Below are 140,152 nucleotides of genomic sequence, written 5' to 3' on the forward strand. Positions count from 1 at the left end.
TATCTTCAAGTAAATCTGCTAATTCCTTAGTAACAGGACTTCCATCATTTACGCTTCACTCCTCAATTTCTTATGCACTGGGACAATCGCTGCCTAAAGTGCAGTCTATGTTGTTCTGTTTCAGACATTTTCCCATCAAATTTGCCCCTTGTTGCAAACTAGATTGTAGTTGAGCTTTTCACTTCCTATACTGAGCTCCTGAAGGCTTTTTCAGTGGGATCTTTTATTTTCTACAGGGGAAAACACAGTATTGGGGAGGGCAAAAGTCTATGTTCCGCCGTCTTAGAAAGTAATCAAACATTACACGTTAAGCATGGCATAAGAAGTAATAGTATTTCTTTGATATTGCTGCATAGATAGGGTTCAATAGATATCTTTGGTGTCTCATTAAATATGTTCTTTATTAGTCACTACTTACACTCTTCAAGTCTTAAAACAAAAGTACACTTTCACAAGTACACAATAAAACAAGGTTCACAATATCGCAGCATGGCTCTCACTTCACTTCACTTTTTTCGTATATTTCACTGACTGACTGGGAGCGCCCCGTCTCCTATATACCTGCGAGGACATGGTGGACAACATTCTAGAAGCTTCAAGGAAATGTAGTTTTCAGTAAGTCTGGAAGGTTCTAAGAGAACCTGGAAAAAAGGCTAATGTAGTGCCCATCTTTAAAAAAAGGAAGAAGGAGGATCCTGGGAACTACAGGCCAGTCAGCCTCACCTCAGTCCCTGGGAAAATCATGGAGCAGGTCCTCAAGGAATCCATTCTGAAGCACTTAGAGGAGAGGAAAGTGATCCAGGAACAGTCAGCATGGATTCACCAAGGGCAAGTCATGCCTGACTAATCTAATTGCCTTCTATGACGACATAACTGGTTCTATGGATGAAGGGAAAGAAGTGGACGTGTTGTTCCTTGACTTTAGCAAAGCTTTTGACACAGTCTCCCACAGTATTCTTGCCAGCAAGTTAAAGAAGTATGGGCTGGATGAATGGACTATAAGGTGGATAGAAAGCTGGCTAGATCGTTGGGCTCAACAGGTAGTGATCAATGGCTCCATGTCTAGTTGGCAGCCGGTATCAAGTGGAGTGCCCCAAGCGTCGGTCCTGGGGCCGGTTTTGTTCAGTATCTTCATAAATGATCTAGAGGATGGTGTGGATTGCACTCTCAGCAAATTTGCGGATGATACTAAACTGGGAGGAGTGGTAGATACGCTGGAGGGGAGGGATAGGATACAGAGGGACCTAGACAAATTGGAGGATTGGGCCAAAAGAAATCTGATGAGGTTCAACAAGGACAAGTGCAGAGTCCTGCACTTAGGACAGAAGAATCCAATGCACCGCTACAGATTAGGGACCGAATGGCTCGGCAGCAGTTCTGCAGAAAAGGACCTAGGGGTTACAGTGGATGAGAAGCTGGATATGAGTCAACAGTGTGCCCTTGTTGCCAAGAAGGCTAACGGTATTTTGGGCTGTATAAGTAGGGGCATTGCCAGCAGATCGAGGGACGTGATCATTCCCCTCTATTCGACACTGGTGAGGCCTCATCTGGAGTACTGTGTCCAGTTTTGAGCCCCACACTACAAGAAGGACATGGAAAAATTGGAAAGAGTCCAGTGGAGGGCAACAAAAATGATTAGGGGACTGGTACACATGGCATATGAGGAGAGGCTGAGAGAATTGGGGATGTTTAGTCTACGGAAGAGAAGAATGAGGAGGGATTTGATAGCTGCTTTCAACTACCTGAAAGGGGGTTCCAAAGAGGATGGCTCCAGACTGTTCTCAGTGGTAGCAGATGACAGAACGAGGAGTAATGGTCTCAGGTTGCAGTGTGGGAGATTTAGGTTGGATATTAGGAAAAACTTTTTCACTAGGAGGGTGGTGAAACACTGGATTGCATTACCTAGGGAGGTGGTGGAATCTCCTTCCTTAGAAGTTTTTAAGGTCAGGCTTGACAAAGCCCTGGCTGGGATGATTTAATTGGGGATTGGTCCTGCTTTGAGCAGGGGGTTGGACTAGATGACCTCCTGAGGTCCTTCCAACCCTGATATTCTATGATTCTATGAGATTCTACAAAGGTCCAGAACATTCTAGGTGGTTAGTGAAAAATGAATCTACATATGGAATACCTGAAACATTTTATTTCAAACATTCTATTTTCCCTTTTGTTGCTAATTACAAAAACAGCCCCCCAAGCCCAGCACTCCATGTGGTCACCTGGGTTGCCTGTCCCTCAATCCAGCCCTGTCACCAATACAAGGAAGTGAAGTGTGAATGTCTAAAACCAACTAAATTATTGTGATGGCTGTACATCAGAGTAACTTAGGTTGAATTAATTTTGTAGCGTAGACTTGCCTGAGACTCAGAGTATGTCTACATTACAATAAAACACTTGCAGGGCCCAGGCCAGCTGACTGAGGCTCATGGGGCTCAGACTGTGGGGCTATAAAGCTGCAGTGTAGATGTTCAGGCTCTGGCTTGAGCCCAGGCTCTGAGAGGGGAGAAGGTCCCCCAAACATCTACACTGGAATTTTATAGCCCTGCAGTGCAAGATGCTGATCTGGGCCAGCCATGGATGTTTTATTGCAGTGAAGACATACCCACTGAGAGATGGAGGGGTCCATTTTCAAAGGTTCAGATGGTACTCATATGCCTAACTCTTATTTGGTTTTCAGTAGGAATTAGGAACATACACATCATTTGTGCCTTTGAAATTCTTCCATGAGTGACTTGCCCACGAGTCACACACGAAATCTGTGGCAAACCCAGGAACTGAACCCTTGAAACAAAGTAGAAACAGAAGGATATTGTCTGGAAATAAAATGCCTGAAAATTCCTTCCTATCAGACAAAATATCTCCTGCCAAGTATCGTGTGAATCAAGTGGAAATGACCCACATATTTTATTAATCAAAACTTAGGAAAGCCTGTTTACATAACTTCTATTGTACTATAGGCAAATGCATGATAGAATGATATACATGCACCTCCCCTGCCCCCCTCCAAAAAAAAGTTAATGTTGCTTAGTTAAGGATATGGTGACATTCAACTGAACTCTTCCATAAAAGTATCATAGATAAAATTACACACAGAAATCGTCAAACAGGATCCTTCCATGATACTTTATTTACAAGGTCTGTGGCTTCCCCTGTGTTTATATACAGCCTAGCACATTTTGGGTGCTACCGCTATATACATTCTAAGTAATGATGTTGGCTTTTCTTATTTCTTTCCCTTACTACATGTGTCTTTCTTTTTTTAGCATCAGTCAAACATCAGGCTACAAACAATGGCATTTCAGTCATGTACTGTATTACTGACAGTTACCTTTCTGTAATATACACAGGTAAGATGTATTCTGATATTATACTCATTTTGTGATTTTATTTTCCAGCTGGACTCTGTACACAATGTGGAAAATTCACCCAGACGCTTGTCTCCAATCATGACTTTCTAACACAGGGCTTGTTCCAAATATAAATAGGCCCATACTGGGGTCCTCCAGAATTTCATTATAGAAATATCAGATTCAGGGTGTAGCTGGTTCCCAATAAATCGTTTATCTCAAGCACTAATACATACTGGGAGGTTAGTGTCCAATGGAGAAATACCTACACATTTGGGGCCTTACCTTTGTAGCAGTCTTCCCCTTCGCCCCCTCCCAGCACACAAGCCAGCACAATTATATTTCTTATGCTCTACCCCCAGCACAGGGGCTCAAATTGTCCCTTCTGCGATTAAAGGGATATTACATAGATTGAAAATTACTAGATCACGATATCTTCTTTAATTAAAACTTCATTAGATTTAAAATAATCAGCACAAACCACCTATTAATAAACAGAAATAATGAGGCATGCTATTCTGTCCCCTAACAATGTAATGTAGTCCTTGTAAGAATGCTGATAGATTACAAAATGTATTTTAAGTGTGACTGCTGTTGTGTTGTATTAAAAACTCATTACACAGTTATTTGAATCTATAATTCTGTTAGAATAAATATTTGTTACGCATGATGGCCACTTAGAATACAGACAGACAGCAGAGTTAGAGCTCAGATGCTCTTGTTCCAAAAGCATAGGCCACTTCCATTTGACCTAAAGGAGAACGTTTATATGCGGTTAATAGTTTTGTGGTATGGGGCTCTTTAGAAAGCCAATAGATAACTATTTTAGGGTCTGAATCAAAACCTACTGAAGTTAATGCTATTGATTTCAATGGGCTTTGGATCAGGCTCTTAGTCCCTCATCTTCAAATCTATGTGCCCAAAGTTAGGTTCCCAAAATCCATAGTTAGGCATCTAAATATGTGATCTTTCAGAAATACTGAGCACCCCCAAATTCCACAGAAGATAATAGGAAGGGGTGTGCATTCAGAAATCAGTCTCAGAACCAGGCTGCTTTTATTTAAGTACCTAAATAGGGGGTTAGGTGTGAAGATGTAGGCCTCCCCATGTGAACAGTCTGGCCTTTGTTATGATAAAAGACAACCACCAGAGGCTTTGCATCGTAGAACAGGGAAGTGGTAGTCCGTCTATATATAACTTGGATCAGATTGCTCAGGATAATGGCTTGGCACTCAATACAGCAAGATATATAACAAGTGTCAAGGGATTTGGAGAACAAGAACAACAAAAAAGTCAAGGAGATTGACTTATGAGGAGTTATTAAAGGAAGAAAATATGCACAATGATGAATAAAGGCCAGATTCTAATCTGTTACACCAATGTCAATTTGGGATAACTGTACTGAAAGCAATGGAGTTATTCCCAGTTTACATGGATGTAATGGAGATCAGGATCTGGTATTCAGTGGGTCTTAGTAATGGTCTACCACTGTGAAGGGAGTAAATACCAAGAAGAAAAGGGGGCTGTTGAGGGCATAACAGAAGGAGATGCAAATAAGGGAAAGGGGATAAAATTAAAAAAAAGGAAAATCTAGGTTGAAAATAGGGGAGAAATTTTCCCAGCAGTGAACTATATTAAATTGTGAAGAGAAGGCTGGCCAAAACGTTACCAAATGTACATTAGGGAACAATCCTGCACTAGCAGGGAGATAGACTAGATGACCTAATAGAACTTTCTTTGACTCTGTAATCAGAAGTTTGGATCCATATAATCCCCTAACATTGAGATGTTTATCCAGAGCTTATCAAAATGTATCCCAGACTGTACAGTCTGGAGATCAGCCTGGAAATCTCACAGAATTAGTGTTTCCAGTGCTTCCTAGTATCAGGCAGCTTGAAATACTGCAGGAACAGCCTCTCCGTGGTATTTCAGTACTTACCCTTCCAGTCCCACTGAAAGGAAGAAGTGCAGAGGTGAGTGAAATTGTAAAACAAAATCCAGCTAAACTAATTCTCCCCTGTGCTGCTAGCAATAAGCCGACAGGTATGCTGTTAACCGATTTCCTACTCACATAGCAGGAGCTCTGAGTAAGCAAAGAATATGACAGGTCAACACACAAAGCAAATGCCTCCTGCTGGCCACAGACTGAAAAGTTCTCTTTAGCTGTAATTCAGAAGGCAGCTTCTGAAAGGTGAATAACTGAACACAGACACATCTGAACATCAAAAAGCCTTTGTTAGAGGATACTTCCAAAGAGGAAAGATGGTCCTGTAGTTAAGCCATTGGACGGAGCTCCAGATTCCATTACCAGCTCTTCCTCACAGACTTCCTGTCTGACCCTAATCAAGTCACTTAAGGCTTGATTTTCTAGAAGTGCTAAACACCTCACAAATCCTGCTGAGGTCAATCAAAACTGCAGACATACAGCACAGCTGAAACTCCAACTGCTTCAGTTCCTCATGTCTGTAAAATGGGGATATTAGTATCCTTGGATGTTAGGATGAATTAATGTTTGTAAGGAGATGAGGGGGGCATGTCAACACCAACAGAGCTCTAGTTGTCTTTTTGTGTGTTAATAAAGTGCTGTGTATACCCATGGTGCTACAAATTGATAACAGGTAAACATCTGGCTCCATACTTAGTTTAACAAATCTGCTTCAAACAGCTGCAGTAAAAGTTGAATCTTCCTCAAACCAAGTTGTCCAAACAGAGATTCCCTAATTAATAGCAAGAGGAAGTGATTCAGGGGAAGAGCTCGCTTGCAAACAGAGAAGGAAAGTCCATTTCACTAGAGTTCCAGAGCTGACAGCATTGTTTGCTGCTAGCTGTCCAAGGGAATCTGGACTACTGCATTGGGATGAGCCTGATAAGATGCATGGACCTGAGAATAGTGTTTAAAATGCCTTTTCCCTCTTCTGCTTACACTACATGCTTCTGGAATGCAACCCACACAGTAGTTGCTATTTCCCCAGCCAGGATTGTTGAGCCCTCCATTCAGCTCCCTAAGCATGATAATATGATAAAAGAGTGTGTACAGCACTCACCAAAACCCTGCTAGATGACAGTCACTGGTGGCTTTCCAGGACACTAAAGAGGAAGAAGTAGTGACATGACTCAGTAACACCAAGAGCCACATTGTGAGAGTTGAAAACTGCCTGGGGCACGCAATGAAAGCAGTGAAGCAGGAGGATATCTATGGACAAGGACAGTTAGATTACAGACTTAACACACATACAAAATTACGCAGCAACAGTGAGATGGCTGGAAACCTTGGAAAGCCACCAGCTGAACAGACTGTCAGTGTTTGGAGAGTCCTGTTCGGGAGCTGGTCACAGATAGCGTGCAGTAAACTGTTGCCAGACATGTTAGTTATTGATTATTTCTGAAGAGCCCATTTGAACTGAATGTGCATTCTGAATCCCCAATGAGAGTCCCAGCTGGAGGAGGCAATTCTGGAGGCACTATATGTATTACACTTTAGGAGTCCAGGGACCGGGATAGGTTTTTACAAGCAGCTAAAACAAAGAAAGCGATCATATGGGAAGGTGCTAGGCTCCTATCGTTTCTGGACATAAGTCCTATAACCCAGGGCAAAAAGGAAGAATTAACTGTGGTTTTAAAAAAAAACGTTGTGATATAAAATGGGTCAGCATCAGTCTCTCTAGCCCGCCAAACGGCCCAACATGCACAGTGCGACCACGGACATCTTTCAGAAAGTAGAAGCAGCTTACAGCAAGTCACTGTCGAAAGCAAAGAAGACAAGAGAGAAACTGTAAGAAGTTAGTCAGAGACTAATGCTTGGGCTTTACACCCCACCCCAGGGTTTGGAGAGCTGGAACTGTCCCTAAAAATTAATCAAAACGAACACAGTCACCACTTCTGGGGACCAACGTAGAGTTACGTGGTTTGTAAGCATTCTTTTTCTTTCCCTTCATCTTGTATGATACAGTCTATAAATCCTTCACAATACGTTGGGAAGAATTTGAAGTCAATGCCAGAAGTTTGAGGGTTAACACAGTCCCTTCTCCACCCCATTGCAAAAGTGCTGACTAAGGGTATGTCTACACTGCAATTAGACACCTGCGGCTGACGTGTGCCAGCTGACTTAGGCACACCGGGCTCTTTAATTGCAGTGTAGACGTTCGGGCTCAGGCTACTGCCAAAGCTCTGGGACCCTCCCATCTCACAGGATCCTAAACCCCAGGTTCTAGCCCGAGCCTGAAAGTCTACACTGCAATGAAACACCCCACTTAGAGTGAGACTCACAAGCTTGAATCAGCTGGCACAGGCCAGCCGCAGGGTTTTAACTGCAGTATAGACATACCCAAAAGACAGGTGCATTGTTGCACTGCAATTGTGGTACATATAGAGATACATTTTGCTACATCCATCTATCTGAATAATAAGTTCAGTGCATAATAAAACAACGGAAGTACCGGCTGAGGGTCAGATTCTGCCCAGGCTTTATGCAAGTGCATAGCTGGAGGGAGGGTTCAAGAAGTTGCTGCTTTACACAGCTGACGTTCTGGGGAGGCACAATTTCAGTCCCTATGCTCAGAAAAGTGTGAGGTCTTCTTCCGCTTTTCTCCCCTGGGGGCACCCAGGCTCAGATTCTCAAAGGTAGGTAAGCAACTAACTCCCATTGAAATCAATGGGAGTTAGATACTTCAAAGATATTTAAGATCGTGACCATCATTCCCTAAATGGGACAGAGGCCCATTGCTTCACCCCTCTCATACAACTACTGTACACTCTGGACAGGGCCATCCCTATGGGGGTGCAGGGCCCAGGACAAATCAGCCTCCACCAGTTTGGGGGCCCCACCCTGCATCAGTGGCTGGGCAGAGCCCCCGGCATGCGGGGTGGCAGCCAGGACCTTGGGTATGGGGCAGCAGCAGAGCCCTGGGTGAGGGGCCAGCAGTCAGGAGCCTGGGGGTGCTGCAGCACCCCCTGCACTGCTAGTTTCCATGCCTATGTCTTCTGGGACTGACCGCATTGGCCAATTGCACAGGCCCTCGGGGGCCCCCGAAGCGCAGGGCCTGGAGCGGTCACCCCAATTTGCCCTACCCAAGGGACAGCTCTGACGCTGGATGTAACTAGTCACTTAGGAACAGAGAACCCCAAACTATGAGGGGAGGTGGGTCAAAGAGTGGGAATCCTAAGTGCTATCTTCAGAGAAAGAAGCAGAATTCAAGGTAGATAAATTTCCCCTGCTTTACAGCTAGCAGGCCACATGAGAAGGGGTGGGGGCTGTACCTCTGCACAGGCAGGAGTCCTGGAAGGTTCCCAGTGCCCCTGTGGGGCAGTGCAGCTCCATGCCACCCTTCACTATGGACTGTGCCTCACTGCACGGGCCAGCCATAGTGTTTTTTCAAGCATTCATAACAAGCAGGGAATTCACGTATGGCAGGTGCTTCAGCCGTCACCCTGTGGCTCTTAGTTATACCTTGTTAAAGGAGAAATCTAAGAGAAGTAAACCAAAAAACTAAAAAGTGGGGGAAAACATGCAATTTGACAAAACAAGTACCCGCTCGTACACTCTGTCATCAGTGTGCGAGGCATTCGGACACTTGGTAGTTCCGGGCTGCTGAAACATTCACTCCAATTTCAAATCACGTCATTGTAAAAAACAAAAAATAAGTGTCTGAGGAAGCTGTTTCTCGTTTTGGGGTGTCCACCGTGTCAGACAACACCAGGCGAAGGAGGATAGTGCAAAAGCCGCTGAGTTCAGTTCACGCTGTTTCAGTGAACTAGAAACAGCTGCTTTTATTTTATCCAGGTTCAGTTCCCCCACCCCGACCCCTCCTGCTCTTGATGGTTATGGGGAGTTTTGCCACCTCCAACAGCCCCTCTCTCTAAAAAGACCCTGGGAACCTCCCTCTCCTTTTCCTCATCCCTGGAATCTGCCTCTCCTAGCAGACAGCCCTGTTAAAGGAGTTATAGCTTTACACTTTGATATTAATAGTTTTTCATAATGTGATACACCAGTGTCTCCTAGTCATATTATGAAGGGCCAGCCTTGCATCCTTAATTTACAGCCATACTAGGAGGAAAACAACATCCAATAGCCACATGCCTATATTTTCTGTATTAAATAACCAAGAGAGCCACTTGTTAACGTCTGGTGAAATACGCTCATATTAGACTGCACTGAGCTTAATCGCCTACATTTCTGTGGCAAATAGGATGTGCTATTCACTAGATTACAGTGCATTAATGAGTGACTGTGGAGACTCCCCACCATGAACGGATGCTTGCTTAAAAAATAAACAAACAAATAAATAAATAAACCACTGTGTTAAATAAAGTTGTACTGCCACCTTAGGTTACCATCTGTTTTTACTTTTACTCAACTGTTTCCTTCAGACCATGTTGTCAAGTACATACAAGTCCAGCTGGCAGCTCTTAAAGCCAAACATGGTGGGGCCCCCATATGAGTTCTGGTGCCCCTTTCCCATGATCCCAGACACTTGGATGATATTTAAGGGGGGGCGGGGAAAGACAGATCATTCCTACTATCCTGCAATGTTTTAATCTTTCTCATTCTTTCTAGTCAGTTTGGGGGGATATTAAAAATAGAAGAGGGTTAGATTTGGCAATAAATTAATGTCCAGATGAAGGGAAAACAATTACAAATTGGAAACAGATTTATTCACACTCTGTGCATTAATGAAAACTTTTAAAAAACTAAACTGGGTGTACTGTGTGGAAAAAATAATGGCCCAGCAGGTCTACTTTTTATTAACAACTCATCAGTAAGCAGGTTGTAATTCATAACAAAGAATTTACCCTAAGGAACACCATGGGACTGTGAGCTTTTTAGTTTCCTAAGAAAATACATATGTTGTTCCACTTGGTTTCCTTTCAATAAAACCCACCAGTTAGCACTTCATTTTCAAGCTGTTCTGACAAATCAGGTGAGTTAGCTTTGTAGAAAACACAGAAGCCAACTTTTCAGCTGAGAATTTTAGGGAATTTTTTTTAATAACTTAAATAAATTTCCCACCTGGCAAGGAAGTCGTGATAAAAGGCTGTGAAAGGAGTTTGTTTGGAATGGCTTGAAAGAATTTTTCTTTTAATTCACTTCATTAATTTTTCCTAAGGAAATATTTAAGGATACATCTCTTACTGTTAAGGTATGTGGTTGAGACAAAAGGAATTTTTATATGTTTTATAATGTCTTGAAACGTGATTAAAGATACAGGGGGAAACCTGCCCAGTAGTTCACTGCAAAGAGAAAGGCCTCAAGGAGGAGACTTTCAGAACTCAGCTCTCCTAAGGCCAGTGTGAGATGCTAGATCTCCTGCAAAATCAAATACCCACCTGGTGACCTAGTTTCAGAAGAGCAATTCTGAAGGAAAATAATCAGGGAGAGGATAGAAAAATAGAGCAAAAAGATGTGGCAATTCAAAGAAAGGATGTGGAATTGAGGGAGAAAAAGTGAGAGTGATTTCAATAAATCACTCCAAGATGAAGTACAAGTAATTTACTGTATCATAGTGCAACCCACTGTTCACTGTGTGTTATGCATCCCTGCTTCTGTCTTCAAGTCACAAAGGCTATGAATCTATTCCAGCTGCTCGCTACGGGACTTGAACCTTTAGTTCATGTTGGAGCGGTCCCTGGCTTTAGCTCTGTAGGGCCCTCAGGTCAACCTTCAGTCAGGAGCAAGACAGTGATCAGCACAGTCCTTGAGTACCACACCCAGGCTCTCCCGGAAGCATTCCAAACTGTTCTATCGCTGATTAAAGCTTTTATTATGGAACAAGAAAACAGATGTACAACAAGGGCTTGATCCACTGCCTACTGAAGTCAATGGGAATCTTTCCATTGACTCCAAGTGTGCTTTGGATCAGTCCTTAATACAGGTTATGAACAAACAATGAACAAAAACAAAAAATCAAACAACGTCTAATTGCACTCATATTTCCAGATGTGAGATCTGAGGACAGGGCATTATGTGGAGGAGATTGCTTTCTTTGATATCCAAGTATTAACACTAGGGTAATTATTTATCTACCCCTGCTTAATTATGGCAATTATCACTGCAAAAGTAAAGAATGCAAAGGAAAGTCTGATAAGTACAGATTGCATTATAATATAGTTAAATATTCAAATAGGTTTTAGATACAGGTGTTCACTAAAAACTAATCCTCAGAACAGAAGGAAAAATAGAGTGTGTCCAAGACCAGCAAGCAAGCCTCAAACCTTGAAACAGACTGAGGAATTAGCTACTTCAAAATGGCGTGTGGTTTTGGCCCTGCCCTCATCACACAGTAAATCCTGATAAAGAGAGCATGAAAGGAGGATAGTTCTTGGGCAGGAGAACCACACACAGACTCTGAAGAACCTTATAATACCAAAAAGCAAAACAAACACCACCCACTTCTGGAAAAAATTTGCTGTTCGTAAGACAGATGATTGTATCGAGCATACGTGTGGAAGTAGTAGGTGGAGTTGTGGGTCCCCAGTCACATTGCCATCTTTGCTTTCTTTCCGAGCAGCAGGAATCATTCCCAGAGGCATGAGACATGGAGGATTTCAGCTCCTGCTTGAAGAAAAGACCCCACTGGTATCTGTAAAAGACATAAAAGTAGAGGCAGCAAGTCATGAACTGTTAAAGTTACTGCTATAGCCTGACATCCCGCCCAGGCTCGAATCAAAGGGGCCAGGACCAGCTGAATTAAGCAGTAAAAGTCTCTGAGGCACATGTAGGGGCTGACATTAACATGAATAAATCTGCCTGCCCTCATTAACAGGATTCCAGGCTCTTTTGGGGAGTGATCTGAGGAGCCAAGATAATATTGCAGCATGTAAAAGGCATCAGGCGGCACCTCTGACTGCAGGCCCACTTTACAAGACCAAAAGGAAGAAGTCTAGCTCTGGCCCTGGGAGTAGCTGAACACTTGGAGGGTGGGGAACATATGGAAATGAACTTCTTATTTTGTGTGCAAACGGCAGTTGCCACCTCTTACATGTGAAGGAGTAGGGCAATGTGGAGTAGTGTTGGGGTTGGAGGAACAGGTCTATAGTGGAAGTGCAAAGGCTTACAGGTGTTATCCCTTGCTACAAACAACCATGGAGGAATGTGGAGCTGCCCCATTCCCCCTACAGGTTGTAGGGTGTATTATATCTCTCAGCAAATCCCTTCAGAGTTCCCCATTCAAAGCCCTTAGGCTTTATGATAGGTTTGTGTGTGAATTTCATCCAACATGCCCCGTTGTCCCTTATCAAAAACAACCAAGTGCAGCAGTTGCTGGGCTTGAATATGTCCTGTACATTGAGATCTCCAAAGCTTTCCAGCTGAAAAACACCGTTAAGACAACTATCTAGTGCTTAGGAATTTCTATAGTGACACTGAAATGGAACCACTACAGCCCACTCCCTCTCCCATTATAGTAGGACTGGGCCACACAGTATATGCTGCAATTGGAGATAATTTAAGAACTTAAGGATGTAGCTCATAGCTTGGAAAGCATGCCCAGCTGTAGTATATAAGTACATGAAATCATTGCAAGATTAAAATACTTACTGTGTTCATTCACTTTTAGCCAATATCCAATCTGTAATCTATCCAGGAGGAAAGAAAATATTTATATATATATATATATATATATATATATATATATATCTGCTACTCTAATTATTTTGCTATCTGCCAAAGAATGCCTCTGGGAAGGGTTAGCCTCCCCAGCAGAAATGTAGAAAACTACACTGGAAAACATTAATTCATATTAGTAAAAGAAAGACCTGTGAAGACAACAGCTGTTTGATCCTTAGATAAACTGTGGACAGTTTTCACTATTAAGTCTTTATGAGTGATGTACTGTAGATTTAGGAAACATAGAATATGGCCAAGAGAGAAGAGCAGGATAGGGAAAAAAGTCTGTGGAATTGACTGAAAAATATTTATTCACGTACTTACCTTTTCATAGAAAAACATAAATGCGGCCCATAAGGACTTGTTTATATATTCTGTATGTGTTCCTGTAGGGCTAGGAGACATTTTCTCACCAGTTTTAAAAGCATTTCATCTTGATATAGTCTTGAAACGAGTAAAAATGGGTCAGCCTGCCTTAAATTGGGTCTCCACTATGGCTCCACCCAGTTTTGGGGCTGGTTTAGCTGAACTGGTTCTAGAAAATTTCTCATACATAGACAGGCCCTCTGAGTTCTTGCGTACAGTCAGCTGTTCAAATACATTTCATTGTGCTATTGTTCTTTACCTCCTCTGAGCCCTTTGCAGTTATATAGGAAATGATTAACTAGGCAGCAAGCATTTCTTTTTGCTTGATTGGAATGGTTCACTCTGGGTAATATTTTGACAGTGTCCTAGTCACTTCCAATATTAAATAAAGCATACCCTGTATGTTACATTCCATCAAGCTAGAGCTGGACATTTGGGCAAGTGGGCTGAACGTGAGGATAAGTTATTTATCTAATAGCTAATCTCATTAATTAATTAACCAAGCAAAAGAAATAAGGGTTTATACTTTAGTGCATAAGGTCAAATGCAAGAGGACATCTACTGTTTCATCCAGTAATGCCAAATGGTTTTGTACTGAAACGTGCCCTAGCAGAATAATGGGCAATTTAGGCTTGAATAACAAACATTCCAACTTCTGTTTCTGAAGCATTTACACTTGTTGATTTTTCACTTCTTAGATCCTGAGGAATCCTCATGTTAGCAATCCTGGACCACCAGGGGATAGGAAAGTTAAATGATTTGCTCAAGATCACAAGTCAGATTGACAAATACCCCAGTCCCTTGCATTGATGAAGTCACTCTTCTTCCTTCCAGTATAGCAGCATGCTGTTAGTGACACAAACTCAAGTGATAAGCACCAAATTGCAAGGGCATATCAGAGCAGAATCCAAGAATCTGACTGGGAGAGGGTTCCAAGGACCACAAAGTTTGGATCTGTGGGCAAGGCCACCACCAGAGAATGCTGGGGTCTGCCATGGGGATAGTACTGGCAAGTCAGGAAACCAGGAGTGCCACAAACAAGCTTTCAAAGGGTGTGTGTGAGATGGGATTTACAGACCCCTCCTTAAGATTAAGGGAGTGATGGAGCAATACTGGGCCAAGAAGACCCCCTCTCCACAGCAGCTGCAGAGCATGCTCCAAATGGAGGACCTGTTTAGAAGGGGACTCTGGCAGTGGGAGAGTGAAAGAGAAGCTGTCTGCAGGAAGGAAGCCAATTAATAGCTTCTGGAACAGAGGAATCGACAGGGGAAGGACCTGGACTGTGGGGAAGGTCCAACTAGACAGCCAGGGGCCTGACCCAGCCTCTCTTTCTCCCCCATTCTCCCTGACAAGGTGGAATCAATGGACACTGAGAAGGGAGCTGGGAAGTCCCTACTGACTGTGTGCATGACTGAGCCTGTCTGAGCAGCTCTCTGCTGGAACAGAGCAGGGTGCCCTGGCCATGCCCCAAACTGAGGAGAACAAAGGGAAGATAGGAAGTGACCCAGGAGAGGCTGGTGTGGTGTATCAGCTAGAGGGGACTGGGACACGCCTCACCCCTTCCCCCTGGGCTGTGAATGGTGGAAAGGGAGGGTCCAGGTTCCCCTACCCTACCCTCCGCCTTTTGTCCGAAAGGAGGAACCTGGGAAGAGCCAGACAGACTGCTGGGATATGAAATGGTATTCACAATGAGGGCTTGATCTCACACTCTAACTGGGCCTTGTACCTTTCAGGATGGCCTGTTCTCTCCAGGTGCACACTGGCTCTCACCAGCCACCATAACCATTGACCTTGTACTTGGGCTCCCTTCTGTGTTTATTTTCCCTGAGGAAAGCACTGTTTCCTACCAGTAATTGTCCCCAGCTAAAAGTATTCAGTTCCAGTTGTTTTTTAAAAAATATCAGATTTTTACTGGAAAAAATAGGAAGAGGAAAGAAACCATGAAATCAAAGGTTAAAAATGCCCTGTGCACTTGTTTAAGTGAACATTTAAAAAAAAAAAAAAAAAACCTTGCCTCAGCAACCCACCTGACCGAAAGGGGACATCATCTCCTCAGATCCTCTTCAGATGCCACCTCCTGTCCACAATCTGTCTGAGTGTTGGACTTCTCAGGCATTGGTCTCTTACCATTATCTGGGGATTGTTTCTACAGCCAACAGGGTCTCTTTATCAGAAGAGTTGTTGCACTCCTAATTTTGGCCGACTTCTATGGCTGCTGCTGTTATCCCATGATACTGATCAAAGTAATATCTCTTTTTTCCACTTCATCAGCTCAGCTGGATTCCTATGTTCAGCCCCCTGGATATCACAGTAATTGGATGCCATATAAATATTTAGATCAGATCAAAATTAAAGTTTATGCCTGCCTTAAATCTCTTCTCTTCAGGGCAAATATTCCAAAAATAGTCCAGCTAATATTTATCCCCTAATGTTTTCTTTAGAATCACCCTTCCTGGAGAGTCCAGCAGGAGCTCAGTTGCATCATGACGGTCAAGTCTCAGGTGAGTTTCAGAAAGCCTTTGGGAGGCCTGTTGATAGGAGTTTGTCAGTGCTAGACAGCTCACTGCAGCTCTCATTTACAAGCTTCTTAAACTAGCTTCTAAACTACCTTTTAACAAAGAAAATGTGTTAAAGTACCAATAAAATACTCTAATAAGCCCTCCATAGCAAAATCCTAATTGAAGCTCATAAAGAGAGCTCTAAACGGTATTTAAAGTGAAAAAAAACATTGGTTCTCCATGCAAACAAGTAGATGAGGTGCTGATACTTTTTATTTGACCAACATGAAAGCTTCAGAACATAAGAATTTAGGTGAGGGAAGAGAGATGTGTGTGGTTAGAAAACTGGTTATTGGACTAAGATGCAGGTTGAAGAAAAACTTGACGTATTCACAACCAGCCCTAATAGAGAGAACATAACAGATATTTACACACAACACATTTCTTTCTCTATTTAAACGCACACACATATACATGTGGCTAAACCCACAAATGTATGAATGATAGAGCATGTTTACATTTTCATTTACTGTTGCCCTTTCATCCACAGCAAGCCACCATTTTCCTGTTCTGGATTCCCAGGCCAGGCACCCCATCTCTAGCTCTGGTACCATCTAAAGATGAGTAAGCCCATTCATCCAAAACTTGAACCAATCTTGAGTCACTTTAAGGGTGAAGGAGTTTGAGTAACTTTCTCTGATTCCCAACTGATATTTGTGGAAGTCTATTTTGGAGACTCCATAGGCCCTTGCTTTCCCAAGGGCCTGAGGGAGGGGAGGATTGTATTTGTGGCTGGTGGGAAAATTATATTCTAGGGTGCTGTATCCCGGGAAAGTGTTAGTGTAACAGGGCCAACCGCCTCCTGAGCACCCCTTTCGTAGCCGGGGTGGTGCTGTGTCACCCTCTCTCAGTTTCCCCTCACAGGTAATCCAATAACTTCATAAAATCATAGAATTGTAGTTCTGGAAGGGACCTTGAGAGGTCATCTAGTCCCGTTCCCTGCACTCATGGCAGTCTGCAGCCTCTCTGGCCCTTAGCTCTAGCTCTCCAGCTTAGAGCTAGCAGGAAACTCCCTCTGCTGCTCCCTGGAGTAGCCTCCATCTCTGGCTTGAGGACAGCAGCCTGCAAACCCTATTTGCTACTCTCCAGCCTTTAGCCTTCTCCCAGAACCCAAGCACAGTCTCTGCCAGCTCTCATCACTTACACAATCGCCTTCTCCCAGGCAGTCCCGACTCATTGGAACTCCTCTCCATGAGACCCAGGTTTTCTCTTTTAAGCCCGATTAATTGGCCAAATTGGAGTGTGCTGCTAAGGCACAGGTGCCCTGGCCCTACTTCCTCTTTAAGTGCCAGTGTCGACCTGTGACAGATATCGTACACAAGCTTTGGCTCAGGGCAGCTAGCCAGAAGATGAGACTGGCCTGAAACAAACCCTCTCTCTCCATTGTGGTTTCTATCCACTCCAAAAATGAGCACAAAATCAGAGTAAAATGTATCTTCCTTCCAATTCTATGCAAGTCAGAACTATTAACTTTACAGAATAGTTCTCCCACATGAAAAATGTTGGGTAGTTGCTTCGGTACCCTGCACAGCATGGTGCACGTTCCAGCAGGGGGCTAGAAAACAACAGCAGCAGCACTGATCATCCTGTTCACCGAAACACAGCGTCGAGGGGCAGCTTTGAAAGGCCCTTACATAATGAACACATGTAAAACTAAAGCAAGTGAGAACACTCTACCTACATTTATACCTAGAGCCACAGCATTCCTTCCAGTGAACTATCACCATACAAAGGCAACTGGAAGGTCAGTTAGGGACAGAGGGAGGGAGATGGTGGGCTGGGGGTGCTGTAAGGAGTTAAGAGAAGATGCTGGGAGTTGAAGAGCCTGGGATGAAAGTTTGCTATCAAGGAAAGTAGAAGGCTCTGGCTTGGCTGAGAAGAAAGATGCAATTTGGAAAAGAGGGAGGAGGGAAAAGAGGCTAACGCTAAGAAATCCAGAAACACTTTAGAAAGGCACCCAAAACCTTGTGGGGATTATCTGAACTCTGAGGCTCATCCACCCAATAGTGTCATCCCTCCAATTTCCATTCTGCTCCATCCCCCCGTCTGGCTGTGCTACATTAAAAACAATTGTGCTGCTGACACAATTTGTGCTACTGACATGGTTTGCCTTGAGTAATTCACTGGTTTCCACACAAATGAAAGGCAACTTTTATAGGGGAAAAGCTGTCATTTCACTGTGCTAAGCTGATTTTGCTGTAAAAAGATGATTTCACCTCCTGCACTTGTGTGACAATTTCGGATATGTTCCACTATAGAATAACTTGGTGCCACATGAAAAGCAATGTCTTCAACAGCATTTGCAAAATCTCACCCTGAGTCAAATTTGTCGTTTCTCATAAAATCGTAAAGACCAGACCTTTGTGTGAGTGCATGGAATCATTTAAATAGTATGATGATGGGCACCAAGAAAAGAGAGTGCGGGGGGGTGGGGAGGGGAGAGAAATGGATGCAAGCAGGCTTTCCCCCCTGTGCATCTCATCCATGCAGGGGCTGTCACCATTATAGTTCCTGTGTTCATGTGAGTACATTGACTCCCAATAGTATACATCACCCCAAGGGCTGTGGCACGGTGAGGAGGTGGAACCAATCCCCATTCCCCGATTCCCCCAAACTCCACATCAGTGGGGCTAGCCAGCAGACCATGAAGGCTGGTGTAGGCCATTGTGCTGATTGGGACGCTTGAAGAAAGGTGCTGAAGCATTAGTCACTAGAGTTAAATAGATGTTAACAAGACAAACAAAAGCCAAAGGAACAGTCTTACTAAACTTTCCTTCCTCTGTCAGTCACTTAATATTCTGTCTCTTGTGACTGTTAGATTCTCATAGCTCTCCAGTCACCACAAAGTCTTCCAGGCTAGACAAGACTTGAATATCTGATGTAAAAACAAGCTAATAGAAAACATTTTTGGACAAAAACTTTTCAGGCCTTCTGTATATACTATATAAAAATAGGCACAAAACCAGTTTCCTTTTTCCAGTTCTGAAAGTTAGAAGACTGAAAAGATTAATACAAATAAGGACAATCAGGAAAACGTTCAGTGTCCCTGACAAACCAGCTGTCAGTGAAGATGCTAACTCAGAGAGTGTATCAAGTAATAGCATTTGGTTACACTCGTCAATTCATGAATCACAGTTTGTCTGCTGTGAAATGCAAACACTGGGTATTTATTACACAAATAACAAAACCCAATGTACAGCTTGTCCTCAAAGAACCACAAAATCAAAATAAATTCAACTGTTAAAATGAGAATTCTAGCCTTTAGGCTCTATGTTTATTCAAATATAATTTGATGTATATTTTCTGACTCCCATATTCTTTACCTGGTCTCAGTCTATTTTTAGCCAGCTGCATCCCATTAGCATGCAATAATAATCGGCCCAACATTCTACTATTAGCAAGAAAATAATAAGATAGTGATATGTATAAATAACTCACACATCCTCCAAAATGGTTTAGGTGCTTTGCAAAAATAAAATACAATTAAAAATAAAATATCCAAAAGGTGGAACGTTTGAAAATCCGAACAACAAAGACTATAGACAATTCTAAGCGATAAGACTATAAAATACAGGAGAGTTTCACAGGTCAAAATGTCTGTGTTCACCAAGTAATGTCTGCAATGACTCCTCTACATGTTTAGTACAATGTCAAAGGGCCAAGGACCTGATCTAATGTCCAATGACATCAGTAAGTGTTTCAGTTTCATTTGACATTGGGGCCTGGTGCAAAGCCCAGTGAAGTCAGTAAAAAGCTTTGGATCAGGCCCAACATCAGGTTCCAAGAACAGAGCTTATCTGAGCAAGTTCAACACCATGTCTAACCGTTGTACTGCAACCATTTCAACCAACCCTAAATTAGGCCACATTTACGACTCTTCTGAACTCTGATACTAACAGAAATGTCAAAGGCAAACAATATCCTTATTTAGGTTAGTTTTTAACTTAAGTGAAATTTCTGTCTGAAGGTAAAGTAAATTTACTGATTTTTTTGTCTTCTCTGTATTGTACAAAAATATTTTGCCTGAAAGACATCAGTGCCTTTGTTAAAACAGAAATATTCAGATAGGTACTCAGGTACTAACATGATGGGCACAGTATAAGGGCTTGTCTACATAGGGAAATTGATGATCAAACTACTCCAAAATGGCTATTCCACTATATCTAATCTGGAATAACTCCCCATGTGGACACTATTCCAAAATAAAAGTGACTTTATTCCTTCTGGAACAGCTAAATTATTCCAGAATAACTATAACAGAATATGCTGGACTAGCTATGCTAGTCAATTTCCCTCATGTGGCACCTAGACAGATAAAATCAACATGAAATACACCTCCTGTTTTTTCAAAGGGTAGCTAAAGCAGATTCAAGAGGTGTTTTCAATAATGAGTGCATGATTTTTCACTCACACACAGTACAATCTGCCTCATAACACTGGGGTTTTTTTTGGTAGAACTATGGATTAATTTCCTGTACCTCCGCACAATCGCATGTACTCAAAAGACATTTTAACTTGTAATCTTAAACCATAGCTGTCCCCATGAAACCAAATCAATGTACTTCTAGAGGATGGCATCAATACAATATTGAAGGCTCAAGCTGCTGGACACAAGTCAAGGAACATAAATTAAGAAACATTTTACAATCCAAGCATGCTGGAAACTGTATGAGGATCTATCCCTTTTAGGGTGATCTGAAAAGCACATGGTTTTAGATTATTTATTGGATTAAGTATTTTGCCTGAATAGCTACTTTAGAAGATTGAAATTTGATTATAAAGAATAAAATTCTAGATTTTTTTAAAATGTTCTAATATTCAAGGATAAATCAAATTGTCCATGGGGTGAAAGCCTTGCCCTATTAATGTCAAATGGGAGTTTTCCCTTGACTTCAATAGGGTCAGGATTTCACCAACTGCCTTGAGAAAAATACTCAAATTGAACCAACACAGTCAGCAGTTCAAGATCTAGATTTGGAAGGAGAAATCTGAGTAACGTCTTATCAAGCAGAAATATTTCACATGCACTGGTTTGGAGCAGAGGAGGTACAGAACTATGTAGATTATTTCACTGGCATTTATGTCTCAGTCCCAGCTCTGTAGTAAATTTTTTTTCATTAAATTAGTTGTAGCAAAAATGTCTCCTGTTCAACTTGACAGGGCTGGGAAATTTTTTTTTCTGTACATATGTATCTCTTCATTCAGTTCTCTCCCTCTTTTACTCATTCACTTTTGGCAGTTCAGTAAGTCCCCATTATACAATAATCTGCAATATAATATACCTTGGACTAAACCTCACGACAGACCTGAAACACCAAAAAACCCGTCACATTAGAAAAAATATATTTGGATAATTTTACTTTAAATCACAATGCAGTATTTTAATGACTAATATCAAATGTTATAATTCTGATGTATAGTTTGCAATATATATGATGTATAAGTTGTCAAAGTATCATGTGTGATATACATTTCCATGTTTTTCTCAGGGAAAGTCTCTGACAAATTCCACTTTACCATTACATTAGCAAGAGAAGACAGGCTGAAACTAAAAAAGAGATTGTGGGGGGGAGGAAATTGAAGAGGTGCAGGGAGAGAGATTAATTTAACTGCCAATTCAGCAATGTAGTTAAGCACATGCTAAACTTTAAGTCCATGCTTAAGTTCCATGGCGCCAGTTAAGCAGGTGGTGAAGTGGTTTTGCTGAATAGGAGCCTTAAAGTCTTGTTAGCCCTTTCTTAGACAGTCTGAGAGCTGAACAGTGCTTTGCACATATTTGATATGGTATTGGCATGTTTGCCATCCTCACATTTACCTGTAAATTATATTTAGGTGCTCGTATAAAATAAAAGCACATTTTATATCAGAATCTATAGAAGTGTCTGGTATTTATTTCAAGGCAATTCATAGTCATATACACCTATGGTTTTATGTGTATTTATGGACCATTCAGTACAGCAAAGAGTGAGCAAAGAGACGGAGCTTGGGGAGCAGAAGCTCTGTATTTCCATTTTTTTTTTTTTTTACTTTTATTTTCAAAACTATTCAAAAGCAAAGAATGAAATAAGGGGAACACAAAGGAATTGTATCAGTTTAACAAACAAGGCTTCTACTCCTTTTAATTAAGCAAATATACTGAAAGACTTTAGTGCATATCTTTCTGTGCAAAAACTGAACTAACCATGCATAATAAGAAACTTTCTTGAATATAATGAGCTGTACTAGAAGTCCTGGCTCAGACTGGTTAAGGCCCGTTAGTTAATTGAGCATTGTAATCAGAACATCCTATATGCTCTGATGACTTATGGTAGACTAGATCCATTTTTCTACTGGATTCTTTTTATTCTTCCTTTCCTGTCAGGTGAGTGGCCACTAGAAATGTCTTGTGGGACACAACACAACCCCACCCCCACAAGGATTATAGAAATGTCATAAAAATCACACCCCTAACTAACCTAGCTGACATTACTATACCAGCACAAGCTCCTAGTAGGGCTAGCCTACACAGCAGCATTACTGGGAACCTGATTTTGCCAACCCCATGGGAGGTAACCATTCCATGAATTCTGTATGTGGAGAAGTTGTTGATAAGCCTTCTTGCAACATCAATGCCTTTCCCAAAGGCATTGGAGTAACCACTTCCTTTTTTCTAGTTTGCAGCTGCCTGTTTAGCTCAGAATAGAGAGTAGCGATTAAGAACAGCTTAGTAGGAGAAAGCACCTGGAGAAAAGTCTGCTAGCTGCTGCTGCATTCCCAGAAACAACTTCACTAAGTGAAAGAGACACAGCAAAGACTGTTCCTTTGACAAGGAAAAAAGGCAAAATTCCAGTTAGAATGAGGCCTGCCAGGAAGCCTCTCGCAGCCTTCCATGAGAGCTCAGACTAGGAGGGTGTCTGTGCCTGGAACGTTTTTTATTTGTTGACGTTGTGTCAATTCATTAATTGGGGAATGACAATACTTTGGATGAAATCCTGGCCTTAATTGAAGGCAATAGGAGTTTTGCCATTGATTTCTATGGGCAAAGATTTCTTGCTTTATGCTTGCATAGCAGTTTTTATGTACAGATCGCAAAGCACTTTGCAAAGGTGTGTAAGTATGGTAATTGCCATTATATATTTGTGGAGTCTTATACATGTACTTCAGTAATAGGCATGTGTTCAGAAATTGGAAAAACATAACACAAACCCTAAAGTGAGTAACCTAGGGTAGGTCTACACTGCAATAAACGGGGAGTGTCCCAGCGCTTGGGCTCCAGCGTGAGCCCGAATGTCTACACTGCAGTTGTATAGACCCACAGCCTGAGTCAGCTGACATGAGCCAATCGCATGTATTTGATTGCAGTGTAGACATACCCCTAGTGGTTACAGATGGCATTATCTATATCAGTAATTCTCAAAGCTGGTCCGCCACTTGTTCAGAAAAAGCCCCTGGCACGCCGGACCGGTTTGTTTACCTGCCGCGTCCGCAGGTTCAGCCAATCGCGGCTCCCACTGGCTGCGGTTAGCCGCTCCAGGCCAATGAGGACTGCGGGAAGCAGCGCGGGCCAAGGGACGTGCTGGCCGCCCTTCCCACAGCGCCCATTGGCCTGAAGCGGCGAACCGTGGCCAGTGGGAGCCGAGATTGGCCAAACCTGCAGACGTGGCAGGTAAACAAACCGGTCCGGCCCACCAGGGGCTTTCCCTGAACAAGCGGCAGACCAGCTTTGAGAACCACTGATCTATATCACCAACAGAAAACTGCAGCACAGTTCAGTACAGCATCTCATAGGCAAGGGCGTGAAAGCACTCACCCAGACATTGATTTTTCTTCTTGTCAGCTTCATTCTGCAAAACTAGGCTCTGCAGGAAGTACTGCCCAGCAGGGCTTAAGTGGTGGCCTCTTACAGTCCACTGAGTGGCCGATGCTGATGTAAGCAGAGTCCTAATGAGCTCTCCCCTGACATCTAGGCAGTCTTTTTCACTGCAACACTGTCCCACACCAGGTCCAGGGCTCAGCACCTGGTTATTTCACTTTAACAATCACCGAACAAAACAAAGCAAATATGGTGTGCTCCTGAAATCTTTTCCCTCCAGCTCATCACTAGATGTCTGGGGAGATCTCTGGCAGCTGCTGGATTGTCAAGTGGCATCAGTTTTGGTCACTTGCTTCTTGCATTTGAGCCTGACAAGGTGATTGGATCCACTTCTCTCCAATGTTGCTCTTGCTACAATTATCCATTCCTTTGCAACCTCCAGATTGTATTCCTGCAATGCACACATAGAGCTGGCTTTGAAGACCACTCAGAAGCTGCAGAGAGTGCAGAATTTGGGGCGGGGTGGGGGGCGAATGCAAATTATACCAATTCTTTAATATCTCCTAGGCTTACCATTTGCTTTGGGAGTAATTCAAAGGGTTCATTGTGATGTATAAAACCCTGAACGGTTTTGGTGCTGGCTATCTCAGAGACTGATTCTATCTGCATATACTAGCATGGCAGCTTACTCAGGTAGGGAACTCAAACTACAGTAATAGGTCTTAGATTTAAATGTTTGGTAACTAGGGTAGTACGCGGGAAGATCCTTTGGACTGATCTTTCCATCATCCATCAGAGCTCACCTTTGGCTTTCAACGCACGGAGTAAGTCCTTCTCAGGCTTACTCCTCAGGGTGTGATTATGAGGATGGCGTAGCGTTTAAAGGAGGATGAGAGTCTTTTACTATTAACACTGGGGTTTTTTTTCATTCAACAAGTTCTGTAAGTTTCGTTTAAACATTTGTCAGTGCTCAGAGGCTACAGCGATGATAATCATCTATAATAAAGAAAAATATGAAATAACTGTAAGCGCAGAGAAGAGTGGAGGGTTTAGAGTCTACGGCCTGTGCCATAAAGCCGAATTATTACTACCTAAAAGTAGTAAAAATAAAAAAAAACCAGCAATCTAGACCTAGTTCCAAACTTCCATGATTCACAGGAACATTGGCCTCAGTGGATATTTCAGCTTCACCAGCCAGAGTAATAAAAATACCACATGCTGATAACATTTCTACAGCTCTTTGTGAGAGAAATGTTTCCATTCAAAAAGATACATTTCCCCAGGTCACCTAGAGTGTATATAGTGACATACAGTACAGTACTTACTATATGTAGCACAATAAACAGAGCAAACATGGAAGAGACTGGCTACCCTTAGTAACCAAATTTTATCAATCTGGTAATGCTGTCAATCAATCTGAGTGCAGAACTAGGTCACATGCTGTTTCGGTTTGCTGGCTTTCAGCATGCATGCTGGGACCATGTGTGCAGGGCTTATTGCCTTGAATTTGTCAGTAGCCACATCAACACATTTGCTTGCATAATTAAACTATGGAATCTCAGAAATCTAATAGGATGCTACTGCAAGATTTGTTGAGCTTTCTCAGGGCCCAATACAGGGAGGTCTGACCTAGTGGTCAGAGCCATGGGGCAGTTGGGGTCACAGTCAGAAGCCACACTAAAGGTCAAAGACGAAGTTGGACACCATGCCAAGGGTCAATACCTGGGTCACAGTCAGTAGCCATGCCAAGGATTGAGCCATAACTGGAGTTAGAAGTGATGCCAAAGGTCAAGCTAGAGTTAGTTACTGGAATTAGGGAGAGGAAGCAGTAGTCAGGAACAAGGAGCAGAAACCAGGCAAGGAGGCAGGAACTTGGTTTCAGGGGCTCTGGTCAGCAGCAGGTCTAGCAACTAATTGAACAGACAAGGGGTGGGACAAGAACAGGAAGCTTTATTTGGTAGTGTCCAATCAGCAGTCTGCTGCTAGTCACCTGATCCAGGTGAGTCAGTGGGCATAGTCTCTAGCACTGGGATGTTAGCTACAATACCTTCATCCATTCTTGTGTTTTGGTGGCACAAAGGGTAATACTCTTGCTCAGCCACCTCATGGATCTGGCATTGAGACCCTTAGTACTTGCCACCACAGTCCATCCCAGTGTGATGCCACAGGGCCAGGCTTCTTGGAAAGCTTCCTGGGGAAGGCTGTACTCTTTCAGTGGCATGCACATGTTGAGCTGGCTCCCAAGAGTGTTTCTTGCACCCATAACCCTCCTGATTGATCAGATAATACAGAGTACCGCTACGTATTTGGGAATCCAGAATGTCATGGACAACATACTCTTCATGGCCTTTACTTGAACTGGGGGTGGGGTAGTGAACATCAGCCAAGAAACAGATTATCAAGGATAGGTTTCAGGAAGAAGATGTGGAATACTGGATGGACCTTTCAGGATTGAGGGAGCTGTAACTGAAACATCACTGGATTGATGTGACAATGAAAGGGCCTGAATACTGATGATCTAATTTGTGTGCAGGTTGGCCAATCTGTTGGTGTTTTGAGGACAGCCATATCTTTTGGCCTACTTTTAGAGGCGGGGCTTCTTGGCAGTGTTTGTCAGCATGGTGTTCGTAGGCCATCTTGGCCACTTCCAAGTGCTCCTTTACGTTGGCTTAAATATCATGAATGATCTGTAGCAGATAAGAGGCAGCAGGAACCATTGTTTATGAGGGAACAGAGAGGAAGAAACGTGGATGAAAACCATAGCTGAAGTAGAAGGCGCTGGACCAGGTCAAGGTGTGCTCTGTGTTGTTATAAGCAAATTCGGCTAAAGGGAGTAACACAAACCCAGTTGTCTTGAAAATGGTTCAGGAGGCAGGGCAGGTATTGTTCAAGTACTTGGATGACTGATTCTGAGAGGCCATCTGTCTTAGGGTGATGTGCAGTGGATACATGGTGCTGAACATTCAGGAGGTGAAACCCCTTCTTCCAGAACCTGGATATAAACTGGGAGCCACAGTCCAGGTTGATCAGGAGGCCATGGAGGTGGAAGACATATATAATTAGAAGGTCTGTGGTAGTTTCTGCATGTGGGAGATGTGTGCATGGTACAAAATGGGCCATTTTGGTAAGCTGGTCCACAAGAGTCAATATGGTGTTGTGGCCTTCTAATTTGGGTAATTCCATTAAACCAGTCAAGTATTATATGAGACCTGGAATGGGAAGGGGTGTTGGATGCATTAGGAGGCTGAATGGCCTGCTCCATGGGGTCTTGGTTCGAGGACACATGTCGCAGGACCTAACGTAGGACTGGACATCATCCTACATTTGTGGGCACCAAAATAAGAGGGATACAGTGCATGAAGTTTTGGATTGTCCAAAGTGACCTACCCAGGCCATGTCATGGTGTATGCGCAGCACCTCCAGTGCGGGAACATATAGGGGGACATTGACATGGAGGGGGTCATTGACCCAGGAATAGTAAGATACAGTGGTACTGGAGAGACCCTCCTTAGATGATGTTACAAGTTTAAAGAAAAGGTCATTAGAGAGGGCTGCTTGAAGTATGGTGAGAAAATCCAAGGATACAGACCCACAAGTGAAATGACATGATTTGAATATGCCGAGTGGTGAGTCTTTAAGCCTATCAGGTTCTGTATAGTATTCCTCTTTTTGTGAAAGGGCCTTGCCATTCTTGTTGCCTGGATGGTGTGTGATTGTGAAATTGAATCTCGAGACTAACAGGGCCCAACGTAACTGCCACTGATTCAGTGCCTTGGCAGATTGTAGATATTCTAGATTTTTATGGTCTGTTAAAACTAAGATTGGGTGTTTAGCCCCCCTCAAGGTACTTTTGCCACGTCTCAAATCCAGTCTTGACGGGGAGTAACTCTCAGACATCATCTAACTGTGCCACCACAAACTAATCTAATCTATCTCAAAGTATGTCATTGACCAGGTACTGGAAAGTGGTGGGTGCATTTTTGAGTCCAAATGACATTACCAAATATTTAAAGTGTCCATACCCAGTTCTAAAGGCTGTCTTCCACTTGTGCCCCATGCTGATTTGAACTCAATTATAGGCTTCTCTAAAGTCCAGCTTGGTGAACAGCCAAGCCAACCATATTCGATCTAAAAACTCCAAGACTAGCTGTAAGGGGTACTAGTTGCATATGGCTATGTGATTGCATGCCCTGCAGTCCACGTACAGTCTCATAGAGCCATCCTTCTTTTTTACAGAGTATTGGGGCACCCGCAGAGGAGGTAGAGCAGAGGATTAAGCCTTTATCTAGGTTTTCCTGTGGGTATTCTGCTAGCTCAGGTTTAGACATAGGATATATACACCAGAATGGAACTGTTACTCTGAGCTGTAGGTCAATGGGAAAAACATACACACAATATAGAGATAATGAGTATTTCACATGCCATTTGGGGGAATATCTGGATTCTCATAGTGGGTTTGGTTTCCAGGGGTCCAAGTTCTTCCTATAGAAGTTCGACGGGAAGGAAATGGCAAGTTGGGATCATAGAATCTGGGTGTCATGATGGATTATCCAGGGTGCTCCTAAAATCAGGGTGAAACGTGGGGAGGGAATAAAGTTAAACAGTGGGACTTCCCAGCGTTCCTCAATCACTACTTCCATCAGTGTGGTCTTCTGTGTAACTGGATCAGAAGCCAGTGGAGACCTGTCTATTGTTTCTACGAGATCTGGGGTAATCTTGGGTCATACTGGAAGACAAGTACCCAGTCCACAGAAATAGCCATAAAATTGTCCCCCGTTCCGAAATCAATCAAGATCCATTGTCTAGGAAAGGCCTGCTTTACCTGTGGGGTCTACAGTTGCAGGTGAGTCTGTAGAAGGGAAAATGGATGAGGAACTCCTGGTTTAACGTAATCTTGGGGTTTCTCCCTGGTAGTACCCAAGCTCAGGACCCCAAGTGAGTGTGGGGGTAGAATTTTCCCAGTCATCAGGTTATAGATTCATAGATTCATAGATATTTAGGTCAGAAGGGACCATTATGATCATCTAGTCTGACCTCCTGCACAACGCAGGCCACAGAATTTCACCCACCACTCCTGCAAAAAACTTCACACCTATATCTGTGCTATTGAAGTCCTCAAATTGTAGTTTAAAGACTTCAAGGAGCAGAGAATCCTCCAGCAAGTGACCCGTGCCCCATGCTACAGAGGAAGGTGAAAAACCTCCAGGGCCTCTTCCAATCTGCCCTGGAGGAAAATTCCTTCCTGACCCCAAATATGGCCATCAGCTAAACCCTGAGCATATGGGCAAGATTCATCAGCCAGATACTACAGAAAATTCTTTCCTGGGTAACTCGGATCCCACCCCATCTAATATCCCATCACAGGCCATTGGGCCTATTGACCATGAATGTTTAGTTACCAAAACCATGTTATCCTATCATACCATCTCCTCCATAAACTTATCGAGTTTAATCCTAAAGCCAGATAGATCTTTTGCCCCCTCTGCTTCCCTTGGAAGGCTATTCCAAAACTTCACTTCTCTGATGGTTAGAAACCTTCGTCTAATTTCTAGTCTAAATTTCCTGGTGGCCAGTTTATATCCATTTGTTCTTGTGTCCACATTGGTACTGAGCTTAAATAATTCCTCTCCCTCTCCAGTATTTTTCCGTCTGATATATTTATAGAGAGCAATCATATCTCCCCTCAACTTTCTTTTAGTTAGGCGAAACAAGCCAAGCTCCTTGAGTCTCCTTTCATAAGATAAGTTTTCCATTCCTCGGATCATCCTAGTAGCCCTTCTCTGTACCTGTTCCAGTTTGAATTCATCCTTCTTAAACATGGGAGACCAGAACTGCACCAGTATTCCAGGTGAGGTCTCACCAGTGCCTTGTATAACGGTACTAAAACCTCCTTATCCCTACTGGAAATACCTCTCCTGCTGCATCCCAAGGTTAGAAGGGGTTTTCACAGGGCATGTGGATACTGCACGCCCTGCTCCTCCACAATAGAAGCAGAGGCTCTCCCGTCTTCTGCACACTTGCTTACCCAGGAATAGTTGGGGCCATACTGTGTCAGTCTGCACAGGCTTGACTGATGCTGAGTTCACCTGGGCCTGAGAGCTAAGTCTTGGGCAAGTGCAGGAAGCGGGCGGGGGCCCAATTACATTCCAGATGCTGTTCGTGCAGTCTGATGTCTATCTGATACACACCATCCACTCTTCTCGTGTCTATATTGAGCACTGTAAACAGGAAATGGTGCTATGACCCCTTTTTTGCCAGTCACCTGCAATAAGGAATATGAGATTGATAATGTACCTTCCTGTAAATGAAAGGACAGATTTGATAATAATCCCATTTTGCCATAGATAAGCTATATGGTTGCCATAGTTTTGCAAAGCAGAGTATGGAAAGAGTACAAGAAGGATATGTAGCAGGAAGCTCTTCGTTGTTTTTTAGCACCATGGCCTGGATTGAGGAAATGCAGTTAGGCACATACTTAACTTAAAAGTGCTTAAGTCCCATTGACTTAAAGTGAATAAGATGCTTAAAGAACCCTTTTTTGAATGAGGGCCTATAACTATATATATATATATATATATATATATATATATATAGACATAGAATGTGTATATGTATATACACATACAAATTTACACTCAAGAGGATCAACTTCTTATATAGTGGAGCCTGTATAATTATTTATCACTCTAAATTTAAACGCTAATGAACTAGGCCTCACAAATTTATGAGGTTTCTTCTGAATGTCTTGCTTCATTGTAAATGCTAGAAATAATTAAATCATCCTTTTCAATCAATGATCTTTGATTTTATTTTGACCAGGCTTTTTCTCTTTTAACTGACTTTTTTGTGTGTTCCAATAGAGCTTCCCTCAGGAGTCTGAAATTATGGGACTGTTATTCCAATTACTCTGTGAACTTAGGTTTCCAAAATTCAAAAAAGTTTGGACTCAGTGGGTTTGACAGGCGATCAAAGACTTGGGGGGAAAAGTGAAATAACAGCAAGACAAAAATTCCATAAATTTGGAAGGAGGCATTCTTGCTGGTTTGTTTTTATTAACTGCTATATCGGAAATGAGGTTCAAAGTATTGAAGAGATGGTGGGGGAGAAAGATCAGGTAAATGGATTCCAAAACCACCACAGACAAGTTTAAAACTGATATACTGAAGAACCATGCTTCACATGCCAAAGAACCAATCACTGGGAATCATTACCTAAAAGAGTAACTAACCAATAATGACCATTTGCTTTTTCTAACCATAAAAATACTCCAAGTGAAACAAAGAGAAAGAAAATACATTTAGGCTCACATTCTCAAGTGTTCATAAGAATATCTTCATCCCAGAATAATTACTTGGTTTCCCCATAAGATATCTTAATGATTGGCAAAATCATATTTGGGAATATTCCTGAACCACCTACCAGAAAAGCTACCACCTGGTAGTGTCACTGGCAATTATCTAAATAACATTTAAATGAAAAGACATGGTACCAGAGCTTTTCAAAAGAGAGAAACTATGGATGAAGTCTGTCTTTCTCTTTGGGCTATGTTACCACGGCTTTAGGCCTAGTAATCGTAGTTGGTCATCTAATAACTTCTACAGAAAATGATTACTTTCCAGTGAAATACTCCATTTAATTTCCCCATAATCAATCCCCTTCCCTCCTCATCACACCTTCAATAACCCTACGTCATGTGCACATTAATCTTTCTCCTCCTACACCCTAGATTTTAACACTGGAAATAAGAAGTGGTTATTTTGTTACTCTGATTTATCGTTTTCATCTGAAAAAAGACCATATGATTTTTCTGTATAGTATAAATAACAAAACGTGTTTTCAGATTGAATAACAAAGTTATAATTCAATCGTGGCGCTTTCCTGCCATTAATAAACCCTCAAGCTGTACCCTTGTGGTTCATGATGTCAGTAGAATCCCTTGGTTGAATTATAACCATGCAGTCAATCAGGGACCACATATTATTCACTCAAGGTAGTTCTATAAATGACAAGTTACTAATGCCCTGAAATATAAGGCAATACTACAGTAGGTAGGATGCTAGTTATAATGAGGACAGTTATATATATATAATTTAATGAGACAGTGGCTTAAGTTTTTTATTATTTTATTTCTTGTGGAAATAAAGCATAAGCTGCACATGAAAAAAGCATATACCATAGGTAACCAGGGTATTATTTTTTTTTAATTTCAAGTGCATTTACAATTACTGTTTAGGAAAAATCCCTCTTGTTTGTGTGATTAGCAACTACTTGGTCAGGATTCTGTTAGGCACCAGGGTGTAGGTGGTGAGACCTAGTGGCGAGAACGGAGACAGACGACAGAACCAGAGTCATGGTCAGGAGACAAGCCAATGGTCAGAACCAGAAGTCAGGAGTCAGAACAGAATGTTGTGGTCAGGAGATAACCCAAAGGTCAGAGCTAGAAACCAGGAGTCAGAGCACAGTGGAGTCGTCGTGGTCAGGAGACAAACCAATGGTTAGAGTCAGAACTGAACCAGATTCCTGGTCAGGAGACAAGCCAGCGGTTGGAGCTGGGAGTGAGAGGGTTTGGAGGAAGGTAGAGACTAGGGCTGGAGCAGAAATAGGCACAGGTTGGAGCAAGGACCGGTACAAGAAGCAGGTCTGGTGCAGCTTTGGGCATGGAATACACTGAGAAACTGCTGTTGCTACCAGGCTTCGGTGGTGATCTGCTGGCTCTTCTGTCCCATCAGGGAGCCCAGTCACTTAGTAAGAGCTTACTGGGCCATGCAAAGCTCATTGGGTTGCCAGGTGATCATATCCAGAGTCAGCTGAGTTCCTGACAGGTTCAAAATGGACTCAAATTAAGTTTAACTTAGATTTCCACACCCTGTTGGAGGATTGTGGGAATGAGCATCCTGTAAAAAAAAAATCAAATGAGCAAAATAGATAGGAGTGAAATGACCATCAGTAATTATGTCAGTTCATTAATTTACACTTTTCTGTTGTATGTGCTTCAAAAGCTCTCACTAGCTTTACATGCTGTGGGATTGTGAGTTGCCTATTCACCTTAAAGGGAATCTATTTGGAATGTCTTTCTGTAGCTTTCACCAGATACTGTGTGCCAAATGAAGTGCACAATATTCAGAAGGGGCAATGTCAGAATTCAGACAAGATATGGGGGTTGGTCAAACGGTACCATTAATTCATAACTGCTGAAACAATGAGCATGCTATATACAGTATAGTTTATTCTGACTTTGATATAACAACAAGTGGGTGAGATTTTGCTAAAGTACCTAAGTGATTTAGAAGCACAAGTCTCATTAACTTTCGATGGGACTTTTGCTCCTAAGTAACTCACGGTACATCTACACAGCAAAAAAAATATATACCCATAGCAGCGAGTCTCAGAACCAGCATCAACTGAGTCAGGCTTGCACTGCAGGGCTAAAAATTAGAGTGCAAAGTTCAGACTTGGGCTGGAGCCCAAGCTCTGAGACCCTCCGCCTTCATCAGGTTTCACAGCCCAGGCTCCTGCCCAAGTCCAAATATCTACACTGCTATTTTTAGCCCCACAGCCTCCACCTGTGAGCCCAACTCAGTTGATCCAGGTTCTGAGACTCACTACCATTGCGGGGGTTTTTCTGTTTGGTTGGTTGGGGATTATTTTGCTGTGTAGATGTACTCTTAGGTGCTTTTGAAGATTCCACCCAGAATCCTCAACAGTGCATGAAAGTTATAGTAGTAACTTGGGAACTGCGTGTTTTTACAGCATCATAAAATGGAGGATTTTCTACACCACCACAGACCTCTTACTTTGAAATCAGATTCTAACCTATGAGTCTTCTGATGGAACCACTGAATTCCTAATTATTTAAATAAGTGAGTTATAAAAGTAGAACTGATTGTGTAGTATAAGGAAATATTCCAATTAATTTGCCCAGGAAAAAAGTCTTATTCTTTATGTGGACTTCAGAAATGAAGTCCTTTTCCAGGACAAAATAAAGGAAATAATTAAATTCCTGGGAAAGGTTTGCTGTGAAATCACTCGTTCTCTAGAGCCAGATCGAGTAATAAAGTTTTTCACTGGGATACAAAAGGCCCTAGTAATTTAACAGAGATGCAAACTTTTTTCCAGTATAGTTTCAGATTATATCATCCCTCAAGAATCCTCTGTAACTGATCTTCCATGTAAAGGGAAATAGCCCCAAACTAATAGGTTACTTGACCCCAACCCAATTATAAATTGTCATACTGTCATAGTGTGTGTCGTGGGGGCTATTGCTGCTCATGTTTTTTTTTAATTTCTCTTTCAAATAAATGCAGTCTTTCCGTCATTTTTACCAAACTTGGGCCAAAAGAATCAATTTTTGATTCCAGTCATGGATTCCAAATCCCAAAGACCTGATGTCTCAAGAACTTGTTCCACTACCTATTTCTTAACATTACTTTTCATCCAGTAATGAAGACCCGTGGCTGCAGCCAAATCACCGTTCCTTGGGGCCAGTCTCTTCTCTCAGTAGCCCCCTAGCCCTCTCATGCATTCTTATGCACTTTTCTGCATGTGAGAAAATAGTCCCCCCAGATTTAGTTGTTTTGCTTTAGTCTGCTCCTGAGGCGCTGCATTTTTTAAGATAAAAGCTGAGGGATAATCCCACTCTCATATACACACACAGAAATAAAAATGTATGGCAAAAATTCAAGTTGCTGGAACCATCTAACAGGAAAAATTCCAGGACACTGGGGTGAAGCATTTTACTTGAGGTTAGCACCCTCCCAATCACACTTTCATTTTGATTGATGCACTTAGCTCACATTAACAGTGGTGGAAATAATGGGCCAGATCTCTAGCAGGCATAAACTGATGTAGCTCCACTGAAGTCACCAGAGCTATTTGCCCCAGCTGAAAATCTGACCTGAAGCACACATTTCCAGGTCTTTCAATGAGTCCACAAATATTCAGGGAGTTATTGTTTTATGGCTTATGAGTCCTTGTATAGGAGAATCATAGAAGAGTAGAACTGGAAGGCACCTCAAGAGTTAATTGCTTGCTGTTCAATACATTTAGAAACATGGTCCAGCCTGCTTACTAGAAGAGTCCTTTATGAATTACAATATAAAAGTTGCATCTATTATGTGAATTCAAGCACTCATGGATATCAGTGTGTATAATGTTAACTACAGCTGATTCAGGATTGGTATTAAAATTGATTGATTGTGACCAGCGTCAGTGTGTCATGTAGTTCTCTCATTTGAATGTTTAATTCTATATCCTGGCTTGTATACAAACAATTTTAAACTGGCTCTATTTGCTTCTGGTTGTGATTATAGTATGCTAAGCACTGTGTAAACATAAAAGAAGATGTGGTCTCTGCCCCAGTTTCCAGTCTAAAACGGTCTAGTTTACAAAAAGTGACTTTTGTTTTATAGTCATTAGACTGAGGGAACTTGAGTTTTGATCACCTTTCTTCCTCAAAATCAATGATTAACTATTATAGTCATCATTTTTGCCACTGCCAGCTGTGGAAATCTGTCATCTTTCTCCAAGATTTACAGGGTGCTGGGAATTTCATGATCATCAGGAAAGGTACCAAGTATGTGAATTCCTACGACTGCAAAAATGTTAGTTTACAAATACCAACATTTGCAGACTGGTATATTACAGCAATAGGGACAAGGCTTTCCTGAAGTTCATAGAGTCCAAAGCCAGAAGGACCACTGTGATCTTCTAGTCTGATCTCCTGTATAGCACAGGCCATAGAACTTCCCCCCAAATAATGCATAGAGCAGAGCTTTTAGTAGATCATCCAACTATGATTTTTAAATGGTTAGTGATGGAGAATCCAACACAACCCTGGGTAAATTGTTCCAGTGATTAATTACTCTCATTTTTTAAAATGCACACCTTATTTCCAGTCTGAATTTATCTAGCTTCATCTTCAAACCATGTAGGTTTGTTGCCCATGTAGGCACTTACTGACAGTAAACAAGTCATTCTGAAACCTTCTCTTTGTTTAGCGAACTAGATTGAGCGCCTTGAGTCTATCACTATATAAGACCCATCACCCTCCCTCTCCTGCATGTAACTCCCCAAAAGCCCTGTTCATATCTGTGCAGCTACTTGTGCTCATGTAGATAGTGTGCCAGAAGACGTGGCTAGGCAATAGGAATTTTTGCTGCCTACCAGCCACTGCTAGCTTTGTTGCTGGGCTATTTGAAATTAGCTCCAACTAGCTCTAAAATGAACTGTCTGAGCCCGCACTATACAGTAGGATACTGACAGTGGAAACAGCGCTGTCAAAGGACTTTGGGACCATACAGATTTAGCTGCAACAGCATGAGGTAGAAACAACAGAGACAGGAACTAAGCTGGTAAATAGAGAACACACTAAAATGTTTATTTGTGCACACACAAAAAGACATTGTTCCAGTTACTGACAGAGCTACCCCTCTAAGTCTCTACTGACTGGCCACCACTGTGCATTACCACTTACCACTGCTCAGAAGGAAAGTGCTTTGCTAGAATTGAGTTCAGATGATCACATTAAAGTGTACGGTATCTTGTGGTGAAACTGGCAGCAGTTTCAGTCTCTTGCACTGGAAGATTCAAGTCCTGCATTTGCCTCATCAGAGACTCATTATTACATTAGATTTTACAGAGAGAGCAACATTGAGAGCTCTGAAATCCCCAGATAAAAATTAACTGATACTTTTTTCATCTGCCTGTTTCTTTTCAGTCCTGTTCTTCCTCTAGATCTAAAAGACACTATCTGAACAGATCAAGGAATATCCCATTGGCCCCGTGCAACTTCCCCTATCTCAACAAAGCCCATCAGAGCTTAACTGACAGTAGTACAACTGTTAACAGCTGTAGATATGAGTGTGGAGGGCAGGCGAAGGTTGCTACCTGACCCCTGTCACTGCACTGCAAGAATGTAATTTACTTCTTCAGAAATAGTCTTACAATGTGTTTCAACAACATAGCCTGTGAGCAGACATCCCTGCGCTGGAAACGAGAGCCCATCTCGGTACAAATACAGAGAGGTGGAAGGTAGAATAACACAGCCCTCCTCACCCTGCGCCTGAGACGACAAGTGGTTCATTACTTTAACCCTTCACCTTCTCTGGATTCCCTGTTAGAAATGCGCCTTCCCACTGGGACAGATCTGATTAGTACAGGCACTCCACACTCTTTATAACACTGAGAGGAGCCAAGTACTCTGAGTGTTATAAACAGATGTTTTTTTATTTGGGTAAATAGAAGGAAAATAAATGGAGCCAAAGTACAATGGTGACAATTTTACCCAGCATGCAAGCCTCTGGAGTCAGAAATGGTTGTTTTTGATAAGAAACTATGGCAACTACAGGAGACAACTCAAGCTGGCCTGCTTGAAGGCAACCAGATCATTATCTCCCACTGATGCAGAAGATAATATGCACTGTGTCGTAGCAGTCCCAGAGCGTGCGGTAGGACTAGAAACTAGAAAGCCTGATTCTCATTTACACTAAGGCAAAGGGACTGAAAGTAGGTGTCTATTACACCCATTTTAAGGCCGCTTTACAAGGCCAGAGTGGTGTAAGGGGGTCTTTTGTGTAGCCAAGAATCAGGCCCTGGACAGTAAAGTTACAAAGTTATTTTCCTATCCACTGAAGGAAGTTTGTTTCTCTGGTAAGTTCTAAACAAAAGAATGAAACAATTTATTTTTCACCCTATGCAGCTGTGGAAATGTTCACATTTGAGGAAACAGAAGGTGGGCCTTGTAGTTAAAGATCAAAAGGTAAATTCAGTTTCCTGTGCCTTACTCTCAACCTGAATGTTAACTCAATTAACAGTCAACATGCTCAGCCCTGCTGAAAATCAGACCCTTTTTGTTTAGATGCCTACATATGGATTCAGGGACCTAACTTTAGCATTCAAGTTTGATTATTTTGGCCTAATTTCTCTGAGTCCTTAACCTCTTTTTGTTTCATCACCTGGTAAGTGGGGAGAACTCTATTTATCTACTCCTCAGGATGGGCTCTGAGGATTAACTAGCTAATATCTATACAGTGCTATGAAAATAGAAATCACTATAAAAGGATCATTATTAAGGGGATCCCTGCAGAGGTCACCAGTGCCCAGAGGAGAGCAATCATTTCCCTCCCCTAGTCACCTCACTGTACTCTGCTGCCTTCCACATGGCCCACTAGACTGTAGACCAAGACAAAGTAGTCTTGGCTTGGTAAGAGCAGCCAACGCACGGCTAGGGGAGGAGTTTCTTGCTTTTTCACTTGGCTGAAAGATGGCAAACCCTAGTGCTAACCAGAATGGGGCTATTATATGCATTGTGTATACTGAAAGCCCAAATTAACTCCTCTGGCTTCAATGGTAGCTGAAGGGACGTAGAACCTTCTGGAAACAGGCACTAAATCTATTTTGTCTACGGAAGTTGCATTTGGCTTTGGAAAAGCCCCAGCTGAGTTTGGAAAGAGTTTACAAGTTCACAGACTGCACCTGTAGGTATAGTATGTAGCACTCTATGTAAAAGTCTGTTTCTTGGAGTATTCCCTGCAAATGCAAGCTCACGTCCTGTAGTAGAACTGAGGCACTGGATATTGAATACTACTAGGAATGGTAGCCACAGCTGCACCCAATCTCTATTGTACTTCATACTGGCTCATTTTACGTACACGACATGATGCTTTGACATAAAACACTTGGGCAAACTCAAATCAGATATTTATGTATGATCTCATGTTATTGTGCCAGAGCCTAAAATAAGCACATTCTTGACCTTGCCTGTAAACCAGTCCCTCACTGACTGGTATACACTGTTCAAATAGCTTGAGGCACTACTACCTATATTTTGCAGACTTACTGTGTCTTGTATTACAGCAGTGCTTACATTGTTTGTGTGTCATTTATTCATAGCTGTACTATTATCTTCAAAGGGCTTTATAGCTATTAACTAATCCTCAGCATCCATCAGTTAGCTAAGGATGTGGATAAATTGGAGAGAGTCCAGCGAAGGGCAACAAAAATGATTAGGGGACTGGAACACATGAGTTATGAGGAGAGGCTGAGGGAGCTGGGATTGTTTAGCCTGCAGAAGAGAAGAATGAGGGGGGATTTGATAGCTGCTTTCAACTACCTGAAAGGGGGTTCCAAAGAGGATGGCTCTAGACTGTTCTCAATGGTAGCAGATGACAGAACGAGGAGTAATGGTCTCAAGTTGCAGTGGGGGAGGTTTAGATTGGATATTAGGAAAAACTTTTTCACTAAGAGGGTGGTGAAACACTGGAATGCGTTACCTAGGGAGGTGGTAGAATCTCCTTCCTTAGAGGTTTTTAAGGTCAGGCTTGACAAAGCCCTGGCTGGGATGATTTAACTGGGAATTGGTCCTGCTTTGAGCAGGGGGTTGGACTAGATGACCTTCTGGGGTCCCTTCCAACCCTGATATTCTATGATTCTATGATTCTAAGTCCTACTATTATTATCAATATTTTAAAGATGTGGGAAAGAAAGTCAGAGGTGAAGGACAACACTTTCAAACTTGGCTAGCTAAAGTTATAGAATTAAAGACATATCTACTATCTGTCACTGCAACAGAAATAATAATAAATGTGTAATTAGTTTTGTTGAAAAATTTCCAACCAGCTCTAATAACTGTTTCCATCAAAAAATGCCAGTTTGTTAAAAAGAAATGTTTTGTGGAAATGTATCAGTTTCAATGAGAATTTTGTTGGGAAGATTTCCTAAGTTCCAGGATGGAATGTCTGGTCATAGCGAGACAGCAACACCTTCCAGAATAACCAATAGCCTGGTGATTAGGGCATTTGGCTGGGATGTGGGAGAGTGAGGTTCAAATCCCTGCTCCAAATCAAAGTCCTAACTGCTGGCCTGTTGGTTTGAAGGTGGGTTGATCTCTCTCATGTGTTTTTGCAAAAAATTTTGAAAGGCCCCATTTATGCTCTGTATTAGAACAAAAAACAAATTTCAAAACCTCAACGTTTTTCACCAAACAGAAATCTTGTTTTCGGGCCAGCCCTATTAGTTATATACCTTTGGACACTCATGTTTGGAAATTTTGACCTAGGTCCCAGAGGGCATCAGCACCAGGGCTGAAATGAGTACTCCAAAATTCCTGACACCCAGTCCTGAGAGAATCATGAGCTGAACCAATTTTAACAACTCAGACACCTGACATAGGAGTGGCACAGTCCCTTATGGATGTGCAGTGAATGCCTGAAACCCCCTCTCTACCTACTACCGGAAACTCACATTTTTTACCTTTTTTCCAGAACTTCTTCCCTAAGGCCGGTACTCCTGTGACTGACATTAATGTAGGACAGAGCTCAGAGGGACCAAATGGTGCTGTGACAGCATTACTGTCTCCCAGAAGCAATGCCTCCGTGGTTGACAACATAGCACACAGGATTGCATTCCTGGGCATAATTTGAGGTGATGGAGCTTTTAGAGCCTTTCTTTTATCATTTCTCATCTCTAAACTTGGCTTGGGTTGAGCAGCTTACCCAGACTGTCACTACCAGTTTCATGAAGCCTGGGATATACCCTCTGGCACAGACATATGGAGTATGAGTGAGTGACTGCGTTACTTGGCAAAAGACCATTTTTTTCCTGAAAAACGAACAATCTGAGGGCTTCATATAAAGTACTTTTTCACTGAAGAAAGGTAAAAGAAACAACTTTTGAGTGGTCTACCATGTTTCCTAGATCCATCTCACGTGTAGCCGTATTCCCATCTTGCTAACCACAAGTTCTGAAAGCTCTGCCACCTCCCCTTTGTTGGAAATGTAAGAACATGTCATATATATGAATGCTGAAGCTTTCAAAATGGACTGTTGGCTTCAAGAAGGAGAGAGGAGCCAGTGGTTTGTTCTTTGATACTTCCCATAATGAGCATTTGATTAAATTGTTCTTGGCTTCTCCCTCCTGCTCCTCCCAGCAAAGAGCCTCTCTCTGAAAATGTCTAACATTCCTAGTATCAAAAACTCCAAAATTGCTGCTTTCAAACCTTTGTTCAAGGTCACACTTCTCTGCCTAATCAGGCCAGTCACAAATAGAGGAGGATGCTGAAGAAGTGGCAAGGATGGTTTTATGGTCATTCTATCTTTCTGCATGTAGGCCTTCTCTCATAGCATCTACAGCAACGATTCTGGACCCATTCATCTCTGGTTTAATGCCATTGACTGCACTGTCACATCAGGCAGCAGCGATAGGGTTGCCAGGCGTGATGCCTGGTCGAAAAACATGACGCCCGGTCAAAAGGGACCCTGGTGGCTCCAGTCAGCAGTGCTGAACAGACTTTTAATGGCCCTGTCGGCGGTGCTGCGGGGTTAAGGCAGGCTAGTCCCTACCTGTCCTGGCATTGTTCTGCACCCAGAAGTGGCCAGCAGGTCCGGCTCCTAGGCGGGGGGCCCACGGGACTCTGTGCGCTGCCCCCGCCCCAAGCACCAGTTCTGCACTCCCAGTGGCTGGGAACTATGGCCAATGGGAGCTGTGGGGCAGTGCCTGCAGGTGAGAGCAGTGCGCAGAGCCTCCCACCCCCCACCCCCATCTAGAAGCCAGACCTTCTTCTGGCCACTTCTGGGGCACAGCATGGTGCCAGGACAGGCAGGGAGCCTGCCTTAGCACCGCTGCACTGCTGACTGGGCGCGGCCCGAGGTAAACACACACCCCAACCCTGATCCCCAACCCTCTGCCCCAGCCCTGAGCCCCCCCAAATGCAGAGCTCCCTCTTACACCCCAAACCCCTCATCCCCAGCCCCACCCCAGAGCCCACACCCCCAGCCCTGAGCCCTCATCCCCTCCCACACCCCAACCCCCTGCCTCAACCCAAAGCCCCGTCCCGCACTCCAAATCCCTCAGCCCCACCCCACAACCTGGAGTCCCTTCCCATACTCTCATTTCTGGCCCCACCCCAGAGTTCAGAGCCTGCACCCCAATTCCATCTCCCAGTCCAATGAAAGTGAGTGAGCGTGCGGGACAGTGAGCCACTGAGGGAGCGGGAACGTAGTGAGTGGGGGCGGGGCCTCAGGGAAGGAGCGGGAAAGGGGCGGGGACTAGGGGAAAGGCTGGGACTAGGGTGTTCGGTTTTGTGCAATTAGAAATTTGACAACCCTAAGAGACGATGCATGGTGGGGTATGCAGGGTCATGTGTCTCCTCCATCCCCCCGATTTGCTGCCTGGCTTGTATTGAGCACGCTCACACAGACTGACCATGCTCAGTAACACTGCTGAAGCTGGCTGCCCTCCCTCTGCCCTCTCACTTTAGCAGACACAGGTCATCCCTGACATCAGGGATGAATTTATCCCTTTAAAACATATAGGGCCAGATCATCACTGCAGATGCATACACTCAGCTCCTTGTCCTCAGTTCAGCACAGCATTTAAGCATGTGACTAAACTTAGCTTGTAGGTAAGCACTTTTCTGAATAGAGCCAGACTGCTGATTTGGGGCCCTAGTGAGTTGCCTGGGAATTGTGCACATGCAAATGCAGGAATGATCAGTCTCACTGTATTTTACACAGCATTTATAACAGAAGCATTTGTAAATCACTGAATAAAGACTTCAAGCAAACCTGGGTTTTGTAAATATAAAAACAGTTCATGTGTTTTCAAGGACATGGTATCCTAGATGTTCTGAGCCAACACAGCCCTGCTGTAAACAATCTCAACTCAGCTGAAGTAAGTTGCTTACACTAGGTATGATTTTGGCACTCTGTTTATGTGCATATGTGGGCTTCAGAGACCAAATGCCTTTGAAGGGAAAGAGGTTTATTACTCCTGTGCATCAGATGCACCCAAGAACAGAGGCAGAGGTGAGCAGCACCACTGGACTGTTTTTATTGTGATACATTTTATGACCAGCTCAAAGAAGACACTGACCTGTTGCTCTCTTTCTGGTTTAAATTTAACATCTCTTTCTTGAGAAAGAACAATAGTCCCCAGGGATATTCACCTTTATCAATTCTAAAAAGACAAAAAGCCCAAAAAGTAACAGTGAGTTAAATAGACTGACCCACAGGACACTAACTCTTTTCCAAAAAGGGGAGATGGCAGCTGGAGAGAAACAGAGAGAGGAAACATACTGAACACAGTCACATGCTAGAACTAAGCTCAAACTTGTAAATCAGTCTAAGACACCCTCGGCTGAATTGAAACATGTATTCAAAACAGTTCTCTACGATGGGTTCTAGATGCATGCTACATCAATCCTGTCTTGACTAATGGCAGTTGCCACTTCAGTGAATTTAGCATTACCTATTATGCACTTTTACTGTTAATTAACTCTGTGGTAAAGACAACTCATCTCCTTTTCCTTCTGAACAGTATCAAGACTGAACAGTGAAAGGACAAAGAAAGAATAATTGCTCAAGGATCTGGTGTGATGTTTTCTCTTGTACAAACATACAATTAGGCTGTCTTAGCTTCCCAATATAGCAATAAACACCACTTTGCAAACTAATTTACAGGCAGAAGTCACTGAAAGGAGAGGAATTCTACTCTGCAAGACAGCTACCCTGTCATTTAGCCAAAGCAGCAGTTCCACTAATTTTAGCCATCAAAAATCCTTCGATACTTTCCTCTAACTCAAATGAGATTGAAATAAAGTCTATACGTTCAATTCATTGAATAAATCAGCTAATAAAAAATACATTTGTGACTGCTCATAAAAAAGAATATAATTGGTCACACTTTAGAAACTACTTTTACATACACAGTACAGGGGAACAAGGTCTCAATAATATTGACTTTACTAACACTTCTACATTTTTCTTCCTCTCTAGTTATGTCAGTCAACACCACCTAACAACTGTAACTTCCAGTGTGTATTTCTTTAGTTTAACTGACAGTGGGGTAAGGTTCTGATTGGAAAAAGGTGAATTTCTACCACTCCACAATACACTGCCCTGATGTTGCAATGGGTCCACATGTGTAGAGATCTTTACACTTTTATAAATCTGTGTTTATAAAGTTAGGAGAATACACCATTTTTTTAAAGACTAAAACTATGTGAATTGTGAAATTTGGTCATTTCATATTGCACTGATTTTTTTAAATTCCCTTGGCATGAATGATGGGTGAAATTCTGGCTCTACTGAAGTCAATGGCAAGACCCTCATTGATTTCAGCGAGGCAAGGATTTCACCTTGTGTGCCTTCTCCTGCACCACTGAAGTTGATGGGAGCTGCCCCGTTGCCTTCAGCGGGTGCTGGATCAAGCCATATAGTAATAACAGGGTGACTCAATGTGAGGAACTCAAACTACAATAGGAAGAGTTCAGAGAAGGTTTTCAGTGTATCCAACAATTATACTGATGTATATAATCCAGACCTATTGTTAGTTAGGTTGATTGCAGTGGTTCTCAAGGAACCTGGTCAGGGATCAGGGCCCACTTGTATTAGTCATTGTACAAACAAGTGACACAAGTAAAGTCTCTCCCCCGGAGAACTCACAATCTAGGACTTGGACAATGCACACAGGTATCACAGTTCTCAATCACTGTAAAACTACTGATTTATCTTGATAGGTATTTTCTTATTTAGTGACAAACCAGGACATTTGATATTTTCACCATTGCAAAGCCATGGTATTTTCCCATCTTTTTTGTCAGTGATTTACATGAGAGCCTCACAATAGAGGCTAGACTACATCCACCTCATTAACTTCCTTCCATAACATATAGTGCGTGCACGTGACAATTGTTTTTGCTAACTTTGTTCCCTTGGTGTAACTATGGCCCTTGGCAAGCCCACTAGTTAAGATGCCCATCTAGGCTTTATTTAAACAGGTTCTTCCTTTACTTACAACTGATATTACGTGTCTCAAGAAAATGTTGATGAACAGAATACAGTTGCTATGCTACTATTAGAAGACAGAGGGACAGATTCTGCTCTCAGCTGCACCAGTGAAAATCTGGAGTAACTGCACTGGCTTCTCTGTGTAAGAGAGAGCAGAATTTAGCCCAGGGAGTGTAAAACCTTCAATAGCAACCTATCGCACTCTTCCATCACGCAGCAACACAGGAATTGCCATACTCGATCAGACCAATGGTCCACCTAATGCTGGATCCTGTCTCCACCAGTGCCTAATTCCAGCTGCCTCAGAGGAAGGTGTAAGAACCCCTGCAGCAAACAGGGAAACATTCTAAGCCCCATTAAATAGAAGTTATTGCATGCCCTGAAGCATGAGGGTCTGTATTTCTTCCAAAGCTCTTGTTTTTGATCCTTACCATAGCAACTTTGGAGATTCTTTCTGCCAGTGCTATAAAAGGAAGATTTTAATTTGAGGATGTACATAGTAAAAACAACAATATTAATTTTAAAGAATTAAATCATGCTTTTACAGCACTTTGCATTTTCAAAGTGCTCAAACATTAACTAGTTAAGGGCCAATCCTCCCTTCCTTTACACCCAGTTGACATCAATGGAAGGTTTGTGTGCACAAATAAGTAACAGTCCTACATTATTAATCATTCAGCAACTGCTGTAAAAACAAATTTGCTAGGCTTTTATGTGCATATGCATTTGTGGAGTTTTCAAGATACATGCACCTGATACAAGGAGTTTCTAAACTAGACCAGGGTGTTGATCTAAAATGAGAATCCAGTTTTGAGACTGCCCCACCATTGGCTGAATCCAGCTTTATAACATTAACTATAATACAAATCAAGTTAGACACCTGCCTGCACCCCCAACTCTGGACTGCAGAAAGCACCCTCCATGGGCTGTGGGATTCTCATGGGGGAAGATGACAGTAAGAGAGAGCCAAGAAAAAGGCCAGAGGCGTTACAATCTTGTTATTATTGCTATTGTATTATTTGACAGGACCCAAAAATGTGTTAGTCACTTCACCATGCCACTAAGGTGATGTGGCCTCTGCTCTGAAGAGCTTGCAATCTAACTTCACTGAGATACACAGGTCTCCTTGTGGCATCATTTCTGACAGGCATTGCCCCCTCCCATCCAGAAACCAACAAGGAATCCACTGAAAACTTAATACAGCTCTAATGTCCTAATCCTGCTTCAGAATCTGCTAGCCTGGACCCCTGTGCCGAACCATGGCCTTATGTTGCATTAGCTTTTCTGCAGAGCCCTCCCTTTTAGCCCTCAGGAGCAGCTGGGGACAGGAGACTCCCTGTAAGAACAGCTCCAGCAAAGTCATGCTGTCAGGAGGCAGGGTCCCAGAGCCAGCGCAGAAGCCCAAGGCCTTCATGCAGATGGCAATGGCCTCCAACTGATCTTGGGGACCCACAGGAGATTCCACCCCTCCAACGGAATGATCTGAGAAAACTCCAAAGAGGAAACCTAACAGTCTTCCGCCTTGCTGATTTCTGCCTATGACATCCTCTTCCCCGTACGAGGCAAAAATCTGGATCTAGAGACCACATAGTCCCATGTTTAAAGCACTGGACTAGGAGTCAGAAGACCTGCGTTCAATTCTTGGCTTTATCCCTGACCTGGCATGTGACCAAGTCATACACCTCTCTGAACCCGCCCACCCTTTGTCTGTTGTGGCTATTTAGATTGTAAGTTTTCCAGGACAGGGACTATGTCTCCCTATAGGAGTATACTTTGCCCAGCACAATGTGGTTTCAATTTCAGTATGGGCTTCCAGGATATTTGCAAAACCAAGTTATTAATTATGTGGGCCAAAACCTAAATCCTGTAGTCAGGGCGAGTTTTCCTGATAATATACTATTTTAGCCATTATCAATACGAAGTTATTTCTGGAGTGAAATCCTGCATCTGTCTAACACTGCACAGTAATACTACATAATAATGTTACTAAGAAATGCCAACAATATACTGGACTTTCTGCAATGATCTTAGTTTAAGAACCGCAGCAAGTCAGTCTGAGATGGAGTCAGGAGGTACAGTAAAAAAATACAGCAGTAGTGACCAGATCTCTCCTCTAAATTAAAGCATTGATATTTTATACTATAGAAGTCAATCCTGGAAAATGGGAGAATTCATCTAGGTAAGGAACAATTTAGTAGTTTAATTATGAGCCCTTTAATGTCTTTTCATAATCAGTTAATAAATACCTTAACAATAAAATTGAATTTAAGCTTTTAATAGGCTGTTTTGGCTTGAACCTAAACAAAAGAATTAGCAGCTCCAGGCATTGTGCAATAACTGCTCACTGCTTGGTGCCAGGAGAAACAAAGCATTTCAACCACATTTTTTGTACCTCACTATAATAAACGCTTGTAATATTCCCCAATTTCTGGAGTGTAAGATGCAGATCTTATTTATCACAGTATGTGACACATCTGGCACATGGATCAGGAAACAACTGTTTTACTTCATTTCTGTCATCACCTTCCAACAGATTTCTTTCACATTCCAATTTGGACGAGAGGACTTGGACTTTCTCTCCATAAGTTCTCCATTAACAGTTTCACAGCAACGAGCACTATTGGTTCTTTCTCCTTCCACAGCAATTAGTTACACTGAGCTGCATATTTTGACTTTAATTACAGTGAACATGTGAAATCGTTGGTATGTACTTATATCTATTAGCAACGTCTTTGTCACACACAGAGTGCCGGGGTGGTTTCTGATTATCATTACCTCTACTTAGCTATGCTTTCAAACGGTGTTTCAGCCTGGACATGGACTGCTAGCTTCTACTACCTCCTGTCACTTTTATTAACATGTGTTTTATTTACAGTAGGTCTTTTGTTATGTCACAAAGCATGTTTTGCAGCTGAAGAGAACAGTTTGTCTTCTGCATTAACAGTGGCGGGCATATCAAACTCGCCGAGACTTGAGCTTTGCAAGCTGTATGAACAGCTACACACTAATAAAGCTTGAAAAGCTTGAATTACACTGTAACTCACAAAATTTTTCAAATTAAAAAGCCATATTTAGAGGCCTCCCATGGATTGTGATTTTATTTACTTTAATCCCCTCTTGTGGCCAATTAGGTAGACACCCTTCTGCACATGCATATGGCAGGACAAAAAAGTGTAAGCTAGTTTTAAAAGAGTAGTATATCATTCTGCCAGGGACAAAAATTATTTTCCCTGCTGCAGCCCTGAAAATAACATGGCTGTTAGGAATCAATAAAACTGTATTCAAGAAGTATGTATTTTATTTTTCTAGGCTGTATCTTAATTTCTCTTTGTTTTTGCTGCAGCGTTCAGTAAAGTTTCATTAACATACACTATTTCAGACTATATAATAAGCGCAAAACCTCCAGCCTGCTGCTTTTATTCTTAACCCCAGAAGCAAGGAGTTGCTCTGGAAAGAAAGTCTTTGGACACTTAATTGAAATGCACCATGTTTATGTAACATGTATGCACAGTGTGGGCCAAATGCCCCTTTCATTTACACTAGTGCAAGCTCATTGACTTCCGCAGGGTTGCCCTGGTATAAGAGGAAAATGTGCGTGTGCACAGCTATAATACACGTCACCCCAAATAATACATTTGTTGCAAAAACTGTTGGCAGTGAGTCTTATTTCTCACTGCTGCTCTTTTAATCAAAAGTCCAAAGTTTGTCTCCTGCTTGTCTAGTGGCAGACACCACGTGTACCATATGAAAAAGGAGTTAATAAAATACATGCTGGAAATATAAAAGAAGGTCAGAGGTGATGTTTTGGTAGTGAGCCCTTCTCCAAGTGTGGAAAACAAAAGCTCAAAGTGATTGTAGCTGTTACAGCTGTCTATAGCATTGGGCAAATAACAAAAAAACTTGCTGCCTGATTTCTGCTTTCACTAACAGATAGTGTTAAGAGATCAAAATAATAATCTCTTAGAGCCCGAGCCTTCAAATACTTAAGCATGAGTACCTTTACTGAAGGTAGTAAAGGCATGTGCACAAATGTTTACAGGTTTGAGCCTTTGCTACTCTGCTAAACCAGCTGCCACATTCCACCTCAGAAGTGGCTGCATTCCTGTGATGGGTGAAGTGATTCATGTGTGCATGCAAGTGTGTAGTTTTGCAAACCACTTTGGGGCACATTTGGCATTAAGTGTATGATATTGTAAGACCTGGGGGCGGGGATGGACAGTTGTTTACATCTAAAGGAAAAAAAGTCCATATATATATATACACACACACACACAAGTCTCTGAAATCCAGCAGATTTATATTTTCAGGATGTGCAACTTTCTGAATTAACCCAAAGTAACTGCATTGGACATTGTGCTCAGGACACTGGTATAAAGTAGCCCTTGGAATAATATAACAAGAGAAGAATGAGAGCCAACAAAATCAGCCTCGAATGGATAAGTCATCTTTATAGCACAGAAACCAGATAAGGATAAAAAAAGAAGCTCATTTAAAAAAAAAAAGCAAGTGAATTTCATGCTTGTGAAAAGCACCAGACTCACAGCTCTGGAGCCTAAAGTCTTTTCTCCATAGGCACAGCATGGGCACTGGTAGTTTAGTCCACTCCACACTGCCTTTCCAGCGAGCCTCCATCCTGACCATGAAGGAATGATGTCTAGGAGGTGAGAAAAGTCTCCATGTCCATTCAGCAACAACAAATAGTGGAATTCTTGAAACCAGAAATTCAACAGAGTATTCCATATCAAAAGCAAAGTCATACTGAAAACACATTAAAAAACATGTTGAGTATAAAAGTCATTTAATATAATACAAAGTGAAATACTGTAATAATTAAAAATACTTTGACACATATTTAAAAATCTGAGTGCGTGCAGTGTCTCTTTCTCTCTCACACATACACACACACACACACACACGTGTCCTAGGCCCCAGTACTTCCCCTCCCTGGGCCAGATCCAAAGTCAGTGCAGAGACTCCCATCAGTCTCAATGGACTTTGGATCAGATTCCATATCTACAGGCAGAGGAGATCCTGCACCCAAGGAAGGAGTTCTGTGGAGATCCATCTCTGTAATATGCTCTAATTTCCCTCTGACCCCATAGAAGCTGCTTCATGGGGTGATAGCTTGGTACCAGCTGAGTGGAATTGAGCAAGGGCAGCAGTGGGACCTGAATGGGCTCCTCCTGACCATGCTATCCAAAAACCCAAACTGTAGGATAAAGTAGTGTAACTGGCTGTTCAGGGTCTGTTACACAGCCCCTTGTGTGCCACGCTGGTGAGCTCAGGTGAGCATTCAGCTTTAAAGGGCCCCGGTTCAATCCCCATTGTGTGGGTCAAGATTGCAGCCATCACAGTGACACAAATTAATAAGTGAATTTAATAAGTATTAAATGAATGAGGCCTCTGAAGGGAATCTATATAATTTAAGAAAATTATACTCAATCTATAGGTTTTTTTAACCATGCTATGGAATTCCATGGCAAGAATATAATTTTAACTTTATAGGATGGTTCCAAAAACCCTGAGTTCTCATTATCTAGTACATTCTATAGGACTTTTCCATAGGAAGTGTCCATAGGAAGGACAGACTAAGGCCCCAATTTCTGAAATTCCAAGGACAGCTGTCAAAGCAATAGCAGAAGCTGGTGGGGTCAGGCAATCAAGCAAATGCCCCTATCTCTTGTGGATCTCCCAGAATCTGCAGATCTCAAAGTATCTATAAGTTAAGGAAGCAGAACTCTGGAGTTTTTTCTGTGGGGAAAGCAATCAATGGCTCCCTTCCCACCGAAGAATAAGCAGGAAAGTCTGCATGCTGAAATTAACTGAGCTTCCTCTCCCCTACACGTGTTATTCCCCTATAGGGGAGAATGGGGCCTTTTATACCTCCATGCCTCTGGGCTCATTGAGTAATGAGGGGAACACATTTATTGGTACAAGGTTCAGTGTTTATTGATGCTACCCATTTTTCACCAGTTTTAGGACTCTGTAGGGAAGGCATGTTGACTTCGGAAAACACATTGTATAATCAATTTGTTTCAAGGTTTACACAGTAGAACACATTCAACTATTAACTCGTAAATAAAAGGCACTGATAAGTATTAAGTCTCCCTTAAGATATTATAGTCAGTCACATCACCAGCTCTGCTGCACGTTTACACACACAGGCAGGCATGCAAATGTACTTTTTAGCTGGCAGGCTATCAGCAGATGCAGCATTTAAAATTATGGGTCCTGAATCATTGATGGGCAGAGGCTAGCCCAGCTTAGCACAACGGAATGAATAAAAGCAAGAATTCATTTCTACTGATAAAAAATTAAACATCCTCATACCTCCCCATCCTCTCAGATAAAGATTTTTATAAATGTCATATGACTTGCCTTGATTACTCTTTAGAAATATCCTTTAGTTAACATTTCCAAACGTTAACAGCCTCCTGAAATCACTGTCTCTGTGCTACATGTTATTTCAGTCAGCTCCCACCGCAGGGCAGCCAACCTCACCTCTTGAACAGACGCACTCCCTCTTGTGGATGAATGCTGGCCCTTGACTGTTTCCAAGAAAGAACCAGAGCACACGGGCAGCGGGAGTAAAATCCAACTGATGATGTATTGAAATCATTAGGGCTGAATAGGCCTTAGTTTGGTTTCAAAAGACAAAAAATAAAAATAGACCCTGCGGGCAACAAATGAATTAGGATATTTTGTAGGCAACCTTCCTGTTATAAAACATTAAGGAGTTATCTTGCTGAGTGTGAGACATCTAATCTTTTAGACAAGTAGCAGGCCATTGCTGTACATTATAGTGTAGATACCAGAGCCCACATACAACAGGGAATTTTATGGCTCTTTCTTGAGGCCAGGCACAGGGGGTTCTTTTGATGAGGCATGTGAAGTATTAAACGTTTGGCAAAATCCTACATCCGGTATTGATTTAACAGTGGCTGGCCCTGGCAAACATTATTAGCATATATAATGCTTTAGAGATTGATTGTTTACTTTCATTTTCCTTTTGCCTGCCAGCACCCTAATGGTAATAGCATAGCAGCTGTTCAAATTTTGTTAGTTTTTATATTTCACCAGAAAGAAACCCTCTTAATACAGGGACAAGTGAATAAATATGTTCAGTTTCAGATTAGGGCTGAGAAACAGGCACTCTGTAGGTTAAGGTCAGTAAATCTAACTCCCTGAAGATGACAAAGTAGCTCCCATCTTTTGTGACAGCACACTTAGATCAAACACTTTTCATGCCAAGATAGAATCCCACAGAGATAAGCTATCATTGTAGCTATGCATTTGCTATCTGGTATTGATGTGTTACTTAATTTATTGATTCACAGAAGGGTGTCACCACCTGGTATTGTACAAGCTGTTTTCCAGAACTCTGAACAAGAAATCTTAGAAACAAAAGGGTGTGGGGTCATTTTTTTAAATATTTCTGAAAAAAGACACACCTCTCATACTCCAGGTGCTTCTGTCATAGAGTAAAAGAACAATTATTCTAACCACAAATAAATCCTGGGTATGAGCACCATCAAAATCTGTCTGATCATCTTCAATTTGTTTCTGTTTCTCACTGTTTAGGTATAAATTCTGAATTAAAAAAAAAACCTTTGAATTTAAAAAAAAATCAAGAAGGTAACTCATAGGGGAACATGATCTTTAATTCCCTTCCTTCTCTTCATATTCAAAGAGAAACTGATATCATGAAAAGGTGGCGAACGGGCAGCCCAAATGAGGTACAGAGAAGGGCGAGAGGGGGAGGCGTACGGGTCCAACTTGGCACTTCTCCATGACATTCATTGGGAGGTTTCCAGGGCAATCAAAGTTTTTATAACAACATGTGTACAGTAGGATAAAGGATGCCTATAAGCTAAAGCATGTTTCAGCAGAGAAAGGATGGTGTATAGAAAACTCTAGAATGGTGATTTTTAACTGTTCTATTGAGGTAATTACAAAATCAGTTGACAAGGGAATGGGATCGACTACATAATCTGACTGCTTAGACTCAGTGAGGAATATAATGGGATTCTTCCCTTTATGCCCAACCATAGAGTCCCTCTTTCTCCATCTTTGCTTATAGATGGGCACAAAGAGATGTAAGCAGAGTCAGGATGAGCTCTACCCTGACATCTTGTGGCGAGTCATGGTGGGTTGTGGAAAAGAACTTCAGGGGCTGATCTTATTTGCATAGGCACACCCACCCCGCCTAGATGGTCACTTTGGCTGCTGTAGGAGCCCCAGTTTCTCTGTTATTGGGGCAGGAAATAAACTGTTATTATCCTTATTATGTGAATCAAGGACAGTGGAACTGTACTTGGCCTTCTGTTATGATGGAGGGACTCACCATCAATTAAGCAGCACTCGCTAGGCAAAGGTCATGGGTTCCAAAACTCAGTGAATGGAGAAAGACTGGGGATAGGTATTAATACTTGGTGGCATGGGCCCCCTGGTGAGGGCCTTACATGCTAATTGCACTTCCTCCTCTCTCCTCTGTGGAATATCAGAGCTAATTTTGATTCCATTAGGAGTTTAAGTTGCAGGCTGCTGAGCTGAATTCACTTTGGGCCAATGTGCACTAGCACTGAGGCTCCCCTACTACAAGCTGAAATCACAAAAGAGCTAAACTTACTGAGAGCTGAAATCACTGAGTGTTGTGTTAAGTAGTGGGGGAGCCTGAAGATATATTGCGGAGCAGTTTGCGGGATGGCTGGCAGAGCAGAGCAGAGCAGCTCCTGGAGCAGAGCAGTTCACAGGACGGCTGGAGTGGCTCATGGGACGGCTGGTGGAGCAGAGTAGTTTGTGGGATGCCTGGAGCAGCTCATGTGGGTGGCTGGCAGAGCAGAGCGATTCGTGGGACGGCTGGTGGAGCAGAGAAGAGCCCCATGGAGAGGTGGGGCAATCGGCTTTGGACCACGTAAGGTGCCCCTTAACCCCCCCCCATCTCCACCCAGGTTGGGAGGAAAAACCTGCAGATAAACTTTCGAACTCTGGGGCTGCACTGACCAGGGACAGAGACTTTTGGGCTGTTGGACTTTTGGGACTTGGGGTGATTTTGGGTTGCTGGACTCAAGAACCAAAGGGAAAGGACACGCCCCAATTTGCTTGGGGTGGTTTTTTGCTCATGGGTTGTGTTATGAATCCTGTTGGTGGTGTTTCCCCAACATAATGCCACATTGTTTCTCTCTGTTATTAAAAGGCTTTTGCTACACTCAGACTCTGTGCTTGCGAGAGGGGAAGTATTGCCTCTTGGAGGTGCCCACCGGGGGTGGTATATATTTGTCCCAGGTCACTGGGTGGGGGCTCGAGCCGGTTTTGCATTGTGTTATTGGAATGGAACCCCTATATAGATACTGAACCTGGCCCTTGTTGCTGCCAACTCTGACGGGCAGAAGGGTTACAGAAATCTAGATCAGTCTATTCCCCTTTTAATTCAAGCAAGTTAGTTAGCTAAGGGAATATCTTCTTCACATGTCAGTAACAGATACATAGGGCCTATCTGTACACGGAGCTGCAGTGCACACTATGACAGGTGTGATTTCCAAAGCACACTAACGTGTTGAGCATTAACGGGTTCATGTAGACCCTGATGGTGCACACTAAAGATTCCCTCATGCACTTTTACATAGTGCACAGAACTCCATTAAAGCACACAAGCAACCTTTAGTGCACACCAGCTAGAGCTACATGGACCAATTAATGCACAACACATTAGTGTGCTTTAGAAATCACGCATCCCTTGTGCCCATTACCCCACCCAAGTAGACAAGCTCTTAGGAACTGATCTGTTCCCATCAAAGTCAATGGGTGTTTTGTTTCTAACTCCAGTGGGAGCAAGGGCTTTCATACTGTCCAGATATCCTGTAGATATCCCTGTCTCTTAGCAGTTGGTGAGAAGCTAGTAAACGGCTGGACTCTGAAGAAACCATGTCAAGCACTTATGATTTCAGGTAAATGTAGATATTCTTTTCCCATATACAGATGTTCAAAAGCCTGAACTTCTTATTAACAACATATTGTAATCAAATTTAAAAAGAAAAGTCCAGTACACTCCATCAAGGTGCTGCTCAATGAAATGTCCTTTTGTCATTTGCTTTGCATGAATCAAAATAAAATATAAAAACAAATCATCTCCTGTCCCTGAAAACCCTTTTAAATAACATGAATTGTACACACCAGCTGCCAGCAGCCCACAGTCTTATTAATAAACCCCATGAGCTTATTACTTATTAGTAAACCCATGAGTACTTCTCCTCTGCCCCACCTTTATTTATTTATTGGTGCCATTTTCTAGGCAATTTTCCTGTGTTATACTCAGCTGTAAAAAGATAGAGGAAAGTATGATCACATCATCTAATGGAGATTGATTTTGGAGTCAGGAAGTCTGTCATAGATTGACATAGTGGGGAGAGATAGCTCAGTGGTTTGAGCATTGGCCTGCTAAACCCACAGTTGTGAGTTCAATCCTTAAGGGGGCCATTTAGGGATTTGTGGCAAAAATTGGGGATTGGTCCTGCTTTGAGCAGGGGGTTGGATGAGATGACCTCCTGAGGTCCCTTCCAACCCTGATATTCTATGATTGCAAGCTCTCTGGGGCAGGGACTGTGTCTTTTATTTAGTTTGTAAAGGGCCATGCCCAATTTTGGATGCCCTTTTACAAATACACAAGTTATTCCTCATGTTGTGATGCCCTTTGAGGACCTCTGGCATGGATCCGTTTGCTGGCATTCAGAATCACAGAGCTCTGAAATTCTTCTAGGGTCCCAGCCAGAATGTGGTAGAGTGCATTTGTCAGTCCTCTAGTCATGCTGTTAACCTGTGTCTGTTTTCTCACCTCTCAGGATACCAATATGTTCTAGCAAAATTAATGAAGAATGGGCAGAACAGTGTCTCCTGCTTCTACCCCTATGGCTATAATGACATATTACATGGTAGCTTTGGAAAAGATGCAGGGAGCACCCCAAATGGAGGGAGGGCAAAGAGACAAGTTTGTGTCAAAGATTCTCTCACACCCATAAACTTGTCATCAGGGAAGTTTTCCAAAATGGAGACTTTCAAGAACAGCCTGTTAAACTCTGGCCATCAGGATGGAAAAACATGACATATCAATCTTACCACAGGGTTTATAGAAATTTTGTTGTGTGAGCAAACTCAAAGTAATGAAGTAAAAATTTCCTAACACTAATTACTGTAAACCTCTAATCTTTGACTATTTAGCTAGCAAAGCAGTGGTTGGTACACGTACTGCCACATTTAAAATCTATGCATCCTCCTTAGTGTCTCTGTTCCTTAGAGCGAAGAGAGCCAGGGAATAGGTATGCCAGTCAAAGTTGTTCCTTACTGGCCAAACCTCTGAAGTCCAAATACAACTCACTTGGGGTATTATGACAGGTTTCAGAGTAGCAGCCGTGTTAGTCTGTATTCGCAAAAAGAAAAGGAGTACTTGTGGCACCTTATCAACTAACAAATTTATTTGAGCATAAGCTTTCGTGAGCTACAGCTCACTTCATCGGATCATCCGATGAAGTGAGCTGTAGCTCACGAAAGCTTATACTCAAATAAATTTGTTAGTCTCTAAGGTGCCACAAGTACTCCTTTTCTTTCTGGGGTATGTGTTTGTTAAATCGTTTAGCATATTGACAAATGCTCTTTCAGCATCTGAGAGACAAGACAGGCCGAATGGCTAGGCAGCAGTTCTGCGGAAAAGGACCTAGGGGTGACAGTGGACGAGAAGCTGGATATGAGTCAGCAGTGTGCCCTTGTTGCCAAGAAGGCCAATGGCATTTTGGGATGTATAAGTAGGGGCATAGCGAGCAGATCGAGGGACGTGATCGTTCCCCTCTATTCGACATTGGTGAGGCCTCATCTGGAGTACTGTGTCCAGTTTTGGGCCCCACACTACAAGAAGGATGTGGATAAATTGGAGAGAGTCCAGCGAAGGGCAACAAAAATGATTGGGGTCTGGAACACATGACTTATGAGGAGAGGCTGAGGGAGCTGGGATTGTTTAGCCTGCAGAAGAGAAGAATGAGGGGGGATTTGATAGCTGCTTTCAACTACCTGAAAGGGGGTTCCAAAGAGGATGGCTCTAGACTGTTCTCAATGGTAGCAGATGACAGAACGAGGAGTAATGGTCTCAAGTTGCAGTGGGGGAGGTTTAGATTGGATATTAGGAAAAACTTTTTCACTAAGAGGGTGGTGAAACACTGGAATGCGTTACCTAGGGAGGTGGTAGAATCTCCTTCCTTAGAGGTTTTTAAGGTCAAGCTTGACAAAGCCCTGGCTGGGATGATTTAACTGGGAATTGGTCCTGCTTCGAGCAGGGGGTTGGACTAGATGACCTTCTGGGGTCCCTTCCAACCCTGATATTCTATGATTCTATGACACATGCCACTTAGGCAGCTAAATCAAATATGTATCAGAACTGCTCCCCTAAGAGCTGATGAATCCTGGATAAAGAGAAATCCAAAAGGGGAACACATTTTTCCTGACTCCAAAATCAAATAAATTTCTCTTAGGTTATGTGACCACACTTTCCTCTGTCTTTTTATGGCTGAGTATGATACAGGAAAATTGCATCAATACCTCTTTGGATAAAATGGCTGATTGAGATGCTTACAAACAGAGGGCTTGTCTACACTTGAAACGCTACAGCAGCACAGCTGCAGCTGCACCACTGTAACACAATGATCTACATCATTGGAGGGCCTCCCATTGGTATAAAGAAAAGGAGTACTAGTGGCACCTTAGAGACTCACGAAAGCTTATGCTCAAATAAATTGGTTAGTCTCTATGGTGCCACAAGCACTCCTTTTCTTTTTGCGAACACAGACTAACACGGCTGCTACTCTGAAACCTGCCACTGGTATAAGAAATCCCTCTCTCTGAGAGCCAGTAGTTAGGTTGATGGAAGAATTCTTCTGTTGACCTAGCACTGTATGCACTGAGGGTTATATTGTCTTAACTATGTCACTCGGGGGGGCGGGGGGCTTTTCACACCCCTGAGCAACATAGCTGGGTCAATCTAACTTTTTAGTGCAAACCAGGCCCCAGGCTAAGACAAACAGAGAGATAAAGAGGAGAGGTCATACATCTACCAAAGGTCATGCTGCCCGTAGGCTGTGACATGAGCTTTTCAAGAAGAATAGCCAATAGGTTTATTTTGTAATGACCCACACTTCCCTTAGGCTGCTGAGTTCTGCCAGCATAGCTATGCTGGTCAAGGGTGTGAAGATGTGCGATCCCTGACCAACATACCTGTCCTGGCACAAGTCCCTAGCGTAGATACAGTTATACTGGGGTAGCTGATTTCTCTTGTGGGAGTGGTTTGACTATAACAGTTAAATAACGTGATCGGGGTTTGTGGTCCATTTCAGCTTTCACTGTCTGTCCATAAATATACTAACTGAATTTCTCACAAGCAATCAATATTCCTAAAAGCTCCTTTTCCATCATGTGTGCCTGATTTCTGTGTATCTGGTTTCTGCCTCAGTCTGTGATTTGGATCCATATGCCACTGGTTGCCAATCTGCATACTTCTATAAAATTACTGCACATAACCCAGTCTGTGAAGCATTTGCTGTAATTTCAGTAGGCCTTCCTGGTGCATAAAACTTCAACACTGGTTCTTATATCAGTTGTTGTATTAAACCTTCCCATGATTCCTCCTGTTCTGCACCCCAATACCATTCATTTTTATGTTGCTTTGGTAGATAGATTGGGTATGAATTTCCCAAGATAATTAACCATTCTCATGAACCATTGGGCATCTTTCTTTGAGTCAGGACATGGCATTTCAATTGCTAAAATCTTCCTCTTATCGGATTTTACATGGATAACCCATTCTAGTAAATTCTGCTGCCCTGCATATTTGGACAACTTTGTCTAAAGTTAGGTCTCCTTCACAGAGCAGTCTCTCTCTTAACATATTGTCTTTAATGCCACAAATGATTCTATTTCTAACCAGAAACTCTGTCAGCTCACCAAAGTCACAGGTTTTACTGAGTTTCCTTCTGTGACATATTGCTCTATGGTGTCATCAGTTTTTTGCATGCATGTAAAAAGGGCATGTCTCTCAAAGGATTCATTCCTTTTTGGCATGCAATGTTCCTCAAATGCAGTCAGTATTTTACTTAATTCATGCTTTCACCTTCATCAGACTTAAAGTTGTTATAAATATTCAGTGCTTCTCCCCAACAACATGCAAAAAGATTGGTGATTTCACTTTATCATTTTTCTCCTTTGCCTCTATGGCTGTTAAATACAATTCAAATCTCTGTCTGATTTTTTTCCAGTTCTCTGATGATTGTAGACAGGATGGAGGTTGCAAAACATCCGTTGTTGGCTTTTTCCCCCTGCTTAAGCCAGTCAAGCTACTCCTGTGCTCACCAAATACATGCAAAAGCCTCTGTGCCTGGTGCTCCACATGCTGCTCTGGTGCCTCCCTTTGTCTCTGCTTTCAGTTGCAAACACAGGCGTTAACTTCAAAGCGATCACAGTTTCCTTCTCATTCAGCACCTCTGACACCATGTAACAATCTTGGGATCGTTAAATAACAAACCAACGAATGAGAAAGGAATAAAACAAACCGGAGAGCTTCTATGGTGACCTGCTGCACACAGCCATGTTCCCAACCCCCATTTCCGGGCACATCTCCAAATTACTATGTTCATAATACTGTCCCTTGTGAGGGAGTGTCTCTAAATTATAATCTTCTACAAACATATCTCTACATTAATCAACCCACAATTACTTCATTACCAGACAGGGTTTCATTTGGGCCATAGTGCTGAGGATCAAGTAATTAGACCAACATCTTTTACTGAGAATACATTTGAGGCAGGACAGAAGAGCTATGATTTTGTTTTGTTGACCTGTCATTGGCATATGACACAGTTTGGCACCATGGACTAGTCCTAAAATTATTCTCCAAATACGAAACTTCTAGAGTTTATTAGGCAGATGATTTCTAATGGAATAGCAATTGTCGAGTGTGGAGATGGTTCAAGTTGACCACATCATATGAACAATGGGATCCGTACTCATTCCAATCCTCTTTAATATATATACAGCTGACCTTCCGCAACTAAATTCATGTACACTGATGACATCTGCCTGGCAATAGCCAGAAGAAGATTTGAGAAGCTGGAGTCCAGCCTGTCATCTGACCTTGACACCTTGGTCAAGTATTTTTTGAAGCACCAAGTTAAACTAAACACACGTAAGCTAATGTCACCTTGTTTCCATCTCGCCAACCGGTGAGCTCATCGACAGCTGCAGGTCCTTCTGAACAATCAATCAGCCAATTGCTTTTAAACTGTACCCTACTTATTCGGGGGTAAATCTTGACCAGTCTCTGCCCTTTTGACAACACGTCAAGAAGACACACCCGAAAATCCTGTTGACACTCACACTCCTCTCAGACTTCCCAACATTTCACAGGGTGCTAGCGCTGCAACCTTATGAACATCTACCAATGTCCTAATTATTGCACTGCCAAATACTGTGCAGCAGCATGGGGTTCCAGTCACCACTGTGGCGAGTTGGACTCAGTGCTCAACTCTGTTCTTCATATCATCACTGGTGTGCCCCAGGCAACTCCAGTCTCCAACATTCCAGACCTGGCTGGCGTTGCTCCTCTGGCATGACGGCAGGGCCCTGGCTGTGTTGCGCTGCATAAAACAGCTTACTTCACAATTTCATCTCAAAGCCACATCAAAAATAGCAGCTAAATGCCAGCCCTTTTTCTGAAATAGCTGAGCCTCTCAGACAGTACACCAGACAACACTCTTTCTAATAAACAGTGGCAACAGGTGGGCAGGATTATGCTTTGGATTAATAGTGCATTTGTTGGCAGATAGACAATTTAGATCTGCATCCCTTAGTGTATCCAGATCAGGTCTTGCAGGCCCATCAGAACAATCATATGAACCGAAAGATCCTTCTTCATTACAACAGGATAAGCTGTGGTCACAAGCAGTTTAACTAACATCTTTACCATTAGGGCTTCTTGACCTCCCCACTCTGCCTCTATACAACCCTAGAACAAGCAGCCTGCTATCTGGTTATGGATTGCCCTCTTTTTCATCTCGATGGTGGATGGACATGCTTAATGTCTCCAGATGATGCTGCCATGGTAGAGTGACTACATCACTTACCCAACATCTAACCCATTGTTGGTGCCATCAGAAGATGTTTTAATCAATTAATTTCATTCTCAATAATGAGATTCTATATGCTGAGGTCACACATTGCCAAGTGAAGACAGTGTAACACAATCCATTTAAAAATGCTCCAGTAATAAAAGAAGCTATAAATTAGCTGAATGTTAAATACAAAACACTATGTTCATACAGTGTTAAGATTACACAATTTTACACTCAAAAGTCAGGAAATGCCAAAGTTAAAGGCTGCATACCAACACTTAATTCTGCCCCCTTGTGTGAATGTATAAAGTGAGGTCTCTCATTGCACGATATATGTAAAAACCTTAAACCCATCCAGAAATTGAAGCTAGTGCAGAAGGTGGAAGTCTGCTTGGTAAGTGGAGTGTCTGGCCACAAACATGTTAATCCAGTGATCTGCACTGGAGGCCTATGGATTAGTGAGTGAAGAATATATTGTTGGTTATGATCTTCCATCAAAAAGGTTTTTTTTCTAAATGAAAAATGCCTTTTTGAAGGATAAGAAAATGTTCATAAAAGATATACAATAAGAAAAAAATTGTTTCCATTTGTACTGAATGGATATTAAATGAAAGTTTTTTCAGTTTTCTCCCTCATCTCCCATTTATCACTTCTTAACCAAAAAAAAACCCCAACAAAATTTAAAAAAAACAACGTTGCAGGTTCCATTCAACTTGAAGGAAAACAAAACATATTTTATTTCCAAATATTTCTCCTAAAAAAAAATTACAAGATTTCAGGAAAAGTTACAAAGAAAACAAAAAATTCCTTTCCACAATTTTTTTTTGAAGGAAACAAATGTTTTGTTTTCTTCTAAAATGTTTGTGGAAAAGAATTCCCATTTTTTGACCAGCCCATTATAAAGCTCTAAATCAGGGATCAGCAATCTTTGGCATGCGGTCAGTCCGGGAAATCCACTGGCAGGCCAGGATGGTTTGTTTACCTGCAGCGTCTGCAGGTTCGGCTGATTGCAGCTCTCACTGACCACAGTTCACCATTCCAGGCCAATGGGGGCTGCGTGAAGCAGCATGGGCCAAGGGATGTTCTGGCTGCTGCGTCCCACAGCCCCCATTGGCCTGGAAGGGCAAACTGCAGCCAGTGGGATCTGCAATTGGCCACGCCTGCGGATGCTGCAAGTAAACAAACCGTCCGAGCCTACCAGTGGATTTCCCTGATGGGCCGTGTGCCAAAGGTTGCCGACCCCACTCTAAATCTTAGGATCTACCCACTCTGGAGCTTGCCTCTCACCCTGTGTCATGGTGTGGCAGAGGGGATCAACAGAGATGCTTGTGCTGGAGCCATGTTGCTATAAATGAGAGGAGGCTGCTGGCAGGGCATTCTCTGGGATGGCTTTGGAATTCACTCCCCTCCACTTGGTCTGAAACACTCCAAGAGAGAAATCCTGGGCCCACTCAAATCAGGGGCAAAACTCTCACTGACCTCTGTGGGGCCATGATTTCACCAGGAATCTGATGGCCTTCAAAGATACACTGTGAAGCTCATCTTTTTTTCCCAGTCATTTGAATCTATGGGAGAGTTGTGAGGGTGGGCAATTGTTGGAGAGGAAGGGGGGGTTGAGTTTGTAAATTGCCTGGCTTCCTGGTGTGGGCAATATTAAACTGTACTGCTGCTGTAGAATGTATTTTTAAGTTATGGCAAGGGAGTCTAGAGTGTATAGACAAGTGCCCTTTTTAGTATTTCTATCCTTCTGAATAGATAAAAAATAAATGTTCATACTATTATTCAAATATTACAATATAACAATATCATACCATTTTTCTGTATGCGTAACAGCATCTTGTAATATTTCTTACCTTCATATAATTTTGTCATAATTAGAGCTGTGGTCACATTTGCAAATGGGCCTAAATGATTTAGGAGCTTAAGCCCCACTGAAGAGCCAAAGTTTCACTGAAAATCAACTGGACTGAGGCCCCTAAGTGCTAAAGTCATTTCTGAAAATGGCACTTAGGCACTTGTGAAAGTTGTACCCTGGTCAAATTTATTTATGTATTTTCAAAAAATGTTGCTGTTCCTCAACTGTCTTACAGGTTTTTTAAAATTCAAATGTGATGTAAAGTTTTGAAAATTTTTCATGAACATTTTTCTGCATTTTTCAATCAGCTCTACCCATAAGTAGGCATGGCAGAATTTTTCATTTTTGGTCATTTTGATAATATTGGATCATATGGGATACTAATGGATAATACTGATCGTTATGTTTATCCATTTAAATGTTCACAGTTGTACAAAAGTATGGGAGGTGTCAGACAATGCGGGTTTCAAATAATAATTATTTAATAACTGTAGATTTGTGATTAAAGAAATAAAGCTTTATAATTGTTAAAACACGAATTGTGAACCTCATATGTCATAATATACAAAGTAAACAGATTTGAATCAAACTCTAATAAGATCTGAAGCAGCATTTTTCTTACTTTGCCAAGCTGTACATTTTTATTATTATCGATGGAAATGTTTTTCTTTAGTTTGTGTGTGTGCAGTGAAATCAACTTTTATTGACTTTTACTGATAAAAATCTAATCCTTCCAAGTCTGTTCATAAGGGTTCACTGTTCATTGGTTACAATAAATCCTGTAACCAAAACTATGAGGGCAGATCTTGTAACCATCTGGATCCACTGAAGCCCCGGTCCTCCCATGCAGATTCATTTGCAGGATCAGGGCTTTAGTCATTTAAAATGTCACTTAGTATTTTAATAATGTTGTCAGTATTATGTAGTATACATTCAACATCCTTTTGTTTTCCTTTGCAGAGAGATATATCTGTAGCTTTATTATGGTCTCTCACAAGCACGGTCTCAGAGAAATACACTTACAGAGTTGTAATAACAGTTATCTTAAAATGATTTATTTTTGAATATTCATCATCATATACATTTTCCCACTGACTTTCTGCACAGTTTCTAAGTTGCTTTGCTATCTCTCACAACGGTTCCTCACCCACCCACTCCTGTAATAGGCCCATAACCTCTATCTGAGTTACTGAAGTCCTCACATCTTTTGGCTATTCAACACAGTAGTTTATGTCTGCACACAGTTTTCTAACCTTGTTTAGAGAAGGAAATTGGCAATAGAAAATGCATTGTTTTACTATACTTACTTTTGGATACCTGCTCCCTACTACTTTCTGTAAGCTACTAACCAGCTCTTAAATCTTCCTAGCTCTCCAGAACTGAAATATCATGTAGAGTTACTCTATCATCATCCTTTTCTAAATGAATCTTTTCTATAGCTCAGTGATTTGTAAATGTCCTGTTTCTGGTTGCTTTTTTAACAGTGTAGTAACAGATAAAATGTCTTCTCAGGTTTGTCCTGGCAACATTCATGAATCAGCTGAACTCTATTCTTTTAAAAATATAAAATGTAAGAGAATTTTTTAAACAAAAAAGTGAATTACATTAACAGAAGGGAACTTGTTGCCTCAGGGGTTTAGTAATATGCTTTGGAGCTTTGCACTTTTATCACCAATCTAAATGCAATTCACATTGCTGATTGTTTGGCTGATAAAGGCAACAGTGTTCACGTAACATACTTAAGACTTCTGCAAGGCATTTGACTTGTACAGCATGACATTTTGATTAAAAAACTAGAATGATACAAAATTAAAAAGAGAGACATAATGTAGTTGAAAAAAGAAAAGGAGTACTTGTGGCACCTTAGAGACTAACCAATTTATTTGAGCATAAGCTTTCGTGAGCTACAGCTCACTTCATCCTGTAGCTCATGAAAGCTTATGCTCAAATAAATTGGTTAGTCTCTAAGGTGCCACAAGTACTCCTTTTCTTTTTGCGAATACAGACTAACATGGCTGTTACTCTGAAACCTTTCATGATGTAGTTGAGTTACTATCTTTTAAAGGACCAACTTCTGTTGGTGGAAGATACAAGCTTTTGAGCTACACGGAGCTCTTCTTTAGGACAACAGAAGTTGTTCCAGCAAAAGATATCACCTCACCTACCTTGTCTCCCTCATATCCTGGGACCACACAGCTACAACAACACTGCAAACAAAATAAATGGATTAAAAACTGGCTAACTGACAAGTCTCAAAATGTAACTGTAAATGGGAAAGAAGAACCACAAAAATGATGAAAGGATTGGAAAATATGTCTTATAGTGAGAGACTCCAGGAGCTCAATCTATTTAGCTTAACAAAGAGAAGGTTAAGGGGTGACTTGATCATAGTTTACATACTGATCAATATTTGATAATGTGTCTCTTCAATCTACGAGACAAAGGTATAGCAAGGCCCAATGGCTGAAACTAAACAAATTCACACAGGAAATAAGGCATATGTTTTTAACACTGATGGTAGTTAACCATTGGAATAACTTACCAAGAGTTGTGGTGGATTCTCCATCACTGGCAATTTTTAAATCAAGATTGGATTTTTTTTCAAAAGAGATGCTCTAGTTAAACAGGAATTATTCTGGGGGATTTCTATGGCTCATGTTATGCAGGAGGTAAAACTAGATGATGACAATGGTCCCTTCTCGCCTTAGAATCTATGAAAGTCCTTATCTGATGGCTCTTCGGTGGCCTATATGAAATGAGCTGGTGGTCTGAGGACAGTTTCCATCAGCCAGATGTTCAGTTCATTCACTGGCACATTTGGCTGTCTCAATAGAGAAGCCAAAGGCTGAATGTGTTTGGAACCACATGTGTTTTCCCTTCCCTACAGGGGATGTCTTCAGGGCAGAACTGATGCATGCTGTTGAGGCAGGGCTGCTACTCTTTCTGTGCTGAGTCCACAGATAAAAGAAAGACTGCTGTCGCCAGGGCTGTCACGGTAACACCTTCTGTTAGAACAAATTCAATGTGAAGACAAGACTGTGGCCACTCTGAGGTTTGGAAGAAGACTATTTGAAATATATTGGATGTATAATTTTTAAGTACACGCGGCAATAGTGAAACAGAAAAAAAGTAGAAGATGACTATTTGGAAACCTCTGATGTTGATGCTGAATATCTGTCTGCTTAGTCTGTTATTGACCTGAAAGTTTCCAGGCCTTTGGCATTTGTCTGCTGATGGCCCTGCCTCAGATACTAGGGAACATTTAGGAACTGACACAACCTTCAATATGCCTTGAGAAGAGACAGTCAGACTTTCTACTTTGAGAAATGGAACAGCTGCTGCAGAACACAAGTCACCAACACTACTCGTGCTTGAGCAATAAAGAGGATCCTTCCACAAAGACACACATGGTGAACACAAGTCTGACTTCTATCAATTCAATCTAAAATAGTCACAGAAGATTGTTGGGGGTTAACAAATAGTGGAAGATTATTTTCAAAGCTGGAAAATAATCTGACACACGGAGGCCTGGGGGGAACCAATAACAAATATGCTAAACTCATGAAATGTTGCAAGAAGGCAAAGATATCAGCAAGGTAAATCTGTTCATCCTTCTTTTGGTTTAAAGGCTAATCTATGAAATCACTATAGGATTGGTCACGAGTCTAGCAATTGTATGGGTTGTGAGAGTAAAAATGGAGGTTTGCAGAGACTTTTTTGTATTATAATTATTTACAAGCAAGTTAATATTTAATATAACATCAGGGAGAACAAACTCATTATACTCTTTTAAAACATGATCCAACTCCCTTTCAAGTTACTGGAACACTCCCATTCACTTCAGTGGGAGCTGGATCAGCTCACTGATCAGAAAAAATGGAACAGAGCAGTTAGTTGTTTATACATGGATACAGACATGGTATAAATAAAATCCCATGGTCCTGATTCTATTCTAGCTGCATTGACCTCAACAGTTACTCCTGATTTACACCTGTGCTAGAGAAGAATCAGGCATCAGAACTTTATGCCTTCTCAACTCCTTAAACACACTGCAGTAAGTAAATCCTGCAGAAAATCTGCTGAACCTGTACATACAGTGACTTCTAAAATAAAGTCTATGGCTGCCAAAAGCTGTATAAGAAGTCAGAAATAACATACAGCATGGCAGGTTGTCAAGGTTCCTCCCCCACTCTGAACTCTAGGGTACAGATGTGGGGACCTGCATGAAAAACCTCCTAAGCTTATCTTTTACCAGCTTAGGTCAAAACTTCCCCAAGGTACAAAATATTCCACCCGTTGTCCTTGGACTGGCCGCTACCACCACCAAACTAATACTGGTTACTGGGGAAGAGCTGTTTGGACGTGTCTTTCCCCCCAAAATACTTCCCAAAACCTTGCACCCCACTTCCTGGACAAGGTTTGGTAAAAAGCCTCACCAATTTGCCTAGGTGACTACAGACCCAGACCCTTGGATCTTAAGAACAATGAACAATCCTCCCAACACTTGCACCCCCCCCCCTTTCCTGGGAAATGTTGGATAAAAAGCCTCACCAATTTACATAGGTGACCACAGACCCAAACCCTTGGATCTGAGAACAATGAAAAAGCATTCAGTTTTCTTACAAGAAGACTTTTAATAAAAATAGAAGTAAATAGAAATAAAGAAATCCCCCCTGTAAAATCAGGATGGTAGATATCTTACAGGGTAATTAGATTCAAAAACATAGAGAACCCCTCTGGGCAAAACCTTAAGTTACAAAAAAGATACACAGACAGAAATAGTTATTCTATTCAGCACAATTCTTTTCTCAGCCATTTAAAGAAATCATAATCTAACACATACCTAGCTAGATTACTCACTAAAAGTTCTAAGACTCCATTCCTGGTCTATCCCCGGCAAAGAAGCATATAGACAGACACACAGACCCTTTGTTTCTCTCCCTCCTCCCAGTTTTTGAAAGTATCTTGTCTCCTCATTAGTCATTTTGGTCAGGTGCCAGAGAGGTTACCTTTAGCTTCTTAACCCTTTACAGGTGAGAGGAGCTTTCCCCTGGCCAGGAGGGATTTCAAAGGGGTTTACCCTTCCCTTTATATTTATGACACGCCCCCCAAATCTCAGCTAGGGTGAAACACTGGCTGGGATTTCTTCCTGGAGCTCTAGGAAAAACAGAGTTAATAAGACACATGCATCTCTAAATATACTACCAAGTACATAAAGACTAACAATATTTTCCACATCTCAAGGACGATTTTAACCAGTTGATTCTGGGAAACTTTCACGGGAGAGTGCATCAGCCACTTTGTTAGAAGCTCCTGAGATGTGTTGGATGTCGAAATCAAAATCTTGGAGAGCTAAACTCCACCGAAGAAGTTTTTTGTTAGTTTCCTTGATGGTGTGAAGCCACTTCAGTGCAGCATGGTCGGTTTGCAGGTGGAAACGCCGTCCCCAAACATATGGGCGTAGCTTTTCCAGAGCGTAGACAAGGGCGTAACATTCTTTTTCAGTGACTGACCAGTTGCTTTCCCTCTCAGACAGTTTTTTGCTGAGAAACACTACAGGGTGGAATTCTTGATCAGGTCCTTTCTGCATTGAAACTGCTCCCACACCACGCTCGGATGCATCTGTGGTTACTAGGAACGGTTTGTCAAAGTCTGGGGCCCTTAGTACAGGGTCAGACATGAGTGTCGCTTTAAGCTTGTTAAAGGCCTTCTGACACTTTCCGGTCCACTGAACAGCATTTGGCTGTTTCTTTTTGGTTAGGTCTGTCAGTGGGGCAGCGATTTGGCTGTAGTGCGGTACAAATCGTCTGTAATAACTGGCCAAGCCTAAGAAGGATTGAACCTGTTTCTTTGACTTTGGGACAGGCCACTTTTGGATAGCATCCACTTTGGCCTGTAGGGGGCTGATAGTTCCTTGACCCACCTGGTGTCCAAGGTAAGTCACTCTGTTTAGGCCTATTTGACACTTCTTAGCCTTAACAGTTAGTCCTGCCTCCCTTATGCGCTCAAGGACTTTTTGTAGATGTTCCAGGTGGTCTGCCCAGGAATCCGAAAATATGGCCACATTGTCAAGGTAGGCGACTGCATATTCTCCTAATCCCGCTAGGAGACCATCTACAAGTCTTTGGAAAGTGGCGGGTGCATTTCGCAGCCCGAAAGGGAGTACATTAAATTCATACAGCCCGAGATGTGTGATGAAGGCTGACCTTTCCTTGGCAGATTCATCTAGCGGTACCTGCCAGTACCCCTTGGTTAAGTCCAAGGTAGAGATGAACAGGGCCCGTCCCAGTTTCTCTAATAGTTCATCTGTGCGTGGCATTGGATAGTTGTCTGGGCGAGTTACAGCATTTAGCTTACGGTAGTCCACGCAAAAACATATTTCCCCATCTGGTTTGGGAACTAGAACCACTGGAGATGCCCATGCACTTTCAGAGGGGCGGATTACACCCATCTGTAACATATCCTGGATCTCCCGTTCTATAGCAGTTTTAGCTTGAGGAGACACCCGGTAAGGGTGGACCCTAATTGGGTGAGCATTACCTGTGTCAATGGAGTGGTATGCCCGTTCAGTCAGTCCTGGGGTGGCTGAGAACGTTGGCGTGTAGCTAGTGCACAGCTCCTGGATCTGCTGTTGCTGCATGCGCCCAAGGGTCATGGAGAGGTTCACCTCTTCCACACCACCACCACATTTCCCTTCATAGTAGACACCTTCAGGCCATTCAGCGTCGTCTCCTCCGTGGGCTGTAAACTGACAAACCTTTAATTCTCTGGAATAAAAGAGCTTTAGAGAATTAATATGGTACACCTTAGGCTTTCGGTTGGAGGTGGGGAATGCTATGAGATAATTAACAGCTCCCAGGCGCTCCTGGACTGTGAATGGCCCTTGCCACGATGCTTCCATTTTATGGGCCTGGAGCGCCTTTAAGACCATGACCTGGTCTCCTACTTTGAAGGAACGCTCTCTGGCATGTTTATCATACCAGGCTTTTTGCTCTTTTTGAGCATCCTGTAAGTTTTCTCTAGCAAGGGCTAAAGAGGTTCGGAGGGTGTTTTGTAGGTTGGTTACAAAATCCAGAATGTTAGTTCCTGGAGAAGGTGTAAATCCCTCCCATTGCTGCTTCACCAACTGCAATGGCCCCTTAACCTCACGGCCATATACAAGTTCAAATGGGGAAAACCCTAAACTGGGATGTGGTACAGCTCTGTAGGCAAAGAGCAACTGCTGCAACACTAGGTTCCAATCATTGGAGTGCTCATTTACGAATTTACGTATCATGGCCCCCAAAGTTCCATTAAACTTCTCCACCATGCCATTTGTTTGATGGTGGTAAGGAGTGGCAACCAAGTGATTTACCCCATGAGCTTCCCAAAGGTTTTTCATAGTTCCTGCCAGGAAATTAGTCCCTGCATCTGTGAGGATGTCGGAGGGCCAACCTACCCTGGCAAAAATGTCTGCTAGTGCCTGACACACACTTTTAGCCCTGGTGTTGCTTAGAGCTACTGCTTCCGGCCATCGGGTGGCAAAATCCATGTAAGTCAGTATGTACTGCTTTCCTCTGGCTGTCTTTTTCGGAAAAGGACCCAGAATATCCACAGCTACTCACTGAAATGGAACTTCAATGATGGGGAGTGGCTGGAGAGGGGCTTTGACCTGGTCTTGGGGTTTTCCCACTCTTTGGCACACCTCACAAGACTGGACATAGGTAGAAACATCCTTGCCCATTCCCTCCCAGTGGAATGACCCCCCCAAACGGTCTTTGGTCCTGTTCACCCCAGCATGGCCACTAGGGTGATCATGGGCTAAGCTCAAGAGCTTGGCCCGGTATTTAGTTGGAACTACCAACTGTCTCCGAGGATGCCAGTCTTCCTGGTGTCCCCCAGAAAGAGTTTCCTTGTATAAAAGTCCTCTTTCTACAACAAACCTGGATCGATTAGAAGAGCTGAGAGGTGGTGGGTTGCTCCGTGCCGCTGTCCAAGCTCTCTGGAGGCTTTCATCTGCTTCCTGTTCGGTCTGGAACTGTTCCCTTGATGCTGGAGACATCAGTTCCTCATTGGACTGTGGACCTAGGCTTGGTCCCTCTGGAAACGATATAGGGGATGGAGCTGTTTCTGTTGACTGTGAACCTCTCTCCGCTGGTGCACTATGTTGGGATTCAGGCTCCGGTTGAGCCTCTTGTGTCGGGTTATCGGCTGCTGCCAATTCAGGGTCGGTGGGGCCCTCTGGTGTTGAGGTTGCAAGTACTGGATTCAGTGCTGACACGGGGTCTGGTGTTGGTTGTTCGGCTGGTTCCGGTTCTGGGACTGGTTCCGTCTGGGTCTCTGGGACTGGATCCACTACTGCTGTTGCAGACATTGGCCTGGGGTCCGGGTCCATCACCTCTGACCGGGTCCTGATAGAAGTTTCCGGAACAGAGCTAGGCCTCACGGCTTGTTTAGCCTGGCTGCGGGTGACTGTTCCCACCCTCTTGCCCTGCTTCACATGATTGGCCAAGTCTTCCCCCAACAGCATGGGGATGGGATAATCATCATAGACTGCAAAAGTCCACATTCCTGACCAGCCCTTGTACTGGACAGGCAACTTGGCTGTAGGCAAATTGAAAGAGTTGGACTTGAAGGGTTGAATCATCACTTGGATCTCTGGGTTGATTAAATTGGGGTCCACTAAGGAAGCATGGATAGCTGACACTTGTGCTCCGGTATCCCTCCACGCGGTGACCTTCTTCCCGCCCACACTCACAGTTTCCCTCCGCTCCAAGGGTATCTGGGAGGTATCTGGGCCTGCAGACCTCTGGGGTGATTCCGGTGCAATGAACTGTAATCTGTTGGGGTTCTTGGGGCAGTTGGCCTTTACATGCCCCAGCTGGTTACATTTAAAACATCGTCCAGCTGACGGGTCACTGGGGCGAGGAGGGTTGCTGGAGAACGGGGTGATGGGACAATAAGGAGTCTGGAGAGTTCTTTGGGAGGTAGGTGGGGCTTTGGGCGGCCCCCGGTAATAGGGTGTGGTCTGGGGTTGTCCCTTCTGGTCTCCGCTCCAACTGCAACCAGTTTTCTTCTTCTCTGCCACCTCCACCCATCTGGCTCCAATCTCTCCTGCCTCGATTACAGTTTTGGGTTTCCCATCTAGGATGTATCTTTCTATTTCCTCAGGAACACCCTCTAAGAATTGTTCCATTTGCATTAGGAAGGGCAAATTTTCTGGAGATTCAACACTTGCTCCTGATATCCAGGCATCCCAATGTTTCACAATGTGGTAGGCATGTCGGGTAAATGACATGTCTGGTTTCCACCTTAGGGCTCTGAACCTCCGACGAGACTGCTCGGGTGTTATCCCCATTCTGACTCTCGCCTTGGATTTAAACAGTTCATACTTGTTCATGTGTTCTTTAGGCATTTCAGCTGCCACCTCAGCTAAGGGTCCACTGAGCTGCGGCCTCAGCTCTACCATGTATTGGTCAGTAGAGATGTTGTACCCAAGGCAGGCCCTTTCGAAGTTTTCTAAGAAGGCCTCAGTATCATCACCTGCCTTGTAGGTGGGGAACTTTCTGGGATGGGAAGTGGTACCTGGAGAAGGATTGCTAGGGTTTGTTGGTATATTCTGCTGGGCCTTTATCCTCTCCACCTCCTCCACATGCTTCCTCTCTTTTTCCTTCTCCTCCTCCACATGCTTCCTCTCTTTTTCCTTCTCCTCCTCCACATGCTTCCTTGCCTCCATTTCCCTCTTGTGGGCAGCCTCCTGTACCTCCTTCTCCAGCCGCATGAGTTCTATCTGTCTTTCATGTTCCCTTTGTTTTTCCTCAGCCTGAAATTTGGCTAATTCCAGCTGTAGTCGAGCTGCAGATTTGGTCATTCTAACCTCTCTGTTTTTAACTAACTTTACACCCGAGGTTTAGAAATAAACAAACAAAACTTGGCTGTAAAATTTTGCTGTGCTGGAATAGAATATCTATTCTCTGATAGTGATTGTCAGCCTACAGAAAAAGACAATTCCCTTGTCTCTGCTCTGGGCCCAAATTAAAGCAAAAAACCTCCAACTACTTGGAAACCTGCTTATCCAGCCCAAAGAAAAAGCAAAGGGGTAGAACACACACCCCCTATTTACTTTTAGGAAGAAAAAAAAAAAAACTCTGGGTTGGAAGACTGTGAATTTCCCTGCAGGTGTTAAGTACCCTGCCTCCAGGCAAAGAAAACCTGCAATTCACAAAGATAATCCCCTTTCGTCTCTGCTTGGCCACAAAGCAGAGAAAAAACAAGCTGCTTTCAGTTTCAGCTGCTTTCTGGACTTCCTTTCCAAAGGAAAAAAAAATTTCCTTTTTAAAATCTGTATTTCTAGTTCAAAAAAATCTCAACTGGATATCAAAATGATTTCAGGTTAATCCTACCACTATGCCACCATGTCAAGGTTCCTCCCCCACTCTGAACTCTAGGGTACAGATGTGGGGACCTGCATGAAAAACCTCCCAAGCTTATCTTTACCAGCTTAGGTCAAAACTTCCCCAAGGTACAAAATATTCCACCCGTTGTCCTTGGACTGGCCGCTACCACCACCAAACTAATACTGGTTACTGGGGAAGAGCTGTTTGGACGTGTCTTTCCCCCCAAAATACTTCCCAAAACCTTGCACCCCACTTCCTGGACAAGGTTTGGTAAAAAGCCTCACCAATTTGCCTAGGTGACTACAGACCCAGACCCTTGGATCTTAAGAACAATGAACAATCCTCCCAACACTTGCACACCCCCCCCCTTTCCTGGGAAATGTTGGATAAAAAGCCTCACCAATTTACATAGGTGACCACAGACCCAAACCCTTGGATCTGAGAACAATGAAAAAGCATTCAGTTTTCTTACAAGAAGACTTTTAATAAAAATAGAAGTAAATAGCAATAAAGAAATCCCCCCTGTAAAATCAGGATGGTAGATATCTTACAGGGTAATTAGATTCAAAAACATAGAGAACCCCTCTGGGCAAAACCTTAAGTTACAAAAAAGATACACAGACAGAAATAGTTATTCTATTCAGCACAATTCTTTTTTCAGCCATTTAAAGAAATCATAATCTAACACATACCTAGCTAGATTACTTACTAAAAGTTCTAAGACTCCATTCCTGGTCTATCCCCGGCAAAGAAGCATCTAGACAGACACAGACCCTTTGTTTCTCTCCCTCCTCCCAGCTTTTGAAAGTATCTTGTCTCCTCATTGGTCATTTTGGTCAGGTGCCAGCGAGGTTACCTTTAGCTTCTTAACCCTTTACAGGTGAGAGGAGCTTTCCCCTGGCCAGGAGGGATTTCAAAGGGGTTTACCCTTCCCTTTATATTTATGACAGGTGTTTTAGTGTAATAAAGCCATGCCTTAGGTACATTAGGAAGCATGAGAATGATGTAGTTCCAGACCCTGAGAATTATTACAATATAGAATGTGACGTTGTTCTACAATTCCTACCCTGTATTTCAAACAGATTTTTTTAAAATTAATTTGCTCCCTTCACCACATTAAGGCCACCATCTTGGAATTCCCTCTGAGGAGGAAATCTCCACTTCTCAGTATGAAACTTCAAAAGGTTTTAGTCTTAAAATGCTCTTTGAGCAAATGTGGCTGTGTTCATGCCCCACCATCACCTAAATTAAAACGTGTCAATGTGAACAGTTTACAACCTGCAGGCCCTAAAAAGTAGGCCTAGCTTGTGAGTGAAGGAAGCAACTTCATTAGCTCAGCCAGCAAAGGGTTTGACATACAGTGTGTGCATTTCACAGACATTTCTTCTTCTTAGCATATGCGCAATGTGCCTCAGGTAGCAAGTGACTAGGACCCTTCACTGAATTTGGTCCGCTGCTTGGATCCTTAACTTCCCTGGCCCAGGCTGGGTACTCACAGGGAGTGCAACATAAACGCTGCTCCATGCCCCCCACAAACATTCCTTGAAGCAGAGGGCAGTGAGGGCAGTGGTTAGTGGGAAACACACCAAAGGGAGTGGATGAGATTTTCAGAAGTGCCCTGGTGACACAGGAATACAAGTCCCATTGACTTTCAATAGGGCTTGTGTTCCTAAGTCACTTAGGCACTTCTGAAAAACCCATCCTGCATGTTTTATAATACGCAACAATCAAAGGATAATTTTTGAAGTACGGCACAGCTTTTGAAGCAGTTAGGAATACGTCCTGCAATGACAGAAAGAGAGCAACCAGGAGCAAGTTTCTTCAGCTGCATTCAAGACCATAAAACCTTCAAATATGGCCACAGACTTGCTTACATCACACAAGAATATCCAGGATGATAGCTGTGATCTGCCAAACAAATTCCTGCTTGTGCTGCTAAATTCACACTGAATGTAATAGAAACAGCAGTGACTATGGACACTCCTAGCATTGGCTTTCGGCTGCCTTCTCATACCAGATTTCAGCTTCAACTGGCTTGTGTTCAAGACGAGGAATATACTCCCCAACACAGAGATATACTTACTTTTTATCCCTTTTTAATTCTCCACTAGGCCAAAAAATTTACTTGAAAATATATTTGGTAGTTTTTCTACTTCAAGATTTTTCAAGGTGTCAGGTTGGGCCTTTCCCCAACAATAGCAATAATTAGCTTAGCCAACGATCATGTTTTAAGGTTGGTTATATTTTTTAAGAGGTTTTTGCCTTTCCTCTGAAAAGTGCCAGAAATATGGGCTTTCTGCTTCATGCTGTGGTTCCTCTCTTTGTTTTTGTTTTTAATATGTTACCTCTTCTGTCTTGATTTTCAATGGGAAAGCCAATAACAAAGGAATGAATAGTGTTGCCGGCACCCAGTGCCGAGAGGCTGAACAACAGCTTGAGTGGTTCGTTACCCGGTGTGCTACACCCAATAATCACAATGGGGTGGAGAAGCAGAAAAGGTTATTTGAAGCTTCAAATAGGTACAGGGAGATTTGAATCTCAAATCCTGTACCCAGAGCAGGAAGTTACACAGGCTTTTATACATCCTTTTTCCCAGCATACTTATCCAATAGCAAGCTGCCCTAAGTATCCATATAGCCAGCCAATCCAGTTCCCAGCTAGTTCCCTGGTTCTCTGTATCATTTGTTAAACTATACAAAAAGCTGCTTTATTCAGCATTGTTCTTCCATATCTGCCCTGTGTGGCCTTGCTTAGTTTCAGGCAGTCTAACTCTGCAGCATATTGTTGCAGATCCTCAGCATAACTGCTGTGTGTGCCTCCAGGCGGGGGGGCCCCAGGACACTTGGGCCTAGTACGCAGAGCTGCTGCGAGTGCCTCCAGGCGGGAGGGGGGGGCCAAGGGCACCTGGGCCTAGTGTGAGGGGGCTTCATCGACACTCATGGTCTTCCATCCCCTCAAGTTACCTAGTGGCCATGCCCCAGTGTCCCCAACAAATAGCAGGGAAGGAGGCACAGCCCATACTATGCACTAATCAGGAGGCATTTCTCAATTCTATCAATCCCATCCTCTAGTTTCTCTAGAAGATTCAGTTTTCTCTGGTTCTGAATCTCTGTGGGGAGCAGAAATACAGCCTTAGTCAGCATATCAACTACCCAGCATAGCAAGTGACCATCATCAGAAAACAAAACTGAAATACTTCATGAAAATCCCGAGTTTGCTCAGCTGCAGCTTATCTCTTGGTTAATGAGGGGAGTGAGTGGGTGTCAGAGGAAGAGAACAGTACTCGACATTTCAGCTGGGTGACAAGGAGAGGAGTGAGGGGCATACTAGTTAAATTATCTGAACTACCTTTCTGATGGTCATTTGAACAAGGTGCCTTTTGGTCATGGCTGACCTAGATCCTGATCCTGCAAACAGTTACATGCATGCTTCACTTTGTGCACCTGTTGCCCCATTAAAGTCAATGGGACTATTCACATGCATAAAGTTAACTGTTTGCAGGCCCTAGTTTTTCATTACAGTTTTCATCCCCTCCCTTTCACTCAGTTTGGAGACTAGTGCCCAGCCCCTTTCTGAAGTACATGAGTCATACACCACACAAACAAAATAGTCTTTACAGTCATTTAAAAACAGGTAATGCTTTTTCTAAATAACTTTTAGAAATCCTCAGCTCTCGTCCCCTAAAGCCCCTACTCTACTTGCGCTATATTGATGACATCTTCATCATCTGGACCCATGGAAAAGAAGCCCTTGAGGAATTCCACCATGATTTCAACAATTTCCATCCCACCACCAACCTCAGCCTGGTCCAGTCCACACAAGAGATCCACTTCCTGGACATTACAGTGCTAATAAGCAATGGTCATATAAACACCACCCTATACCGGAAACCTACTGACCGCTATTCCTACCTGCATGCCTCCAGCTTTCACCCTGACCACACCACACGATCCATCGTCTACAGCCAAGCTCTGCGATACAACCGCATTTGCTCCAACCCCTCAGACAGAGACAAACACCTACAAGATCTCTGTCAAGCTTTCTTACAACTACAATACCCACCTGCAGAAGTAAAGAAACAGATTGATAGAGCCAGAAGAGTTCCCAGAAGTTACCTACTACAGGACAGGCCTAACAAAGGAAATAACAGAACGCCACTAGCCGTCACCTTCAGCCCCCAACTAAAACCCCTCCAACGCATTATAAAGGATCTACAACCTATCCTAAAGGATGACCCAACACTCTCACAAATCTTGGGAGACAGGCCAGTCCTTGCCTACAGACAGCCCCGCAACCTGAAGCAAATACTCACCAACAACCGCATACCACACAACAGAACCACTAACCCAGGAACTTATCCTTGCAACAAAGCCTGTTGCCAATTGTGCCCACATATCTATTCAGGGGACACCATCACAGGGCCTAATAACATCAGCCACACTATCAGAGGCTCATTCACCTGCACATCCACCAATGTGATATATGCCATCATGTGCCAGCAATGTCCCTCTGCCATGTACATTGGTCAAACAGGACAGTCTCTACGTAAAAGAATAAATGGACACAAATCAGATGTCAAGAATTATAACATTCATAAACCAGTCAGAGAACACTTCAATCTCTCTGGTCACGCAATCACAGACATGAAGGTCGCTATCTTAAAACAAAAAAACTTCAAATCCAGACTCCAGCGAGAAACTGCTGAATTGGAATTCATTTGCAAATTGGATACTATTAATTTAGGCTTAAATAGAGACTGGGAGTGGCTAAGTCATTATGCAAGGTAGCCTATTTCCTCTTGTTTTTTCCTACCCCCCCCCCCCCAGATGTTCTGGTTTAACTTGGATTTAAACTTGGAGAGTGGTCAGTTTGGATGAGCTATTACCAGCAGGAGAGTGAGTTTGTGTGTGTATGGGGGTGGGGGGGATGTGAGAAAACCTGGATTTGTGCAGGAAATAGCCCAACTTGATTATCATGCACATTGTGTAAAGAGTTGTCACTTTGGATGGGCTATCACCAGCAGGAGAGTGAATTTGTGTGGGGGGGTGGAGGGTGAGAAAACCTGGATTTGTGCTGGAAATGGCCCAACCTGATGATCACTTTAGATAAGCTATTACCAGCAGGACAGTGGGGTGGGAGGAGGTATTGTTTCATATTCTCTGTGTATAAATAAAGTCTGCTGCAGTTTCCACGGCATGCATCCGATGAAGTGAGCTGTAGCTCACGAAAGCTCATGCTCAAATAAATTGGTTAGTCTCTAAGGTGCCACAAATACTCCTTTTCTTTTTGCGAATACAGAATAACACGGCTGTTACTCTGAAATCTGAGTCCCATTTAGTTGATTGGTGTTACCTGCCTGTGCACTGACCATTTGGCTGCAGTCTCATTCTATGTGAAAGGGGATGGTTTATTCCATGCTAATGCTGGGATTGTGTGTCATCAGAGCTGGCAACACTGGGGCATTAATTGACATCATGTATCAGGTTAGGTTAATAATCTGCATCTTGGTTCTGCTTGAGCAGATCTGAATGCCTGGGGGGGTAGAGATCAGTGATGAAAAGGAAGTCTCGAGGGAAAGGATTAGATACTGGATGGTCAATGGGATGTACAGATTTAATGCTCATCTTTGTTATTAATCACAGGCAACACCTGGAAGGCAGCACTGTTTAGAGAGTGGGGTCAGTAAATCTGACCCTCCCAAGGATGCCTACAGCAATCAAAGCAACTTTGGATGGCATAACAACAGACACCAGCAACCTCGAAGGGACATTACCAGAATGGGAGAAAAACAGCAGGGATGTGCAGATACCTTCTTGTTTTAGCAAAATTCCCCAAGAGCCTGGAAAGAATTTCCCTCACACCAAACAAGTTGGGACTTACCTGGTGGGCAAAATGATCAACAAAGGTTCCTTTGCCAAGGTGATGGAGGGACTACACATCCCCACAGGGGAGAAGGTAAACTCATAATGGAGTAAATTTAACTAATAATTGCCACTAATCTCACTGCATCGTATGAGATTAGTGCAATTAGGAATTCAGATGATTGTTTTTAATCCCACAAACCACAGTCACTCAGTGAACTACCACCCTATGTCTTGAAACTGAACCTGTCTGGCTTCAGAAATAGTTTACTGTTCACTTAAAAGCCAGTCATACATGTGAATGTAAATTTGTATAATTGTTTTCATGTAGATGAAACTGGACATTGAGCTAGTTCTGACAGCAAAGCCATCATCTGTTGAAAGAGGAAAAGGATAGTGGCATAATTACAACTTCAAATCTATTTTCTCCAGTAATCCTGCCTGAGTTAACTAGTATCCTGTATTTGATCCTTAAAGCTATGGAGAAATGCTTATTGAAACTACCCACTGCAACTGCAATATCTTAGATGACAGGATGTAGTTAGTTAATATATATTTTCCCCAGCTAAAATACAAAAATATGTGCCACAAGTCTTCTTTATGGAGCTGTATGATGTACTATTAAATTTGTATTTGTTGTCTACTTTATTTTTTGAATGGCTCTAAACAACATATGATATTTCTTTATTTATGACATTTAATTTTATTCTGTTTGAATAATCTTCTAAAGGGACTGATCCAAGGCAGCTAACGCCAAAGGGAGTCTTTCTTTTGCCTTTGGTGGGTTTTGGATCAGGCCCTAAGGGAGCATGTTAGAAAAAGAACACATTGGCCACTTTCCAGTATACAGTTCATTTAAAGGAAAATATTTATTTTTTGTCTTTAGGTGTGTTTTACATGCGCACCTTACCTACTGTAATCAGTGGGCTATACAGAGATACAGACATAGATATGATGTGGATATCAGATGGCAGATTTTGACTCTTGAGGGAGACAGAAAGCTTATGCTTCACTCTGGAAATGCATCCTGTCTGCAACATCAAATTGTCATGATCAGTCTAAATAATCAGGAGTTCACTAAAGTAAACTTATTCCCCATGCATTTTGAAAATAGATCTATGCTGCTCAAGTTGAAATGGGTGTTGCCAATTTGCATATATTCTACAATTTAGGTAGCCATAAAAGTCATTGACAAGAAAAAAGCCAAGCAGGATTCCTACGTTTTAAAAAATATGAAGCGGGAGCCCCGGATACACCAGATGATTAAGCATCCTAATATTGTTCAGCTATATGAGACTTTGGAGACTGAAAAGTCCTATTACATGGTGATGGAACTATGCCTAGGTGGAGACCTCATGGACAGAATCTGTGACAAAAAGAAACTGGAAGAAAGGGAAGTAAGGGAATATACCAGGCAGATCATGTCTGCAGTTGAACATCTGCATCGCCATGGGATTGTCCACAGGTAGGGTTCTTTCCCCCCTTTCAAATAAAAGTGACAAAATCAATAATTCCAGTATGAGTAGTATTTTTCTTTATGGAAATTATTTATTTCACCTGCCCTAATGATAATGATAATGTCCACTCCAGAGAAGATCAACATTTTTCAATTTTTCATCTCAATATTTTCACACAATCCCTACCCCCATTTTTTCAATCCTTTCTAATCAAGTGTTTATGATAAGTGGAGAATTCCAGGGCCAGGACAGAGGACGAATTTTATAATGTAGTTTAGGGAACTAACTTGAAAGTTTGGTTATTTTGGTTATTTTGGAATTAATTTGGGTCAAAGTGTTATCACACCAAATAAAAATAACTCAATATATTTTTTAAACACTGGTTTAGCTGTGATAAGATCCATTGTGACTTAATCTGACCTGAGTAAGGGGCAGCAGATTATTGTGTTGTCTGCAAGGCAGACCAGGGAACAAATTGCGACTCAGAGTCAAAGTTCATTTTCTTGTTCCCCACTTGCTCCAGGGAGCAAGCAGTGGGACATTGCTCTAGAACAGTGACAGATTGTTTACCTTTCCATGCTGTCTTAGCAAAGCTCATTGATGAGTTGTGGAATCAAAATCAAGGCTCTACCTATGTGTCATCCACTTTCATGGATAGGTAGCCATTCTATGGAGGCTGCTCTCCTACCCCAGGCTGTGAATCATGGGGTGTGTAGAGGGCACAATGGACTAAGAGCGTGCATTATGCCTCCTTCCCGCCTTGCGCAGTGATCTTTCACGTTTTCTGTATTTTTGTAAATAATTTGTAATTTATTATAGCTTTAAATAATAATAAAAGCACCCATATATAAAGCTCTAGCCACCCTCACACTTAATCATACTTATAGTAACTTAACAATAGCCAGCAAGCAGTATTAAATATTCATCTAGCAGGTAGCATATTAACTCTCTTACAAGTGCTTTGTGTGGTGTGTTCTGCTTTCTTGTAATCCAACAGTAAATATCTGCCTGTATCCGTTGCTTTGTATCAATCTTTTTGCTCAAATACTAAAGAATTAACTGAACAAAATTACAAAATAAAAACATGGCTTAGATATTATAAGCAGTAAAGTGTCCTAACAGAAACCTCACCGACTATCCCAGCCTGACCTCACTGCCTTTGTGGGTTCCTAGCTAATCTATTTTAGGGTTTTTCTTTAGTGGCCACCAACATAGAGTTGGATTTAGATTATTGTTCAAGAACTCAAATAGCTCAGCTTATTATTAATCAAAGATTTAATTAATCAAAGATAGAGCTGCATGGTACAGATAGGCAATACATACCAATCTGGGTTGCAACTCCATAGCTCGAATCGGTTCCGCCGAATATCAGCTCCCTTCAGGGTATACTTATACACAGGTTGCTAATAACAATACAGAAAATTCACCAGTTAGCACAAATTTTTCATCATTTTTCTTATCTGATTTTCATACCTATTTTTCAGGGTATGCAGAACTTCATGACCAATTAGCAGAGGTGCTGGAACAATTTTTATAGTAGGGGTGCTGATGATGGAAACCATGTATTTGTTATTACTCCTTCAAGCCAGGGGGTGCAGCAGCATCCCCACCACACCTAGTTCCCCCACCGCTACCAATTGGTCGAGTATCTTATCTAGTCAAAGAACACCTTTACCAATTTTTTCTAAAATCTTATCTAGATTTTAATAATTTTGAAAGTCACCAAGACTTTGTACCAGTTATCCCAATTATCTTAGCACACTGTTCATATTCCACATTATTTCTCCATGCACAGACAGAGGTTACACGCAATTCACCATAAGCTTGGCATGAGTGCAAAGCATGTTGGCAGTTTGGTTCATAGTTAGCATAAGTGCTTTGAATACAAAGCCTTCTAAATATATGTGTGATATTAGCTAACAATCCCAACAACAGTGTTTAAATTCTTCCCATGAGAACATCCTCCAGTTGTATGTAATGGGAAGGGACATTGTTTGTTTTCTTCCCCTGCTTTCCTTCTTCCCCATTAATGTGATTTTGTTGGGAAGGCTTTGTCATAGAGACATTTTGCAGCACACCCTGAAAGTAGTCAGATGCTGACTAGTCTCAGCTCCTCTGGAAGTTCTTTCCATAGGCAAACCTGTGGATTGAAAACAATTTACCTCTGCCTCTCCTATGTTTTGTCAGCTGCATTGTCCCAGAGGAAGACAGTTGCCTTGCTGAGTCACAGGTATAGAGACAGTCACTGATACAGCTGGCTCCTGACCTGCTGAAATTGAAATTCAGGACTAAGGCTTTGAACTCATAACACAAGCAGATTCAGAGCTGGTGGAGGGATTGGATCACAGAGCTGTTGAATTCGCAGAACCTGTCCTGTTGAAGTGCTGGAGTGCTGCATTCTGAATGGAGCCTCTGAATTGTTTCTGCTTTCAGCTCCAGATACAGTGCTTTAACACTAATGCATTGAAATTTTATGGAAGTCTGGCAATTACAGCTGATTGGAAATTTTCTAACAGAACTAGGGCGCTCGTGAAATTGACATTCTTGTCGTTTCATGACTGATAGTCAGTGAATGACAACAATGTCAATTTCAAATTTCATTTCAGGAACACCATATTTTGGTTTTCTGAAACAAAATTTTTCGGGGTCACTGGTTCACTAGAAAATTTTGGTAAATTTACTTTATTTTTAAAGTGGAATGAAAGCAAAATCATAAATACCCAAAGCCCTGAGTTTCAGCCATGCCCTACTGGACATGACAGATCACTGTGGACAAATCCTCATCTGAGAAGAATGGGCAACGTTTCCTAGCAAATTGGGCTTTGAAAAAGGAATTTTTCATCACTGATGCTGCTTGGTTTTCTAGCCCAAGTACTGAGTTGATCAGGACCCCAGGGCTTTGCATCACTTTAATGAAAGGAGGAGGTTGGGAGCAGATATCTTTGATGGAAGAGGTGGACAGTGACCTAGCTTGTCCTTCAAAGAGTTTCCTCCTTTGTACCAATAACCAACTCAGATTTGAGCCTGCTGCTCTTCATCCAAATGCTGACCTCTTCAAGGCAGCCCTTGTGATGGTGTTGGTTGCTTCTGTGAAGAAGAGGCTATACAGCTGAATGTCAGTGCGCTATTGGCCATGGAGTCAGAGGTGTCCCTCTACCGCTCTATCTTATGGAGATATTGAAGGGAGTGGTAGGGACAGAGCAGATCCCTGTGGAATTCTGCAGGTGAGTTTTCAGTAAGGAGGAGCAGGTGCCAAACCACCCTCTGGGTCCTATTAGAGAGGAATGGCTAGAGCCATCATATTCCTGCACAGTCTACTCCAGATACAAAAGGCTCATCAGTACATTGTGGTCAATTGTGTCAGTAGCTGCAGAAAACCCAAATAGTGTTAGCATTGGATATGAAACCCCTATCTGTTGCTACAAGGTCATCTTTTAGTGCTCCTAAGGTCACCTCCATGCTATATCCTGGTTTGAAACTTGACTGCAAAGTAGCCATGACATTGGCACAAGTCACATGTTGGAGCTTGGTTATCAATTGTTTTGCCTAGGAATGGCACTAGGACACCCTTGACTTAACTCTATAATATACCTTGGGACAAATAACATTTTCTATTGAGTTTGTCACATATTTAACTAAATATTGATCCATTTTTTGGCCACTTCTAGTATTAAAATAAGGAATATTGATCATCAGGAATCCTTTTTCCTATTTTGATTGTTATTTTGCTTTCCCTTATCTCTAATATTTCTATTGTGCATCTGAATCAGCACTTCACTAATAACTTTCCTGAGACCTATAAACAATGAGTAGATCTATGCACACATATAAAACCACACAAAACACTGGATTAATCTCAAGATATTTGCATTACTACCCTGTGCAACTGCTATAGTATTATATAATTCCCCACCCTGCCCCATTCTCTCCTCCCAGTCTCCATCCCTCCTTAAGTCTTGTCTCAACTTGAGTCCTTAGCTGCCTCCAGTAAGTGCTGGTTGCAACTGAGGGGAGGCATTTCAAAGGAGCTGCTTGTTCTCCATCCCACTTCTGCCATCCCTGACCCCAGCATACTTTAGGACAGCCGAGTACTGCTCTAAACTACACCAGCTTGCAATGGTGTCCAAGGATCTCTTATGCCAGCAGGGGATCACAGGAGCATAAGAGGCTCTGCACATGCTCCCAATATCAAGATTACACCGGCTGAGGATTCCCCTGTGCTATGGAAAACCCTTGGCTACCCCTTTTGGGCAACTTCCAAGCCATTTGGCACCACCAGAGCGGAAGCCAGGTTCTAGTTCTTAGGTTTTTTGTCAGGATATCAAACATTCCCATAATAAGCACGTGTTCAGCTAAGCCAGTTTATAGTATCTCACCTAGAATTTTGACCTAGTAATCACTGTTTGCTATAAGGAGTTGACTTTGGCTAATCCTGTCTATGTGAACATTATTGCAAGGATGGTTCCATCTACAGTGTCCCTATTTCTGCCTTTCTTTGACCCGACTATTCTCCTTCACATGTAAACAGAGCTCACTTCTCAATTTACCTCCTTTCTTTTATACTTCCTGAACACAATTAAATTACTCACATCGAAAGCACCTGCAATATAATCACCTCTTTAATGCAACAGAGAAAATATACTCAATTCTCCATAAACTTGAAGTGCAAATCTGAATGCTCTATACTCAAAGTATATTTTTGCAAAGATATAAAAAGACAAAAACTGAAGTAATGCAACAGGAAAATCAATAGCTATATTTTAGACATTTTCCTTGAAGTTTTGAAGCCCTGAAGAATTGCTATGCAGTGATTTAGTAAATAGTGTACCACTATAGTATGCAAAATAATAATTAAATGGTATTGACTTAACCCAAAGATATTAACAGAATAGATGATTTTTAAAATGAGTATTCATTAAAAATATTCAGTAAGATATTCAGTAATTTTATGAAAGTTTCCATTCCACTAACTGAAACTGCAGGATCCTGTTATAATTGTGCATTCTGAGCTGTGTGGTACTACCGTTATTGTACTGAAACTTTTGTTTAAAAATGTCTGCTAAGAATTAGCATATAAATGTTAAGTTTCAAAATACATCTTAAAGTTTGCTTTCTTTCTTGATTTGCCTAGGGATCTGAAAATTGAGAATTTTCTTCTGGATGAAAACAACAACATCAAAATTGTTGGTAGGTGCATATCATCCATAAAAAAACATAGAAGGTTGATGATTCTGGTTACTGGACTTGATAGTCATAGAAAGCTACATGAACTGTCAACTATTGATTAAACTACAAACTTTGTGGGTGAGTTGGTGATTGGAACAATCTTTGCCCAAGTGTGCCTTTACACTGTATTTGTGAATTTATTCAATTTATTTTTAAAATACGCAGAGAAGAGTATTTTTGCATAGGATTCAGTTTTCTTTTGTTGTGTGTTGTAGGGGCAAGAAACAATTTAAGAATTATAGATCTCTTATGTGGAAAAGCAGAGGTGAATTATAGACACAAGCAAATAAACTTTATACTAAACTGATACAACACCAAAGGCTTCTATGGACTAATGCCCTCAATCGGACCCCTTATCATTAAACCTTTTGAAAAGAAAACTGTTTCTGTCACTAACTGAAGTTTTGCTAGAGTGCTGAAAGTTGAGGCAAACTACTGTTAAATTGGGGAAATTTGCACCAAGCAGTTAGCACAGCTCAGAAAGGCATTTATTTATTTTACAGAAACCTCATAGAATTCTGCAGACAAAATTGCCTTTGCGTAGCACAGGTTTCCTACACTTTTGAAAGCTTAACTCCCATCAGAAAAAGGAAACCAAACAGGCACATCTGGCCCACCCAAAGCTAGTCCTTCACAACCCTCTTTCCTGCCTACCCATGCTACATAGCTCTTCAGAATACAACACTTCCACTCCTTTCTTATGTGGTTTGATAAGCAGTGCAATAGATAACAATGCTGACATTTAATGTTTCATCCTTTGACCTGAGCCAGCACCCATTGAAATGACTGGGACAGTTAATACTCAGAGCTATTGTTTTAGGCTCATTAAGAACTCGGGCTCATTAAGACATTGTTTCATCAGTTACACTTGGGCCACGTTGTCAAGATTTTCTTTCCATATATAACAGCTAGAGATTTACTTTTTTAAAAAAGCAAAAGTCAAAACACTGGACAACAACTGAGAGGCCCCCTCTTGGCAAGAACTTCACACACACCGCTGTTGTCAGGATCCTGAATAAAGGTAGGCAGGATTAGTGGCAGGAGCTTTGGATTCCAGAACTGAAGTCAGGGGTCAGAGCCATATCAGGGTCAAGAGTCAAGCCAGAGCCAGAATCAGGAGGTAAGCCAAGAGTGAAAGCTAGAGACAGAGTCAGGTATCAGGCTGAGGGTCCATACCAGGGATCAGGATCCTTGCTGGAGTTCCAGAGGACAATTGGGAGTCAGAATCCAAGTCAGAGTTGAGATCAATGCCAGGCATTCAAGACGAGAGAAGCAGGGCAGTTGTGGCAGCTAGCTAGGGATTCACATTGTTACCTGGACACTTCCTGGTATGCTCTCATGAGCTTATATAAAGACAAGGAGCCATTTAGGGATCACTAAGACCACCATCACCCCAATCACTCAAGGCAAAACACCCCATGGCTTTAAACCTCTGTGCATTGTGGGTCATAGAGAGTAGGCAGGCTATAGCTGCTGCCAGGTGGTGTTGTGGGGATGTTGGTTGCCTGGTAGCCCAGCAGGCCTAGATTCAAGTCCCACCAATCACCGTACCAATGGGGTACAACCCTGCACTTTGGGAAACACTGCTTTAGCTAATAGTTTCTTACAGACCTGACCTAACAGTGCTCTGAGTGTCTTCATCTCCCAGTGACTTCAGCATCTTACAGAGCAACACCAGAGGGATTACTTACTCAAATTTGGCACGGTCCACACTTAAAAGTTAGATCAACATAGTTATGACAGACAAGGTATAACCCCCCCACAACTGAAACAGCTATGCCAACCTAACCTTCAGCGTAGCTGCCGCTATGTCAACGGAAGAATGTTTCCATCAATTTTGCTACCATCATTCAGTGAGATGATGTTTCAATGGAAAAACCCCTTCCACTGGTGTAGGTTGTTATGCCAAAACAGCTGTGGCAACATAGCTATGCCAGTATAGTCTCCGTAGCATAGAGGTAACTTTACACTAGCATAGTTATACTTGGCTTTTATTGAGATAAAATTAAACTGATCCAAAAGGCTATGTGGACTCTTATTTTGACTTTAAGCATGGGTTATTTAGGTTTAGTTAAATCTGTTCCTAATTGTAAAGAATGTGGGCGAAATCTGTATTTATTTTATAGCTGTTAGATATATATCATTGTGGGTTTGGTGATTATTGTGTTGTCAGCTAAAAAGTAGCTAACAGTTAAATCAGTCTTAGGTGTGCATACGCGGTTACTAGACCATGTACATGCTCGCGCATGTTCCCTATACCCATGCCGAGTGTCCACATATACTGTGCTGAACACGGATATAACGCTGCATACACACATCCACACTGCCGCAGTTGTTATGCAACATTAGCACTACCATTTCATGGGTGGTATCATAGGATTCTATGCATCAGAAGGAGACGCTCTAGGAACCACTTTGCTGCGTGTTCTTGCTACTATCCCAGCCGTTCACACATTTGCCAGTGGTGGTTCCTGCTCACCATTCTCTCCTGCCAAACTGGGTGGAAGACATGCATCAATGGAATGATGACGTGGTTCTACTCCTGCTCCTTAGTGCAGGACAAATGTTTATGGCGAGATGCCGGATGGACTTTGGGCAGAACTTTCTAACATGACAAAGATGGCTGACCTTGAGGGTCAATGACAATCCAGTTTGGCTCCCATGGAACAGATACAGTGAATGCTACAGTATGCTATGGTATTGCTACAGTATGCCAATGGGTTGGCCATCCCTTCTGATACAATGTAATCCAACCAACAGCACAGTTGGTTGGATTACATTGTTTTGGAAACAATGGGATGACCTGGAATTCAGAATTTCCAAATGACAACAGACCTTTACGGAGCCGTGTGAGAAGCTTGCACCAAACCTCCAGCACCAGAACACTCAATAAAGGGAAGCCATAACAGGTGACTACTGCCCTACAGAAGCTGGCAACACCAGACAGCTAATGGTCAATTGCAAACCACTCTGGGGATTGGAAAGTCCACTGCTGGAGTTGTGGTTCTGCAAGTTTGTGAGGCAACTAATACTGTGATTTACCCACGGGCGGCTATCGTAAGCAAAGTTCCAGACATAATCCCTGGATTTCAAAAGATGGACTTTCCAAACTGTACAGGGGCCATTGATGGCACCCACATCCCAATACTTTGCCCATCAAAAAGGATGAGTATGTGAACCAAAAATTATTCACTCATTCTGTAAGGCTTAGTAGCCCACAAAGACATATGCATGAATACCAACGTGTGAAACATGGGAAAGATTCATGACACCAAGGTGTTCAGGTGATTGATATTGAACTTGAAGGGGGAAGATGGGACTTTATTCCCCAGAAGCCATATGGTTCTCCATGCTATGTCTGTGCCAAATGTTATTTTGGGGGAACCACGCATACCAGCTCCTAACTTGCCTCATGAAACCATATCCCAACATGAAGTATGGTTCCATGGAAAAAGGGAATTCAATTACAAAATCAGTAGATCCAGAATAGTTGTGAGGTGCACATTTGGTAGGCTGAAATCTTGTTGGCATTGTCTACACAGCTGACTGGATGCCAATGTGGCCAAAACTGTTCACCTAATCGTCAGCTGTTGCACATTCCATGTTTGTGAAGATAAAAGGGAGCGCTTCCATCCCGAGTGGGCACAGGACAAGTCTGGTTTACAAATTCAGTACAGGCAGCTGGATCCCACACACATGCATACCAGTCCTGGTTTCCAGTGGGCAAGGGAATCAGGGATGCCAGATGTGCACAAATTTTGGCACAACAGGGAAACAGAGGATGACATCTGCCTGTGCCAAGAGACAACTTCACACCCTGTACAGCTGCTGTAAAAAACACGAGGGACCATTGGCACATACTTGTGGGGCTTCATAGCTTTGTGCAGGTTTTTGTTCCCCTGTAGTTGATGGCCATTAGACATTCATTTCTGTGACTACTCACCCATTGCAGGCAATTATAACAGGCATCTCAACTGGATTAACACCTTAGGGCTGGGTTTGCGCTGTGAAGGGTGGCAGTTGTAATGCAGTCATTGTGCAATGCTGTTGTCTTAAATGTTCACACTTGTTTACAGATCTGTTATCAGGAGTGCGCAATCGCTTAAGGATCTTATCAACATTTTTTAAGAGTGGCTGTCATGGAGCACTAATCCCAAATTAAAATGGATCAAGATGCGGGGGCGGGGGGGAGGATTTAATAATTGGATAGTGGCAGATGCCTGTGTTGTTACTTTAATTGTTTTTCATTTTTCAGCCTGTGACCTAAGCCATAAAGATGTTTATCTATCCCATCTCTGTGTTCTGAGTTCTGCTGCTTTTACAACTAGCGGTGCTTTCTCTAAGCACTTAACAACACATTTTCCACATCCCTCCTGAGGACCCTTGGGACTTCAGATATTTCTTAATCTGAAGGTGAGGGGTAGGGATGGACAGAAAACTGTTTGCAGTATGATGGCACCAGACAGTTACACCTTTCCAGTTCATGTGCTGTGAATTGCAGGGCCCAGTCTCAAATCTGAAAACATTGTATGCTCATCATATTTAGGAAGTGGAGCCCACATACGTGTCAAGGAAATTATAACATTGATTCAAAGTACTATAGAATGTGTAATTGAAATATTTTTAAAGGAAATGGAAACCAATAAAACATAATGGGACTGAAACCAGGTACAACGGGCAAATGTTAATGTCTCTGCACCTGTCTCCTTGCCCTCCTCCTCCCCTGACAGGCAGGGAACAACTGGGGAAAATTGCTCTTGGGGACAAACAGGGATGTCTCCTGTGTATGTTTGGGGGCTGGGCACTTGGTGGGCTTCAGAGATTCCTGCAGGCTCTTCATTCCCTTCCTGGATGCTCAGGAGGGTTCCCTTGCAAGAGGTTTTCAGTTCCAGTGGAAGGTGTGGTCTCAGAAGTCCTGCAGGCTCCTTCCAGTAACTCACGGGGAGGAGTCCTCTGCCTCAGCAGCATGCTGGATGGCAGCCAGAGGAGGAGGTGGTTGTGGTGGCAGCAGTACATAGACAGGTATAGTGGCCACGGCAGCAGGTGCACCCTGAACATGTTTGGCCACCAGGTCTATCAGCCTCTCCATAAGGGAATGCTGCCTTTTCTTTTGGATGTGCTCCCATACCTAAGGTGTGTCTCCTGCTCCATGAATCAGTTATCAGTACCTCTTTCTGCTGAAGAGCCTGATCCTCCCATGCCCTGAGGAACTCCAGTTGTTCCTGATTCCTCCCGTCCATTCCAATGAGCAGCTCCTCCAAGGTCCTTCTCTGTCTGCCTCTGCTGTCTCTGGGCACTGCTCCTGCTGGTTAGCAGACTGGTTTCCTTCTTGGGAACCACAGGTCCTGCCATTCAAAGACAAGTGCAGCATTATACATTTTTCTCCTTTGGAGGAAGGCAAGAAATCCCCCCACATAACATAACTTTGCTGTAGAAGGCCACAATTTTTATACTTTTCAGCATTCCAGGAATGTGACTATCCTTGATTCTCAGACTTTTGCAGCCCATGAGAAAGGAGAAGAGGCTACTAATGGTAAGAAACATGTAGTCATGTTTTTAAAAAATTTTAAATTTTCATAGTGTCTCAAGGGGAGGAGGGGAAGAGGGGCAGTTCCTTCCAGGAGCTATGTTACCAGTTTGCAATTTCTTCTTTAAAGGCTGGCTAACATTTGAAGAACACTGCAGTTTTCAAGGTACCAGAATAGAAGAGAGGTGGCTTTCCAGTCCTGTGGGGGAGATCCAGTAATCTATGCCAAAGAGATGTTTCTGCTGATGGTCATCCCTCTACTTACTGCTGAATGGAGGGGTTTAGTCAGCTATGAAGGTAGACCAAGCAGATTTGCACTGCTGTTGAATGTCAAGACCCAGCTGGAGTTTCTGCTACACCAGACGTTTCCTGAAATATGCTTACAGGACTAGGAGGCACTTCACTGGAAATTGACTATATACTCAGCTAGCATACAGAGTTTCCATGCAATACGAGATGTGAACCATGGAAACTGCCCATGCACTCCACCTCATCTCACCCCCAGCATCATCGGAAAATCTTTCCCATGTCTGCCTAGCAATGGTGAAATGGCTAATGGGGGAAAGAAACACACCACAACCTTATTTCCTTCCCTACCACTTCTGATCAGCACCACAAGACCCTCACCTTTTCACAGCAAAGGGACACCACACTGTGTTTATGCAACCACTAGACCCCACCCCACACTTCCTTCTCACACCTGTTTCCCTTGGCTTGTGCTGCACGGTTCTGTGTGGAGAGAGGCCCAAAACCAGGGACAAGAATGGGAAAATTCTGTAATCTTCCAAGGGACCAAAGAAGGCTTTGACTAACTTCCTCAGACAAGCAAAGTGTTTCCTTCCTCTTGCTGGACCTAACCCCTCTCCAGCTCAACCCACCCACTGTTCTGTGTGGCTCCAATTTGTAAGGGGATGATAAGATTGGGAAAACAAGGGTTGAAGCGCTGAAACTGTATAATCTTCCAAGGGACAAAAGACAACGGTTACTAACTTTAGACAAACAACTATATGTTCTTTACCAGGACCTTTCCACCTGTCCACTCCCTTCCTCCAGTCTACATGACACCAGGCCCATCACTGCCTGATTGTTGTCCAAGAAACGCACAGACACAGGGGCACAATGATTGTACATTAATAATCTGTTTTATAGCATCTGCCAATTGCTTTAGTAGTTAATCAGAAATCAATAAAATCATTGATTTATAGCTGTGTCTTGCTCAGGACCATTTAAGGGTTGAAGTGGAGGATGGTCTGGGCTTAAAATCAGGAATGTAGCACCAGAGGAAGAGGGAATATTGCTAGGCAGGGTGGGGATCCATTGTAAGTTACCAGCCTTGGGTTCTGGTTCCTGCTTCTGCTTGGAGTTCTCCTTGAGTTGTCAGGGGGCCTTCCACCTCCAGGTAGAGGTCCAGAATCACATGCTCTTCATCCTCTGGGGTTTCTCCAGAGTCCCTGCTGACTCCTCACTCTGGCCCTCATCAGCATCCTATCAGACAATGAGACCAACGGGGTTGAGGAGCAGGGGTCATAAGCCACTTCAGGGTCTATACTAGGAGCCCTTGACAGCACATGGGCCAGCTCTTCGTAGCCCTCCAGGAATGACTGTTTAAGTCTTTTGACCTTCTGCACAGGAGCCTCAAGTGGTTTGCCGGCATGGGGCTGGTGTCTGTTCAATGCTCACCTTCCCTAGCCTCCATGACACTTCCCAGTACAGGCATATGTTCCTGTCACTCCAGGCAAAGTTGTGGAGGACAGTGTGCTCAGACCACACATTGATCAGCACCTGGGTGTGGTCAACAGGCCTAGCAGCTGCTCTTGGAGCAGGATCCATGTTCCCTTTTTCAGATCAAAACAGTGCAGCAGAAAACTGTTCTGATGTCGTCAGTGCACCTCAGTACTGTTGGTGAAAACAGGGGGACAGGGACCTTTGTAGGCTGGTAAGGGTCAGGCAGAAAAAGGTTCATTATATTATGGAAACAGGGATGGAGGACTATCGAAACTGGAGACCTGGTACATGCCCTTTGCCCCCGTCCACACTGCATATGGGTCTGGGTCCATGCCACAGCCCAAGGCATGTGCTAGCTTACTCGCCCTGTACTCACCTTCAGACAAGTTTCTGGAGTTTAGATGTGCACAACAGGGGGTTAGAGCACAGCCACATGTGTGGACACTTGTGCAGTCGCTAGCGTAGATAAAGCCTTAGTTAACTTTGGCATGCAGAAACCAAACTCAATGGTTGTAGATAGCCCCAATGGCTGGTACTCAACCAGACAATATAGGAGTTCATTCCTTTGGAATTTACTTCCCCTCATGTGGAATCAGGTATCTGGCTTATCCTGTGGATGGGAAGCAGTAAGACCCTGTCTTGTGCCCTCAGGGAGATTCAGATGGGAATTCTTAAACAAAGAGCTTTAAAATGGTTATAAACAGCCCCTCTGAGCACATAGGGGAAAAAGTGTCTGCAGAGGAGCAGGCTGTCACTTAGCCCTGGGGGAATGGGTGTGGTGATGTGCCCAGGCTTATTGGGTCTACCCATTTGAGAGATATGCCAAGTTTAGAGAAGAAAACAGAGAAAAGTTTAGGCTTTCATTGTTTTGCTATTTCTTCCCTGTTCTGTTCTTATGGATAGATCAAAACAAAGTATTATTTAACAATCTGGTCTTGAACACTACATGTTTATTCAGGTCCCAGACTCCTCAAGGGAAGTCGACAGCAGGCTAAAACCCATTTGGGCCTGCTGAGGTAATACAGTGTTAAACAGGGGTAGTATGACATGGGGTTCCACTGTAAGAGTGGGCTGAATTGTGAAAATCAACCCTGAGAGACGTACAGACCCGTTGCTTTGAAAGGGTGTTTAGGGGAGACAGGGGAGGGAGAGGCATCAAAGGTACAGCTCACCCTGGAACCATCACACTAATCCACTTTAACTAAAGTGAAATAGGCCACTTAGACTGAACTAAGATTGCCCACAGACTTTGGCATCCATTTAACTAGATTGGTTTAAATTCATATTCTAACTTAAGGAAGTTGCAGTGGTATAAGTGCACAAGCCCTAAGTGCAGAATGTTTATTCTATTTACAGATTTAGAGCACATTCAGCAATCAGTGCAATACTGTATTCTTAGAACAAAGTTACAATATTAATTATAAATGCTAAAAAATAAATAAAGGAAACTGGGAATAGTACCTAGTCGCCTCCTTCATAACATTGCTTGTTTCAGTGTTTTGGGTTTTTGTACCTTTTTCCCTGTCTTTGGCCAAATGTTAAGGATAAATAAGTCCCAGAGGAGACTACAAATTCTTTGTTTTTGTGAATCCGGCAGATTTTGGACTGAGCAATACTATGAAGTTTGAGGGTCTCTCTCAGGAGCTGTTGAACACCCAGTGTGGAAGCCCAGCCTATGCTGCCCCAGAACTCCTAGCTCATAAGAAATATGGCCCAAAGGTGGATGTCTGGTCCATGTAAGTAGATTTATAAAAATATACTCATCAGAAAGTTATGAAATTGAATGATTTAGACTCTGATAATACAGGATTTGGTGGCACTTGTGCTTTGGGGCAGCAACAGGGAAAATGAGGAGATACATGAGAGGACTGAACCCTGAGGGATACCCCAACTAGCACTCCAGGGAAGAGCATAGGATAATATTGCTCTGTTAGTCTCTATGGTTCAATTCCATGGTCTAATACTTGAATCTCTATCTTTAGTCATGGTGCCTTGCTGATATGTCAGTAATGGCCAGGAGAGTGGAGCAGTGTTGCCATTTGGTGGAGATAGGTGAACCAAGAGCTAATACAGAGCTGAGACCCATGTATTCCTGCCTTGGCTACTATGAAGTAACTGGTTAAGGCCTCTTTCCTCTCAACCTAACTCTGTAGTGTAGACCAGGCCACAGTATATATAAGAAATAGGTTGAACTCCTGGCCGCACTGAAAGCAAAAATCCCATTGACTTCTATAGGATCAAGATTCCACCCACTGTCGTCACTCTATTTCTCCCCAATTTTTGATCCTTCCCCAGGCTTTTGTTCCCACAGGTTCATCCCCTTCCTATCACCCATCTCCATTTCAACCAAAGATGACCACTACAAAAACCCCATTCTGATACATGCATAACTATCAAAGCAACTTCATGATCACACTGAGATAGCGCTTGTCTTCCATTCTCCTTCCTGCTCCCTTTCTTTTGTTACCTCTAGCCATTATGACATTATGCTACTTTTAGGCCTCAATCATGCAGACACTTATGCATGTGCTTAACTTCGTGCACTGTGAATATTTCACTGAAGTCAGTGGAATAACTCATACAGAAATAACTTTCAAACAGAAAGGGTTTTTTGTTGCTGAAAATGACTTTGTGTGGGAAATTGTCAGCGTTAATCAACATTTTTCACAAATTTTTCGAACATTCTTTATCAATATTTTTATTAAAAAACATTTTCTAAGCTTTTCATTTACCAGAAACCCAATTTTCAGCAAGAAAAATCACAAAAAATAATGGAAAATGGACCCAAGTCAAAAGCGTATAGACTAAGGCCAGAAGGAACCATTGGTGATCTTGTAATCCAACCTCCAGTATAACACAGGCCACAGGACTTCTCTGAATTAATTTATTTACCTGTGCATATATTATATTATTCCTGGGGGAATTCTGCGCCAAAAAATTAAAAATTCTGCAAAATTTTGCATTATTTTGTTTGTCAAAATAACACAATATAATCACACGAGTTTCCATAATTTTGGTAATTTATTTCAAAATACCTGTCAGCAAGTATGTCAGTTAGTAACAATACAGACAATGATAAATATTCAGCAAATGTTTTTTTTCAAACAGATTCCTTGCTAGGCATATAAATACAGAACTCTGAATAATTCATTTAAACTACAATACAGAGCCATATTTTCTGCCGCCCCTCCTCCCCCCTCATCCCCCCGAAACAGTGCAAAGGCTTGGGGGAGTCCGGGGTAACAGAGGAGCTGAGGAAGAGGGAAGGAGTCTAGGAGTGAACCTGGAGGGTTGTTGGGTGTGGGTGGGAGAAATATCAAACAGGGGAGCTTTTTTGGGGGGGAGGAAGGGATTGTTAGGGAGCCTCCTGTATGCAGACCCTGGCTGACCCCTAGCCTCTCCCATTCAGTCAGGCACATCTGCCCTGACCATGTGTCCCTATGCCCCCATGTGTCCTTACACCCCCACTGAGACACTCACTCCCCTCATCCCCATGTGTCCCTGCACCCTCTCCCCCATCCCCATGTGTCTCTATGCTCCCACTCAGCCATCCTCCAACCCCAACCTCATCTGGCCCTGCACCCCCTCCCTGCATCCCCATGTGTCTCTGTGCCCCCTCAGCCATCCCCCAACCGCATGTGTCCCTTCACCCCCTTCCTTGTCCCCATGTGTCTCTGTTCCCCCACTCAGCCATCCCCATTCCCCCATGTGGCCCTGCACCCACTCCCCCCATCCCCATGCGGGCTAGTGCCTCCACTCCCATTCAGCCCCTGCCCCAATCTGTCCTCCCGCAATAGCCCTTATGAACGTCAGTCTGTGACCCCCACCTCCACCCCAGCCTCACGCTGTCTGTCCCTCCATATCCGCTGTTTCCTGACCTGGTCTGACAGGCGCTGGGCAGGCAACCTCTTCCCTTCCCTATCAGCAGCTGGCACTGTTCCCACTAGGTGAAGTGAGCTGTAGCTCAGGAAAGCTTATGCTCAAATAAATGTGTTAGTCTCTAAGGTGCCACAAGTACTCCTTTTCTTTTTGCTCTGTTCTAGTGCTACAGTGGCCCCTGGTGGTCAAAAGGCGGAACTGCAGCAACTTTCAACAGAAGTTATTTTCTGCTGAAAAAAATTATGCATGTGTGCGGTGGCGCAGAATTCCCCCAGATATGTATATGTGCATATACAAACACACAGGTATTAATCATAGACAGACAGAGACAGACATTACATGTTACAATACATATAAAAACACATCTATTCTTTGGCTTTTGGACTTAAAGTCCACCAGGATGCAACCAAGTCCACCCAATGTCCCTGAGTGATCATTTGGATTTGAATTGCTGGACACTTTGGAGATAATTGATGTATAAAAATGTATGTAAGCAGACAGTTCCCTGTCAAGCTACATATCTGCAGGTGACCAAGAGTGTAAGCTAGACCTTCATAGCACTGACTTTATAGCATACACTAACTGCACATTTGTTCTTGAGAACTATTGTGGAGGACATACCATATAACAGTATTTTGTGGCCTAACCATGACTCTTTACATCTCTCCCTTCCTGCTCTCCCACAAACATACAGGATATAGACAGTTAAGCACAGAGGAACAAATTTTATTGAGTTACATCAGTAAAAATCTGAAGTATTGCCATTGACTTCAAGAGTGCTACTCTAAGTTTACAAAGGAGTTACAAAGCTTAATTTGGCTGAGAGAATGCTGTCAGCAACTGAAACCTGATTTAGCTTAGTTCATGTTTGAGATGTCTGCAAAATGTCTGCAAAATAGTAACCTTAAAGCTATTTACTGATGTCATTCTGTCAATGAGTCACACATAAAGAGTTGTATAAAACTTATATGTGGCCTTTGGTATTTAATTTAGACATTTTTCTGTGTTTAAGACATAAAAAATTAATTTACAACTTGATTTATTATTGCTGAGACCTTCAGCATGGAAAAAGAGCTTTGACAGAGTGAAATTTTAACTCTCATGATGTTATTTCTATCTCAGTTCAACTATCATGAAATAAGTATACCAACTAGGTTGTGTAAAAGTGCTGACTTTATAGAGACTGATTGATAGGTAATGTTTGTCACCAGAAACAAAGACTTGAATTAATCCAAAATCACGTTCAGCCAACCAAATCAGATTGAACAGTAATACAACTAGGATTCCACTGAGGAAACACCAGTGCTAGCTTTGACCATAAATGGGTTTTGTGCATCAGAATTTAAACTTCTTTGGAGGACTGAAAAATTATTAGCTTTCATACATCAGCTGAATTAAGAAAACAGCTGCTATATTCAAATGGAGCCAGATATTTCAGCAAGACGGAAGAGCAGCAGTCTGTTATAGACCATAAATTTTCAAGCATAATGTATAGTTAGTTTCCAGCTACAAATGTTAAATACATTGTTGTTAAGTAACTACATTTTGTGCATTACTTTATATAGATATACATTTATATATATATATTTATATTACTTTATATATATATATAAATTTATATTTATATATATATATTTTAAAAGATAATACAGTTGTAGCTCCCACCCACTCCCAAATTCTCATACATTGGGGATTTCACATCTAGTAAGCTGATGAAAAAAACTATTGCCAGTCATAAAGGCACCACTCTTGTATATCACCAACAGCAATTTAAAGTGTGTGGAAAAGGAAGTGTTCACAATGTTGAAAAGACAAATGAACTTAATGTTATATGCCATTACACATCCATTTGCACAACATGTGTTCTTTCCAACTATCAGAAAATATTTAAGGACCCTCTTTTACTTTCAGTCCAGCTAAATTTAATCCATTTTCAATGAGATTATACTGTGTATCTAGAATTTTGGATGCCACTAATTCAATCAATTTGAACATCAATGCTGTTTCACTGCAGTATTTTACACACTCACCAATACCCCCCTACTCAATATTACTCTGACTGAAAGCTTAACCAGGACACTTTGGGGAAATATTACATTCAAGGACTGGATGTATCAAAAGATTGGATAATGAGGATAATAAAGATTTTCATTTTGAGGTGGCTGATTCAATTTTGGTCCAAGCTAGTAACTAGCAGAAGATGTCACCCATCCCATCCCATTCTTTGGTGTGATTGCAGAAAAGACAGTGGTCTTCAAATACAGTTGTCTGCATCACATGTATCATCATCAAAATTATCTGCAATAATAAGTATACCAGCTCAAACAAAATAAGAAGTGCCTGAAATTTGAAGTGAATCAAGCCTATTTCCAGGTCAATAAAGTTTGACCAGATTTTTCATTTTAACAGTCTTTGGTCATTTCTGGTCCAGTTGGAAGCAGGAATGACAGAATACCAGGCTGATGCTGTGCTATTTCGGACCCAACTAGTTCAGGAAGTGCCATGAATAGTGTGAAATGGACTGTTCACATGAGACATTCAGACCAAGTTTGAAAACTGAAGAGAGTTGGATAAGCATTCAGAGGTGTGGGTACTTACCCACACTGAATCTGTGAACTTTAATGAAATTTGCTAATGACAACAGGCGCTAACTAACACCTAGATTGGCAGTCTCTGCAAATTCTCCAAGGACTGAATGATCATCTTACCCCCTGTTGGGTGGCCATCCATGTCAAAGCCAAAGCCTTTGGTTTGGATGGGCTAAGAATGGTGCACGGTCACTGCATGTGCTGTTCTTATTTTGTGAACAAATAGCAGACTTCCACTTCCAATACAATTCATCCCGCATCTTCCACTCGAACAGATTAATATTCCCATCCACCCACAATTTATTCTTTTACTGTCTACACTGTAGGATGCTTTTCTAACGCTAAATGGCATGCATATAGAGAAAATAATTTCATTTGGTGATTCAATGTGTATCACTACTTAGAGATGATTTTCAGCCTGCTCATGATGTCAAAAGACAAGACTCAGAAACCTAAACCATGGATTTTGTTCCCAGTATTTACCACAGTTATCTGTAGCTCTGACGTATTTACTGTGTTCTTCCTTAACAGAGGGGTTAGCACATTTGCTATGCTAACTGGCACACTGCCCTTCATTGTGGAACCATTCAACATCAAGCAACTACATCAAAAGATGGTCAGTGGTGAGATCAGTCCCATTCCATCCAGTATCTCTTCTGGTAACCCACTCTTATTTTATATATATAGATATATAGTATAGATAAGATAACCTTTTTAACCTCAGTAGCCAAGTTAATGTAACAACCTCACATTAAGGAAAACAGCATGAATACCTTGTTTAGCATCCATGTTGTCAGGAGGTAATGTGATCATATTCCCATGGTGTACAAGACCCACCTTTTCCATTTTCTTCATTCTGTTTATTACAGACAAGATCACACGCTATCTAGACTGTCTCAATCTTGCCTCAGAGATGAGAGAGACGATAACATTGTTGCCTATTCTTGAGAGATCACAGAGCTCAATTCTCATTTACACTAAAGAAAGTTAGAGTGGACATAAAAATTACACTCACTTTAAGGACCCTTTATGCTGCCAGACTGATGTAAAGTGGCCTTAAGTGCAAATGAGATTCAAACCCATAGGGTTTTGTTTAGTGGGCTGTGTGCCAGTTTAGGAAGCCATCTGTTCAATACACACAAAAGCAGAGCTGTGAAAACCTTTGATAAGTGGTGTGAAAGAGCTCCCTCACTTTTTGCTCTAAGCATAACTCTTCAAAGTTCAAACTTATTATTACACCTGGTTGACAACAGAACTTTTTGTGAAAAATCTATCCCTGTTTTTCATTTAAAAAAATTGAAACTCAAAATGTTTACACCAGCTCTAGTTATTACCTTCATTAGCAAGGCAGAGTCAATGGAGACTTTTAGGCCCAATTCTCAAAAGGCAGTTATCATAATCACTAGCTCTGGATTTGGCCTTAGGCTTTAAAAGCCAGAGATAATATTGGTGAATACGAATTTGGGGCTAGAAATCCAAAATTTATTTTCACTGGCATTAGACTTTCGACAATTCTTTTATTCAGTAGCTCTGGTTTTAGTTTACATTCTCCTTCCAGTTGGACTGATAACATTTTAGCATCATCTGACTTGCACATTACAGGTTTGGGTTGTTTTCTCACAGCAATTTTATGAGTGTAACTCCATTGGTTTCAATGCGTGTCAAGGGAAGGGTGTGAGGGGCAGGAGACACAGTAGAGCAAGACTCTGCTTTGCCCAGTTCACCACTGGCATATATTAAAGTTTTCCCCTGCTGCATAACTTTAACTTTGCATGGGGTCATGATGAGTAGAATCTGACTGAGCTCAAACTCTGTACAGATGTGTAGATGCAGTGAAGAATTCCAGCTCATTGAATCTGTCTAGATCTAGTTCAGAATTACAATGTTGAAATAACATGATAAGGTAAAAAGAAAAGGAGTACTTGTGGCACCTTAGAGACTAACCAATTTATTTGAGCATAAGCTTTCGTGAGCTACAGCTCACTTCATCGGATGCATACTGTGGAAACTGAAGAAGACATTATATACACAGAGACCATGAAACAATACCTCCTCCCACCCCACTCTCCTGCTGGTAATAGCTTATCTAAAGTGATCACTCTCCTTACAATGTGTATGATAATCAAGTTGGGCCATTTCCAGCACAAATCCAGGTTTTCTCACCCTCCGCTCCTCCCCCCCCAAACTCACTCTCCTGCTAGTAATAGCCCATCCAAAGTGACCACTCTCTTTACAATGTGTATGATAATCAAGTTGGGCCATTTCCAGCACAAATCCAACTTGATTATCATACACATTGTAAAGAGAGTGGTCACTTTGGATGGGCTATTACCAGCAGGAGAGTAAGTTGGGGGGGGGGGCGCGGAGGGTGAGAAAACCTGGATTTGTGCTGGAAATGGCCCAACTTGATTATCATACACATTGTAAGGAGAGTGATCACTTTAGAATAAGCTATTACCAGCAGGAGAGTGGGGTGGGAGGAGGTATTGTTTCATGGTCTCTGTGTATATAATGTCTTCTGCAGTTTCCACAGTATGCATCCGATGAAGTGAGCTGTAGCTCACGAAAGCTTATGCTCAAATAAATTGGTTAGTCTCTAAGGTGCCACAAGTACTCCTTTTCTTTTTGTGAATACAGACTAACACGGCTGTTACTCTGAAACATGATAAGGTAGATGATTGCTTCCAAAGAATGTTGATGGGATAAATACCATACATATTCATGATTTGTAATGCTTTCTTATATCATTTAATCATCATAAAGGGGCTGATTAACAGGAAGTGTATTATCTCATCCTCTAGTTTTCTCCATTAAAAGCTATTGTTAGTGGGACTGTGTGAAAATTTCAGTTGTCCTAATTGATAATCTTCCTAGTTGAAGGTTAGACATGTCTGGGAAGTAATGAATGAGGTTTTCATATTTGAAGACCTGATTTCTTCTACGGTAGGTCACAGATGCAATAAATATTATGGTCCTAGTCTAATCTTCATCTAACATTTTTTTCCACTTCTAAAACTCCCCATTTAGCATTTTTTGCTCAGGAATGTGCCAAAACTGGAATATTAGCAGTATTAAAGAGGAGACTGAGTTCCATTAGCAGAACTATTTACAGACAGGGATATTTACATGTACTTCATCTGTGCGAGTTACAAATGGCTGAAGCCAAATTATTAGTTGCTCTCTTTCATGAGTGCTAAAATGTGCCAAAAGCACACAAAACAATAAATCTTGTCAGAGAGATTAGCTTTACTGTGTGAGTGAAATTACTACTGAGCAGAGGATCAGCCCAAGATTTATAATTAGAGCTGGTCAGAAATTTTTGGACAAAAAAAAATGTTTTTGAAGGAAAATGCCAGTTCATCAAAACTCAAACTGTTCATGGCTCAGTTCTGATGAATCTCCTGATTTGAAAAATTTTGGAAAGTTTTGAAATTGTCAAATAGTTTTGACAATTTCAAAACTAAAAGTTTTGTAAGTTCAACATGACTTTTTGTTTCAAAATTTTAGTAAATATACTAAAAAAGTTTTAAAATATTTAAAAGGTTGAAATTGAAATAAAACGTTTCAAAATTATCAAAAAGAAACATTTTGATTGACCACCCAATCTGAAAAATTTTTGGATCATTGGTCTGCAAAAAATTTCAAGATTTTGACTTTTCATCCTGATCTGGGATGGGAAAAAATTTTGCCATCTCAAAAATTTTCAAGGTACAGGAAAATCTTTTTTCCAGGCAGCTCTGCTTATAACCCACTTAAATACCTGACCATACCCCAGATCCTCAGAATAGGGCTGACTTTGTGCCTCTGCACATGAGTAACTTCACACTGTGTGAATAAACAGACACTACTAGAGAGGTCAAGCCATTTCATCTGAATTTCTGTACAGGAGCTGTGCACTTCATGCATTCCTTACTTGAGCCTGATCCTGCTAAGCGGCCTGCTGTTAAAGACGCAATGAAAAACAAATGGCTGAATGAAGTATTCATCAGGAAACCACTGAATTCTATTACATATAAAAATAGGTAATTTCAAATCTCTCTTCCATTTACTTGTATCTGCTCCGTGGAGTTTCAGAGGCTTTAGCTAATCCCAGTACTACCAATAATTAGTAAAATTTTACTTTATCCTTCATGAATTTAGATCTGCTTTACGTAACAAAATGCATTTGTTGCTATGTGCATATATTGCATTAATTTTTTTCTGGATATGTTTCATTGGTGACATTAAATTTCTAGATTGTTTGATCCCAGTTATTTCCTCACTACAGAATTACATAGTATATTCCCATCTGAGAGATTTTGAAAAAACTTATACTGAATTTGCTACATTGATATTATTCTCCCATATCTGCAAAATCAGGCTCTACTGTAGTTCATGTTTTCCCAGTCAAATCACTGCACCTATTAAACAGCAGAAGTGTGCAAACAGATGCAAGACACCACCAAACACTGCCTTTTCAGGCCAGTTGTTTTCTCTCATATATGCACACACATCTCCCACTCTGAGGATAAAATTTGGCCCACTGTCTTATTATTTCTTAACTGTCTGTCTCTGAAGAGGTAATATGACACTTTATACATGAATTCTCCACCTTCACAGATTTATTAATTAGTGTTTCATACTAGTATTTTCATGCTCTTCTAAAATATCTAATTTCAGTGATGGAGCTTTTATTATTTCTAACTAAGAATCATTTGATTTAGGGAAGATGTTTGGACCCAATTCTGTAGAAGTCAGTGGGTTTGCACCCACGAAACAGATACAGAAATCTGACCTGCAGTTCCTTTATGGTGGGGCTCAAACCAGCTGCACTGACTTTGTCCCTGTTTCCTGTAATACTATAAAAATGTTTGGAAAATAAGCTTTGGAATTTTTTAAATCAGATATCTAGACATTTCTATAGTGCCCCCTCCAAATTCATTCAATCTGCTTAAGAAAATACTTACATGTCTATTTGAAAGTGATTTATAATTGTAGCTTTACTGAGTAATTTTATGTATAAAAATGCTCTCCAACTTCCCTAAGATCTTTTATTTACCCCTTGAGATCTTGCAACCTCCTCAGAACTTCCCATCCTTTTCCATACACAGATTTTCTCCTTATTACTCCCTCCCAGACTCCTATGTCGAGGACCAAAAAACAAAACAAACAAACAAACAAACGAGATTATGACAGATCATTAACTATTTGCTTCTTGTCATGCTGCAGTCTTAATTTGGAAACATCCTTTCAAATTAATCCATCCACTCTGCATCAGCAGTGGAATATCTAACAATGTTGTAACCGAGCCTTAGCCCAGCAATGAACTTGGTGTTGTCCAACAGAATATTTAAGGTTGCATAACTCTGTATCTCAAAGTTTTGTATATGTAAAGTATGTTGAATATCCGGACTGTCAAATTACTTATAGCCCACTAATGACTGCGCTGCTCACTTACAAATCCATGCAACTACACTTGTACATTTTTTGGTTTTGGGGGGTTTTTTTTGTTTAAATTAACATTCCTAATTTTTCAGACTTCGTCCTGATGAACTGAACCCTGTTGTTCTAAACTACATGACAGAAACAATGGAGCTCAGGCTTTCAGATGTTATCGATGTTTTGATAAATAACAAACCATCTTCTATCATGGCTTCTTATTGCTTATTACTGAAGAAGTTGGACAAGTATCACAAAGCACACGAAACAATGAAGGTAAGACATCAATTCATAAACAGCATGTTAAGGACCAAGCTCTGTTCACCCTACTCATGTGAGCAACAAAGTCAACAGGAGGGCTTGTGTGAGTAAAGTACCCCTAAATACGTTATGTATAGCACTAATGCTGCAAACTATGGAAAAATTGGTAACAGAAGTACAGCCATGTATACAGTCTAAAGAGATGTATTCATGGCATTCTCAGAGGTGATTACTGTAACAGTTTTTTTTTCCCAGAGAAAACGTATATTGTTTTCTCTACACACAGTCAAATTTGGGACTGACAGTTGCAAGGTTAATGGGAATTTGTTTCTTTACAGAACACAAGATTTTTCCAATCAGAAAAAGGAAAGTTAGTTTCTGCCTGACCTCACACCACTTTACTCCTGTGACTGGTTAGTGAGGGCCTAATTTTAAGCTCTCTAAAGTGAATGCAAGTCTGAAAAGTTACACATTTCCATTCTTGTCTCCTGTGTGCATTGTAGAATTTCTACCACTATAGTTAGGTTCAGGTTTTAACCCCGACTAACCGAGAGAAGCAAGCTAAGATTAGAAAATACTATATAGCAATAATTGCTGAGGCCACAATTAGCTAAAAAGTCTGTAAGCTTTTCTTTTACAACCATTTTTACTAAGGGGTTCACAGTTCAGTCATAAAAATTTTGCTTCAGGCAGAACCGAGGCAGACAGGAAGCCAGATTCCAACTTTTAACACACAAGTGCAGTAGGGAATGTTTCAATTACTAAACAATGCATATCAGAGGTTAGAATCCCAGTCAAAGTCTTAGCCCCGGACAAACTATATTTTGAGATGGTCCAGTTGACTGCTCTAGAAATTAGTGAGCAGAGCTTAAGTAGGTCTAGATCTGCATCCCAAAACACAGCCCTGGAGTTACACTAGCATATGTAGTGTTTCTATTCTAATTCCATCTCACCATGGGGAGGAATGGAGGTAGCCCGACATAGTCATATCTAAAATTCAAAAAATTGGTTTTATTCTTTTTTTTTCCCCAAAAAAACAAAATTTTGCAGGTCATGATGCAGTGGGTCCTTACCTCTCCTAATAGTTTCATTTAAATAAAAACTGTATTTGCTGAATTATAAATAATTGAAAACTAGCTCTTGTGGGAAGACTACTGGGCAGATCCTCAACTGGTGTAGCTCTTCTGAAGTCAAAGAACGGATGACAGTTTACACCAGCTGAGTATCTGGCCCTTTAATATCAAATCACAAACACCTTGGGCAAGATCCTGCCTGAGGTGGAATGGGAAACTGGTCATATGAACAAGGGAAAGAGATTTATCTAAGCAAATGGCAGCACCACTCCCTGTCCTGCTCACCCCTGGCATCCTAATGTGCACGTCTAAGTTGTGGAGTACCTGAAAAGGTTTTGAAGAGTTTAAGGCCAGAAGGAATTCACCAGATCATCTAGTTTGACCTCCTGCATATCATAGGCCACCAACATCACCCAGCACCTGCACACTAAACCCAACAACTGATATTAGACCAAAGTGTTACAGCCCACAGGAGACTATAGTAAGTAGCACAGGCAGAGAACAGGAAGGATCGAGGTGCACCAGTGGCCAATGCCCCAGCCAGGAGCAGCAGAAGTGTCCTAAAAGTGGGCGGCCCACAGGCACCCAAACCATGCCCCCCACACCACACCACCTCCCAAGACCCCGCCCATGCACTTCCTCTTTCCCTGAGCCCCCACTCTTGCACCACCCCTCCCCGCAAGACTTCGTCCCAGCTCATTCCTCTCCACCTCCTCCCCCCACCATTGCTTGCCCTTATGGCCGGTAAAAAGTGGGTGGGCATAGTCCTCCCACTTTTAAAAGTGGGGGGCATGGCCCTCTACCTCTACCCCCATTCCAGTGCCACTGGCCCCAGCAGTGGCAGGGAAATAATTTCATGTATGTCTACACTTATGGCAGAGTATAGAGCGCAGACACTGCATGCCCAGCTAGCATTACTCCTGGGGGAATTCTTCACCAGTGCGCGCGCACATAATTAACGTGCTGCCCATATTTTTATTTTTATTTTTTTGGCAGATAATAGCTTCTGCTGGGAAGTTGCTGCAGTTCCACCTTATGCCCACCAGAGGCGTGTGGTGCTAGAACAGAGCAGCCACTCCCGGCCAGCTAGGGAAGAGAAAGAGTCTGCAGTGCCGTCTTCACAGCACCTGTTGGGCCAGGTCAGGAGACAGGGACTATGGAGAGACAGATGGTGTGGGGCTACTAGGGGGATCAGACACAGCTCATAAGAGTTAGTGGGGCGGGACAGACTGGGGCAGGGGCTGAATGAGAGTGGAGACGCAGGCCCATGTGGGGGAAGGGGGTTGGCTGAGCGGGGCCACAGAGACACAGAAGGATGGGGGAGGGGTGCAGGGACACATGTGGACAGGGGGTGCAAGGGCACATGAGGGTACAGGGACACATGGGGACAGGGGCAGATGTGCCTGACTGAATGGGAGAGGCTAGGGGTCAGCCAGGATCTGCATGGGGGAAGCTCCCTAACTATCCCTCCCAGCCCCACCCCACCCCCAAAAAACCTGTTCCATACTTTTCCCACTCATGCCCAATACCCCTCCAAGTTCATACCCAGGCTCCTTCCCAGCAATTACTTCCCTCTCACTCAGCTCCTCCATTACCCCTGACTCCCCCAAGCCTTTGCACGGCTTCTGAAGGGTGCAGGAAATATGGTTCTGTGTTGGCGTTTAAATGAATTATTACTCAGAGTTCTGTATTAATATGCCTAGTAAGGAATCTATTTGTCAAAAAAACATTTCCTGAATCTTTTTTGTTGTCTGTATTGTTACAGATCTACTTGCTAACAGGTATTTTTAAATAAATTACCAAAATAATTGAAACTAGTGATTATATTATGTTATTTTGACAAATAAAATATGCAGAATTTTGCAGAATTTTAAAATATTGTGTGCAGAATTTTTAAGTTTTTGGTTCAGAATTCCCGCAGGAGTATAACATGGGTATAGCTAGCAGAGTAGACGGTCAGGCACTGCTTAGGTGAGCAGACTACAGACTTGCCAGAACCTTGGGGTATACATCCTACATGGCTCTCGATGCACCCAAGGAGTGCCTCTCACATCTACACTTCCGTTTTTAGTAGCATAGTTTCTAGCAGCAAGGAGACAGCGGGAGTCTTTCTCCAGCACAGTGAAAGGCTCTGGGAGTGGGCAATGGCTCTAGCAGTGGGGAAAGGGGGGAAAACACACTTGCAGCTGGAGCCTTTCTTCACTGCCTTCCCACTGCCAGACCATTTCACTTCTGGGTGTAGCTACACTCCACAGTGTGAACACAGCCTGCATTTCATTGCAGCATGTAGCTACACATACCCTACACACTGCTGCAAGAGCAGACAAGGCCTAACTCAGAGATACGCAGATAATCTTAGCAAGTGACCCATATTGTGGGCTGCAAAGGAAGTGATTTTAGGAATATAAGATGTGATGTATGTGATTTTGGGAATATAAGGCACAGACCAAAAGGGACCCCCAGGGCTATTTAGCCTTGCCTCCCCAACCCCATCATAAGCAAGGTCATTGCCATTATAATGGGGGGGTAAATTCCTTCCTGACCCAGCATATGGCAATCAACTAGACCTTGAGCATGGGAGAAAACACCTTAGGGAGAGAATGCTTGGGGACACCTCAGAGCCCTGGCCCTCCCTGTCCATTGTCCCATCTCCAGCCATGGTCATCCCTGGTACTTCAGAGAAAGGGGACCAAAAAATGGAATACACTGGGGGAGGAGGGAATCCCTTCCTGACCCCTGCAGGTGATCAGCAGAAGCTCTGAAGTATGTGATTTTAGGAATATAAGACACAAACCAAAAGGGACCCCCAGGACTGTTTAGCCTTGCCACCCCCACCCCATCATAAGCAAGCCTGTCACATGCACCAGATTTATGCCTCCAGGAAACGGATAAAAGAAACCCAGCCACAGCCTCAGCTACATTCCTTCTACACCTTCTCCTCCTTCAAATTACTAGTGCAAATTAGGGGCCTTATTAAGTCAAGGGAAGTTTTGCCACTGACTTCAGTTGTGTGGGATCAGGCCTTCATGGTGCAGAAGGGGTGGGTTGGATACCTGTGCACCCTGCGCAAATGATGGCAGGATTTGTTTAGCTGCAGTTTGGATTTTGCACATTCTGTCTGGCCCAGAAAGGCATTTTCATGATCTCATGTAGATCAATATAATATATACGTGCTCCAAGGGTCAACTCATAAATCTTGTACCCAGCCCGAGTAGGAGGACCTAGTGGGGGAAGGAATCCCACCCATAGGCCTCGGAGTAGCTTCAGAGCTAGTTAAGGAAGGTTACTCAGCAAAATGGAGGAAGAAGCCTGCATAGCCCATTCTTTAAGGAGAGGGCAGGTACAATTAGGAATTAAAAATTATAATCCCCAAAAGATACTGTAATAAAAGTTTAAACCAGTAAGTCCTTAGTTACAGATGTTAAATTATTAGAAATCATATTTAAAAGTGGCCAAAATACCTCCAACATATTTATAAATAATAAAATAAATGGAAGCACAGGACTATGGCTTAATAAAATAATTAAAAACAACAAATAAATGGAGGAATTTTCACAGGAAATTCTTATTATTTTAATCACTTTTTCTTAATCCATCATTGAAACTGGTTTTCCTAAATGGGTGGATTCCCATTATGTATCCTACATGGGGGAATTAATGTAATGAAAACACCTCACTAGCATTTGGCTTCTGATCAGATTAAGAGAAAAAGTAATAGGTATTTTCACTATGATCATATATGTGTTCTGTAATAAAACGAGTCATAAATTTAAACACGGCACATGTCACTTACTACTCCAGTGGGGACAAAGCCAGGTAACTTAAGAATCTCTTGACTCGCTTAGCATCTAAGTTAGATATTAATAACAGAATCACAAAAATGACAAATGGAAAAAAATGAGTAGCCCCATTTTGTCCATGGCCTTGCCATTGCTGACCTGTTCCCTATTGTTCATTAATAAGTGGTTGGTAAAGTCTACATTTAAAAGTTTCTAGGTTCGAGCCTTCTACTAGTTCTATTTGAAGACTATTCAATAACCCAGCAGATCTTCCTGGCAGAGAACTTTCCCAGATATTCAGCCCAAATTGTTTGTTTCTTAATTTCATCCCATTACTCCTAGTTACACCCTTTTTCACAACCATAAATAATTTCTCTACCTTGGTGTTTATGCTCTACAAATATTTTTAACTAATCATGTATGTTCACCTTTTAATTTTTACCTATCCAAGCCATATACATAATTAACACTTCTAATCATTCCCCCCAATGAGGTCTCTTAAATCATAACTTGTAGTGATACAGTCCACTTGCCAATTCCCTTAACATCCTAAAATATGTATCATCTAGACTGACCATTGTTTTTTTAATAAATGTTAATATTTTCCCAGTATTCCCTTTCCTGTTCTGTAGCAACAGCTATTTTATGCTTATATCTACAAAAAGGCAAAACTCAGGCCAAAAAACATTAAAAGTATAATCAAGGAAAGAAAGAAAACATGCTATACACCAAGAGACAGGACAGACAAAGGGCGGGAGGGGAAACAAACTAGAGAGAGATGACGTTAAGAACGCCCATACTGGGTCAGACCAAAGGTCCATCTAGCCTAGTATCCTGCCTTCCGACAGTGGCCAGTGCCAGGTGCCCCAAAGGGAATGAACAGAACAGGTAATCATCAAGCGATCCATCCCCTTGCTTGAGGTCACACAGCAGGTCAGAGCCAGTCATAGAACCAAGGTCTGCTGAGTCCTAGGCCCAGTGCCACTAGACTGTGCTGCCAACACCTGCAGAGGTACCTGTTCTGAAGCTTCACTGCTACATTCTCTCTGTGTGGCCTTTCTGCTTTGGTCTGAAATAACCCAAATCCAAAGACCTGTAGAGCATGCAGCAGAGCACTCAATCTAGCTCACCCCCTCTTATGCCCCCATAAGTATTTGAAAGTCGGGGAGAGGCATGAGGATGGCTAATTGGTGGAGAGGGAGGATTTTTCATCTGTTAGTTTGTCTGGTCTTCTGGTTGTGATTTACATGAGAAGATATTGCAGCAGTTTAGTTATAATGATGTGGGTATTTGATGTTTGTATGTCACATTTCATCAAAGATGCCTACAGAGGACTCATAGATGCTCTTTTTATTCCGGATAAAGTCAAATATTTTCTATTTGTTAGTCGCAGACTGTGATTGGTTACTAAATCACACAACATAGTTTCCAATCCACAACTGAATAACAAAGGCACCAGATCTGCAAATTTATGCATGTGCTTTACTGTAAATGCAAGAGTAGTCTCTCTGAGCTCAGTAAGAATATACAGGCGCATAAAAATGAAAGCACACAAAGTAGTGTTTGCAGAACCGGAGCCTAAAACATTTTAAAACCAAGAGAGTAACCAATGTATAGCAAAGAAAAAATAGCAAATGTGGCCTGATCCAAAGCCCTTTGAGGACAAATTTTCATTGATTTTGGATCAGGCCCTAAAGGCTGAGATTTTCAAAAGGAGCCAAAGGGAATTAAGCACCCAACTCCTCACTGAAATTCAATGATACTTGGGTGCCTAACTCCTTTCAGAAAATTCTAGCCAAAAAGAACCAAAAGATTCATCAAATATTAACATAAACACTGGCAACAATGTTCATGAATGGCATATAATAAAAAGGTAGTAACATGGTCAAACCAAATAACTGCTTGGAATTCAAACAAATATTCACAAACATTATTTTTGTAATATTTAACCTGCTCCAATCAATAGATTAATCAAAAGTGTTTCCACACAAAATCAAAGAAAAATGTAAACTCTTAAGGACAAATTTTCAACAAGCCTTCTAATTTGCAACTGCAAAAATTGCAAGTGCATTCTTTTGCATGTACAACAAACTGTATTTACTTAAGTCGAATGAGCAGCTGTGTTTGCAAATGCTGGTTTTACACTCAAACTGGCATTTCTACATGAAGATAAGGGTTTTTGTGAATGCAAATAGATGCGATTCCAATTTTTGTAGGTGCAATTACAGAAGCCTGTTGAAAGTTTGACCCTTAAAAGATTCTTTCCATGTTCAAATTTGAGCCATAAACCATTGGATAAATATAACACATGGCCTGTCCTTTCGTGCATGGTAATTTCTCCAAGCAATGTTTTTGCATTATGTGTGTTCTTTTGTAGAAGAGAGCCTTAATGATTATAATTTGCCATCCAGAACTTTATAGCTAGCCCTTGTCGAAAACAGTGTTTCTGCCAAAAAGCTTCCTGCCCAGGTGCTTAACCAATTAGCTCTTAAGAGGTCTGGCAGTAAAACCAGTCATGGCAAGTTTTCTGATGTACTGTATATAAGGTGACAGCTTGCAAAATGTAAGATGAAAATTTGTTTTCTTAACAAGCAGTGTGTAAATCCTGGGAGACTATTTGATTGCTTTGCCTAAAACACTTATGACATCTCATATTCCCAGTTGATATAGTGTGGTTTTAACAATGTTGTCAAATTAAACATATTTTATTTTGTTTTTATATATACTCTAAAGACAATTTATTTAATTGTGATTTGGGCATTGCAAATGCATAGTAGGCATGGACTAACCTAAGAGTTTGAAGTTTGGTAAGCTTCAAACTTTTCCAAGCATTTTGCTAACTCACAAAATGTATTCAAGCTTTGAGAGAGCTGTTTTTCCCGAAAATTATACCCAACATTTTTCATTGGACATAAGATTAAAAACGTGTTTTTACAATGTTACAACTAGGGCTATCAATTAATCGCAGTTAACTCACGCAATTAACTCAAAAAAATTAATCACGATGAATCGCAGTTTTAATTGCACTGTTAAACAATAGTATACCAATTTAAATGTATTGAATATTTTGGATGTTTTTCTACATTTTCATATATATTATATTCTGTGGTTGAGATCAAGGTATATATTATTTTTGATTACATATATTTGCACTGTAAAAATGATAAACAAAAGAAATAGTGTTTTTCAATTCACCTCATACAAATACTGTAGTACAATCTCTTTGTCGTGAAAGTGCAACTTACAAATGTAGATTTTTTTATTACATAACTGCACTCAAAAACAAAACAATGCAAAACTTCAGAGCCTACAAGTCCACTCAGTCCTACTTCTTGTTCAGCCAATCGCTAAGACAAACAAGTTTGTTTACATTTAAAGAAGATAATGTTGCCCTCTTCTTACATACAATGTCACCAGAAAGTGAGAACAGGCATTTGCATGGCACTTTTGTAGCCAGCATCGCGTGGTATTTACGTGCCAGATATGCTAAACATTCATATACCCCTTCATGCTTCAGCCACCACTCCAGAGAACATGCTTCCATGCTGATGATGCTCATTAAAAAGATAATGCATTAATTAAATTTGTGACTGAACTCCTTGGGGGATGGGGGGGAATTGCAGGTCCCCTGCTCTGTTTTACCCGCATTCTGCCATATATTTCATGTTATAGCAGTCGCAGACGATGACCCAGCACATGTTCATTTTAAGAACACTTTCACCGCAGATTTCACAAAACCCAAAGAAGGTACCAATGTGAGATTTCTAAAGATAGCTACAGCATTTGACCCAACGTTTAAGAATCTGAAATGCCTTCCAAAAACTGAGAGGGATGAGGTGTGGAGCCTGCTTTCAGAAGTCTTAAAAGACCAACACTCTGATATGGAAACTACAGAACCCAAACCACCAAAAAAGAAAATCAACCTTCTGCTCGTGGCATCTGACTCAGATAATGAAAATGAACATGTCGGTCCACACTGCTTTGGACTGTTATCGAGCAGAACCCGTCATCAGCATGGACGCATGTCCCCTGGAATGGTGGTTGAAGCATGAAGGGACATATGAATCTTTAGCACCTCTGGCAAGTAAATATCTTGCAACACCAGCTACAGCAGTGCCTCTTTTCACTTTCAGGTGCCATTGTAAACAAAAAGTGGGCAGCATTATCTCCTGCAAATATAAACAAACTTTTTTGTCTGAGTGGTTGGCTGAATCAAGTGGCTTACAAGAAGTAGGACTGAGTGGACTTTGTTTTATTTTTGAATGCAGGTTTTTTTGCACATAATTCTACATTTGTAAATTCAACTTTCATGATAAAGAGATTGCACTACAGTACTTGTATTAGGTGAATTGAAAAATAGTATTTCTTTTGTTTTTTTACAGTGCATATACTTGTAATAAAAAATAAATATAAAGTGAGCACTGTACACTTTGTATTCTGTGTTGTAATTGAAATCAATATATTTGAAAATGTAGAAAACGTCGAAAAATATTTAAATAAATGGTATTCTATTCTTGTTTAACAGTGCAATTAATCATGCTTAATTTTTTAAATCATGTGATTAATCGTGATTAATTTTTTTAATCGCTTGACAGCCCTAGTTACAACATAAGATAGACCAACAGTTGCTAATTCAAACCCCCTAAGGGAAGGCTAGACACACAGTGGTAATAAGGTCAAAGTCTCACTGGGGGGGCTCTCTATGTTATTTTCCTGCCTGCAGCACCCAGCTCAGTATCTTTCTGCTAAAGATACTTCTAGTCCCCTGCCAGCAACAGGGTGTGTGTCTGACTCATAGCCTTCAGGATGCCTGCTGCCTGGCCTTCCCTCTGCAGCCAGCTCCCAGGCAGCCTCCAGCTCTCTCCCAAGTCCAGTCCCCTCAAACCTCAGGCTGTAGTTCCATTTTCTGACCCTTGGGATTTAGAGAGCCCTCTGCTGGCTGGATGTTCCAACAGCGGAAGGGTGGGGGCAGAGTCACAATGCAGAGAAACAAGTGAACCAGTTCATGCCATCACATTTGAAGGTGGGAACTTTAGACGTTCAAGAGCTAAAGCACCGTTGTCAGGGCAGCAGGATTCCCTTTCTCCCCATTACTCAGACTGACAGATTCTGATTTCCCTACAGTGTATTTCTAATCCCTACAAAACTCCCCAAGTTCAGGAGGCTGCTGAGAAGCAGGACAGTAATTGTGGGGGTCCTTGCTTTGAGAAAAGGAAGGAGGTTGCTGAACGCAGTGGGGTCAGGCAGGGAAGCTGCTGAGTGGAGAAGCAACTAAGCAGGGAGCAGATGCTCAGCCAGAATGAGGCAGGGAAACTGTTTGGTGGGATGTTTTCAGAGTAACAGCCGTGTTAGTCTGTATTCGCAAAAAGAAAAGGAGTACTTGTGGCACCTTAGAGACTAACCAATTTATTTGAGCATGAGCTTTCGTGAGCTACAGCTCACTTCATCGGATGCATGCCGTGGAAACTGCAGCAGACTTTATTTATACACAGAGAATATGAAAAAATATCTCCTCCCACCCCACTGTCCTGCTGGTAATAGCTTATCTAAAGTGATCATCAGGTGGGCCATTTCCAGCACAAATCCAGGTTTTCTCACCCTCCACCCCCCCCACACAAATTCACTCTCCTGCTGGTGATAGGGATGTTAGAGATGGGTGAGGTCACATCTTTTATTGGACCAGCTTCTGTTGGTGAGAGAGAGAAGCTTTCGAGCTACACACAGCTCTTCTTTAAGCTCTGTATGAACTTGGAAGCCTGTCTCTCTCTCCCTCCAACAGAAGTTGGTGCAATAAAAGATGTGATCTTACCCACCTTGTCTCTCTAATACCCTGGGACCAACATGGTTACAATACTGCATACAACAGTGGGATGCCAGCAGGGAAGTTGATTAGGGAAGAGGCGCTATGGAGCCAGATGGGCAGCTACAAGGAGGAAGAGAGTTAAAACAAATCCTTTCAACTAAGCTATCTCCAGCACCGCTTGCCTCCTCCCCTGCCTGTCCACAGCTGCCTTGTCTCTTTCCCCACCCCACCCCACCCCAAATGCACACACTGAACAATTTCCCTTCCCTGGTCTGTTTTCGTTCTTACTCCACATTCAGCTGCTCCCGTTCCTAGACCCAATGTTCTTTTCAGCGCATCCTCTCTCATTTCCTTTTCTTCTCCCCTTCCAACAACAACCCCTAGTATCTCTCCTTACACCCCCACCCCAGTAACCTGGCCTGAGTATCCCTCATCCCTACACTGGCTTCCCAGCATCACCTGGGTTTGGATCTTCCTTTTGAAGGAGGGAGCAGGAAATTCCAGGTTCCCACCTACTGCTGCTTATCATGGAGCAGCATTCAACTAGTGGAGTCAGCTAAGAAAAATAGAGGAAAAAAGGTTAAAATAAAACACTTGTTTTTTACTTAAAAATAAACTATATTATTGTCCTATGGGCAGGTGCCTCTGCAATTTGAAGCATTTTACTAGCAGATTTGGTCCTAAAAAGGTGGGGGGGAGGTGCTTGCTTGGTGAAAAACTTCGAAAGAAACAAAATTTTTTGAATTTGTTTTCATTCAGGTGAGACACCCCCTATGTGTAGGAGAAGTTAAAGTTTAAAAGTGAGAGAATTTTTTTTCTCACTTAAAATATTGCGAATAAATTATTTTCAAACTAAAATCATTAGAATTAAGAACAGGACTAACCACACTTTAAGTGGATCATTGAGGTAAGATCACTGCATTTATAGATTGCTCTGCTTCTGAGTAGACGACAAATTCTTCTGTAGAACAGGAAGAGGGTTAATTGGGGGCATGAAAAAACTCTCATATACAAAGAGATTGAAAAGACTGTGATTATTTACCTTAGAAAGGAGACAAACAAGTCAGGATGTGATAAAAGTATACAAAATAATGAATAATTTACAGAATGCAGATCTGGACCATCTGTTCTCCCTATCTCATAACACAAGAACAAGGAGGTATTCAATTAATTTGAAAGGTGGAAAATTCAAAACTGATCAAAGGAAATACTGTTCACACAACACACAATTAGACTATGGAACTCATTACCACATGAGGTTGTTAAAGCCAAGAATGTAATAAGATACAAAGAGGGAATGGACAACATGAATTATTGCTCCAGGTTCTGATCACCTCCTTCTGCAGGTAAAACAGCAGGAGCGGGCTAAGAGAGAGTAAATCTAATAGGGTCTCTTTGCAGACCTCTCCCTAATTGTTCTGTCAGGAAGCAGCGCTTGCCAGCTCACAAACCTTGTGGATCTTGGGGATTAGAGGGAGACCAATGAACAAGTTCTCTGCTGGCTCATTCTGTACTATATTGTGGGGAGGGGGGCAGGAGGGGATTTCTGCAGGACTGGTGGGGAAGGAAGATGCACAGTTTCATTTGCACGTGTCTGAGCTTGTTGTGTTTCATTTCCTTGTGCGTTCAAGCTTCTTTTCAATTTAAAACAAGATGAATTATGACTGTTATGTTTTCAGAGGGAAAATGTAATAGAAAAATGTGATGGCAAACCTCCTAGAAACCTGAATCAAGATGCAGATATTCAGATTTCCCAAAAGGCTGAACTGGTCAAAACAGAAAACCTCAACAACTATGACAATAAGACATTTCCTTCTGCATTAACCCCAGCAATTCCAGATGCCATTCAAGAAGATGAAATTGCAATTACTTTAGATAACCAAGAAAAGTTACCAGAAGGTACTGTACTAAAATCTATTAATGGCTTATTAATCTGAAAATGTTCCTTTAGCGCAAGTCAGTAAAAAGTGAAAATTTTATGGGTTTTTTTTTAGAAATTTTCCCCATTTTTTTTGAGGGGGAGGAGAGAGTTCAAAAAATTTAGCTCAGCTCCAGTTCTCTAGCTTCCCACAGTTTTCCCCTCATAGAACTATCTCCAGCATTACACTAAATGCACATTCTGTTTGTTACCCCAGAACAGATTTTTAAAGACTTGGAAGTGTGCGCTCCCCTAACTAAGTCAATGTGAAGGAGATTTAGGGACTGATCTTGCATTCACTGAAGACAGTGGTAGAACACCATTTTGAAACAGAGAGGAGTGTGATGGGAAAGAACAAGGTCCACCCATATCCACCTTCCTCTGCAACAAGAGATATGCCCAAGAGATGATAATCAATGCTCAAAAAAAATCATTCAATATGTCCAAGGGCCTTGCCATTACACTCTTGGAAGAATTCTTTCCTGATCCCAAGTTTTGGTGATCAATTTGAAAACTTTGTACATGTAAGAAAGAATAGCCATAACTAAGCATCAACCCAATTGTTACTCTGGAGATTAGCGATTGTGGGTGCTTCAGTCTTGAACGCCAGCATTTTAAAAGGGGTCAGATTTTCAGAGTGTTGATCAGCTCTCCTCTGAAAATCAGGATACTTTAAAGCATCTAAAGTTGGCAACTAAAATCACTAGTTACTTTTGAAAGCATACGTGTAAACTTATGGCACTATATCAAGTTTTTTTTATTATTGATAATATTGCAAAAACTCTACTAACAGTCAGCAAAATTCACAGTCCCAAGGGGAAGTACTTTCAGTAATAACTTGTTACTTTTATTGACGCTACCATTTCAGCGTGAACTGATCTTATCCATTCTATATTCCATTTAGTTTCCAAGTTTGCAGATAGAGAATGGGTTCATCTTGAACCTCCAAAATCACCAAATAAAAATAATTCATGTGAGCCAATGAATCAGACACTTTTGGATCTGCAGGAGAATTTGGATGATTATAAAGACTTAGCTGAAGTGAGGAAATCATATCTTCCTGAGAAACCACCTCCTACATTAGTAAATAACCTAACACATTCTGCAAACCACCAGGCTCAAAGATCTGCAATGTCATGTACAAGCAGAGTAACACCACGGTGTCTAACAGAAAATAGAGTTGTAGACCATAGTCCTACACCTCATCAGGACACAAGATTTAAAGACCTTCTCAAAGCAATGGATGAGACCACTCCAACCCCAACATGGTTGTATTCAGAAAAGGAAAGTCCTAATCTACTAATGATTGAAACACCACAACTTTCCCCTTTGCCCAGGCTGAGACAAGCTGCCTGGAGAGACACCATAGTTAAAAAGATTTCATGTTTGGGAACATCACAGCAACAAACAAGTGGCTCCCCTCCATTTTTGGTCAATGGCTCAAGACCACCAATTTCCCCTATATCCCAACAGCAAACACATATGGTAAGAAGTTTGAGGCAATCTAAAGAAAATCCGAGAACCTTTTTCAACAACAACATGAAGATTAAGAGAAACTTAGTCCAACTCAAGCATACCCATAAAGTTACAGACCTGAATCTTCCAGTATTATCTCCACCCTACCAAACCAGGTCAGGGAAAAAGTCTGAGATTTTAAGGTTAGATTTTGCATAAATACAGTGCACAGCAATATAAGAAAAAAAGGAGGGGTGTGTGTGTGAGAGAGAGAGAGAATATAACAGCATCTATAAACTTTCCACAAGTATAAAGCTGATAGGTTTTAGCTGAATACCATGATGTCACATGATGTCAAAGTCTGTTTAATGTAGATGCAAAATTTGAGGTTGTAAGAAGACGTGAAATTCTGTGGCCTGTGTTGTGCAGGAGGTCAGAATAGATGATCATAATAGTCCCTTCTGACCTAAATACCTATGAATCTCTGAATCTATAAGACAATTCACAATAATATTTGATTGTGAATTTTTTGTGTCTATATACATTGTTTGCACCCAAACTGTGGATCATTGTGTTAGGGCAAAAGATCCAGAAAATGAAACTGACTAGTCTATTTTGATTGTCCTAGCTGAATACAGAGCAAATGTAAACAAATTGTTATAAGGATGGAAAACCAGATTTTAAAAATCCTCTTTCCATTTTAATAAACTATAGCATTAGTAAGACATGTCAGGAATTTTTTTATATTAGCTATATGAATTTTAACCAGTGGCACTTTAACCCAACTATGTTCCAAAACAGAGAAGACCAAACTTTGCATCCAGCTTCACTGCATTAATTAATTAATTAGGGCTATACACATGTGACAAAGTAAAATGTATCCCTTTTGTTTTAAATTCCAATGATTCATCCTCCTTATTTACATTTCCTTTTTCTTATTAGTAGACTTTGGGCCTAATTCTCTTCTCAACCCAATATAACTTCCTTGACGTCAGGAGTTACTCTTCATTGATACTTGTGTGAGCAAGAAGAGAATCAGGTTTTGTGTTTGCAGCTTTGCAATGTCTATGTGAGGTGTGAGCATACAAGTTAAGGGTTACAAAGGATTTCTAAACTGTATTTGGAATGCATTGTGTGTCATCTTGTCAAGATTTGCCCTCCCATATTTCTACCAACATGACTGCCATACAGAGAACACACTGGGAAGGTCTTTGGAGGGAGATAAAGAATGAGTCTAAATGTGAAAAATGTGTAAATTTCAAATACCAGTGTGTAAGATCTGTATAGGATCCAGCAGTCAGAAAGACTGTGCAGCCACTTGTGAATTCTGCTGTTTTTTTTCTGAGATGGACAAATTTCACCTCCAAGAGCAACAATAGAGTAAAATATTTAGAGTGATACAAAGAAGGTATATCCATGGAGCCCACAGTAATTGAATTGAGTGCTCAAGAGCCTTATTCTGCCCTGCCCGGGCCAAGATTCAGGAAGAGTATCCCTATGCAGGATAGCACTTAAGCACATGCTTCAGTTCCCCATTGAAGGCAATGGAACTTGAGCATATATTGAAAATTAAGCATGTGAATAAGGGCTTTCCTGAACTAGGGCCACACATGTGTGTAACTCCGAGAATTGGGCAATTAGCTTATATATTATCTTCATTATTAAAGCTGGATGGATATTTCACAGCCAAACTGGCTTTGTAAACATTTCCCCCCTAATTTACAAAATTTTGTTAATTCATTCTAAGCTTGTCAATCTTGTAGTCAGTTTCCTAAGGTTTTGTCAGAAAAAAGGGGGGGGGGGGGAATAAACAAGATTTGACTCCATTTTTTGGTAAAAGTAGGCTGGTGGACTAGGGTTGCCAATTTTCTAATCAAACGAAACCAAACATCCTTGCCCCGTCCCCTGCCTTGCACTTCTCCGAGGCCCTGCCCCTTCTCTGAGGCCCCACCTCTTGCTCATTCCATCCCACCTCCCTCCATCGCTCACTCTCCCCCACCCTCACTCACTTTTGCTGGGTTGGGGCAGGGAATTGGTGTGCGGGAGGGAGGTCTCCAGCTGAGGGTGCAGGCTCCAAGGTGGGGGCAGAAATTAGGGGTTCATGGCTCCAATGTGGGGCAGAGGGTTGGGGTGTGGAAGAGAGTGCATGCTGCGGTTGGGTGGTGCTTACCTCAGTAGGCTTCCAGAATCGGATAGCATGTCCAGCTCCTAGGCGGAGGGGTAGCCAGGGGCTTCTGCACGCTGCCCCTGTCCACAGGCACCACCACAGTAGCTTCCGTGGGCCGTGGTTCCCAGCGGCAGCATTCAGAGCTCCCATGGCCAGCCCTCTGCCTAGGAGCTGGATATGCCGGCTGCTTCCAGGAGCCACGCACCGCCAACTGACATTTTAGCGGCCCAGTCAGCAGTGTTGAACAGAGCCGCCAGGGTCCCTTTTCGACTGGGCATTCCGGTCAAAAACTGGATGCCTGGCAACCCTATGGGGGACAGTGGTGACATACTAAATATATGGTTCTGCTGGCGGAGAGAAGGCAAGCAGCAGTGTCTTCTAAGAAATGCAGACAACAACAAATAAGAAAAGATGTTAAAAATGTAAGAACCTCCATTTTCGTGCACCACTGGTTTTCCAGAGACCGTGACTGTACCTCATGCCTCCCTTAGTTATAGGGTTTTAGGCCCTGTTTCAGCACGGCACTCACACGCGCATGCCTAACTGTAAGCAAATGAGTAGTGCCCTGAACCTGAATTGTGAAATGTCAGAATTTTTACTTCAGTGGGACTACACATATGCTTAACGTCAGGCATGTGTTAAGTACCTTGCTGACACATGGCTTTACTGCCTACCTAAGGCCTGATTCTGCAAACACGCACTTGGGTAACTTTTCAGGGGACTACTCAAGTTATCCAAATGTGAGTTTGAAGGAATGGACCCCTAGTTTACATATATCATGTTCCAAACAATTATTTGAAATACAGAAGTCAAAGGTGGCATTTTAAAATCTTAAAGAGGAATTCCTAAGTGCTAACACAGTATTTTTCAGAAGGCAGATGGAAATGGATAAAGGCAGCCAGATACAGCATATTAAGTTCTGCTCTCAGTTGTACACATTGACTTCAAGAGAGTTGCCTGGCATAACTGAAAGCAGAATATGGCCTTGTATGTGCATCCTGTTGCTCCACATGAGTTGTACACAATATATCAACTTAAGTTTCTTATTTGCTTACATCCCGTGCAACCCCAAGTAGACTAATGACATAGGTCAGCTCACAATTTGTACCACTGTCTTTCTGATTTTATACTACAGACCAGGTATAAAACAGGTCAGCAGTTACACATGAATTCTGACCTGCTTGAAGGACAGAATGATTGTGCCTTCCAGGAAACTTTGCTGTATAAAGTGTGGCAGCCAAAAAGTGCTATTGCTAAAAAGGCAGCCAAGGACTTTAAGAGCTAAAAGTTCACTTTTTACTTTACAAATGTTTTTAAATCAAAATATTTCACATTGTTACATACAGAAAATGTAAGTAGACAACATTCAGTGAGGACCAACAAACTGCCTTGGGGCCACATTGCCAGCCCCTCACTCCACAACTGACTCCTGTGGGGTCACTTCTGGTATGGGGTACTAGTCAGTGGGAGTAAGAGTTTCCAGCCCGCCCTTAAAGTGTTAATTTCTCAACATTAATAAAACCCATTAGAACAGATAGTAAAATTGTTTTGTGAAAAATTTGTCCCTTACTTTTAAATTTAAAAAATGTTTTTGACCAGCTCTAAAAATTACATTATCATTTTTTTTAACATAGGACCATGGTCTAATACCCATACCCATGAGATATATATATATTGTATCTTACCTATCAACTAGAACCATTGATTTGTGGTCCAGTGGTTAGGATACTGGCCTAGGACTTGGCAGACCTGCATTCAATTTCCTGCTCCACTACAGACTTCCTATGTGATCTTGGACAAGTCACTGAGCCTCTCTGTGCCTCAATTCTGTAAAAATGAGTATGAGAGCACTTTCTTACCTCCCAGGGGTATACTAGGACTTTAGGTCGAATTTAGCAGCGTTAAATCGATGTAAACCTGCACCCGTCCACACGATGAAGCCCTTTATTTCAACTTAAAGGGCTCTTAAAATTGATTTCCTTACTCCACCCCTGACAAGTGGATTAGCGCTGAAATCGGCCTTGCCGAGTCGAATTTGGGGTACTGTGAACACAATTCGACGGTATTGGCCTCCGGGAGCTATCCCAGAGTGCTCCATTGTGACTGCTCTGGACAGCACTCGCAACTCAGATGCACGATTGTTTGCCGTTGCTCTGACGCAGGGAGGGGCGACTGATGACATGGCTTACAGGGTTGGCTTACAGGAAGTTAAAATCAACAAAGGGGGTGGCTTTACATCAAGGAGTATTTCAGGCAGGACTTCATGGAGGGTTCCAATAAGAAATGGTGCACCTAAGTTATTGTTCTTATTGGAACAAGGAGGTTACTCTGGCCTCTGATTGATACATGGCTAGATTTACCTCGCTGCACCTTCTCTCTGAGTGACTGCAGTGTGACCTAGAAGAATGAGACCCCTAAACAGGTGGTGGGGGGGGTTGCAAATAAGTACAAAACAAATCTGGTCTATTTCTTGTTTTGACCCACTCCATCTATCTTTTACATCTTTGGCTGGCAGCAGACAGCGCAGAAGGACTGCATGCCATCCACATCTCATGGCTGCTCAGCAGAAGATGGTACAATAGGACTGCTAGCCATCCTCATCTCTTGCCTGCCCAGCAGAAGATGATGCAATAGGACTGCTAGCAATCCGTATCACCTGCCTGCTCACCATAAGATGGTTCAATAGGACTGACTGCAGGACTAAAGAGAATGACCTGATCAAGTCACTCCAAATTTAGTCCCTGCACCCATCTCTGCCCAGGCGCTCCTGATGGACCTCACACAGGCGACCAGGAGCACCTCGGACATGACGATGACGGCTACCAATCCTATTGCACTGTCTGCTGCCACAAGGCAATGGGTTGCTGCTGCTGTGTACCAATGCAGTACCATGTCTGCCAGCACCCAGGAGACATACTGTGACAGTGAGCTGAGCGGGCTCCATGCTTGCCATGGTATGGCGTCTGCACAGGTAACTCAGGAAAAAAGGCGCAAAACGATTGTCTGCCCTTGCTTTCACGGAGGGAGGGAGGGAACGGGGGCCTGACGATATGTACCCAGAACCACCCGCGACAATGTTTTAGCCCCATCAGGCATTGGGATCTCAACCCAGAATAACAATGGGCAGCGGAGACTGCAGGAACTGTGGGATAGCTACCCACAGTGCAACGCTCCGGAAGTTGACTCTAGCCTCGGTACTGTGGAAGCACTCCGCCGAGTTAATGCACTTAATGCACTTAGAGCATTTTCTGTGGGGACACACACACTCGAATATATAAAACCGATTTCTAAAAAACCGACTTCTATAAATTCGACCTAATTTCATAGTGTAGACATACCCTAAGGATGGTAGTATCTAGCCATGGCATATGAAAGATCTGCTGTCTCAAATAAAACCAAACTTGTATTCATTATGCTCAGTCACTGGTAGCAGTCTTTTCTTTTTTCTATATTTCACGTATCAAAGCTGTGCGCATCTATTCTGCTTTCATGAGGAGCATCTCTAAAATCTGTGCCATAAGAAGTCAGTGTATAACTATATACAGTTGGAGTTTTTTCAATTATTATTGTTATAACTAGCAGTGCTTAACTGTACCATTGTGTTTACTATGAGCCAGAGCTGACTTCAGTGGGACTGCTCATGGTGTAAGGTACTATTCAACATGAGCAAGAGAATCACAATCTGTCCCTTAGGGAAATGGAAAGGACACTCAAATTGATTGTATGGGTGCAAAATAGTATTAAAGTTAAAAGTGAAATGGAAATCTTTAAAAGAAATACAGAAAACCATGTATAATTATCAATAAATATTTACACAGCACTCAAATGTAGATGCCCAGTTCCTTTCAAAACTGTATGACAGATCATTGCACCACAAAGTTTACTATCTAAAGGCTCAACCCTGCAAGCTGTTGTGTGCCTGCTGTGAAATGCTTGGGAGTTGAAGGGGCTGCAGAGGATTGGACCTTAAATACAATCAAATACAGTGAACAATGTCAGAGGCAAATAGTGCTAGGCAGGAAGGGAGAGGGTAACAATGAATAAGACCACATGCTTTACTTTTCAGAGTAGCAGCCATGTTAGTCTGTATCCGCAAAAAGAAAAGAAGTACTTGTGGCACCTTAGAGACTAACCAATTTATCTGAGCATACGCTTTCGTGAGCCACAGCCCACTTCATCGGATGCATGCAGTGGAAAATTCAGTGGGGAGATTTTATATACACAGAGAACATGAAACAATGGGTGTTACCATACACACTGTAACGAGAGTGATCGGGTAAGGTGAGATATTACCAGCAGGAGAGAAAAAAACAAACCTTTTGTAGTGATAATCAAGGTGGGCCATTTCCAGCAGTTGACAAGAACGTGTGAGGAACAGTAGGGTGGGGAATAAACATGGGGAAATAGTTTTACTTTGTGTAATGACCCATCCACTCCCAGTCTTTATTCAAGCCTAAGTTAATGGTGTCCAGTTTGCAAATTAATTCCAATTCAGCAGTCTCTCATTGGAATCTGTTTTTGAAGTTTTTTTGTTGAAGAATTGCCACTTTTAGGTCTGTAATTGAGGGACCAGAGAGACTGAAGTGTTCTCCAACTGGTTTTTGAATGTTAGAATTCTTGACATCTGATTTGTGTCCCTTTATTCTTTTACGTAGAGACTGTCCAGTTTGGCCAGTGTACATGGCAGAGGGGCATTGCTGGCACATGATGGCATATATCACATTGGTAGATGTGCAGGTGAACGAGCCTCTGATAGTGTGGCTGGTGTGATCAGGCCCTATGATGGTGTCCCCTGAATAAATATGTGGACACAGTTGGCAACGGGCTTTGTTGCAAGGATAGGTTCCTGGGTTAGCGTTTTTGTTGTGTGGTGTGCGGTTGCTGGTGAGCATTTGCTTCAGGTTGGGGGGCTGTCTGTAAGCAAGGACTGGCCTGTCTCCCAAGATCTGTGAGAGTGATGGGTCATACTTCAGGATAGGTTGTAGATCCCTGATGATGCGTTGGAGAGGTTTTAGTTGGGGGCTGAAGGTGATGGCTAGTGGCGTTCTGTTATTTTCTTTGTTGGGCCTGTCCTGTAGTAGGTGACTTCTGGGTACTCTTCTGGCTCTGTCAATCTGTTTTTTCACTTCAGCAGGTGGGTATTGTAATTGTAAGAACGCTTGATAGAGATCTTGTAGGTGTTTGTCTCTGTCTGAGGGGTTGGAGCAAATGCGGTTGTATTGTAGAGCTTGACTGTAGATAATGGATCGTGTGGTTTGGTCTGGATGAAAACCGGAGGCATGTAGGTCAGCATAGCGATCAGTAGGTTTCCGGTATAGGGTGGTGTTTATGTGACCATTGCTTATTAGCACTGTAGTGTCTAGTACTTTACTTTGTAAAGCTGCGTATGCTTGTTAGTTCCCATCCTCCCCGTCCCCCCTGTCCTCCACCCCCCAATTAGTTGCACTTTTTATCTCCTCTTCAGTTTGAGAACACAGAGTCAAGCCTGAGGGCAGAGGCAGATGACAAAGGAGTGGAGGTCAGTGGTTGAAGGCTAACTGGGGGAGGTGAGTGTTGAGAAAAAGGATGAAGGGTGATCGAAGCTACATTGATACAGGCAACTGGGAGTATTTGCCACCTAGCTGTCCACATTGTTTTGTCTGTAGTTATTTGAAATGGATCCAATTTTAGTACATGGCTTGGTTTTGTACAAATAAAAGGAATACTTTCGAGGGTGTCTGTGGAAATTCAATGTCAAAATTACCATGAACTGGCTTTAAACAGAGGTAACATGCACAACCGTCTTTGATAACAACAAAGGTAGCTTGCTCACAGTGTGTGCTCTCTGAGCTAGACAATCCCTTGCTCTTTACTTGCCTGCACAGAAAAGTGAGCCCCCACCTGGCTCAGCTGAATACAGACTGCTCAAATTGTGGCCGCAGTTGCACGGGGCGGGAGAACAGGAACGCTTGATATCTTCCCCATTATGAGCAAGTGCGAGCGGAGGAGGTGGCAGAGACCAGAGTAGCTGGGTAGGCACACAAAAGGAGTAAGCTACAACCCATAAGGAGTAAAGCAACGTATTGCCAACTCCTCCCAGAGCAAGGGGGAGCAAGGGAGGAATTGTGCTTTTCGGAGGCTCAATTCCATCGAACGCTGTGAGCGCTCCCATCAGTTTCTTTGGGCTACTAATCGTGTCAGGTACTTCCTGACTTGGGAATTGGGACCGTAAAGTAAGACAATGTTGATCCTTGGCCTGACTAGTTAGCCAGTATCTATGGCCTTGTCCGGTTATTTCCGTTAGGAGGAGAAATTCATTATATGAGTCAGGTGTTTATTTGGGGCAATCCTGTTTATTTACAAAGACTATACATGGTGTCCTGTTTCCTGGAACACAGTAGGAACAAACACCACCAGGCAGTTTCCTTGATTACAGTTTTGCTGCTGCTTGGCATTGCATGTGAGCTTAGTGCCTTGGACAGTGGCTTCTGTTTTCTCCACCTATCTTTCTCTATAGGAAAGGAGCTTAATTGCTTCTTCCATTTGACCTGAATGAAGGGTAACTAGCACAACCAACAGCTACAACAAGGTCTGGGATTGACTATAAGTCAAAGACATGCCCGATGGCAGCCGTCAACACCCTCCAGCACAACACTATGAGCATGGAAGCTGTTGCAATGCCTAAAGCAGTGACTCCTCCCTGAAACTATTTGCAAACACATCCAAAACTGAAGCCAATGAGGGTTGCATGCATCTATCCTAAGGCCAAATGCACCTCTGAGCCAGGAAACAATCTGCTGCTTTTTCTCAAAATCACCAAAAAGGCCAAATGCCCCTTTTGGGTTAAGTGCAAAAAACCCTTTACCACCGTCTCTTCTGGTGATGCGGTATCTATCTTTATAAACAGAGCAACAAAGGACAGTTCTTATAAACTGCTTGGGATTTATTCTTTTTAAAGTTTTGTCTATTGGGACACATGAAATGGGCGTGGCCAAGAAGGATATTTCTTGGCCTTAGTGTGTGCTATGATACATGACTCAAATTGCCAGAGGGCCCATACAATTTCCTGAGAATCATTCAGAAAACCTCAGGATATTGAATGTACATTACAACAACAAAAAGACAAGCTACTTATTCCCTTTCTCCTACACAGTATGTATATGCAACCACATCATAGATACAATCCTGGACCCCTGTATATTGTCTAATTATGTCAAAACCTCTCCCTTGAAAATGAAGGTTTCCCTTCCCCATGCCATCCAAAGTGTAGAGAGACCATTGGATTTTGAAATACAATCCTCAGGACTAGTCAGTCAATGAAAGGGAAGAAACAATGGCAAAATTCCTTCCCCTGCACTTAGAATTCCTGGAGGACAGTGCTTGCTGTTCTCACAGTTCTTTCTTTCGTATGTTTTCAAACAGTAGCACAACACACAAGAGAGAATTAAAAACAAAGTAGCCACCACAGAACATGAGAGGAAAAAAAACAAAGCAAAACAATCATACACATGCAAGCTTTATCCATTCACACACAGAAATAGAAGCTCCCCTATTCTAAGACTTGATCTAAAGACCTGCATACAAAGGAAGTCATTTGCAGTGCACACAATAACAAGTTTTATTAGTCCTACAGATGCCAGGAACTACAACTGGTCAAAAATTTTTCCAGCAAAAGTATTTATTGATGGAAAATGTTGTTTCCCAAAATGTACATTTTCCCAGGAATATGCCAATTTTGATTACATTTTTCAAGTTTTCACTTCGATGTTTCCACATCAATATTTTTCAGGACATTTCATTTCATGAAAATGAATGACAAAATATCAAAGTTTTCCCTGGCGTGGAAATTCAATTTTCTAAACAGGTCTGCCAGGATCTATGCTATGTATTATTCTGCGCCAGCTACTGGTACCTTATCTATTAACGATTTACATGAATGCAGACCGACCATTCTCCTAGTACTTCTCAGCAAGACCCCATACAATTAATTGAGGATAGCGTCACAGTTACAGGGCTAGTTACACCTCAATCCCCTTCCTGGTAAAGTCTGTGAGTCTTTCTGGGCAAATCTCCTCAGGTTTTAGGCCTTGTACCTTTACTGGTGGCATGCTGTCTATGTATGCAATGCATGCCCATGAAAGCCCTGAATGTGACTTTCTCACCAACTGTGCCCATTGGATGAGTCCATCTGGCCCCCAACTGGGCCTGAAGGAACCGTACATGTGAGGTCATGCCTTGCATGCAAGTGTAGAATTGCATGTCTTACTAACAAACAATGTCATGGCACGCCATGGGCCTTTATCAATCCTTGGGCAGAATTCTGTAATTCTCCCACTCTTAGACCCCAGGCTACAGCACCAGGTGACAGTGCCAACACTCAAGAAGACAGAAAGCCTTCCTGGCACACACCCATTGCTATCCCCCTTCAGCTGTACAGCATACTCCCCCGTTATTATGTTCATGGCATACCAACAGAGAAGTTAGATAAAAAACGCATCAAATACTCTTTCTAGAAAGTTGCAACGTAACTACAGTACTTTTATCCTTAGAATCCAGAACAACACACAGTAACCAAAAAGAGAGAAAGAAAGCAGGCTGCTCCCTAAGGCAGAGAGGTACAACTCACCCTACCTTGTTCTGGGCTGGCTTTTTACAGACTGACTGCTGCTCCCGCATTACGTACTTCACTACAGAGCACCTCCTAGCCTGAAAGTGGGACCAGGAAACCTTCCCCTTTCTCCCCCTCCACTCCCACTCTCAAAGTGATAGCTTGCGATTCCAACACAGTCTTCAACACACCACACCCTTGGAAAAGTCTTGCTCCTTGGGCCAATTTGCTGGTTGAGCAGGGCAATGACCCTGCCTCTGCCCCTTTTGGCCCATTCAGGGCACTATGTACTCCTGAGAAATAGGGAGGAAAAGGTACTTCTGCTCCTCAGGGCTCAGGGACTACAACTGGGCTTGGCCCTTACATGGATCATGCAAAGAGGAACAGAAAGGCTTTTTGTATCTTCCCCCTCCACACACCCGCATAAAGACCAGCCACAACCTGGCCATTTTCTAGATTTGTTTCAATCCCACTGAATAGTGCATCTGCAGCCATCACGGAATAAAGCAGACATGGCCACTTCTATAAAGGACCTTCTACCTACTTTATGCCTTAACACTTCTAAAGCCAATCCACCTAGTCCCTCCATGGAACTACAGAGGGACCTGGTTAGTAGATCAGAGACAAGCGTGAATCCACTGGCCACAGATCATGTGTTAGGTGGGGAGAGCAGGAAACACAGTGTGTCATTGAATAACACAGTTCAGGGCTACAGAAACACCTACAGCTGATTTGCATGGGTGACTAGGGCAGCGATGTGCTGCCAATATTTGAACAAGTGGCTCACACAAAGATATTCCCCTTCAGTGGGTGATAAATTCCATGCCTTGGAGATGTGTGTGCCTGCAAAGAGAAGTAAGGAACTCTGGAATCTATCCACTTGTTTCTCTGTAAAACAAAAATATTCTCACAACCAAGGAAACCGGCATCACCACTTGGCAAAGAAACTTATAATAAGATGCACTTGGCCAGAAATATACTGAGTAGTGTAGAACAGCATTCAGGCTGTGTAATTTAAATGAGGAGGAGAGTGAATGCCTGGCACAGGGGTCTGAGGTACCCTACCTTGGGAAAGGATACTGAAAATATCTAATGCTTGGGGCAATCTTGTTATGATTCATGGTGATAAGAGTCATCTCTAGTGGGAAAAATTTCATGGCATCCAGTGAGAGGTAAACTCAGGAGACATGGAAATCACTCCACCCTACTTTAATTTGGTGGAAAATTTTCCCAATGGACTCCCACGAGCCCTGTTCCTAGGGGAGCATTCCATCTTATCTTATGACTCCATTTTATCCAGGCTTTCCACAGGCAACCAGAATTTGACCTTTAGGGCCCAGATCCTGCACCAGGATCCATGCAAGCAAATCCTAGCATCTGAATGGATACCCAGTGAAATCATAGGACAAAATTTCCCTCCTTGCCTTAGTGTTATATTCATTTATCAAAAACTCAAAGTCTACTTTTAGGAAATGGAATCAATTAATTCCAGCATGTCACTGAAACCATATCAGTAAGCTTAACTGCTTTGAATCTTATAGATTTCAAGATTGGTCTGTCTTTTTAACCAAAACTTTTTTCTGATAAGCAGAAGAGTTTAAAACCACAGGAAATTCATATATGTAGGAATATACATTCAGAAAGAATGGTCCCCAAGCATATCCAGGTTACTTTTGAAAAACTAGGAGAAATAAAAAGATATCTGCTTTATGCAATCCATTGTCTTTGTACTGCATGTCTAATCACACTGTCCTTCACACATACAAATACACTATGGTTAATAATTTAGAAGTAAAGGAATTTTTGTTTAGTCTCTGAAAAGTGCCTGAATAATTCAGGAGAAGTTCTGACACCAAATAGCCTTTTCAAAGCTGAAACAGCCACCCTGTGTAAAATGGTGATGAGAGATTGAAGTGACTGAACCGGCCCCCACAAGCTTCTCAGGTTACTGCTTACGGACAATACACTCTGCAAATCAGAGCCCATGAAAAGGAAGAGAGCTGCTCATATTCACCAGCTGCGTGCGCTTCCCATTAACAGGATATTAAAGACACAGAATGCGATTCAAAGCTCACTGAAGTTAATGGAAAGACTCCCTGTGACGTCTCTGGGCTCAGATCAGCCCTCTGATGCATTAAATGTTTAAGAAATTTTAAAATTATTTAAAAAGGCAAGAGCTATTTTTGAAGTAGAAGAGCAACGTTTACAAATTTAGAACTGATCTTAGAAGAGAAATAATAAATACATTTTCTTCTGCACAGCATAACTTGCATGTGTGTATAGAGCAGGAGTGGGCAATCTGAGCCTGAGAAGGAGCCAGAATTTACCAATATACATTGCCAAAGAGCCACAGTAATATGTCAGCAGCCCCGCATTAACTCCCCCACCCTGGTCCCAGCGCCTCCCACCCACCAGCAGCCCTGCCGATCAGCACCTTTCCTTCCCTCCCCACACCTCCCGATCAGCTGTTTTGTAGCATGCAAGAGGCTCTGGGGGGAGGGGAGAGGAGCAAGGGCTGAGGGGAGGCTGAGGGGAGGGGGTGGGAAGGGCTGGAGTAGGGGCAGGGCCTGTGGCAGAGCCAGGGTTGAGCAGTGAGCACCCCCTGGCACATTGGAAAGCTGGTGCCTATAGATTCAGCCCCAGAGTCAGTGCCTATACAAGGAGCCACATATTAACTTCTGAAGAGCCGCATGTGGCTCCGGAGCCACAGGTTGGCCACCCCTCGTATAGAGTGTATAGCTATATATTACATAGTATATATTACATTGCCTTTCTCATTCCTGAAAATTAAGTGATCCAGTATTTTAAGACCCTTCCTCCTCACCCACCATTTATTTAATTATGAATATTGTTTTGGGACATGTTCTATGAAGAGATGCTGCACAATGCCATGTTGTGTTGAACTGAAAAAAAATATTATCCTAGCAATAAATGTATGTGATTTCTACTAAGTATTAGTTCCTGCAATTGGACCCAAATTTGGGCATAAATGAGTCCATAGCTTGGAACATAGGGGAGCTGCTTGGCACAGTTGGGCTCTGAAGTCATGGAGGCTTATTCAGCAGGGAAATCATCAGTGACGTAGGTTGTGTCCAGTTTCCATGGCTACCTAGTACTTCCATCTTTTTAGCAGGGGTGTTTGGGACTCCATCTACACCTAATGCCTATACTGCAGTCAGGCCATTAGAGATACTGTCCAAGGAGGTCCACAGGGAAAGGCTGTCCCTGCTTGACAACTCTGCAAGAACTGCCATGAAGGTTATGATGTCCACCAACAACGCAGCACTCAGGAGAGAGGGGAAGAGGGGGAAAAGAAGTAAAGGCCATCACAGTGATGTACAGTTTGTTGTGGTTTTAAAAACTGTCAGGAACATTGTCCATATTCACTTTCTCTACTACCACTTAACAACTCACCAGCTAAAGTAACTGCATCCTTGGGAATTACTACGAACTATTACCTCTGGCAGCAATGGAAGGGAGAAAGCAGGTCAACTGTGGAGTTCCGTGCACGGCTTCTCCAAGACCTGGCCTCACTCCAGCCCCATGAATCAGAGCTGTGCCAGTTTCTCTGTATTTTGGGCTTCGAGTATCCAAAGATTGGGTAGGTGGAACAGCATTTATCCCATCCTGTGAAGATACTAGGCAGCAGAAGTTCTGTTGATGATCACATGACTAAAGCGGTTAAATTTTTATGCCCTTAACTGTAGGTTGACAAAGGTTCAGAGAGGAAAAGCTAAAATGCACTTAACCTTAATCATCTGCTTCACCTGTATCTGAACAAAAAAAATCCCATTAGGACAGTTTGAGAAAGAGCCAGGATTCTTCATATAAACAGAGAATTTAAGCATTACATGGGAATATCCCTGTGGCTATGAAAGAGGCTGATACCATGCAGGGTGACTCCCCCTCCCTCTTCACACAGCCATGCCTCCACATCCCACACCATATACATTTACACTGTGTGCAGGTAGCTCCAATGAGTCAGGAGCGGGGCAAGGGAGAGGAAGGAATGAGGCTGTGTTGGCTCAAACCCTCTCTTTATGACAATATTTGGAGACAGAAGAGTTTTCAACTCACTTCATCTCCTTCATTGAAACCACTGGAGGGAACAATTGGACCTCATATCTATAAAAAGAATTTCTGTTTTCAGAAACTCTATCCAGCCCTGTTCATTTGTGAAGCTCCAATTGTCCTCCCCTGATTCCTGATCCTACTAGTCTTATTATCTATCCTAGGTATCTCTAGGGCACCCATCACTCTAGAATCTGAAAACGGAACACATGAATTCACATTCTCCAAGTGAATTCCCAGGTTCTCAGAAAGTCAGCAAAAAGATTTACCTTCACAGAGCTCACCACTAGTCCACCAAGTAGACAAAGAAAGAATCAAGAAGCACTGTAAGTATGCCCGCCCTGCAGTTCCTTGTGCATATTTCTAGTATCAACCAATGACAAATCTTGAGAGAGCTGATTATGAATATTAAATGGCTCCATGCTTATTGAAAATAATAGGAAGGGCTGGATTTATCCTTAACAAAAAAAAGTCTGGGTGTTGCAGCGAATGATGGAAGTCAATAACGTAACTCTGTGTTTACACTGATCATATGACCATTTTAATCTATGATAGAATGAAGCTCTAGGACTGGGAAACTCTTTTTCTAATAGAAACATATTTCTGGAAACCTTGGAAGACACAGGTTATAATCCCCATTGCACATTCCCACGCTCTCTCAGGGAGAATTCATAGTGTTGTCACAACCCTGCTACAATTTATTTCACTTGTGTAAGAAAAGGGACCTTCCGCCTGCTCTGCCTTAAGGATGTGTTGGGGGAAATACTGAGTGCAAGTTTCAGCGTACCCAGTGGATAAGTGTGATGTAGTTGTGAAAAAATCAGATAGGTCTAATTTACACACCCACGAAAAAAATTTTAACACAAACAAATCAGCCCTAACAAATGAAAATGAGCTACATCTTTTACCACTGCATTGAGCAGCAATGCAAATAGGAGCAGCCAGTTGGGTTAAGCTTAATCAAGTTACACTAAGCAGTGCAACATTCCAATCATCCTGCGTGCAGGTTTTTTGTTTTTTAATGTGCTCAGGCCTTGACACAGGGGCAGATTTACCATGAAACATACCGTGCCCTGGCACGGGGCCCTCCCAACAATAGGGGGCCCCTGGGCCAGGCACTCGGGCAGCCCACGGGGGGGACTGTGGGGAGCAGAAGAAAGGGAGGGAGGCTCACCCGCAGCCTCAGAGGAGCAGGCGGGTGATGCAGGAGGAGGACAGGGTGGCCGCGCAGCCGGCCGGAGAGAATCGGTGCTTCTCTCCAGCTGCATGGCTCCCCCTTGCTCCTCCTGAATCCTCTGGCCCTCGGTGAACGGCAGCTGGGAGCAGCCCACAGGGGGTGGGGGGTGATGTTTCAGCTCTCCTCCCCACCAGTGGGGGGGTAGGGATTTAACATAAGAATGGCCCTACTGGGTCAAACCAAAGATCCATCTAGCCCAGTATCCTGTCTTCAGACAGTGGCCAGTGCCAGGTGTCCCGGAGGGAATGAACAGAACAGGTAATCATCAAGTGATCCATCCCCCTGTCACTCATTCCCAGCTTCTGGCAAACAGAGGCAAGGGACACCATTCCTGCCCATCCTGGCTAATAGCCACTGGTGGACCTATCCTCCATGAATTTATCTAGTTCTTTTTTGAACCCTGTTATGGTCTTGGCCTTCACGACATCCTCTGGCAAGGAGTTCCACAGGTTGACTGTGCACTGTGTGAAGAAATACTTCCTTGTATTTGTTTTAAACCTGCTGCCTATTAATTTCATTTGGTAACCCCTAGTTCTTGTGTTATGAGAAGTAATAAACAACACTTCCTTATCTACTTTCTCTACATCAGTCATGATTTTATAGACCTCAATCATATCTCCCTTTAGCTGACTCTTTTCCAAGCTGAAAAGACCCAGTCTTATTAATCTCTCCTCATATGGAAGCCATTCCATACCTCTAATCATTTTTGTTGCCCTTTTCTGAATCTTTTTCCAATTCCAATATATCTTTTTTGACATGGGGCGACCACATCTGCACACAGTATTCAAGATGTGGGCATACCATGGATTTATATACAGGCAACATGATATTTTTTGTCCAATTAGCTATCCCTTTCTTAATGATTCCTAACATTCTGTTCACTTTTTTGACTGCCACTGCACATTGAGTGGACATTTTCAACGAACTATCCACAATGACTCCAAGATCTCTTTCTTCAGTGGTAACAGCTAATTTAAACGCCATCATTTTATGTGTTTAGTTGGAATTATGCTTTCCAATGTGCATCACTTTGCATTTATCAACATTAAATTTTATCTGCCATTTTGTTGCCCAGTCACCCAGTTTTGAGAGATCCATTTGTAGCTCTTTGCAGACTGCCTGGGTCTTAACTATCTTTAGTAATTTTGTATCATCTGCAAATTTTGCCACCTCACTGTTTATCCCTTTTTCCAGATCAGTTATTAATATGTTGAACAGGACTGGTCCCAGAACAGACCCCTGGGGGACACAACTATTTACCTCTCTCCATTCTGAAGACTGACCATTTATACCTACCTTTTGTTTCCTATCTTTTAACCAGTTACAAAGCCATGATAAGACCTTCCCTCTTGTCCCATGACAGCTTACTTTGCTTTAGAGCCTTTGGTGAGGGACCTTGTCCCTTTCTGAAAATCTAAGTACTATATTCACTGAATCCCCTTGGTCCACATGCTTGTTGACCCCCTCAAAAGAATTCTAGCAGATTGGTGATGATTTCCCTTTACTAAAACCATGTTGACTCTTCCTCCACAAATTATGTTCATCTATATGTCTGACAATATTGTTCTCTATTATAGTGTCAACCAGTTTGCCCAGTACTGAAGTCAGGCTTACAGGCCTGTAAGTGCCAGAATCACATCTGGAGCCCTTTTTAAAAATTGGCGTCACATTAGCTATCCTCCAGTCATCTGGTACAGAAGCTGATTTAAATCATAGGTTACAGACTACAGTTAGTAGTTCTGCAATTTCACATTTGAGTTCCTTCAGGACTCTTGGGTGAATACCATCTGGCCCTGGTGACTTATTGCTGTTTAATGTATCAATTTGTTTCAAAACCTCCTCTAATGATACCTCAATTTGGGACAGTTCCTCAGATCTGTCCTAAGAAGAATGGCTCAGATTTGGGAATCTCCCTCACATCCTCAGCTGTGAAGACCAATGCAAAGAATCCATTTAGTTTCTCCACAATGGCTTTATCATCCTTGAGTGCTCCTTTAGCACTTCAGTTGTCCAGTGGCCCCACTGGCTGTTTAGCAGGCTTCCTGCTTCTGATGTACTTTAAAAAAAAATTCGCTATTACTTTATGAGTCTTTGGCTAACTGTTCCTCAAATTCTTTTTTGGCCTTCCTAATTGTATTTTTACACTTCATTTTCCAGTTTATGCTCCTTTCTATTTTCCACACTAGGATTTAACTTCCACTTTTTAAAGGATGCTTTTTTGCCTCTCACTGCTTCTTTTACTTTGTTGTTTAGCCACGGTGGCTCTTTTTTGGTTCTCTTACTGTTTTTTTAATTTGGGGTATACATTTAAGTTGAGCCTCTATTATGGTGTCTTTAAAAATTTTCCACGCAGCTTGCAGAGATTTCACTTTTGGCACTGTACCCTTTAATTTTTGTTTAACTAACCTCCTCATTTTTGTGTAGTTCCCCTTTCTGAAATTAAATGCTATGGTGTTGGGCCGCTGTGGTGTTTTTCCTGCCACAGGGATAGTAAACTTAATTATATTATGGTCACTATTACCACTTTCAAAGGCTGCAGTAAATGATTTCTCTCCAAATTTGTGGGCAAGAAAGCAATGAGAATCTGAGTCCAACTCGGTGCCACTCAGGGCTCGTCATGGGTCAGTACAGCTGCAAGCTGCCTGTTACTCAGAGGTAAATGCACAATCACAAGCTAGCCTCAGGGTATGTCTACACTATGAAATTAGGTCGATTTTATAGAAGTGAATTTTTAGAGATCGATTTTATACAGTAGATTGCGTATGTCCACACTAAGCGAATCAAGTCGGCAGAGTGCGTCCTCACTACTGTGGCTGTGTAAGCATCAACTTATGGAGCAGTGCACTGTGGGTAGCTATCCCACAGTTCCCACAGTCTCCGCCGCCCATTGCAATTCTGGGTTAAGCTCCCAATGCCTGATGGGGCAAAAACATTGTCACAGGTGGTTTTGGGTACATGTCGTCAGTCGCCCCTCCCTCCGTGAAAGCAATGGCAGACAATTGTTTCGCACCTTTTTTCCATGCAGACGCCATACCACATCACCGCTACTGTTATGTCCTGGGTGCTGCTGTCAGCAGACCGTGCAGCATGACTGCTAACCGTCATCATCCACTGCTTCCGCTGCAACTCTGCTCTCCTGCTCTTGTAAATGAGCTCAGTCTCAATAGCAAATTTCTCCATGTTGTCATCATCCACCACTTCCACTGCAACTCTGCTCTCCTGCTTTCCTGGTGCCATGAATCCACCTCGCAGGTCCTCTCGTTGTTCTGTGTAAATATCTATTTTCGTGGCATCCATTGTCATCCACCGCTTCCGCTGCAACTCTGCTCTCCTGCAGATGCCATACCATGGCAAGCATGGAGCCCACTCAGCTCACTGTCACCGCTGTTGTTATGAGCATTGTAAACACCTCGCGCATTATCCTCGAGTATATGCAGAACCGGGCTAAGGGACACCTGCACGAGGACGATTTTGATGAGGACATGGACACAGGCGTTCCTGAAAGCATGGGCTGTGGCATTTGGGACATCATGGTGGCAGTGGGGCTGGTTGATACAGTGGAACACTGATTCTGGGCCCGGCAAACAAGCACAGACTGGTGGGACCACATAGTGTTGCAGGTATGGGATGATTCACAGTGACTGCGAAACTTTTGCATGTGTAAGGCTACTTTCCTGGAACTCTGTGAGTTGCTTTCCCCCTCACTGAAGGAATACCAAGGAATACCAAGATGAGAGCTGCCCTGACATTTGAGAAGCGAGTGGCAATAGCCCTGTGGAAGCTTGCTACGCCTGACTGCTACAGGTCAGTCAGGAATCAATTTGGAGTGGGCAAATCTACTGTGGGGGCTGCTGTGATCCAAGTAGCCAATGCAATCATTGACATTCTGTTATAAAGAGTAGTGACTCTGGAAAATGTGCAGGTCATAGTGGATGGCTTTGCTGCAATGGGTTTCGCTAACTGTGGTGGGGCGATAGACAGAACCCATATCCCTATCTTGGCACCAGACCACCTTGCCAACAAGTACATAAACTGCAAGGGGTACTTTTCAATGGTGCTGCAAGCGCTAGTGGATCACAAGGGACGTTTCACCAAAATCAACATGGGATGGCCGGGAAAGGTGGATGATGCTCGCATCTTTAGGAACTCTGGGCGGTTCGAGCAGCTGAAAGAAGGGACTTACTTCCCAGACCAGAAAATTACCATTGGGGATGTTGAAATGCCAACAGTTATCCTTGGGGACCCAGCCTACCCCTTGCTCCCATGGCTCATGAAGCCGTACACAAGCAGACTGAACAGCAGTAAGGAGCAGTTCAGCTATAGACTGAGCAAGTGCAGAATGGTTGTAGAATGAGCCTTTGGATGTTTAAAAGCTCGCTGGTGCTGTTTGCTGACTAGGTCAGACCTCAGCGCAACCAACTTTCCCATTGTTATTGCTGCTTGCTGAGTGCTCCATAATATCTGTGAGAGTAAGGGGCAGACGTTTATGGCGGGGTGGGAGGTTGAGGCAAATCGCCTGGCAATTTGAGCAGCCAGACACCAGGGCGACTAGAGGAGCACAACAAGGTGCGCTGCGCATCAGAGAGGCTTTGAAAACCAGTTTCATGACTGGCCAGGCTTCGGTGTGACAGTTAAGTGTATTTCTCCTTGATGCAAACCTGCCTCCTTTGTTGATTTTCATTCCCTGTAAGCCAACCACTCTCCCCCTCAGAAATAAAGTAACTATTGGTTTGAAACCATGCATTCTTTCTTTATTAATTAAAAAAAAAGGAGATAACTGACAAGGTAGCTCGGGTGCGGTGGGGTGGGGAAGGAGGGAGCACAGGAGTCGACAGGAGAGAGCTCAGGGGTCAATTTATCGTGTCTAGACTAGACGCGATAAATCAACGCCCACTGGATAGATCGCTGCCCGCCGATCCTGCGGGTAGTGTAGACATACCCTAAGCTCTTTTGGCACAAGGATGTAGGCTTAATATATTTTTGTGAAGTGTCATGTTGTGTATGGCACTTTATAACTAATGAACATGAACTATACAATGCATGTATACCACTTTTAAGCAAACATATAGAGATTTAGTAATTGGAGCATTAAAATCCTGAGCTAAAAGATTCTGATCTGGAATTTCCCAAAGCATGGCATGGAGTTAGTTAATATGATGTTTTTTTCTAAGTTTTGGCCCTTCAGTTGTGGTGTAGTCTTTTTGTGTTCTGCTAAATAGCTGTTGTGTTCTACCACAGAGGTAGCTACCTTTCAGCAGTGGTGGAAGTGATTTCTATATATTCCTTATCCACCTCAAAAGAAT

General features: G+C 42.4%; 1 protein-coding gene across 1 annotated transcript; it reads left to right on the plus strand.

The window, feature by feature from the left end:
• The first annotated feature begins 78,420 nt into the window (after positions 1-78,420).
• On the plus strand, positions 78,421-119,634 carry LOC140908177 (serine/threonine-protein kinase MARK1-like). The gene is made up of 9 exons (XM_073335139.1): positions 78,421-78,772; positions 79,851-80,143; positions 85,267-85,322; positions 94,211-94,349; positions 99,612-99,739; positions 102,967-103,102; positions 104,597-104,774; positions 117,094-117,313; positions 118,237-119,634. Exons 1-9 carry the CDS (start codon positions 78,521-78,523, stop codon positions 119,004-119,006), a joined length of 2,172 nt encoding a protein of 723 aa, XP_073191240.1. The 5' UTR covers positions 78,421-78,520; the 3' UTR covers positions 119,007-119,634.
• The last annotated feature ends 20,518 nt before the right edge of the window (positions 119,635-140,152 follow it).

Source organism: Lepidochelys kempii, chromosome 3 (assembly GCF_965140265.1).
Source record: "Lepidochelys kempii isolate rLepKem1 chromosome 3, rLepKem1.hap2, whole genome shotgun sequence".
Classification (NCBI taxonomy): domain Eukaryota; kingdom Metazoa; phylum Chordata; order Testudines; family Cheloniidae; genus Lepidochelys; species Lepidochelys kempii.

What these genes read in the sequence shown, in the direction of transcription:
- LOC140908177 (XM_073335139.1), top strand. Translation starts at nt 78,521, where the DNA reads ATGCCTACAGCAATCAAAGCAACTTTGGATGGCATAACAACAGACACC. An exon ending in CGCCATGGGATTGTCCACAG is followed by an intron (nt 80,144 to 85,266) that starts GTAGGGTTCTTT and finishes TGATTTGCCTAG; the next exon opens with GGATCTGAAAATTGAGAATT. An exon ending in TCTATTACATATAAAAATAG is followed by an intron (nt 103,103 to 104,596) that starts GTAATTTCAAAT and finishes CTAATTTTTCAG; the next exon opens with ACTTCGTCCTGATGAACTGA.